General features: G+C 34.8%; 6 protein-coding genes across 8 annotated transcripts; 3 read left to right on the top strand and 3 right to left on the bottom strand.

Annotated features, from left to right (window-relative positions):
* The first annotated feature begins 990 nt into the window (after positions 1-990).
* Positions 991-1,710, top strand: LOC137390314 (beta-2 adrenergic receptor-like). The gene has a single exon (XM_068076645.1). The coding sequence runs from the start codon at positions 991-993 to the stop codon at positions 1,708-1,710; it is 720 nt and encodes a 239-aa protein (XP_067932746.1).
* Positions 1,711-9,644: 7,934 nt separating this feature from the next.
* LOC137391412 (alpha-2A adrenergic receptor-like) lies at positions 9,645-16,072 on the bottom strand. Of its 2 annotated transcripts, XM_068077876.1 has the most exons (3): positions 16,007-16,072; positions 14,508-14,574; positions 9,645-11,241 (listed from the first exon to the last, which is right to left on the bottom strand). In XM_068077876.1, exons 2-3 carry the CDS (start codon positions 14,527-14,529, stop codon positions 10,001-10,003), a joined length of 1,263 nt encoding a protein of 420 aa, XP_067933977.1. In that variant the 5' UTR covers positions 14,530-14,574; positions 16,007-16,072; the 3' UTR covers positions 9,645-10,000. The 2 variants fall into 2 exon arrangements, with proteins under 2 accessions (XP_067933977.1, XP_067933978.1); XM_068077877.1 differs by lacking the exons at positions 14,508-14,574; positions 16,007-16,072 and adding an exon at positions 14,415-14,458.
* Positions 16,073-17,181: 1,109 nt separating this feature from the next.
* Positions 17,182-23,382, top strand: LOC137391244 (uncharacterized). Its single transcript, XM_068077657.1, has 4 exons — positions 17,182-17,355; positions 17,721-17,872; positions 18,194-18,357; positions 23,112-23,382. Exons 1-4 carry the CDS (start codon positions 17,317-17,319, stop codon positions 23,243-23,245), a joined length of 489 nt encoding a protein of 162 aa, XP_067933758.1. The 5' UTR covers positions 17,182-17,316; the 3' UTR covers positions 23,246-23,382.
* Positions 23,383-23,399: 17 nt separating this feature from the next.
* On the bottom strand, positions 23,400-43,856 carry LOC137391243 (uncharacterized). Its single transcript, XM_068077656.1, has 15 exons — positions 43,727-43,856; positions 42,087-42,405; positions 39,957-40,056; positions 37,850-37,936; positions 37,389-37,480; positions 35,713-35,821; positions 32,764-33,050; positions 31,651-31,721; positions 31,474-31,564; positions 29,761-29,841; positions 28,928-29,176; positions 27,029-27,116; positions 26,181-26,284; positions 25,454-25,614; positions 23,400-23,565 (listed from the first exon to the last, which is right to left on the bottom strand). Exons 2-15 carry the CDS (start codon positions 42,339-42,341, stop codon positions 23,415-23,417), a joined length of 1,926 nt encoding a protein of 641 aa, XP_067933757.1. The 5' UTR covers positions 42,342-42,405; positions 43,727-43,856; the 3' UTR covers positions 23,400-23,414.
* Positions 43,857-44,085: 229 nt separating this feature from the next.
* LOC137389590 (ubiquitin carboxyl-terminal hydrolase 32-like) lies at positions 44,086-99,603 on the top strand. 2 transcript variants are annotated; one of them, XM_068075643.1, is made up of 33 exons: positions 44,086-44,162; positions 44,688-44,812; positions 46,726-46,840; positions 49,783-49,898; positions 54,745-54,904; positions 57,856-57,987; positions 58,119-58,226; positions 59,569-59,678; positions 61,216-61,242; positions 62,659-62,673; positions 63,687-63,761; positions 65,150-65,233; positions 66,251-66,418; positions 68,513-68,689; positions 68,779-68,913; positions 69,248-69,404; positions 70,998-71,152; positions 74,966-75,047; positions 76,393-76,600; positions 79,242-79,451; positions 80,406-80,475; positions 81,333-81,507; positions 83,633-83,784; positions 86,123-86,210; positions 86,593-86,927; positions 87,393-87,577; positions 88,509-88,595; positions 90,086-90,206; positions 90,389-90,568; positions 92,131-92,313; positions 93,519-93,641; positions 95,277-95,369; positions 98,926-99,603. In XM_068075643.1, exons 1-33 carry the CDS (start codon positions 44,105-44,107, stop codon positions 99,109-99,111), a joined length of 4,395 nt encoding a protein of 1,464 aa, XP_067931744.1. In that variant the 5' UTR covers positions 44,086-44,104; the 3' UTR covers positions 99,112-99,603. The 2 variants fall into 2 exon arrangements, with proteins under 2 accessions (XP_067931744.1, XP_067931745.1); XM_068075644.1 differs by lacking the exon at positions 62,659-62,673.
* A 4,409-nt stretch (positions 99,604-104,012) lies between these two features.
* LOC137390312 (elastase-like) lies at positions 104,013-112,400 on the bottom strand. Its single transcript, XM_068076644.1, has 6 exons — positions 112,328-112,400; positions 110,967-111,060; positions 107,329-107,468; positions 106,808-106,915; positions 104,804-104,937; positions 104,013-104,168 (listed from the first exon to the last, which is right to left on the bottom strand). The coding sequence occupies exons 1-6, from the start codon at positions 112,377-112,379 to the stop codon at positions 104,013-104,015; spliced, it is 684 nt and encodes a 227-aa protein (XP_067932745.1). The 5' UTR covers positions 112,380-112,400.
* Between the last annotated feature and the right edge of the window lie 18,501 nt (positions 112,401-130,901).

The following is a 130,901-nucleotide window of genomic DNA, read 5'->3' as shown; positions in this document are numbered from 1 at the left end:
TCACTTTCAAAAAATTTGAAGTTTATTGTTTCAATGCTTTGGAGCTGCTCTGTAATCTTTCGAGTATTCTTAATGTATCACTGCAAATGCTTTCGCACAAACTTAGCTAAGCGAAATGGTGTTAGACCCAATCAGATTGTACCGCTTCTATAATTCAGAGTGGAAGCAACTCCAGGCCATTTCAAAGTATGAAAACATAGTGTATGTTACTCTGACTGACTCAGTCACTTGATGATGTCAGAGTTCGGCACCTTAAAAATAATCAACAGATTATAAAGGGTCCAGATAAATCCAATAAGCCAAATGGACAATAAAATAGCCTTTGCTGCCTTAAATATGGGTTTTGATGTTTAAAACTCTACTTAGTGCCAACTATCAATGTCCATTCAATATGTCAGTTCATCAGATTCTTAGTTACTCAATGTAGCCTCCGAGTGACTTAAGACTGGTCCAGGCCATATCGCAGTATATCATAATTAACCCCACACTACATATGTGATCATCTGTATTCATCTGTAATAACATCGTCAACACTATCATAAACCCACCAGTGTTTACATCGATGAATAGTCTGTAGTATAGCATTCTTATCGTATGATGTGGTCGTTGTAACGATGAAATACTAGTCTCACAGCAACTATCTTGATCAAGCAATCTGCGACATCCGATCACCATCGCCAAGCAGTGTACATGGCACAGACTGTCATGCATGCCTGGCAAAATATTGGAAAAGTTTGACATTTGCAATGTTTCCCGACATATCTGAGCTGCATCGGTAATGTCTTCGGTTTACAGCGCACATAGTCTGCAAGTAATTGACGAGAGGACAACTTTGGCATATAGCGATACGGTGTGTACCAGCCTTTAACTATAGTCGCACACAACTTTAGATATATTTGTCAGCTCAGCATTGGGTTATATTTTATTAGTACATGCGTAAGTTTTTCTAATTTGTCGACTTGTGTTCCAGGTACAAAACCATATGGTAGAATGGATTTGGGAGAGTGGGCATTTGATGGGAGCTTTGATGTCTGTGATCCAAGGCTACAAACATTCTTCTGCGACAGCTTTCAAAAGCTCTATGAACACTCACACAGAATAGAGAACGTCGACATGTTTGATTTTAGTTCTTCGGGATGGATTTGGGCAGGTGTTCTATTTTATACGCCCATATGTCTTTTGGGTGTCTTAGGAAACTTCCTGACGGTGCTTATCTTCTGCAAATACATAAGGAAGACAACTACTGCAACGTTTATCATCACATTAGCAGTCATTGACTTGGTTATATGTCTGACTGCAATGCCCATTGCTATATACACAAACTTTGTCAGTGGAATCGCCAAGTCCAACTTTCTCTGTAAGCTAGAAAAATTTATGACATACTCCGCGATTCCTCTGTCGTGTGGTATTCTCTTTTTAATAGCTGTGGACAGATTTTTGCTAATAACGTTTCTCAACAGGGGGCTAATAACTCCATTCAGAGCAAAAGCTTCCATCTTGTTTCTTCTTGTGGTATGTTTAGCCAGTGCAATCCCTCAATCCCTTGGTTTTTCCACCCAACCGGATATGGTCGACTTAACATGCCCTAACTTCAAATGCGATTTCTTCATCTGTCAGCCAAATGAATTTTACATGTCCAACAAGTTATTAACAGATTTACGTAAAAGTGTTATTTATGCTTTTTTACTGATCGCATATTTTACTCCTTAATTTTTGTGAAAGTTTATAAAATGCATAAAAAAACTTCAAACTTGAGATTTTCAGTGAATAACTCAAATACGTTTAGTTTCGCGAGTACGAGCTCAAGTAACTTAGGTGACAATAAAGGTAGCAAACAGAAAAGGAGAAAATCTACAGTATCTCAAATAATAAAGGATTCCAATCAAGCATTTACTGAGGAATTTGGTTCAATAAATGACACTGAAACAAGGCCTACGTCGTCAGTAATGAGAGACAGCAAGCATCGCCCTCACTTGCAGACGGCTGTCACCCTTTTTCTTGTAACCACTTCTTTCATCATTGCTTATGCACCAATGAGTGTTATGATCTTGTTCGATGTTTGTGAAAAAAACAAAAATTATGGCGGATGTTTGAGAAATGACTACCGACAATTTTTGTGGCAGTTTTACTTTCTTAATCACGTAACGAACCCAGTGATTTATGCGCTTTTGAACCCACAGTTCAAAAAGGCTTTTCGTGAATTTTATAAAAACCGCTGCTGCAAAATACTTCCTCCTTGTTGTCGAGGAGGCTGTCAGGAGAGAGAAGCAACATCTGAAAAATCTATCAGTAAGGCTTCGACATAAACATTAAATTGAGATATAATTATCTTGTGTTATGCATATTGCCTCATTGTGCAGAATGCTCTAAGTAGATGATTCTGAAAAGATCATTGCTGTTTCATAAATACTTTTAAAGGCTGTCTATTTTCTGCTGAGCTGTTTACACTTTATTATAATTCTCATTATTTTGTTATAAATTTATTATTATTCTCAGATTAGGTAAGTAGTCATTTGCTATATAACATAACAAATTTTTTTGTTAAACTTTAAATTTTTTATATAAATTTATTATAGTTTTTGCCTCTACTTTAGAAGACCTCTGCTTCAATAGAAGCAGTCTATATAATATATTTTGTATCATAACTACAAATAAAAATGTCTAAAAGTTTGAAGTCGCAATGTAAATGTTAATGCTATAGTGTTAGACATAATAAGAAGCCAGTATGTTTTTGAGTTGAACTGCTTGGTAAATCTTAATTATACATGTATGTATACATACGTGTATGTATACATACGTGTATGTATACATACGTGTATGTATACATACGTGTATGTATACATACGTGTATGTATACATACGTGTATGTATACATACGTGTATGTATACATACGTGTATGTATACATACGTGTATGTATACATACGTGTATGTATACATACGTGTATGTATACATACGTGTATGTATACATACGTGTATGTATACATACGTGTATGTATACATACGTGTATGTATACATACGTGTATGTATACATACGTGTATGCCATATTCGGCATTCAAACAATATGTTCATTTAAGTGAATGAGTTGACATGTAATTACTAGTAAACGTTTTCGTTATTCTAGAATTTTCAAAAACGCTTTATTGGTTTTGCATAATATATTTACATTAAATGTTTGAATGTGAATATGTAAAAACATATAATGTAAGGGAAATCTGTAGGCCTCAATGTTTGTTTTTTCATCTGCAGCAAATAAGGGCATGACAACATATTAGGCCTACTTACAGATAAAAGTGTATTGCATGTTGGAAGACAAAAAACATAGCTGATGGACACTGGTTGCTAGCTTATATAGATGCACCATTTTATTAAATTATATACGGTCACTGCTTATTTGGAAAACAATCACGCTACTCGGGTGTCTAATTCTTGTAACATTTGTGCAGTTTATATGGAAATCATATGTACCAGTACCATGACAGGCTAATGTCCTGTGAGAGATCATCATGGGTGCCAATAAAGCACAAAGAATAAGTATGCGCACAGCTATTCCGCATTGTGTGAAAGTGAGTGCTTAGCCCAGATGTTAGAGTGTTAGGCTGCTGGACCAAATGTCATGTGCTGGAATCCTGTGCGAAGTAATTTTTCATCCCAACCTCAAATCGTTGTTTAATTGCACCAACTATGATAAAGATGAGTAAGAGCAGTCTCGTCAACTTGGAGAGATCATCAGATGTAACGATCATGTAAAAGAACCCAAGTAGCCTTTTCTGTCTAGTACTCACTCAGCAAGTTATTGTCCTAAATTAATTAAATTAAAATATCGTTGTGTTCAGGTCTAAAGGGCCATGAGAGTTGTTTCAGCAAGTTGTGTGTTCGGTCAACTGTGATGGTGGTTTGACAGGAGGGTTGGGCTGTCTTCGGTGACCGGCCCTGTGTCTCAACACGTTTTTACTCCTGGTATTTACCCTCCATCTAAGCTTTGCATTATGTTTTTTGAATTCCAACGAGCAACACACAGCTGATGATTAATAGACAATTTTTCTGATCCGAACATTTTGACATTTATTCTGTTAATTGGTTTTGTTGGACCAAATTTTATTTTGGTTGAACATAAAATTTTTCATATTTTATAAAAGCGTTCTTTTTAGTATTGCAGTGGAAGAACTTGTCATTAATATGTTGGTCAATTGTAGATTTCATTTTGGGTGTTGATTCAATACAACAGCAACGAGTCATCTTCAAATCAGTGATTCAATTCCACCTTTAGACATTCACGAGCTTCGAACCTAGCGTAAACCGCTGTAGACTATCTGCGCAATTATTTGTAAAGGTGGGAAGGCGGTCGATTGACACAGTAGTCAGTGGTCAGGCTAGAAAGCTAAACGTTGAGAGTTTGAATACTAAATGATGCAGTTTTGTTTCCAACATCCAAGCAAGGTTTTGAGCTGAAGAATGAATATGACTCTTATTATAGTCAAGGTTTGAGAATCTACCTCTGGTACCAGCACTAGTATAATTATATCAGATTTATAAGCCTGTGTGTTAGTAGCAGCCAGTTAGTAACTAGCAAAGTTGCCCCACCACCTTTTCATCATAGTCTTAAGATTATGTTTTCAAAATGATCACTGTTGCCTTACTGGATAGCCATCATTAATCAAAGTAGAATTGGACATATTTTAAAAAATACATTTCTACTATGGACTTACAGCTAAACAGCCCAACATGTATACAGGGTGACTCACTCTACACTACTTACATTCCAACATCTATTGAACCCAGTCTAATGTAGGTGCTATAGCATTTAGATAGAGATCTTCCGGTGCTTTGCAATAATAAGCTGATAATAAATATTTTGTAAGCTGGTTATGACACCTGCATCCCTTGAACATGAGCGCAAAGGTATGCGCGTTGTTCCATCCTTGAGTGGCTGAAAATAAACATTCTTTAAAAACGTGGTTTATAGCTTTAAGTACAGTAACAGGCATGGCCTAGTAGTATAGAAGGCTAGACTTGAGCCCAGGAACAAAGGGCTGCTGCCAAATTCCTGGAAAGGTCACCAGTTGTGACAAAAAGGATATTTGACCATATATCGCTGCCTATGCAAGACCAGCAAGATCTGCTGTGGTCACCCCTAGATAGGGACTACAATTTGTGGTTTGAATTACTATCCTACCTGTAGCCATGATATAAATTTTCAGAAGTTTTCAGAAAGTTAAATTGAGTTTAAGTTTTTTTTATAAAACTTCAACATAATTTTCAGCAAAAACATTAATTTGATTTCATTTTTACATGTTGTGTAGTTTTTAAAGCAGGTCTCTACAAAACAGATTTAAAACAGATTTCTACATATTGTGTTAAAAGGCTATAAATTTCTGGCAATAAAAGGAATGGCATACCACGATATACAAATCTAAAATCAAAACAGAAAATCAAAAAAGTGGATTAATTGGAGCTACATGTATTAAAGATTTTCATGAAATTACAATTAATGCAAAATTCTTTGTTTACATTATAATTTTTTAGCTTCAATTTCAAAGAATACGAAAGCTGTATAAAATCGGCATTTCTACGTCTCAGTTTCTGGTAGAGCTGAGGTTTTTTTAGTTATCTTCTAGATAAAAAGCACGATCCGTGTATAATTTGTATTGCTATATAAAAAGCATAAATATTAGCAAACTATGCAGAAATACTACACACTGAAAAAGATGTCATGGGAAGCAAAAGTAAACTTATGTGTAAGCACTCAGTAGAGCTGAATATTCTACTTGCTTCTAACTGGTTTATTGACTTTTAGCGAATGAGATATAAAATCCTTCTGAATTGCTCTTTAAGAGAATAATAACATTCAAAATAAAACTAGTTTATAGCCTCTAAACTAAAAGATACGTTTTAAATTACAAATTGTGAGATTTTATCTCAAATTTAGATAGGAATACACAGGGATGTCAATGACAAAATACTTTGTTAAGATATCTAGCCTGCAAATGGCTTTGTTTTTTGGTATAGTTTTTAGCCTTGATGAAACTATTAGAGGAGCTACAAGAGATTTTAAAATTGGTTCACTGACCACACCAGCTAAATATTTACTACAGTGATGGCTTAAATAAGCAGTTTTGTAAGTTCAGCAAAATGTACCAAAAGGAGTGGCGCACTCTTTCTTCAGTTTAAATAAAAGAGAAGACAACTCAATCTATAGCTTGATATTTTGGAATATGCAGCTGTTTACATTATATTTGCAACCTGTTCACTCAATTGCTACACAAATTTAAGAATGATTGTTGAACTGGTAAAAGTATTTGCTATCGGTCGTTAGTGAAACAACTGAGAAGTACAATAAAGGATGATCTCTCACCATGCTGCCAGGGTACGAGTATTATATAGCTATAAGTTGTATTATATTAGAGATAACCACTGTGAATACTTCATGTAATCACATATAACATTGAAGCAAGTACATTATATAAAGCCATATTTGAAAATCTATACCTATATAAAAACTTTGATCATGTGGCAGAACCACATTGATAAAATATTAACCAGTCAAAACGTTTGTACAATGTATTGTAACTTTACCTTAAAATGCATGAACGGAAGTGCGGGCTTCCGATTATGTAAGATTAGTAGCAGAATGAACAATAGGAAAACTCAGCATAACGTGTTTCAACTAAATTATATATGCTTTAAATTACCTCTATATAATCTTTTATGTTAAATTTTTATTTGTACCATATATCTTCTTTGTACACACAAAACTGTACTGTTCTAAGAAATCTTGAACAGCACATCTTAGAAAGTACTTCATATGTAGAGACAAGTACTTATATAATGATACATATAATGTCAAAATTTCTAGTAGAGATAATTGTAAGGTGAAGGTTGACTAAACATTTAAATGACCTATATTTGGAAGAAACCCAAAATTTGCATAAATAAGAAAGTATTTAATGTATAAAGTTTACTGGTTTACGGAAGCTCAGTAACAATTAAATAAGCCAGTTTTAAAATGAAAGTAATGATATAAAGTCTGCATATCTGAAGGACCAAACAAGATAGGAGCATCAATTATGTCGTGGCTTACATAAAACAAAGATAAATTGACTAAACCAGCATCTACCGCAGTTATTGTCACAATTTCTAGGTTTAGCTGTACATGTCTCGTACGTGTAGATTTATATGTAGTTGTACTATTATTCTTATTATTCACCTTTTTTCTATTTCTAATAGTTTTATTGTGAGTTGCTATTACTTTGTGTTGTTTGTCGATATTTAGCATAGTTTGCTGTTACTACAGTGTAGTTTAGTTGATGTGCTCCTACTGATGGGTAGTACTACTACTACTACTACTACTACTACTACTACTACTACTACTACTACTACTACTAATAATAATACTACTACTACTGGTACTATTACTACTACTACTACTACTACTACTACTACTACTACTACTACTGCTACTATTTCTACTACTTCTACTACTACTACTATTACTACTACTACTACTGTACTATTACTACTACGACTGCTAACTCTACTACCACCACCACTACTACTACTGCTGCTACTACTACCAGGGCTTCTACTAATACTACTTTGACTCATACCACTGCCGACTGATGCTGCTTTTACGAATACTGCTACTAATGTTATAATTACTAATACTACTACAAATGTAGACTAGTTCTAATGTCACTCATTGTTACCCCTACTACTATTATACTAGTACCTCTTAGTAAGGATGCCTTAAAAACATTTCACCGGACACATGCTTTTGTAGAAGCTATTACTAAAACCAGAGCTCTGAAAATGTGTAACATTCGCAAAACCATGTACATGACCACTGCATGACTCATCATGAATTTCTCATGATTGCGCAATTGATGTAGAATGCGCATGTCCACTCAAAAATTTTCTAGAAGATTTTTATCATAAGCAAACAAAGGTCTGCGATAGGAATCAGTCTTATTTCACAAGTTATTCAGTCAGGTTACTTGATATTTTACTAAGACACTGTTGACCAATAAATTTAGTTATATTTCATCAACTTATCAACCTAGAGACAGTAATTTTTCTATTATTTTTTCAGTTTTTTTTAATTTTGTTGAGTGCCTCAAAAGAATTTGAGAGAATTTCTAATTAGCTTTGAGGTTTGCATTTTTAAGCAACGCTTGTATCCATGGGATATTTTTTTATAAGATATCTCATAATACATTGTTATTATTATTCAAACTGCCTTCCTGTCTTCAAACAGAAAAGTTTAAAAGCGCTTAAACCAGAGGTCATAAATTAATAAAGTGTGACAAGCATTTATGAAGGTCTTCAAGTTGCTTGTTGAGATTTGGTTATTGTGTCGCATGGCTCTCTGGCAGCAGACCAAAATCTCTCTTAGTGTTTTGGCACACAGCTTGTTGAGCTAGAGCTATAATAGAAACTATCTCAGGAGAACAGATTGTTATCCACCTTGTCACAACGCAGCTCCTTGTCAAGTTCCATACTTATCAGATGAAGATACAAAAAAGCTATAAAGGCTACAAAAACTTTGCGTTAGAGTAAGGATGCCTCATAAGGACACCCTTACTATGATTATTTGTTATGATTAATGATTGCAGGCCATTGGGTTCAATTAAATTTAGATATTTGTAACTTTATGCTGTCCAAAGTACTCTAACCGACTATCCCATACACCTAACCACTCACTTCATAGCTATACCTAACAAACTAAAAGTCGCTGAGCACACCAGATGTAACATCTTGCTCATCCTAAATCTAGAACATTCATATCATATATGAACTTCTTTTTAAATAATATTTAATTCTATTGTTATTATTGGGATTATTATAGTTATTTTATTTGACATGGTCTGATTTGCTTTTGTCAGCATTGGTGGGTTAAATTGAATGAAATTCTATAAATAAGAGTACAAAAATAATGCCCACAAAAATAACTCAACATTAGTTAAAAAGTGTCATTGAGAAAACGACTCCACAGTCATAGGTTACAGCTGATAGAGATTGACAAACACTGCACCTCTCTGTTTGTTTAAAGGATATAGCTGATTGCAAAGCTTTTGAAAATGCTTAAAAATGCTATAACTATTATTGCACTTTGTATATGTTAAAATTAATTGTTATCAAACGTTATCTAACAGACTGCTCTAGCTGTCTGCAAATGATTCAAGTCAGCTGTTGCAACAAAAACTACTATATATGTCAAAACAAACACTGTTTCACTGTGAGCATTGGTTCACTGTGAGCATTGGCTCCAAGAAAGAAAAGCTATTTGCTGTTAATAAAAATGCTATTAGCTTATAACTATGAATAGCTATTAAACTTATTATGCAGTTTATAGGAAAAAGACATCCACAATTATTTAAAATGATCCAAAATAATGGGCTCATGTTTGGCACCATGCCAAAATGTTTTCCCGCAAGTCATTCACTACTCCAGCAGCTGACTCAGCGCTTTGCAAAACGGAAATGTTGGAAATATCGCATTTGTTTTCACACGGGCAACCATCCTGTGACAAGTATTATAATCCTTTCAAACAATCAGGATTTGATTTGAGAAATTATATTTATAGCACAGCAAAAATAACAACACAGCTACTAAAATGATAAAAAAATATATATATTGGGTGGTTTTTATAGAGGGGTAACATCAAGAAATAACAGTTTTGAATTTGATAAAATGCTTTATGTAAACAATAAATGATAAAATTAAATACAATAAGTATTTGTTTTAGAATGTGATACAAGCAGTTTACTTTCTAAACAGTATATAATATTAGGCTCAAGATATAGCAATAAAATACTTGCTCAATGTATCATTTTGCCTAATTAATTAATAAACAGATCAAAAATTAGTACACTTTAATAAAAATATACAAATAAACTAAATAAGCATACAAGTAGCTATAAGCTAGATATCTTTGCTCCAATTACTGACATGCCTGCAGTACTTACTATGCTTGCTTCCAGCTAGTTCAATGAAATACACTAATTTGAATACCAGTTTCTAAAAGCTTTTATAAATTGTGGGTTGAATAGGTAAATAATAGGATTCAATGCATGATTTAAAAAATATGACTGCCACAGGAAGTAGCGATAGTCATTTCGCATGCAACCTTCATTGACTGTTGTATTTTCACAAATTTTGAACAAGATCATAATGGTCATAGGAGCATGGGCAACGATGAAGGAGAGAGTCATTAGGAGGAGGGTCAAAGCCATCTGGAAATGAGGAAGGCATTTTTTATGAACTCGAAAAGCTGACCAAGTCGGTTTCATTTCTTTGTATTTCAAAGTTAATAGTTTTTCAGCAGCAATTTCACCGAGGTCATGACCTTCATGAAATTCTAGAGGTTTATCCACATCCGATTCTGTAGTTTTGGTATGACCCAAGTTAGCTACACTAGTACTCATCATGCCTACTGCATTTTGCTTAGTCGGTGACAATTTACTATCAGTTATCTGCTTTCGTATCTGGAAGAGTTTTAGAAAGGTCAGCAAAACAAACATAGTGGAAACGAATGCTATTATTATACAAGCAATGACACCACTGTTTTTTAGACCACTTACAAATTGGTTCGACAAGTAATATTCATTTGGCTGGCAAAAGTGAAGGTCGCAGACAAAGTTGTGGCAATGGGGAACATCCATTTCCACTTGGGTGGAGAAACTAAGGGATTGTAAAATGGCTGAGACCAGACAGATCACAAATAAAAAGACAATACAAACCTTAGCTCTAAAGGGTGTCAATATTTTCTTTCTAAGACAAGCAACCAGCAAAAACCTGTTTAATGTCAGTAATAACAAAATGCCACATGAGAGGGGAACCGTAAAAAATACGGCAAACTTCCCAAGTTTGCAGATAATGTTAGAGCCTGTATTTCCACCGACAAATGTGTAAATGGCTATAGGCATAGTAATTGTGCATATAGCTAAGTCGACTGCCGCCAACGCAATGATGCAAGTTGTTGTAGTTGTCTTCTTTATGTATTTGCAGAAAGTTAATAATGTTATAACGCTTCCTATTATACCCAGCATGCATAGCGGTGAATAGAAGAGAGCTCCTGCCCATATCCATCCAGATTCATTGAAATTAAGCATGTTGATTTGCTCTATCCTCTCTGTACCCTCATATATATTCTGAAAGCTAATGCAGACTTCTTTGCGACGATGTCGTAAGCAAGATACATTTTTGAGCATCCAAATTACTTGCACCTCCTTTTTTGGATCTACAAAAAGAATATACTGGCAAGTTTTAGCCATGCAGCGAAGATATCTGTGTTTTATAGATATATAGATAAATGGATAGATAGACATGTAAATAGATATGTAGATATATATAGATAGGCAGATACATGTAGATAGATAGGTAGTTAGATAAATAGACGAATAGATCGACAGGTAAATAGATAGGTAGATATATAGATAGGTAGATAGATAAATAGATAGATAAGTAGATATATAGATAGGTAGATAGATGGATAGGTAAATAGATAGGTAGATAGGTAGATAGATAGATATATAGATAGATAGGTAGATAGATAGGCAGATATATAAGTAGACTAGAAATTCCCCTGTCATACAGCCCATGACCTAATAATGGAATAAGTGATAATGGAAAAAAGAAAGGGTAGTGCTGGTTGTTAAAAAAGTAGTTGTCAGCAGGAATTGACAGATTATAGTGTAAATTAGAGTTGTTCGAGATGATTTAAAATAAATTTGAGGGAGCACGACTTCAAAAAGGAAATTCTAGTAATCTAGGAATTTGACAGGGGAACTTGTTGGCACGTATGACATAGTTGTATTTGAGGGTTGTATGTGATGAAATGTTTTTCATTACATCCAGTACACATGAGCTGTGATATGTTGTTATCGAGTCTGCCTAGAAAGTTGTTAGGCAGTTCTTGAAAATCAGGACAATCTAAAGATTGAAAATGAGAAATGTGATGAAGGGGGGGGGGGGGGGGCAGCATTGAGAGGAGCAATATTGCTTTGTGCAATCTTTTCATGGTCAATGGCGTCCATAAAATCATGATCATCATCTGGAAACAAAGGAACTGCTAAGTCCATGTCATTTACATCGCCTACAACATCTACTAAAGAATTCCCTGAATCAGATGAGTTGTTGTTATTAATTTGAGTAGCTTGTTGTTGAACATTAGCATTTGATGTTGATGGTTGCTGTGAGGACCTTCTATTTATCCTCCTAGTGAGCTGTAATAATTGAGAGACGCGTGGATGGCCACTGCGTCGGCCACGATGTGGTGTTTTGGGAAGTTGTATGTCCATGGTAGTTGTCAAGTTGTTTTGAAATTAAATTCAAAAAGTCAATTATGCAAAACAAAAGGTTGTAAAAAATTCACACCTAATCTACTACTACCTCAAACCTATGTTTTACAACAATAAGATGAGTGTTAATTAAAGCTGTAGGCATAACCTACTGTAATGTATGTAATTTAACAACTGCAATAAGGAAATATGTTTATTATATCTCTGAAATGCAATATTAGAAGTAAAATGGCAAGCTGCTGTGTAATATACACAGTTTGAAAGTTGGTTGTGTTGAATGTAGAATGGTTTTGATAGCGATCTAGCAGAAAGCAAGTACTGTATGAGTGTTCGCACGTCTGGAAGTTTTCTGCAAACTGGAGCAAATAAAAAAATGTTTTCGTCATAAAGGGGCGTAACGCGTAGTTCGGCCCTAGCTTATACATAAGATGTAAAGAATTTTGGCTAACGTTTTAAACAATTTAATGAAACTTTCGATAATTGGGAAAAAACATAGGCTGATAGACTGTGTATCACAATTTCGTACCTGTAAATCGATCTACGCCTGAAACGGTCTACATTTATTACAGAAACCTTCGAACAAATAAATTCGAATAATTATTCTTATGATAATTTTATAAAATCAAATAATTATTCTTATAATTAAATATTTTTGCAAGATATTAAAAACGGAAAAATATTAGAAACTTTCGACAATTAGACAATCCTGTAGACTGGTGAAATTAGCACGTTTTTCTCGGAAAATGCGCCCTTCTTAATAGTTCTACTATCTGTTGCATGGCTTTATTGGCGTATCGTTGGCCGGTCTTAATTTTGATTAAAAAAGCTTGTCAAGTTTTTTATTGCGAATTTCGGCCAAATTAATCTGTCTATTTGTGTATAATCCGATCAGATAGGTAAGTTTAAGGATATTGTCGACAATTTTCAAAGACTTGGTAACATATTTAAATAGGTTTATAATTGTGTTATGTATCGTTATTATACTTAAACGACTCCATTGAAAAATAGTAAAATTTTTTGATGAGATTTCGATACAAGGGTTTGCGACGGTGTTGATGAATAATTTTCATGGGTTGTGTGCACATATGCATTTATCATAAATCTCTCAAACAATCGCTCCGCTCCTGTTTGGCCGTGGGATAAATAGATGGATAGATAGACATTTAAATAGATAGATAGATAGGTGGATAGATATATAGATAGATAGATAGGTAGGTAGATAGGTAGGTAGATAGGTAGGTAGGTAGATAGGTAGGTAGATAGGTAGATAGATAGGTAGATAGATAGGTAGATAAATAGGTAGATAGATAGGTGGATAGGTGGATAGGTAGATAGATAGATAGGTAGATAGATAGATAGAGATAGATAGGTAGATAGGTAGATAGATAGGTAGATAGATAGGTAGGTAGATAGATAAATAAATAGATAGATAGATAGGTGGATAGATAGGTAGATAGGTAAGTAGGTAGATAGGTAGATAGATAGGTAGATAGATAGGTAGATAGATAGGTAGATAGATAGGTGGATAGATAGGTAGATAGATAGGTAGATAGGTAGATAGATAGGTAGATAGATAGGTAGGTAGATAGATAAATAAATAGATAGATAGATAGGTAGATAGGTAGATAGGTAGATAGATAGGTAGGTAGATAGATAGATAAATAAATAGATAGATAAATAAATAGATAGATAGATAGATAGGTATATAGGTAGGTAGATAGATAGATAGGTATATAGGTAGATAGATAGATAGGTAGGTAGATAGATATTAACTTTATTTGGACTGGTTAATGCCGTTTAAAACAAATTAGACCATAAAACAAAAACAAAAAATAGTAAAGTAAATTATGTGTAATGAAAAAAAGCTCTTTTTGCATTACGCTGTTTTATAGTGTAGATTGGCAACATGTCGGTGTTAGTGTCTAGTATAAAGTGCAGTGGCTTTTTCGAAAAAGTAAAAATGTAATGGATGGTCAGTCAGATTGGAGATTGATTTGAGTATTTTAAACATTATAGTAGTATAATGCTGTGATTAGGTCTATTCCCAACCGTTTTGGATTTTCACCATTAATACATCATTTTAATGGCTAAACCAAAAATTAATTTGACTCACATTATTTTCAAGTAGAGTATAACTTGTGTGCAGAAGAAGAGGTAAAGACAAGTTGTTAGTCATGAGAATGAGTGAAGTCTAATAATCCCTTACCCTGGTATATGACTCCTGCCATTATGAGCTGCTAAGAGTTCCTCTGTAGTTATTTTATCAACTGCTTCTACAAAATAGGTACTATTGCAGCTTATAAAAAACATGTTTGGTATATGCTAAATATATGTAACTGGTTTAGAGTAATGAATAAGGTATTCAGTCTCTTCATGGTTGGCCAAATGTTCAAATTCTGCTGACTACCATTACAGGTTTCCGAACTCACAGCTGAAATTGTGTCATTTTACTTGAACACCTCCACTTAAAATTGGACCTATTAATACCCAGTCTGACTAATGTGCCATGAGAGATCGTCAGGTATGCTGATGAAGCACAGAGAATAAGCATACCCTATGTCCAATTATTGACCAGGGTGTTGGTTACAGTAAATGACTACCAAGCGAAACGTTGCAAGTTCAAATCCTATTCCCAGCAATTTTTTATCTCAACCACTAACCGTGTCTTCAGATAGACTAAAAGGCGAACACTACTATTATAGTAAATATTACCTTTCTAGCAATAACATATAAGAGAGAATGATAACTGCTTGTAGACTTATGATGAGCTCGACTCAAATAGATGTTGATGCAGTTAAGACCAACACTTAGTTGCTTATGCTGGAGAGATCAATGCTCATTGTTTTAAAAATGGACACTTTCAGACCCTTTACTTCTGTTCAATTAACAATCACAGTGCAGGTGCTCGTATCATTGCTTCCGCTATAAGCAACTTTAAGCTGCAGGTTTTTTAGCACTCATATAACCTCGAAGAGAATAGAGAATAAATTCAGAGGCTTTTTGTTGCAGCTTATTAGGCTATATTGTTATTAGTGATATAATATATTATTATTAGCGATATAATAGTAATGGATTTATTCTCATATCAGTTTCAATGTACTTCTATATTGTTTTTACGTTTAAAAACAGAAAACAGAGCTACCTAAAAGTCAATAATAAAACCTGATGTAATTAATAATTCTAAAAAATACAATTATGTCCAATTATTTGACGCTGGTTATGCTATATGATACGTCAAAATAGCTTGTAATTATATTCACACGCTAGACACCTCTAAACTGTACAATCTCTTTATTCACGTTCATAAGAGCAAGTGACACTCTGTCATCCTGGTATGAGCTTTTTAATGTTTCTAACCAAATCAGAAGGTAGAAAAAGCGCAAACCAGTAACATAACAAGCAAGAAAAACATAAAGAAACATAAACAATGCACAAATATTGTTAATCATCTTACAAAAAGTTCTTTTGCAAAAAGTTAAACTTTTAAAAAATACTGCAAACTGTCTTGGCTTGCAGAAAATGTTTGAAAACTCAAAACAGCAAACATTTGAAAATTTTCCAAAATCTTGTTATATCTTTCGCAACACCTCAAATTTGAATAACAAATCATTACAAAGTTTAAAAGCCAAAACGCATGTGTTTTAAAAAATTGCAAATTTTGCTGAAGAAAATTAGTTGACAAAAGTATTAGTTGCGCTACGGTACCTCCAACAACAGCATCCTAGTACCGCAGGGTTTCTAGTAGCCTGCTAACCTAGTTCCATGTTACTTAGTGAACTTGTGAAGAGATTTGCCCTGAGCTTTAGTATACATGTATCATGTATGTTTACCAGACTTGAGCCAATTAGTGTCAAGCTCAGATCTCTGGATACCAGAATCTGTCCGATAGCATCTACTTTTAATCAATGCTAGGTAGGAAGTTTTGCAACTAGGATGTTTGTGTATGGCTTGCCCTTATCTTATCAGCTCACGTGATCATCTACAGTGATTCATCAATTAGTGTGATTACACTGCAATTGCTAACTTAACATGTTTATTCATACTCTTTGTGCTAAAATGCAATATTCCTGATTGCAAAGAACCATGAATAAATAGGCAGATTTACACCTAGTTTGTATGTTCTACAGTTCAGTTTATACAGTTTTTTATTCATGTAATTAGTTGAACAATCTAATAAACTTTTAAATTTCTAATGTTAGGCTATGAAATTTAAAATGAGTTGTGTTTTAGCTTTACGGTTAAACACCTACTTGAAGTTACAGGCTTGCATGAGTAAAACTGAAATTTGATGCTGTACCGACATAATAATTTGAGCAATGAAAACGTTAAATGATGATGTGAACATGATAGTGGCATTACAATTTATAGTTGGTTGGCATTATTTAGTTTTTCTCACCAGAAAAACAAAATAAAAATAAATCAGTTGTGGTTCGGGTTACAGCCATGTGCAAGCAGCATCAAAACTTTCTGTCGATACCATCATTTATATGGTATAAAAGTTTTTAATGGAACTATTGCTTACTAAACATAAAGGAAAGTATGTCTGTTTGTTAGTTTTTAGAAGTTATCAATAAGGGTAATGAAGTTGATAGAAAAAGGGAGTTGTTCTCTATCGTTTGAACATACGTAGTAACGATCACAATAATTATTAAGCGTGTTTCTGTGTGGCGAATAAAGGATGGGGTTGCACTCGTTTTGGCAAAGCAATCCTGTGTCACCTCGTCGACGTGCAACTTTCTCGGCTGTACTGTATGTACGAAAAAATCTTATCGAACTCGTGAACTTGAGAACTATCGAATTTGAGGACTTGCTTTTGACGGGTCGTTCAAAAATTTGACGACGATAGGTCTATTCGGCGTTTTTTACCAAGTGTTGCGTGGTTTGGGCAGAGCTTACATTACACTAGCTAGCTTGTCCAGGGAGTGCTAAATGCCAACGACGCAGAGGAGTATATATCGCTGCTGTTGTTTTTTCATTGCTCTAATGTTACTCGCAAACCTTTTTAGCGGTCACAAATGGCTTGCCGATGGGTTAGACTATTACTTTTAATGATGGTAGGTATCAACAAGTACAGATTTCTCTAAATACTGTACGTTAATTTTAACAAAGATTGCTAATTTGACACATGTGTGTAGAACAAAAACTACTGAATGTGAATTATTGATAATTGCAAAATATCAACGTCTTTATGACTTCTTACCTTAGCAGTAAAGACCATTTAGACTGAAATGATATTAGCATACTTTGGTAGTGATTTCAAATTTTGTTCTCGTACTTCGTATATTGTTAGTGTTTTAGAACGTTATTTAAGTTGCAAAAAGCTTAAATTAATAAAGGTTTCTTCAGTCGTTTCGAGCACTTCCTTACGAAAAAGGTTGATGGTATTGTTTCTTTGTGCATGTATGCATGATACTTACAGCTCAGAGTGGATCTTTATTTAGCTGATACGACGGAAAATTGGAGGACACTTGAAGGAGTCACTACCCAATGTTGCCCGTGCAGTAATAATTCTTCAAGTACTGACAAGACGAAATACTCCCATCTCGAATCGCTTCGTATACAGCGAAAACTGTAATTTCATTTTTTATTTGGCGTGTTAATCTTGGCTATCAGTAGTCTCAACCCTCGTAATAGACTTTTATGCTAAGTCAGGCATACAAATAGGTGTATTGGTTTTTTAGTCTACATAACATTTTGTGGGATGGTTGAGTATATATATATATTACTATGCTTACAATCCTTCGCTGAACGTATCATGAGATGTCCATCTGATGCGCAATTGCATTGCAAAAGTGGCTTATATGTTTCAATGGATTCAAGTTTTTCATTTTATTGGAATACTCTTTACAAAAATTGTCTAGCAACTGTGAGAAATTATTGCAAATGTTTCAGAAAGCAAGCTCGGGATATGAGACATGCTGTTTTGGCTATATCCGTCCTTCTGTCTCTGCTAATGACCCTAGTGCTTTACTCTAAAATGTGGAGAACTGATCCACATTTGATATACGGTGAGGATTTTGACAATGATAGCCACAGCTCATATATAACTGCTGCAGGTGAGTTGTTAATGTATGGATGAGTGTTTGTGTATTCGCAACAGAAATGTACTCAAATCTACATACTAAATTAATTCATTCTCAGATCTGCTTTGTATGTTTGAGCAAACATTCTCATAAAACTCTCTAACTCTTTCCACAACTTATCATAGCTTCTTAATAAATGCTGCAGGTACTTATACTTTATATTAAACAATTATATTGTCATCAATTCTTAAGTTAATTTTCAAAATGCATGTACTGTAATAGTCATTGTCATCACGCAAGGTATAATTACTGCCTGATAACTTGTGACTTTGTTTGTGATTTGGTTGTATTGCACAATCACCTATTAGTGAATATTAAAGCCTTAGAACATTCTAGATTACTTGACTTGCCATAAATACTGGAACAGATTTTTAAAAGGGACATTCAATATTTCTAAGCTGTTCTGTAATCATATCACTTCTAATAAGACTGTAATAAGAATAAATACGCGATCCTCCAGACCTCCACAACACTATTTGCTCTCTTACTTGGATTAGCAAACAACTGGATTAGCGAGCAACTGGATTTACAAGCAACTGGATTTGCAAGCAACTGGATTTGCAAGCAACTGGATTTGCAAGCAATTGGATTTGCACGCAACTGGATTAGCAAGCAACTGGATTTTCACGCAACTGGATTAGCAAGCAACTGGATTAGCAAGCAACTGGATTAGCAAGCAACTGGATTAGCAAGCAACTAGATTAGCAAGCAACTGGATTAGCAAGCAACTGGATTAGCAAGCAACTGAATTAGCAAGCAACTGGATTAGCAAGCAACTGGATTAGCAAGCAACTGGATTAGCAAGCAACTGGATTAGCAAGCTGTATATCACTTGTCAGACATTTCTGACTGAAGGACATTTTCCAGACGCGTCACCTAATATCACTGGGAGACAGTTTTTGTGATATTTATTATATTACAGAAACTTGCTAGTCAACTACTCGCAACATTACAAGTTGTATAAAATTAGACAAACCAAAAGATATGCAAAAAATACAATCAATAAAATAGTCAAAAACATTTTGTTATTACTTTAAGGACTTACAAATGAAAATGTAGTATAGGTGATATAGTTTATCTTCAGTAGGTGAAGATAAACATGTTGCAAAACTTGCTCTAACTTACCCGGGTAAAGTTTACATTAGGTGAAGCTTACACTAATTTGCACTAGGTGTAGTTTAGCTTAACATATACTAGGTGAAGTTTAGCTTAACATATACTAGGTGTAGTTTAGCTTAACATATACTAGGTGGAGTTTAGCTTAACATATACTAGGTGAAGTTTATGTAACTTACACTAGGTAAAGTTTACACTAACTTACACTAGATGAGGTTTACACTAATTAGCACTAGGTGAAGCTTACACTAATTTGCACTAGGTGTAGTTTAGCTCAACATATACTAGGTGAAGTTTATGTAACTTACACTAGGTAAAGTTTATACTAACTTACACTAGATGAAGTTTACACTAATTTGCACTAGGTGGAGTTTAGCTTAACATACACTAGGTGCAGTTTAGCTTAACATACACTAGGTGTAGTTTTAACTAACTTACACTAGGTGAAGTTTACACCAACTTACAATAGGTGAAGTTTATACTAGTTTACCTTATATAGTTTATACTAGTTTACCTTATATAGTTTATACTAGTTTACCTTATATAGTTTATAATTGTTTTTACAATTATTTGCATTGCGGTTTCTATTTTTACTAGCCTCGTACTTTAGCTGTGAGCAACGAGCCAAATACTAGCTCAAACAAATTAAGACAAACAACATTTATTATGAACAATGTAAAAAAACTTGAAGTAAAAGAATAAAATTAAAAAACAACTGAAGTTAATAAAGTAATAATGAATGAATAGAAGGGTATTTTAATTTTTATTTGGTAATCTTCAAGCAGAGAAGTAGTGATGGTGATAGACGATGTAACTTTCTCAACCTAAATACTTCAAAGCTTATGTTAGCTTGTCTCACACAGTTTTTATTATTATTCACGATCAACTTTTAATTTTAAACGGCCTTCTAACTTTCATCTATGCAACTGTAATCAGAAGCTATGACGCCGTAAGTTGGAAATTACTTCAGGGATGGAGTCAAATATTTGCTTAAATTTCACATCATGTGTTCGGAAATTCATATGTTGAGGTGATCATAGGTGGAATGCTGGCTATAGAGTCGAACATTGACTTATGACCATCTCTACATACAAATTTTCTAACATACGATATAAAATATGAACAAATATTTATTACAAGAAAACAGGGATTTCCAACATACAACATCCAAAATTTCTCGAATCATTAGTTTTTCAGGTGTAAACCGAGCTGTTAGTAAAATATACCATGAAAATAATGGTTAAATATATTATTTAACCATGTTGAACTTTTTCTAGTGTAAGTTAGAGCAGGGTTGGTTTGATATATATCGCTTGATGTATATCATCGATATATATCGCCGATAGATATATTTTTGGGTAAAAAAATCGATATTTTTGAAAAATATCCATTTTATCATTCCGTTTTCACCTAACAACTATTGCTAACAGTCTAGAAATGTTAAATAACACCTAAAATCACCAAATAGTTGCATAGGGGCCTATTAGGCTTACCCAACACAGACAAACAAAGACTGCCAGACCAAGGCGGTGACATTGGCTGGACCAATTAATTAGTGTTTGAGTTGAGAAGAGTTTTTCAGATCTAAATTGTATTACTTCATATCAGTATCTCACTAATCTGATTATTTCATCTCATGTTAAACTGTTATATTTTATTGAATTATTGGAAGACCAGCCTGCTGAAAACCCTTGAAACTTCATAATCCATGATTTTGAATTGAACAATCTGACACCCAGAAACAGAATTGTAAGCACATTACACTAACTCACTGAGATGACAGAGTAACTCATCTCGTAGTTTTCTGTGAAAATCTTTCAACTAATAGCTTCAAAAGATTCTGGCTCAGTATAAAATCTATAAATATAATGATATAACTCTGACTGCTAGTGTTGAGTGTGTGTTTTCATCATGTGGACTGGTTCACAGCAAGTTGAGAAATCATCTCGGTGTGGTGAAGGCTGGCAAGCTGGTGTTTGTTTATGAATACCTAAACTAGACAAGAGTAGGACGTTAGAACATGCTTGGACTATCATAGTGTGTATTTACTATTTGCACTATTTTGTTTGCACTTAGCATTCATGTCATGATTTCAAATCCAAAGTTTGACGAACATTTTCATCTTTATAAATATTATTATTATACTAGGCCTACAATAAATCAAGTGTTTGGTATTAAACATTGCTGACTGGTCCCATACAGCCTGTAAAATACATCAATCACAATGTAAACACCAAACAAGTTCAACCTAGCTTCAGTTTTTTTCAAAAATGTCATTTGTTTCAAAAATATCATGAATATCAAAAATATCAATAAATATCATGATATATATCAGTGATATGATATTTTTTTAAATATCGATATTTTTGCCAACCCTGAGTTAGAGTAAGTTACACCTCATAGTATTTTCACGCTCTATAGCTGTACCTACACTTCCATTCATTTGTCTCTGAGGCACAGTAATTCAGTGACAATAAAAACCTGATTATCGATTATTACTTTATTGTTTATTTTTGCTTATACTTCAAGCCGTTACATTTGAATTATAGTTTTACCTGACTTTACGTTATGCGTTTGTTTTAATGCTGTATATATTTTGCTTAAAGGTTTCATCCTAGTTTTGGGGGGACTCTGGAATGAATTATATGTATTTTGGGAAAAAGTATTCGCTTCAACGTGCAAGTTACTACAGTACGTGCTCGTATAACGTAAATAATTCGTTCCAGTAACATTTACGTTGTAGGGATTTTACGTTGTAAGAACAGTAAACTACAAGTAAACTGCCTAATCCATTCCAAGATCTTTCCAAACTCACCTCTTTAGGCATGCAAAAAGGAAAAACTCGATTTAACTTTTTTTAATTTTGTGCCGTAACTGCTGCACTATTAGTTTGCATCGACAACTTTCATCCTTTTTATGATCAATCTCACTAGTTTTATAGACCATGATTGCGGTAAATTTACAATAACTTGATGGGAGCGCACATCTTCGACGTTCATTTACAACGATTTGTTTATTTTTCTAAACAGCAAAGTGTACTCTGCAAAGTAAAACTAATAACAAATGTTTGATAAGTCTACAATGAAGCAATCAACAAAATATTTTACAAATAGCGGTACTACCTGTTCGTCGTCTATCTGTATTCATGGGTCAAGGTTAGGATAAAAGAGAACTTTCGACGATACTCCAACTCGTGACATTTGGATTGGTGGACCAACGATGTAACACCTGCACCAATCGATCGCCTTTGTATTGATGAACAATGCGCAGCTACCCTATTCTATGTTTTGTTGACACATCTGGCGCTCTATCAAGACGAACTAGATTGTTGCAAAAGTTGTATATATAGCAGGTATAATACTATGTTGTTTTTCTTTCGCAAGTGTGGTGAGATAAGTTAACGTTCAAATCGAATTTGAGAACTCACCCGACTTGGCACTTTACGTTTGATGGAATTTTTTATGTTGTTTGGAACTTATTATAGTCTGTTCCAAGTCTATTGTACTTGAAACAGACTACGCATAGTAAGGTGACATGTATAGTTGCAGATGCTGCTTTGCCTTATATGTTCTAGCTACATTTCTATAACATATGACACTTTTATCTTGCAGAAGCATTCTCTAGCATTCCTAAAAAGTTCAGAAGGTTCGAAAAATCCCTGTGGCATAGAACAAGAAAAAAGAAAAAAACCAGCCAGCACACACCTCTTTTATCTGCAGAGAGAATGTCAGAGAATGATGTTTGAGGTATATCGAATGCTAACCATATGCTGAGGGCACCTGTGATATATGTCATTTGTAGCTTCTGGAATATTTTTATTATATTTATTTTTTTGTTCTGTTTATAACTACGAGTACATGAATAAAAATGCGAGAATTTGTATATCATTTTAATAAATAAAACCCAAGGAGATGTTAGGTAGTTGGGGTGATGTCATGCTGACTTGCACTGCGTTTGGCAGCGATAAACTCGTCTGAATATAACTTCTGCACAATCCCATCACCTGCATCGAGTAGTTCTTTAGAGACTTGTGTGATACAACTATCGAGAGCTTCATCCGCTGTCCTATAAATACAAGCAAGTGTTCTGATCCGAAAACAAAGGTCAAAAAGTTTGTCTGTTACTGACTGCTGGCCTTTTAGCTATTGCGCATATTGGCAGACAACTTCATGTACACAGACAAACATTTCAAATAATTCTTACGAACTGAAAGCCAAGAAAGGAAAGATTCAGCCAGGAAAATTTGAGCTTACTCATTTTTCTCTGTATTTATCATTCCATAACTTGAATATCATCGAGACCATGAATCCAAAACATTAACATATTTTAATCACATTACAAGTTTCATCAAGAAATCTCTGTTGGTTATTTGGGCTCTGGTCTCATAATTTTTATAGTTGTAGTAATCCAATTTTGATTTTCAACAGTCGAATTGCATTCTGGATCATTGTGCACATTTATAAACCTAATAGCCAACATTGCAATTCGGAAGGAGGAAATACATACATACAAACAGTTGAACTGTAGCATGATTACATGGTATTAGGTGGTGAATGACAACACTAGAGCAAGTTTTTAAATGAGAGGCCATTGTAATTATATACTTTATGCTGATACTAGCTGAATGCCTGCATCTGCCCTACATTTGCAGCTAGCTCGTTATATTACACATGATCATCTATAACGCAATCATGAACTTGAAACATGCTAGTATTTTCGGAAGTATGCATAAGTATGTGCGCAATTATGTCATAGCATGGCATGGACAGCATAGTGTAGTGGATTAGCTCGCTGGTCTGCAAGCTTGGAGGTTATGAGTTCAAATCCAGTGAGAAGTGGATTTTTTGTTCCTAAAACTGCAGAAGTTGATGTAACCAGAGATTGCATTGAGGTGAGCATCAAGGCTTAAAATCATAACCCCAGTTGTCATGGAAAATAGAAGCTATCGGCCAGCCACTTTTTAGGAAAATATATCAACTGTACTACCTCACCCAGCTGCTTTATCCAGAACCTGAGAGGATAAACGCTAACAGATAGTCTACACTCTACATCATGTCAGATGCCATTCAAACACCATTCAAATTACATTGCACCCTATGATACCTGCAAATTACATTCCCGTCAGTGCTTGGCTCATAACTGCTTGACCAATTCCAAAGAAAAGGTTTACAAGGACATTTGTCATCATCAAATTTGCATATTTACAACTGACGCACACATAAGACTAATGAGCCGAAGAGTTTTAAGTTCACATGTGATTAATTGAACATTAAGTTGTTAGATGCACTCCTTCACTCAGCATTTTAGTGGTTCCTATAATCAGTTGAGTCTAAACTATGCAAATATTTAACCCATAAAATATTTATAGATGTTTTAAAAAGTGTAGACCATAAGACAGTCATTGTCGAAATGACTGACTACTAGAGAGAGAGAGAATGTTTGAAATTGATTTCTAATTAACAAATATAATGTGGCTTCATCTGCGGTGCTACCATCCTAAAGTTGCCAATGTTCATATTAGTATTACGGTATGGAAAATTTTGAAAAACTTTGAATATTACAGATACACGAATTTCTAAATAATTTCTTTGAGTTGTCTCACCCTTGGGTATGAATGACAATTTTCCAACACATGGCGTATGCGTTTTTAAGATAGCTTTTTCTTTGTTCCTTGGCAGGGCATTACATGATAGTTAATACAAGTTTGAACATTTTACTAATAAAAACCCAAAGTTCAACAGTTCTCGTTTGTAGCATACGACAGGCTAGAAGCTATGGTCTCGTCAGTTTATGGTCAGTAGTGAAGTCGAAATGCGTTGAGAGTAAACCAGACTAAATGACCTATATCTATGGCATGTTGTCTGAGAACTGGAGTTGAGTGGAAAAAAACATTAACCAAAATAGACACACAATATAATCAATATATTGTATGTTATATAAAAATTGTTCTTACTGTTTGGCAAAGTGCCAAGGATCAAACCCAGCGGAAGGTACGTGACTGCTATTTGCTAATGCCTTTTCAAACCTCTCCTTGCCATCTTGGATTGATTTGATTTTGTTTTCTGGTAGAGAAATATTCTGTTGAAAACGAGTAGAGCAGCCTTTCCTGTGCTCCTGTAAGCATGAGAGTGGGAATGCAAGAAAACTGCTGTACATCGAAATACAAATGAGCATGACCATATGTAGTTCATGCTCGTTGTCTAAAAATCTATTACAGCCATGAATCGAGCTAAAGAAAGCCTACATAATGGAGTTTATCCTTGTCTTGATATATTGAATGATGTAGCCATGCGCTGCTGTAAAGAGTTACGTAATATGTCACTTTCCTTTTTAAAATATTAAGTTCTACATTTTTATACGAAAGATTGCAATCATGCATCTACTTTTTTCCAAACAGGAAAATGATGAATAGTTAACAAGACAAAGATTTGGCAACCACCTCTATAGCTGGATCAGGCATCAATACATACAATATATAAATATATGCATAACAGATACATATTTCAGTCGGTGAGAGTTCCATCAACCTGGCTGTGTTTGCTACTTACATCTAGACTTACTCCAAAACTTCTATAACATTACCCACAAAAGGTAAGTACATCAACTAGCATCCATTTTATGTTAATGCTAATAATTTATAAGTTTATTCAAAGAAGTATTTTGCAAACTCTATTACTCACATTTGCTGACTGTGAATTGTGGGATGGACGGGCGTGGGGCTTCTTCAATAAAAGAGCACGAGGTGGATCAAATATCGCACCACCCGCTTCCCTCTCCTTACAATCTACAAGAAAGATCCTGCTAATTATTGAAAGTGAGATCAGTTGGAGCGGCTCAATGACAGGAGTTTTCTTATCTACAAATGTTACAACTCCGAAATAATGAGCTGAAGCCTCTAGTGTCTAGAGGTCTTACTCTGATGTGTCAGTCTAGAGTCTAGACTGGCACATCAGAGTAAGATTTTGAGTGAGAGGCTATTATAATTATATACTTTATGCTGATATGAGAAAAGCATTCAATAAACAGTGAAATAGTTTGACATAAGAGAACAGCAAACATCTCCAGCCATGGATGTTTCTCAAAGGAAGACAATTGTTAGCTTGTCAACGCAAAAGCTCATCAAAAAATGTACTGATTCCCAAATGATATGCCAGGTTTTCGTACTATTTCTAAATAAGTCAGCTTTGTTAATATTCTTACAAAAAAATCCAATGCTTTGATTTAGTTCACAAAACAATCATTCGCACATTCCACATTTACAAGCAGGAAGTACATCACAGAAAAACAGCTTGCAATAAACGAGGGGCAAATACTTTAAACTGTTGCAACTAAACTACACTTATTAAGAGTAGTGCAAACTAAAGGTCAAGTGAAGGTCAAAGTCTTTTAACAATAGCTAGTGTGCTCACAACACAAAAGGCGTGCAAACAAATTCCAAATTAAATTTCTTCCTGAATGCCTTAGCCTTAGCGCCTAGGTTTTGCACAGTCCATACAAATCTCCAGCATAAAATTAAATAACCACCTACCCGTCTGCTCGCCTAAGTGAATGAGTCCTGCGTCATCATACTTGGTAGATGCTGTCAGCCACCTGTGACGTATCTCTACATGCTCTTTCTAAAAAAGGATTCATGAGTTGCGAGCCTGGTGACTTGATGACCGGTCTGCCGATAATATAGCGTCAAAACAAAGGTATAATATATAAAAATAATATAAAAACAAAATATAAAAATAAATGTACAAAATTAATATCTAAAGTAATAAAGTTCTAATAAATAAAATAAATATCTAAGTATGAATAGAAAGTATAAATTTATATCATAAAACTATTACTTTATAGGCTATATTATATTATTATAAATTAAATACTAATAAATTAACTTAAATATTAATATTTCAATTATAATATTATAAGTTAAATATTAATTTTATTATAAAATTATAAAGTTGTATCTAAGTATAAATATCTAAATAAATATCTCGAGTTAATAAACTAATCTACCTTATATTAATAAATCATTGCGTGTCATTAAATCGTCAATGTCATTGCGTCTGTCTGTTAGTCTGTCTGTTTTATTTCATCAACTAGTAGAAAAATAACATTAAGCAAAAATAAAGATATAGTTATAATATTGATTACGTTAAACAAAATAATGAAGCTTAATTTCTATTGTTAAGGCGTGATGGGGCCCACATGCTAAGTAGCACTGTAGCTAGTCGAGGCGCTGGGCCCACAGGAATTGGCAAACTTAAACAGCAGGTCTTCTCTCTAGGATTCTAGGCTTAACAAATGGCTTTTCATATTAACTCTAAAACTGGTAAAAGCAGAGGTTTTGCGTAAGTCTATCGGACGACTGTTCCATTGTGATGGTACTCTGTATTCGATTGTTAATATGTTATTAACAATAACATATTAACTACAGTGTAAACATTATGCGCTTCTACATTTGTCGGTTGATTACATCCAAAATTTACACGGATATGTTCTGTACCTTCTGCCAGGTCACTAAAAATATTTGGTTTTAAAACTCCATCAGGTTCCTAAGAACCAGCCACATAACCACCAGCAGACTATCAGATTGAAAATGAAAGGAATCCTGGGCGTAACCGAGCTTACTGCGAGTAACAATAAAAGGAGGTTTTTATTATTACCTTCTCTTTTAGACAGGTGATGAGAAGCATAGGCTTGGCTATGCGTAGGTTGGGACTTAGGAATGGTGATAAAGGTGGCACTCAACCTACTCAACTTGAACTTAGGACTAGGTGAAGTTTAAACTAACTTTGCTCAAACAATTTTATTATTTACATATTTTGTAGTAATTTCATATTTCTTTTATGTTTTTTTAAACTTCATCTTCATTCTCCTCATTTTCACTGTATAAAACTGATGTTATGCAAACCTTCGAATCTCATATGTACAAAATTGAATGTATGAAATAAAATTTCAAACATATATTTCATATGTTTGAAATAGTATTCCACATAATATTTTTTACTCTATGTGAAAAATATCATGTGAAATCTTTTTCACATATTTAGAGAAACATGTGAAATTCGAAAAACTTTACTCGATCACAAATCCATTTTTACTCGATCAAAAAATGTGCCAACAGCTTGATTTTTTTATTTTTCATGACATCGATTTGTAATAAATATAGAAAACTATAAAATAGACACTCAAAGTTGGCTTGAACATAGGACTGAGCTGAAGGCAGAAAATTGACATCTATTTTTAACATAAGATGAAAAAGAGAATACTCGACAAGAATTGCAGAAACTATGTTTGTCAGACTATATTGAAACAATCCCTACATCTTATTAAACTAGGTAAACTATCTCAATAGTAAACATAAATAGAAACTACACTGGAGTCGCCCAAATTTTGTGTGATCTGGTAGAGGGATTCATAAGCTGATAGCAGCACAAACCTGCATCTCATCCAGTCTGTTTAGCATAGTCTCAAGTAAAACTCTATCATCTGGTGATATGAAATAACTATCTTCCTCACCACAATCCTGGCTATGTATATCAAACCAGGCATTGCCAGTCTTCACATCTGGGGTGCTATAAATAGCCGGTGAACTTGACTCTACCTCCGACAGGTTGGAATGACTAGTTTGTCCCTTGGCTGAATGTTGGTGCTGTTCATCAGAGCTCATGACTCTGTTGTACCGAATCTAACAATATACAGCCTTCTGAGAATGAAGTGATGAGATAGCGTAATGACTTTAAGCATGACATCGCTGACAACAGTGCTGACAGAGCCAAAGTGAGGGTAAAACAATTCTCTATTCCTTGAATGATGACACGAGGTGAGATAGGATAGCAGACAATCAGTTTCATGGTGATAACAATCCCTAAAACTTTACACTCAAAACTTGTGACATTTTACAGTTGAAACTTAATTGTACTTGGAGTTGTCATACCTTTGCTAGTAATAGAGTACTTAATCTAGTGCAGTGAACGCATGTTATCTTCCCTTGTCACCAATTGGTGTGACACTGTTTATGCAACATTTCTGTCAATTCGGCATGCACTTTACTCTTGTTAAAGGCAGCCTTTTTGGATGATAAAATTTTTCAAGAAACCTAGGAAAAGATCTCCTTGAACTGTTAAAATGCCAACAATTTGTACCAGATGTTCTATCAATAGAATAAAAATAAATAGGTAAAGATCACAGTAAAAAACATAACAGATGGTTGGGGTGTTATTTTTAGTTATTGTTTAAAAGATGGCAAAGGAACAGTTACTAGCTACTAACTGTTGGAGAGACAGCAGAGAAGTCAGCCTCAGGCCTTTGGTAATCGCCTCGTGAAGCTCTCTGTAGTGCCACTGGTGAAATCTAAAATTTACAAGAACATTTTTGGTAACACAGTATCTCAGACTAAGATTTCAGATTATTACCAAAAAAAATTGTTTGGTTTCTTACTAGTACATGTATAATATGACAAAGAATCATTTATTGTTCTTTTACGATGTAAAACTGGCATAAATGTAAAATGTGGGTATACAGTTAATTCTCTGGTACGGTCAATGGCAACATGAACAACACCTTGAGTATCAAAATACATGTAGTCCATTTCAACAGTAAATGTGGTTTGCATAGTAGCCACGATGTATCTATGCGCCTACTTCTGGTACAGAATACTTATCACCTGCGTAAACCCAGACATCAGTATGCTGATGTCTGATGACCCCGCATCCTGACTACACCTTATCCACACCTTCAATGATGAGGAAAGTCATTAAAAGAAAATAGCTATTTAGTAAAAAAATTGTTGAGCTCCCAAAAAAATGTGATAGAACATAAACCATTCCTTATATAAAACGCTTTCCATAATCGTTTCCAACCCCAGGCTACTAAAAGCTACAGGCATACTGAAACATGCCACAGTTCATGGGTGTGTTTTCGACATAAAGCATCTTGAGTTACACTTCTGAAAGGAGATTCCTGATAAAATACTAGTCACCGGCTGACTATTTGGTCGAGCAAGTCGTCGATGCAAAAGGGCTGCCAATATTTACCTCTATTCCTTACAAGGCTCGCACTCTTTGCCGAGAGTCAGCTGTGTGTACAGTATATTTAGTATTTTAATCTTTACTATAATAAGAGCCATGTCTGAAACCATGATTGGATGTTGGTAAAAAAGATTACTTCATACAAGATTCGAACTCATGACATTTGGTTTGGCAACCGAACACGTTAACAACGGTGCCAATCGACTGATTTTAAGGATTTTTGAATACTTGAGCACATACTTATTCTAGTGCTGGGCACGAGTACTAAAACTCGTTGAACTCACGCGTTCATCTTCTCTTGAATCTCGCGTAATAGAAATTTTAAGTATTTCGATCTTGTGTGTTCGTGTTTTGACATGCGAGTTCGAGTTTTGGTACACGAATCCGTTGAGTAGAGTGGAAAAAACTCAGTCTATTGTGCCCTGCATTATGAGCACAGTTTAACAACTTGCCTGTTAACGTGGCGAGCACGAATATCAGTCGATAGAAAATAGTAAAAAATAATTAATTGAAAAGACTTATAATTGCATTGTAAATTTGAAGATATGTTCGATGTTTGGAAATTTTAGACACGAAATCCGTATCAACAAACCCGATACCCGAAAAACCCGTTGGCCAAAAAGTACTCGTGCCAAGCACTACTAGCTACCCGATACTCAAAAAACTCGAACGGAGAGGGGCCAGTCTAAACTCGTTGGCCAAGAAGTACTCCCAACACTAGTTTTATTGGCACACCTGACAATCTCTTACGGCACACTAGACTGCCAGGGTACTAATTCAATATAATACTGCAAAAGATAGAAAACACGACTATTGTCCAAGAAGATTGAAGGGAATGCTAAAATAAGTCTTAAAGTAGCAGATACAAGAGCGGTAATGTGATGAAGAAGCACAGAGACTCCTAGATAGTCGCATGATAAACTAATGAACATAACTAAAGATTGTAGATACAAACCTCTCTGTGTGCATATGCAGGCTGCCTCGTGTCCTTCTCCCTCACATCTAACCAGCTGGTTGGATCAACAGAATGTAGATCTGCTGCACTACTGCATACATAAAATAAAGTTTAATAAATGAAAACAAACTAGCGTAGACTAAGATGTTTGGATGTGGTAGGGTTGTGCCTGCTTACCTCCCTTTCTTCGCTTCATTCATTCGCTTCAGGAATTCATTCGCATTTGGTAGCCAAGGGGATTGTTGTGACTGTAATATAGACGTATTCATTGAATCAGTTTTCTCTAAAGAGAATAGTCGAGAGTTATTAGAACAGTCGATAGTTATCAAGACCGATAGTGTGAAGACCGCAGTTGAAACTTGTTATGTCACTACTTCAGCAGGCACGGGTGATATTTACCTCGCTACAATCCATGACTAGCAGTTGGCATATGAGTACGGTGCAAAATACAAATAAAATAATGGCTCGTTGGTAACAGGTGCAGTCAAATCTCTACATATAAATTAATTCATTCAGAGGTCTGCTTCGTATGTTGAAACCGTTGTATGTTGGAGCACATGCTTCTATAAGAATATTTCGTTAAAGGCAAATCGTTTAATTCATCCAATGTATGAAAACCTATGATAGTTTCTTGATGAACACCGCAGGTAATTACACAGTTATGAAAATGCAGATGATACTACATAATCAGTAGCTTTTTCCTATTTATACCAATAGCGGATTATGACATGAATACAGTGATATTTGAATTGCTTATAGCTAAATATTTTAAATAGCAGAACAGAGCATTTGGTTGTTATTTTTTGTTTTGCCAGTTGAGGGAAAAATCTCATTACCGAAACCCTTGAAGTTCTGTTTATGGAACAAAACATTTTCTTTGTGTGATCCCTAGTGAGGTTGGTCTCCCCCCCCCCTAATAAAGTCCTTTCAACTAATGAAGTTATTTCCCCTAATAAGATTGTCTCCCCTAGTGAAGTTGTCTCCCCTAGTGGGATTGTCTATCCTAGTGAGGGTGTCTCGACTATATGAATATCTTGATAGTGGTGGATGTGTGAAGACAAATATATCATTATTGCTTTGTTATGACACAAAACGTATAGTTCCACAATACATGTAGTGCCAGAAAACATGTTGTGCCGCAGTACATGTAGTGCCACAAAACATACCAAGAAAATCTAGTGACAATTGAAGCCATGAACAATTTTTTACAAAGAATCCTTTCAAATAGGTACAAAACAATTCTTTATCCGTTGCAAGCTAGACTTAGATATTGTATAAGCAACGACTTACTATACGGGGTCTCAATCCTTCTGCCTCCTGTAGATGAAGCTCTGGCTCAACGTAAACATAATCTGGATCATACGGATTAATAACTGGATGTCTCGGTAGCACCTGACCTTTGCTAACTGGATGTCTAGGCAGCGCCTGACCTTTACTACGCGCTGAAGGTCGACGAGTCTTAGTTGCTGGTTTGGACAGACATTGACGGTAAATTCTTTCTCTATCTATTCGGGCAGACTCTGCTCTTTTAGATGGCTTTACAAACCTCACACCAGCAGCACGGGCTTTACGTGATTCTAAATAATACAAAACTGAACTTGGAATTCCATCAGACATCAATTTTTTAATCAGTATCACTTACTCTACCAGTAGTAGAACCTTTTCCCTAACATTACCTCTGCTGCATCTTTAGCCAATGCCACTGTCATATACTGTTGTTACCTAAATGATATATATGTTTCTATCTATGCATATAAATCTCAAAGTCTGTCATCGTTCGATCCACCCAGCTATAGCTATTAAAATCTAGGAATGAAAGATCCGCTTCATGCTGGATTTGATCTCAGAACCTCCCTATTCACTAAGCAATAGCCTAACCAATTAAGCTACGTGAGATGCAATGCGTTCATTTGGCGATATGAGTCGTTATCTCCGTTAAAATATGTATAATAGCACTCTGCGTTACGCAACGTCACTAAATCCTGCTCTCACGGCTCTTATTAGTAAGTTTAGCAATACGGATAGTAGCTTACTCAAGTTAGTCATTGGCAATGTGCCAGGCTCATGGCAAGCACCTACATTACCTGCCACTGTTTATAAGCTATTTTTTAATAACGCCAGGCATTCGGCTAGTTGTTGTACAAAATAGATGTTTGGTAACTCCGCATTATTTAAATGGAATATTATTATAATAATATGTAATTAATATATTATGTGAACTACTATTATATTACATTTGGTACTGAGGGTGGAAATTGGCAGCCTATCAATGTAACCATATGTCCGATGTAACCATCGAGTCCACATTAAATATCACTTTTTATAACATGTCACGGGTATTTAATGACTTGGCAGCAACGATGTCTGCAAAATTTGTGAAACAGGACAGATCTTCACTTTAATCAGCAGTAGCGCAGGTCGTAAAAACACTAATTGTTGTCTTTGTAGTCATGTAGCGGACTGTCTGTTCGACTAACTAGAGCTTAATGCTACGAACATCGTATTATTATAATCACATCGTTCTCTTACTCTGAGGAATTTGTTGAACTTTGTTCAAGATAGCCTAATATTCATAACAAAAACAATTCCTCCCACATGATTAGTTACAGGTGTATGGTTAACACACCCCCTTTTAGAGAGCCTATAGCTAAGGAACTTCAGTCTACTGTATGTAAGCTGTCTGTTAATATGAGAAATATAGTGCAGCTATTGTAAGAGCCTGAAAGTCAGCAAAGTTTAATGTTAATTCAATGTTTATTTGTCTTTATCAAAATTATGTAAATAACACAAAAACTGCAAATGAAAAATCTTTCGATTTTAACAGTTTAGAACAATTAAACTGTGAAAGCAACTAAACTTATTTGCTTTATTTATATGTGTTAGTCTGTGTAAATGCTTCCACAATTTTTGACCGATATCATCCAGACTTCACGCGCATTATCCGGGCCTTCAGCCAGGCCACTAAAAATATTTGGTTTCGAAACTCTATCTGGTTCCTGAGAGCCAGCTTATTAAACACCTACCCGCAGGCTACCTGATTGAAAATAAGAGAAATCTCAGGCATCGTCAGGCTTTTTGCTAGTGATTTCTAGTTTTACCATATATGGCTATATGAAGTATTACATAATCAGCAGTTAATGGTTAGTCAGCAGTATTCAAATGCGTCTCAAGCCTACTTCCCATTTACCCCGCAAGCACCAGTGGCAGGGTGGCAGGGCTATCGGCGGTGAAATGGGAACCTACACGCCAAGTACCGCCGGAAGTTGCAAGAGTTCAGCGCCGTTGAACTTTCGCAAGGAGCTGCAGGCAAGTTTCCCGAAATGTACTGAACATGTGAAGGTCAGCACTTTCAAAACGGCATAGCGAGGGGCCATTTTTATGCGATAACCAGCAATCCAGCTTTATGTGAACATAAGCTGCCAAGACTAGCGCCGCAAGTGTATTGCTGCACGAGCTTATCGCCGGGTTCTGGCAGCCGGTGTGGCAACCATGCTTAAGTGAAAAGGGCAGACAGAAGAAGACAAATCTGAAACTTATTTTAAAACAAATTAAAATACAAGTGAGTTATCACTGTGTATAGCTTCTTATATCGTCATATCAGGCTTGTAAGGAATCGTTCGAATTGATCTATTACTAGTATTAATTATTGCTATTTAATAGGTACCCTGACAGTATAGTGTGCTGTGAGAGATTGTCAGATGTTCCAATAAATCACAGAGAATCAATACGAGAACAATTATTCAACACTTTTAGAAGGTGGTCTATTAGTGCAGGTGTAAGCGTGTTGGTCTACCGCGCTGAATATTGCGTGTTCAAATCCCGTTCTTAACAATCTTTTATCTGAACCTCCAACCATGGCTTCAGACAGACGGACGGACAAACCCACATTATAGTAAAGATTCCAAACAGTCAAGCAAAGACATTAGTGACAGCAAATAGCCATCATTCTAAAAAAAAGAGCGAGCCACTGTGAATCAACCTTTAGCATATTTGGGCCAAAAATTTTCCTGCAATGACAATCTATGACAGGTGTGGCCAGTGTATCATCAACCTGTAGGACACTTACTGCTAGCGAACCAAAGACAACCAATGTAATACTCATTGTGAGATATTAGATGAAAACTAAACATATAACAAGCTGGTGCAGGACCTCAAAACATGGAAAGCTCAGTTTTTTAGATTTTTATCGGCAGTACGCAGCTGGCACTAGCCAGTACAGGTAAAACAATAAAAACTCACTGGTGGGTGTAGACAGTCTTCGTTTGTTTCTGTTTCTAAATGCAGGACTAGAAAAATTGTTGCTATTCTGTACTTGCAACAATTGTTGCATGGCCATCTTATGAACATCCTGTAGGAAAAGCAACAGGGATCATTCTATGACTCATAGAGTTAAAATGATATTACTACTTGAGCGAGTGAAAGCAAATCTCTGTGCGTATTATGCATACAGTCAAACCTCGACTCGTGACCACCTTTACATAGTAATTCTCAACATATTTAAGAACATATTTGTCTCTACATACAGAGCAATTTCCACCATTACAATTCCATCAGTAAAATTTGAAGTTAGCAAAAATGCGACGTAAAATGTGATAATAATAACAATATATAAATGAAGTTTATTTAAACTATATCTAGTCAAAGTTATAGTAAGTAGTGCTTGGTATTTTAATGACATAGTTTTAGCTAGTATTTGTCTCAAAATACAAGTTAATTTATATCATAGGATGTCTGAAATTTCTCGAAACATTACAGTTTTTACGAAAGAGTTTTTACGAAAGAGTAAAGAAAACTGAAACCAGATAGTGAAAACAGTAAACAAATAAATACACAGTCAGCATAAATTATAGGGTAGGTTAGAGTAAGTTATGCGTCACTCACTCCAGCACTCAGCCTAACCTATATCGAGACCACACTTCTTTTTACATGTCTCTCAAGGTGAAGCAACAATAAAAACCTCTTTTCACTGATAATTACTCTATTAAATTATATTTCTATGTTTTGAAATTTTTACAATATATTTCTTTTAATACTATATGTAATTACTTAATCATTATTTTTTATGTTCTGGAGCAGATTGGCCAAAATATGATGAATTTTTATACATAAACAGATTAAGTTTGTACATCGAAAACAGACTGGACTCCTGTATCTCCAATAGCACTTGTCTACCTATAACATGTAGCGCACACCATCCATGTAATAAACCCTGTTATCCTAATGGACTTCCAACAAGACTGGTAGAACAGGATGCAGTTTTATCATAGCATAATGTCAACCTATTACTGCCATTTCACCAATGTATTAATAACCTTTTTTAATTTAGTAAGCTTTAAAATTGCATTTCTACAGTAGTTTTAAAGTTGTGCCAGTTTTGAGTAGATTTTTAAACAGCCATTTACAAACATTAAGTTTTTATCGATTTATAATTACTAGTCTATATACTTCAACACAAAATATGCTTATGTTGCGTAAAGTTAGTATCATACTATATACATAATAAATATTTAGTATGCTGCTTTATACTCTATAATGTAATATATACGTATATATATATATATACGTATATATATACGTATATATATATACATATATATATATATAAAATTTATTAAGAGCTGAAAACTTTTAAAACATTTTACTACTTAAGGTTTCATGGTTGCTACCATTCATCAGGTAAAATTAAAATGATATATATATATATATTACATTAAAGAGCATAAACATTTATAAATTCAATAAAGGTATAATTAAAACATAAAAACCACATCTATTTATAAGGTAAGACAGTGAGCTTTCCTATTTCACAGAACTAGTCACCTAGTAAACTTCCCATTTCTTAGCACAAAGTGTGGCAAACTTCTCAGAAATGAGAACAATCAAAGAGTTTTAAAAGGTTTCTGTAGAACACCTACCGGCATGTCGAGTGCATCTTTATCGTCAAGCTTCTCTCGCAGGACCCCATCAGTCTGTACCACGTGTGTGGAATACGCTTTTTTGCTTTTCACTGAGCATACAAACATACAGTGTACATCGGTTAAATGTCTAACAAATATCAGGTTTGTTTCTTTTAATCAATTCAAAATTCCTGCAAGTTTATATTTCTTATTGCAACATCACAGTACTCCTACCTATGTTTAGTCTGAAACATGTAGCTGCGCACACATTACGTTTGTCAATACATGCATTAACCCGCATTACCTATTTTCAGGCCTCTGATGTAATTTTTTTTAATGATGTCTGATAGATAATCTTTGTAACTGATCATCTGTTGCAATACCTAGTAAAATATTGGAGTTGTCTTGTATTTAAACTTTCCTAAATCGATTGCTGTAATTAGGAGTTGTCCTCTCTTAGAGTTGTCCTGACTGCCTACCTTTAGGAGAGTGAAGCTGTTTTGGTTTCCTATTTGGATGAAGCTTTTTAGAAGAGACATCTCTGACCGGGGGAGAGTTTCCACTGACTAAAACAGAAATGAATCACAACAGTTGGCACTCAAGCTAGATTAACTCCTCAAGCCATTGCACAACTGGACTTGTAGTAGAAGTTAATAAAGACAAAAAATAGGAAGTACTTTTAGTTTATCAGACAGGTGTCCGGATATTTACCACACACGTGCCTGCTAATCTATTGCCATTCTATAGATAATTTCATTTTTGTGTAATACGTAATACAGTGACACCCATGCTGTACTGCATTACACAAAAATTACAAGTATTACACAAAACTGAAAAAATACATTGAACATAAAAATGAAAATATATTTGTGTACTTTTGTAATTTTCTCCTATCCATGCATTTAATTGTTACAGACTGCATGCAGGCATGATGGATGAGCTGTTCTGGTACGAGTCACTGCTGACTTAGTGAAGAAACTGAAGCCATTGAACATGTCTGAAAGCAGTCTTTGTCTGATAAAAGTAATTTATACTCATGCATTTGAGAAAAAAGAAAAAAAAATTATCTACGGACATAAAATCATTTTTAGATACCTTAGTATTTCAATACACGGTAAAAGTAAAAAAGCTCTAAAATGTTCGATTTGCAAAAAATTACTGCAACTTCCAAGAACATTTGAAAATTTAACAACCACTCAAATCAACTCAGGACGTAGTGTCCTTATGATATGATTTTGCAATATATTTCTAAGAAACAGAAAACAAAGCTGAAAAACGCGCAAAATATAACTCCTTCCCTCGTACGATAGATAGTAGTAAAGAACCAATCCTTTTGTCAGTTTCGGTCTCACAGCAAATCAAAATAATTGTCATTATTTCCCAGTTGCAGGAAATGAGACTAATAAATTTTTATATTTAATCTGGACATAGTTTCAATGTCTCCAGTGAATTAATCACTGGGGTAATAAAGTACTGTATAGTATTCATTACCTGTATATTGTAAGAGTTATCATGTTACCTGAGGTCACGGCGGACTGATGACCACAAGTGTACAAAAGCCCCTATTATGTAATGCTGCCAAGAATGCTAGACTTTTAAAGCAAAACAGTTTAAGGATATTGAAAAGCTAAGTAGGTTGGCATGTGCGAATAAATAAAATTGAAAATAAGAGCTTTTGTGGTCTAAATTAAATGAATATTTTGTATAATTTAGCAAAACATACAAAATATTTTACTAAAATATTTTACTTTTTTCGAGGCAGTAACAGTTGACTAATCTGCCATTTTTTTTGTTTGGCAGAGGAATTAATTAATTCAAATACCCTTCTTGCCACCATAGACCTTTTTTGAGAACTGAACCCCAACCCGGTTTCCAGAAGTTATGCACTCTAGACCGCAAGTAAATAAAAATCTATATAATATAATCTATCAAAATATTAACGATAAATAGTAAAACCTTATTGTACTTAATATGAATACACGGAATAAAAACAAAATAACGCGTTTACAATAGCTAAAAATGGAAATTTTTGCGTATGCAGTTTTTCAATGTTTAAAAATTCTTTGTTTAAATTAACATAGAAATAATATTAAACTTTGCTGACATTTGAGCGACTGGAATAGCTACATATATATAAAATTTCCCATTTTATCGACGGAAACTTTTCAGCACTACGTTTCGTAAAATTTGAGTTTGATAACACTCAATACCTTACATACTTTAGTACTCCATGACTAAACTTGTGTCACATAATACTCAGAACCTAATACTGTCAAGAGCAGACCTCAGACACAAGCATGCTATGTTCAAATGAACAGGACTAATATGGAAAGCAAGGTACAACTATTTGAACACTAGCAATGCTACATGACTTTAACCACAATTTGATCAGCTGCTTTCAATAGACTATATAAGCGCTATCCTCAGCTTCTAAGCCTTCCCATAAGCACACAAAAAGGTCAAGATGTCATTGTTTTTCAACTACCATGTTGAGCAGAGCGCAGGCTAAACATGGATATATGCTGTAGGTACAAAAACTGTGAAACCATGGTTATCATTCAGGCTAAAAACAAAAAGAGGTAATACCTGGCAAGTGATGCAACCTCTTCGTTGGTGAAAGTTTCACTTTAACTGGCTTGGTGTAGGGAGGCTTTGGAGAGAGTTTGGCTGCTGTTTGTTTCACTTGCTGTAAGAGGTTGGTTGAATGCGTTTAGCGTATCATGAACACTACATAAGCTATGACAGCCGAATAATTATTATAAAACAAACATGAATTTCATATCTGTATTATTATTGGCCACTGTCTATCCTTCTGTCCATTGAACTGTTTGCTTTTTCTGTCACAAAAAAACGGAAAATAAAGATTAGAACAATTATTTTGAGGCATCAAAAGGTGGCTGACTAGCTTAGTTAGTTTGAGCGTCAGTCTAATAAACTGAATGTCATGACTCAATGGGCCCCATTGGGTCATAATAGTCATTTCATTATATGCGTGTACAGAATTTTGTGATTGCGCAAAAAGTTTACATATAGCCCAAACAGCTACTGATATAACACAAAAATACAAAGCTTTGACATCCACGCTGTACTGCATTACATATTACTGACAATTTAACATTGATTTAAATTTTTAATCACAATATTGCAGGTCTGTTATACCTGGTTTCAGAGGTTTTGAATTAATCAGTTGAGACTTGGGAGTTGTCAGCTGACTATGATTTCAGAGCAGTAAATTTCCCGTAAACATTAATCTACGCGATAATGCCATTATATGACAGAGGTTACACTAGCCAGTTTATTGAAATACATGAATTTGTACACCAATTCTCACTGATAGCATCAAATACTTGTCTCTTTACTAATCCAGTGTGAGTTATATTTTGTTATCAATCAAGCAATTAGTGATAAAAAAAGCGCTTTTGAACAACCGATGAAGAAGCATGTTAGAAATATAAAACATCTATCTCGTGTTTAACTTTTCTTTTGACGTAGTCAATTTTTTAAATTAAACTGAAATGACAAAGATAAAAATCCCCCTTTTGCAGTGATAACTTTGTACCGTTCTCTCGAGCTTCAAGCCTTGCATAAATGACTAAAAAATAAGGCATCAAATTTAGTATTTGTAACAATTATTGTTTTAAAACAATCATCAACGAATGTATGCTCATGAAATCTGAACACGCGCCTACAATAAACACTAATATAGGCTATTAAGATTTTCTCAAGTTGACAACGATTAGACTCAAAGTGAACATGTTCAACTTTCACAAGCTGTATATATAAATCTAGGTGTTTGTTTGTCCCTTGTATGTCCAGTTTATAACGATTAGTTAAAATACGCATGCTGGCAACACTTGAACTTCTAGAAGCAGACTATTAAAAGGATGCTTGAAATACTAGAAAAAAAATAGGTGGTCTGACTTCTCCAACAACAGCGCTTGCAGTTCGATGTATCGTGAGAGATCATCATGTATAAGCGATAATAAGCGCAACTTATTCCAAGCCATAGCAAGGTGGCTGCATTTAGTAGCGGTGCGCTGGGTTTAACAGCCGTGCATCCGAATGCACAGATGTGATTCTCACGATGTACAATCTTTTTTTTAACGCCCGGACAGAAGGATGGACACGTCTCTTAATATAGGAAAGATTTAGACTAGCTTAAGTTACTCAAATTCATACAATTCATGTATACGAGTTGATAAGTTACTCAAAAACTTTGTATTAAACGTGCAACGCCGGCCACTGGGTATTCAACCATTTAAAATATAACAACAAAAATATGTAACTCCGTATTGTCTTATCTTGATCAAGTTATTTCATGAAATCATATTTTTGGTGCACTTCCAGATAAAACGTGAAATATTTTTGAAGTATACCAGCATTCCATTTTGTATTCATCAAGATATACTGAATGGCTCAAGGGTCAGAGCACAGTTATAGTTGTAACTGCACAGACAGAGCAGCTGATGTTTTATAGGAAATGCTAATACCACAGACCAAATCTTAAATATTAGTGGAGCATCATAAGCTACAACTACGTAATAGTTTAGATAATTGAAGAGTCAAAAATGTGAAATTTACTGTATAAAGTATAAAGTATAGCAGGCATAAATGAGGGATGCCACTTTCTTCAATTTCAGAATCGGGAGTCATTGTGTCTCGCAGTTAAACATGTAAAGGTAGTTAGTATGCCATTACACTATTGTGACAACATACCCCAGCATTTTGCTGTCTTAGCAAATCCCTCTTGGCTAAAAATTGAGCTTCCTTGAGCCTTGCAAGGCTTAAGGTTTTGAAGCTAGCGCTCAGCTTGTCTTCTTCGTCCTCAACAGTAACAGGAATTACAGGCGCAGAACTGGCTTTTTCTATCGTAATTGGATGTGGCTTTTTATGTCGAACAGATAACTTGTTTACATCGTACGGCTGGTTAAGATTAAATCTGAGCTGATTGTAGAGTTGCCCTGGTTGCATTTTTTGTGATATATAGTCTACGATGTGTTCGACCTGTTCAGTCGTCTCATAAATTATGGTTTATCTGAAACGAACAAATTTCAATGCTGAAAGTATACTGCACCTTTCTAGGGGCTTAGTTAAACCTCAAACCAAAAATGTTAGATTTCGAAAGGCTTATCTACTCGTTGACAAACGAGTTCACCAAACGATTCTCAACCCGTTGAATATACACGGGAGTGCTCTTTAAGTCTTCAACATCGAAATGGGATAAAAGACTTGACTCAGCAATTGTTGCGATAATAATATAATAATAAACATAATATTAGTGTTGCACTTTACTACCGACCACATTATATGTGATAAAATTGATTATATACAAAAATATTTAAAAAATGGCAGAAACTACAGTAACTCTCATCAGTAAAAACATTCACAAAAAATGGCTTGAGCAAATGGTGAAGTGGGATAAGCCAAATGGCAAATAGTGTAGTAGTATTAATTAAGTGCAAGTGACATTTTAATGCTGGTAATCGTGATCTCCCCAGACCGCCAAGGACAGCCACAGTGGACGCTCGCGTAGTAAACGAGTAGATTAAAAACACGAACTAAATTTAGATTATGATCACACCTCGCAGTTGGTACCCCTCCCCTCTGGCTGGCCAGTCCCTACCTTACTGATCTGGTCGGACACTTTCTAAAAGACTGGTACACGGGTAATTGCCTACGATCTTTATCATTACAAATAGCACAGACATGTTGCTTCTTAGCTTTCTTATATGTGCTAGTTATTTAAAGTACATTTACATACCGACGAAATTAAATACAGAAGATTATGCTAGGCTGCTTTATAACAATAAATAGGCAAAAAGGATTAAAACCGTCCTTTGTTATTCAGCTATAAGAATAAATGTACATGTACTATTTCTTATTCAGAAAAAGCAATAATTGTTTGTTGAAGCCGCATTAAATATCTTAGCTATTACCCGCTAAAATGGTTAACTTTCACAAAACCCACTCATCCTGCACAAACTAAGACACAAAAGCTCTACAGCATAACTGCATAAATGTGTGCCAATTGTCAGATGAATGATAACTGCAAAAATAATCCCTCTTACAGTGGACAATGTGCTTCTTACAACAGACAAAAAGCAAGGTTTCAGATACTGCATAAAACTAACCCTAAAACAACAAGTGTACAACAGCACAATAAACATATTACAAACCTATATCATAATATTAAAACTGTGAGACATGCAAATCATAGAGAACAATATTGTAATCCATATGATACTATAAGTTTTATCAGCAAATTTAGGGATTTCTGCGTGATCTTACCTCTTCAGGACAAAGGACAGGGCACAATTATACAAAAATAAATTAGTAAAAATGTAGTTAATAGTAACCTTTATTCAGAAAAACTATTAAATAACCCAAGAACGGACATTGCGAGAATTAAACAACTGCCGAAACGCTGCATGTGCCGCTAAAACAAACAATGCTCCATTCGAAACATCCGCTTCGCTTGTTGTTCGCTGGGCGACATCTGTATCCGTTTCCGTTTTCTGCGAACTTCACACTAATTGGCTGAGTAGCTAAATCTGTTGCCCTTATTGGTTAGATGTCTTCCTCGTTTTTGATACGGTGATCGACTGATTAGTATTTTGCACAACTTACTACTAGCGTGATCTGAACGCGCTATGATCGTCAAAAGTTCATGATCTTGCTTATCACCCAAAGATGAGAATACAACGAAGTAGTTGTCATTAGGAATTTATATCACAATGGGCAATAAAGAAGTGAAGCCAGTCACCGTCTCTTACGACGATGCGGTAAAAAGGGGTAGGTTCCAAAAAGATAAATTCTCAGAATGTTCAGTGATTGATTTACAAACTAAAAAAATAACATTGAAAAAGCGACTTCAATGTTTTTTGACAGAGTAACGGATAAAAACTGTTGAATTGTACACCTAATTATATGCGTCAGCGCTTATTAAAGAAGAGAGACGCGGAGGGGAGGGGAGAGAGTATCAAAAAGCAAATATTTCCAGAATGTTGGCTGTTCCAATTTTACTCAACAATTAAAGATGGTAACCTTGGCTTATAGGCTTTGAAACACAAAACCTCTTGTAGAGGGTGCATGTTGGTAAACTAGACTTTCATTTTGCATTTTATGCTGTTTTATTGCTTTTAAATGCTATAGGTATCCTAGGTTTATTTACATAAATCATAAAATTTGACTTATGTAGTGCATTTACCCATTTTAAGTTGCCAAGTGATTAAGTTTAAATTGTTGCTGTGCGAGTCTAGTGAATGTATTTCTTATGCATTTAGTTGCTGCCTCACATTTGTTCATGCTACACTGTAGTGACTGCTGGAGAATTAAGTAGACTGAAAGAGACATTCAGACGAGTTTGTCCTGGTAATTCCATGAGCTTAAATGTGTTCATGAGAGAAGTTCTGGGAGAAGGCGTACCTCATGTCATAGCTGAGGTATGTCAAGTTTGTCCAGTTGCATTTTGTTATTTAGATATGTTCAGGTCCTATTAGGGATCTGAACAAATCTATGCTGAAATGATCATCTACGACTATCAATCTTTTCATTGAATAAAAATCCTTAGTCAACATTAAATGTGAGCTCAATATAATGAATCTTCAATCATATGTATTTTAGAGAGTAATTATACAAGTATTAAATAATGGTCAATAAACACAGTTGTAAATTTATTCACAAAATTTTTTAAAAGTAGTAATTATTAGCATTATATTTCACTTGCTTTAAAAATATTATTTGTTTCTTACCATGAGGTTTATTGTTTTGGTAGACATGGTTGTCAGCTGAACTCTGATAAATTAATGGATGAAGTATTTGAATTTCAATCGGCTAAATATAAATTTGGGTCTTAGTTGTGAAAGCATTGGCAAAAGAAACTTCAACAAGCTCTCAGCCCTCATTATATATATGGACTATGTGGATTGCAGCATTTCCCCTGACGCATTCTAGGGTGCCTACATTACTAAAATAAGATGTTAATGCTTAATATAATATAAGCGTTACTAATACTGTTTGCGAAAAATATGTTTTTATAATACGCAGCCATGATTAAAAAACATCAACTTCTTGGCGTGGAACGGTAAAACGTGAAGTTAGTTGTTTCTTGCCAGTGTCTCTTAATTTGCTTTGTTCAGTTCAGTCAACATTGATTTCGATACATTAAATTAAATGCTTATACATGTCCATTGATTTGATGATGAACTGTAAATGCATTAAATCTATGGAAGAGCACAAAGAGGCGGAAACTCACTTCAAATTTCTTCAGGATAATTTCTACAAATTTTTACTTCATGTGACAAATTTCAAACAAGTTATAGACTGTATTTAGCTTATGCAATATTTTTCAAGCATAAATTTGTAGTTTAACCTGTATATCACAACTATAATTCAGTAGTAATATGCTGTATGTATTCACTGTTTTGATTTCAATCATATTACCGGTTCAACTATGGTTTAAGCATTAAAATCGCCAAAAGCTTCTTTACTGAAGCTGATCAGACAAACACTAAGCGGTTGGAACTTTTTTACTTGTTAGGCTTTTCGGACCTGTTGACTTGACAACTAAATTATTTTATCCAAATCTTACTATTTATTAATACCTATGTGTTTACTTCTGGCTTTGACATGATTTTTTCTTGTGAAGTTAGCAATATGAATGTCAGAAAAACTGAAGTCCTCTTAAATGGATGGCAAAGACCTTTTAAAGACAGATTGATGTTGCACAAAATTTATTTCCGACAAGATGCATGGTGGTTTAAAGGCTGTTATTCATTTTTATTCTCTCCCAGACCCTTTATTCATAATCGCCGTCTTTCGATTATGCCAGTGTTGGTCGTATTTTGACCTGTTTGTCTACTTCCAAGATCGTAAAAGTAGTTTTATTGAATAAATAGCATTCGAAGTGTTCAAAATAATTGTATATCATTTCTGGGAAGTTTCCAAAATGCTAACTGGACTCGCCGTTAACAGAATTAGCCAATGGAAGACACACGGGATGCAGGAAAACTCTGAAAAATGTTACCATGTCGGAACAGTCAATTGCCTTAAGATATGCCTCTCTAGTCAACTGTTAGGTTGTTAGTAATAAACCATTATTCCTATTGATTGTTACATCTGAAATTATGTGAATTAGGTTCACTGTATGTTTACAATACTAACTTATAATATTGTTATAACATATACTTATAGCATATAATTTGGTTATATATATTGCGCGCTGACAAGTTTCTGGTAGCACGCTTAGTTTGTCATTTTGTGTGATTGTGCTGTTTATTATCTTGTTTTATCTGCAGCCAAACAGTTTTATAGCTTTCGTCAAAAAATAATATTCAGTTATGGGTCTCTGTTGTAGCAAGTATTTTATGCGTTTGGAGCGAGGAGTGATAAAAATCTTAGTTTTAAAGAACTTGTTTGTGGTCTGGTGCTTTTCACAAGGGCCCGCGACTCCAATGATGAGAGGATCAAATGTAAGTGTTCATCCTTCTTTGTTTTGTGCGTTGTATCAGGTTCACATCCATATTTATATGGCTTCAAGATGATTCCATGTGCTCAAGTTTGTCAAACTGTGCAAACAAATCGACTCTATTATTGTTTATTCATTGTGAATGAGGCTTGCAATTTTTCTGCCTGTTGGGGAGCCAGCCATAACACATTGCATTTTGGGTTGCAATTACGCTTGCATGCACAGTTAATAATTTGCATGTAGGGTAATGATTGACTGATCAGTTTAGTCTGCGAGTTGGTTTTAGGGTGAACATTTAGGCACGTTTACTACAACACTAGTGATTTTGATAGTGTAACTATCATGGTGAGCTGTTCCCATATCTGGTTAGAAGCATCTTGTTAAATGTAAAAGAAATAGTTTTTAACCACTTTTGTTACATGTATAAAACTGTAAGAGAATGCTTGTAAACGGTAAAAGAAACGGGATTCTGTCTACAGATATTGTAACTTTCTCATAATTATATTCGTTGTTCGGGTTAATAAATAGAGGTATGCTAGCACAGAACTCTTAGACTGGGATTAAGCCATTGTTCAAATATACATGTAAATGTGGGAATTCAGTCGCTGAGTGTTGGCATAGATAGTGCAAATTTGTTTTTCTACTTATGAAATTTATTACAAAAGATTTAGAAGCAATGATATAAAACTAGGCTTGAGTTCATAGTAATGCATTTTCTAGCTTGATCCATAGATCAAAGGGTTAATAAATTACACATGATAATTTAATCTTACTATTGTTTATCCGCAAGCAATTTTTGGTCATAGTGGTTGGGTGTTGAATGACCAGAAGTTATCTCTCTCACCAGTTTTCAGTTTGTCTTGGATAAGTCTTGATGGTGTTTACTATTGTGGTCTCTGGTTGCAGGGCTGGAAAAGATCAGATTTTTTTGATTAAAATCAGATTTTTTTTAATTAAATCAGTTTTTTTGAAAACATCAATTACCAGCTTTTTTTTCATAACCGCTAACATAATATTATTTTGTTGAAGTATGCCACATGAAAACATTAGCAACATAACGAAACAACTTTGCATCACTTTAATTTATTAAAAGTTGTTTTTATGTAATTTGGACCAAGTTGTGCAGTTCATATTCACAGTAGACCTAGAAGTCCCATTTTTTGGGGTCAGTCTTTGAGATGGGAAAGTTCAGAAGAAAATAAATCAAACATGATATTTTAGGATGATTTAAATCATTTAATTTTGATCAGTCAACCTTGTGGTTATTTTGGCAATGAGCTTACTCAGCATTGTCATTTCAACTCCTGTAAACTAACATTTTAAGCAGTACGGTTTACTTATTGACCAGACTGCAAACTCTTGTTTGCCTCTATTTGATTTCGACTGCACGCATCATGTACATGTACAGTGACACCTCTCCTTATGACTGCACGCATCATGTACATGTACAGTGACACCTCTCCTTATGACTGCACGCATCATGTACATGTACAGTGACACTTCTCCTTATGACTGCACGCATCATGTACATGTACAGTGACGCCTCTCCTTATGACTGCACGCATCATGTACATGTACAGTGACACCTCTCCTTATGACTGCACGCATCATGTACATGTACAGTGACACTTCTCCTTATGACTGCACGCATCATGTACATGTACAGTGACGCCTCTCCTTATGACTGCACGCATCATGTACATGTACAGTGACGCCTCTCCTTATGACTGCACGCATCATGTATATGTACAGTGACACCTCTCCTTATGACTGCACGCATCATGTACATGCACAGTGACGCCTCTCCTTATGACTGCCTTGCTGTGCGAAATGTTCATCTTTTGATTGAAAATTCAGGCAAATAGTTGCCTCTACGGAGTGAGTAATTTTAACATGGACATTTGAAATTGGTTGAAGCATCATAGTTTTACAAGGAGCAGTGAAGGGATTGAAGGTGCAAAATAAAAATTAAATTAATTAACTAAATTAAAATTGAAATATTGTGCGAAAGAATAAAAATAACATATAGATAAGTTAGTTTGAACTTTAGCTAGTCTGAGTAAAAGTGTGTATCTCTATCCCCACCTCTAACACCTGCACCATTTGTCTTTTGCATTGTCATGCCATCCTTCTGTTTATCTGTCTCTAGGGTTAGAGGAGCATCAGAAACCAGTTGTTATTGATTACTTCTTTGTTAATGTATTCTCTTTATTTCTCTCTTATATAATACATTTCTTATTAATATAATGTTGTAGTTGCCTGCAGTATTTGTTAAGAAGTTGTCATGTGTTTGTGGTCTTCAGAATGAAGTAAAGTACAGTATGTTTTTAAGGGAATATTTCATCCAACTTACAACGCTGGTCATAGAACATATTCTATTTCTATGTAGAGGTGTAGCGTGCTAACCATGCAAAACATCGCATAATCGAATACTGCAAGTCATTTTTATGTCCAGTGATTGACTGTTGATCAAACTACCTGTTATCATCTAATGATCATATAGTCGCCCCCTTGGTAAGCTGCTCATCTCCTGTGACTCGTTTATATCGACCTTTGTGAATTATTGTGTTTGACTTTTTAGCCTGGTGCACAAAGAAACATAATCATTGATAATTTGTTACTAAATGGAAATTATACAAAGCATCTTTTTACTTTTGTTCAGTAGCCATCTGTCTTCGATGAACCGCATACGTGATAATACAGAAACTAGTTTTCTCACAAGAGAGGACAACTTTGAATTATGTTGTAACCAAATTTACTGTAGTTTGCTGTAGTAGACATGGGAATATTAGCTTGTTTGTCTGCCTGCACTTTGAGTGCGGCGCATCAGTATTGTCAGCAAGCTCTCCTCATTCTCTTTCCTTCCCTTATTATTCAGCTTGCCTCTTTCTCTGACTTGTCTACCAATAATAGTAGGAATTAATTGTTGCTGCCTGCTGCCTTCAGTTCTATTTGGGCTCTATGCCGATGATGACTTGCGCATACGCAAAGAGGTGATAGATGCTGTCATTCTAAAGACTGATGGACACATTCCAGAGCCACTTAGTGAACTGTTTGAACACGTGAGTAGAAACTTTTGACAGGAAATAGATATTTGGAGTAAAAATATTTGTTCAATTTATTAACGTGTTTCCTTTATCGTCCGTTATTAAAGAGAAAGTCATAATTAATATTGCTACAAGAAACATAAAGGGGTGTGCCTCAAGGTGGATCTCAGTCCTTACTGTTAATTAGGAAAATATTTTATGGCGCAGACCACTAATAAATTTAAAGCAAGCGGCTTTTAGGACACAGAGTTAGTCCTATTTTGAAGATTAGGTATTGTGGGTCGATGCCATTAGCTTGTTTTCTATAGCAATTGTTTTCATGGTGTCATTTGGTTATCTGAAACCATTGCTTTACATCGTGATTAGGAATGAAAAACAGCAGAGAGGCTTTGACAAACTGCCTTATAATTTAAAGAAATGGCGCATGTCTTTTTTTCTCATATGCTGAGCCATTTTGGTGCACATTAAGATTATTCTCCAGTGTCGCTTTTTCTATAGCGTGTAATTCTGGCATGTTCCGAATATTCCGTTCAACAACGGTAATAGTGCTCCTCGAATAGTAGCGTCTGGCTACACACTGACAAAATGGGACATCTGCATATTGAATGCATTGGTGATACACCGGGAATGCATTGACAATGCATTGTGTTGAAATAAACAACTTGGTATACATTAGTAGAGATAAACTCAGCACATCCGTGAAATAGTTTACCTTAACAAAAATAATCTCAACTCCAGTTTGCTTCCACTGCGAGCTTTAAGCTTCACTTTTGAAACCCTGTAGTCGATGATGACCACAGGGTTTCTCACAAACAAATGTATCTATGGTCAAAGATATTCTCCTTGATGATAGTAGATATATGAATGTTACTAATGTAAATAGGAACTGTTCATAAAACTGGATTTTCTTAAATAGCTAGATTCACATCAACCCAACACTGCTCTAATTCAGTATTTTTGTTAACGTGTAACGTTTTTCCGTTTAGAAAAAATATAACTATACTAGAAATTCCCCTGTCATACAGCCCACGACCAACGTGATATTGGAAAAAAGAAAGGGTACTGCCGGTTGATAAATGCAATATTAGCAGTCAAATGGCACTGCAGTGCAATAGGAGAACTGCTAGCATGAACTGCAATAGGAGAAATGGTAGCTGTAATGCACTGGGTGTTATTATGTACAACAAACAGCAATAATGAAAGGAAACGATTATATGTTTATATCTCTCTCCTGCAATATGAGAAATGCAATATTAGAAGTAAAATGGCAAGCTGCTGTGTAATATACACAGGCTGGGGGGCTGTATATCGTTGGTCATAGCAACCAATATCAAGAAGTTGTGATATTTATCTAGATTTCTGTATTTATATCTAAAAAATTATGCTGAATTTAAAAATCGAAACAGATTTTAGCTGGTTGTCATAGAAATAGATGCATATCTATAAGAAAATGTAGGCCTATTACTTAATTTTGCAGATATTAAAAACGGCTTGGCAGTACAGTGATATTGGGCACAGCCGCAGTATCATCAACAAAATCTTTAGAAAAATAATAACAGTAACATATTGCACCCCATCTTTCACTATATACTTCGATCTTGTAAATTAGAATGATTATTTTTATAACTAAATCTCATAATAATCTTATAAAATCGAATAATTATTCTTACCATTAAATATTGTAATAATCTTATAAGAATCGTTAGAAAAATATCATCATCATTTCCTTTACTTTCATTGCTTTGGACATCAGTTGGAATACCAAAGTACTCATTGTAAGTGTCCAAATTGTCAGAGTCCGGTAGAATTGGCAAAAAACAAACGATTACTTGTCAGTAGTTCTACGTTAATTACAGAAATCTTCAGCAATTGGACAATGCCATAGACTGGTGAAATGTGCACATTTTTCGCGTGAAATGCGCACGACTTATTGGTTCTACTTTCTGTCGCACGGCCATATCGGCGTTTCGTTGGCCGGTCTTAATTTTGATTAAAAAAGGCCTGTCAAGTTTTTATTGCGATTTTAGGCCAAATTAATCTATCTATTTATGTATAATCTGATCAGATGGATAAGGTTTAGGATATTGTTTACAAATGTCAAAGACTTGGTAAAATATTTAAATAGGTTTATATGTGTTTTGTATCATTATTATACTTAAAAGACTCCATTGAAAAATGGTTAATTTTGTTGATGAGATTTCAGTACAAGGGTTTACGACGGTGTTGATGAATAATTTTGGTGAGTTGTGTGCTCATATGCATTTATCATAAAGCTCCCAAACATTCGCTTCGCTCGTGTTTGGTCGTGGGACAAAAATTATTACTATCACAGAGTGTTAATCATCTATATTAGTTAATAAGTCTGCTGGGAATCTTTCAATACCGGTACTGAAAAATCCAGCGAGAACGTCACTGCCTTCACACGACTGAGGCCAACTCTCTTTGATTAATCTATTTGTCAAGACGAGTCATCATTCAGTAGCATCCCTACTACACGTCGGTTTAGGTGTTTCTAGTTATGAACCAGTAGCTTGTACAACTAATGTACTTACGTACATTATCAGTAAATAAGTAGCACACTACTGGCTTTTATTCTTTTAGCTCCAACTCGTTCAACTAGTATTTTACTATTTGCTATGATTTAACGAAGACATCATTGTGCACACATCCTTAAAGTTAGCATAAACACTCGGTTATCTTTCCCTCCTCCTTGTGTAATCCAATGTATGTCTGATTACTTCTTGTTGTTGTATGTCAGAGTTTACTTATCTGAAGCCTTTGACCAAGTTCAGTCTACTAGTTAGGGCGGTTGGTGAAGTGCCCAACCCGTATTCTGTAATTTGATTGGGCTCTTCAACTGGTATTATGATAACACACAGTAATGAAAATGTTAACACGTCTTCAGTTTGGATTACCTAAAATTGGGTCTAAAAGGTTTCTATGGTTAGAAACTAGCATCATTTCTAGCGTTGTCTGTCATAGCTATTGGTTAAAAATGCTTTGTTATGCTTCCTTGTAAAATCCTGAAGATTTTGTCATTCTTTTTTTACTAGTGCTTCTGCAACATCATTGCCATGAATTCGTTGAAAGCATGTGGTTACGGCTTATTACGCAATTTGTCACGGTCTGTGCTCAAATGTAGCGATAGTAGTGCCATTGGAAATTGTTTGTGGTCACTGTTGGTCTGGGTGTTTCCTTTGGAGATGTAAAACATGCTAAAAACTGTATATATTTAAGACAATTTGTTTATAGTAGTAGGTTCAATTGCCCAGCATCAAGCATTTTATTATTCCAAATAAGATCGTCATATGGGTTAGTCATAGTTTATCAAGCTGTTAAAGTTACGCTCCCGAGTGAAATAATACTTCCTATACAAGACCAAGCTCCAGTGAATCATCTCATTCATTTGCGAACTCCTTTTTTCATCTATAAGATATGCGGAATGTTTAACCTTCCCAGTCTTGCACTAGGCGATTCATGATTTCTAACCTTTTGTGGGATGGCTAAGGGACTGCCAGCTATCACACTTCATTGATACTACTATAGTGGAAGAGACATTTTGCTACTCTGCTCAACTCTGTCTGAACTCTGCTGTGTATAGTTCATGTATTCCAGCTCCTTTTTCTCCTTTCTCTTTGCTGCTGTGCTACACCCCGGATGCCTGTAACTCTTTTGTATTATAGCTCTATTTTACAGCTCTGTTGCTATATCCACTGCATTGTAGTCACCTTACTCCAGCCTCTAGCTTACAATATGGGTGTTGATAGCTCTGTTGCTATATCCACTGCATTATATTCATTTCATTCTAGCCCCTAGGTTACAGTATGGGTAATGATAGCTCTGTTACAATAAAATTTACCAGCAATCTATTAAGTTATAGCACTTATACTATTAGTACATTAGTACATGTTTATAATACAGTGGAACCTCGATAATTAACCATAACACATTCAAGGCTGCTGCTTTATTCTTGATTTGGTTAACAACCAAAATATTTTATTTGGTAAATTTTGTACATTCTATAGTCAAAAGTATACATAGGATATTAAACAAATTATGTATTTAGGCAGCAGTAGAGAGTTAAAAGAAATAAGAATAAATTATATAAACAATTATGTATCAGTAACTCTTGGAAGAGAGATATGATGTCATATAGGAATGGATGTGTAGAGGAGGGGAGGGAAAAGTCGGTATTTAGCAGGGTAATCCCTTTCCATGATGCGCATGTTTTACTCCACCGAAAAAGCACCGTAGAAAGAATTCTATTCTATTTGAATAGTCAAGCAGAACTGAAAAGGGGAGAAGGAACAGGACGCTAGTTCTTTTCATATTACAGCTAAATTTAACTACTACTCATTCGGGTCAAACACCATAACTCTGGTCAACTACCTATAGATAGGACAAGCTTTAGACATGTACGTGGTTGGTCAGGTTTGCCCTCTAGATTTACATTCAGTTTCTATATTGGAGCAATCCAGGATGCCATTGATTAATTCCACTTGTTCCCACTATTTCATCATTGTCTATTTGTGTCATAACACCAAGAGATGATGTGTCACTTGTAAGCATGTCGCTAGCGCATGTCGCTAGCGTAAATATGTGGGTAACGGCTGTAATTTGATAAAGATGATATGGTTTCAAGTTTCATAATTTGGACATCAAACTGTTTGTAGGTGGTGGTAGTTAGAATACATATAGTACTTACACAAGTTATGGTTGTTAGCAAGAGTACATACCTTCTGTTAAACTTCCTCACTAGTACTGTGTATAATTCAGTGACTTACTTCAAACCAGTCAGTGACTTTCTTTCACTAACCATCGTTGGTCAGCTGATAGGTTTCGTATTGCTATTCTGTTGCAGAAGGATGAGGTCGACTATCTTACATTTAAGAGATGGCTCTTACACTACCCAGAATTCTCCTGTCTTTCTTATTGGCTCATCCTCGAACCCTGCTCAAGTACCCTCACTGCAGCCAATGATATGCCTTCATTCTATCAAACCCTCTCAGGTGTTACACATTGTAAGTGTTTATTTTGGTGATAGAGTTATAGTGAAAGAGGAAGCTGAAGTTCACCGGAGAGGTTATTAGCGATTTTGCTAATGCTGTCGCTGAGCTGCAGCAACTATTTGTTTTTAGCGAACTTGATATTTTTCGGCGTTACTGTGCCATAATTGCATCAAAAATTGTTAACGGGTATGTTTTAAAATATAATTCGAATGATGTTCGAAGATAATATTTTATGTAAATTTGGAGCCGAGTCTCTCCAAAACAACATTGGACAGTTTCGAGTCAATCAGAAAGTCAATACTTTATTTATATATATGTAAGTGTTGGTTTGTTGGTCTGTCATATGTCCAATTATAGTGATAGAATACGCTAACAAAAAATTCGGTTTTGCAGACTGGCACGCTAATCACTACGCCATGCAGCCACCTTGCCATACTATGGAATACTTGTTTGGGTTACGATTAGCACGTTTGAAGACGATGATTGTGTGAGGGATCATGACGCGTAACGATTGTTGGTATAATTATTCTAAGCCACAGCAAGCTGGCTGCATGGTTTAGTGGTAATATGCTTAGCATCACATCCGTGCATCCACGGAATGTGTGAGTTTGATTACAGGGAGGTGCAATATTTTTTCTTAACGCAATGCAGAAGGACGGACACAGCTCTTATCATAGTAAAGATTTAAACTAGCTTAAGTTACTCAAATTCATGGGGAAAAAAATAGCCAATGGCAACTACATTACCTGCCACTGTTTATAATCTGTTTTAAATCTTGAGAGAATGTGGAGCTGAAGTAAGAAATGTTTTTCAACAATCTGTTTTAGCTATCCTCAAGCTTTTAAATATTTAAATTTTGCATTGGACACACAGAAATAAACACCTTCATTTAAAAGTTAGAATGGTAAATGTTGTATATGCTGATTAATGATAAATGTTCTGTGCAAAAACTTGTTTATTGCCCGTGCAATGCTAGTTCCCATTCAGCTAGTTCAAACTGCGTAACCAAATCTGGTATGTAGGAATATGATAGCCCATAAGCCCATTGTTCACATGTCTCACCTCCAGTGCGCTCATTTTGCAAACATGGCTGCAAAGCTTACTCTAGTCTGGTCATTCCATATCTCTATTTTCAGTCCCGCATTTAGAGAAAGTGTTTTTGTATGCAGGCTAAAAATATGGTCAAAATCTCTTTGAACAGTTAAAAAAAATTATGGTTGAAGAACTACTTCACAAATATAAAATAGTGTTTTGTAAATAACATAGATGTTGGACTCGCTACAAAAAATGGAGTATTATGCCTGTGTATTCAAGATATATTTACTCAGTTATATTATAACCGTTGGATCACGCCATTGGGGTCACGCCATTGGGGTCCCATCATTGGGGTTACACCATTTGTAGCAATTAGTCTGTGCACCTTTACTCTGTAGATTTTAGGTTAACTAGGGTAGGGTGTCTATCCTTGCTATCAGTATTTGCTTTTTCATCATGTTGTTATTTTTCTTTTCAGTATTTTATGTAAAATAATGCTAGTTTTTTATGATTGTTAATAAAAACTTTTAAAGAAACTAAAATAATTTCCCTGTAATAGTTGATGAAAATGAGCACTGTGTATGTTACTGTTTGTTTTTAAAGAAACAGATGCGTACAAGCCTGGTTTTTGTATGTAGCTCATTGATTAACCTTGAGACCTGTCTGTTTGTAGACGCACCTGGCAGAAACTAGGTGTCTTTATTGAGTATTTTGTACACAGACATCAATGTTTTCGTTACTTAGCCAAAATAATACATGTGTAATAGACTGGGGGTTCGTGTAGATTTTTGTAACAGGCAAGAGAATCATACTAGGATTTGTGTCATGTTATTTCATAGTAAGGGTGAAGGTCAGCCCAAGAGTTAAATATTGACTTTTGTCAAAATGATCGAGCAAAACATTGCTAACTTAAATATGTGTGAGTGGCAATCAATTTTCATAAACAACATTTTTACTTTAATGTGATCATATTTAAAATGCTTTATGATTATTGCTTCAATTGGTTTTAATGTGGATGCGAATGAGTATGGTTGTCATATAAAGTGATTTAGCATACTATGGCTCTTTACGCTGTAGCAGTGGTTTTTAACTTATGTTCGATTAAAGCTTACATGTTCGATGAGTCAGTCTCAGGGTTTCGGCGGAAGTCAACACATGTAAGTGGTCTCTCAACGGCAATAGCAAAAGTTGCACTGATTCGCAAGGTCATGTTCTTATGGAAATATAGGTAATTTGTTATGAGTTTATGTATTGTATTGGTCTTGTTCTTGGAACACAGTGGTATTAATGAGCAGTTCAACAACACTAGCAAGACATATACCCATGTTTTAATTGTGGAAAAATCACATTATATTTTTTAATAAAGGAGGGTTTGGTGAAAAAATGTGACACTGGGGGGGTCAGTATGTCTAACAAGGTTAAGAACCACTACACTGTAGCAATACAAGGAGTGCTAAGTTCTTGTGTGGAAGGTCAGGGGTGCAAACCCTAGTGACTCCGTATCGAGAAAGAGAAGCGTTTTTCTTCATGTCAACAGCAGTCAGGTTCTTCTCCATTCATCAAGGCTCCATTGCTATTGCCCTTGCAGATACCTGACCAAGTACATAGGACTTCATAGTTCAATGGAGACCTTATCATGCGCATTCTCTACAATTAATAAGTTATCATAGCTTACATTTCAAAGGGTAAAACGGGCAGATATCCTATGCCGAGTAAACTTTTACGAGTTACTTTTAAAAGGTTAAGGAAAATTTATGGTCTATGGTGTGTTTAGACTAGATACTCTGCTTGTATCATAGAAGGCCTTGAATGGCGCTTTTGACCAAAACACTCAGTCAATGAGTTCATCTAGCAGTTGTCATGGTAACTAAATATAACTAAAGATGGTACATCAATTTTCTATCCGCATGCCATTCTCTTACACACAGTGAATGAGTCAGAGATAGCCTATTTGGAGGGCAACTATAATAGACTGAGAACTATGAGCGGTACTGGCAGATTTGATGTGGATCTATTCCGCAGACTCGTATCTCCACCCCTTCCCAGGCAGCTTACAGGCAGTAAGTACTTGGGTTACATCATGGTGAATGTTAAAAACTTTTAAGGCTCTAATTTTAAATATATAAAGAAACTGTTGCGTACCTTTTGATATATTCTTCTTTGGTCATAGTTATCTGTTGCTGGTTTGCAGGTCTGTACAAGGCATTTGATGAAAACCAGGATGGACACATAGACTTCAAGGAGATGGTTTGTGGACTATCCGCTTGCTGCAAAGGCCCAGAAGTCGAGAGACACAAATGTAGGTATTGTGTGTCTAATGATCATCCACCCATCTATAAAATGGGTTGTTTTGCCCCAATAAAGTTTTTGTCACTAAAGGCCTTGCTGACAAATGATGGTTTCCTATAATTCCAGGACCAGTGTGTTCAATATATGTTTGTGTTAGCATCATCTTTAACCCCATTGACATTTTTAGGAGTGTTTCGTTAGGCCAGGCTCAGTTTGGCATCTCTGGAGCGCTCATCGTATCATCTGTGAATGCAGCGTTCAGTTTGTTTTCTCACAATCGATTGATTCTATCATGATTTAATATGCAATATTGCAACTGTGTGACAGAAAATGGCTAGAATTAATTTTTAATTTTGGTTTTGGTTTTGAGTTGTGTTATCACTTCTATGTGCACTTCGGTTTGATTGACACATGACAAGTTCTTGACTTTGAATACCGATCTTTTAGCGAACACTTGTTACAGCAGGCCATGACTAGTATCACTTGTCCAATGCACTGCAAGAGGTCAAAATGTCATTTGATCCCATTGGTATCCCGATTCTTCCTGTGTATAAAATCTTCCAGTCAGCAAACAGCCAATCATATCACAGATTTTTTCCTGGTCATTATTTGGTACTATTCAGTATGTTCGAGTACTCTGCTGTATGAGTTTGCTAAGTTACGCTTGTTCAAATGTTGCAGACAGAAGAACTAGCCAGATTTCCTACAATACGTAGTTGCACTGCATAAAGCAACGAATTCAAAGGGATCGCCTTAATTGTTTTTGTTCATATCAATCTGATTAGGCAGATAACTCCAAAACTCATTGTTCACTCACAAAACTGAGAAAGTAGTGTCTCGTTGCTGTTCCAAATTCTCTATATTCAATACATTGAAAAGACCGATACTCACATGCTTACCAGAGTTACTCAGTGTTCAATTGCTGCTGTATTCTGTCCACTAGCGGATAGGTATTTGAGTCAATTGCCATGGTGACCAACTATGTTGAGCCATTAATATTCATCTATGAGAAAAGAGTGAGGTCCTGCTACTTCAAATAGAAAATTGTCCTCTCTTGTTTGAACACATTTAGTATAGTGTCCAAAGTTAATTTTTTAAACACTCCTAAGTAATGTTATTATATAACATAATTATATAATAACATTAATAATGTTATTATATAACATATTAATGTTGTTCTTTATATTCACATGTTTGATATGATTAACATATGTCATGCAAAGTTTAAGTTTGAAGCCAGAAAAGTATAGATTACAATACCATTCCACGCTCTTAATCTATCATTATGTTAATCTCACCTGGCCTATGCATGTAGCGCATCTATGATATGCTCTATTGAACTCTGTTTACAGTCTGTTTCAAAGTGTTTGATATGGATCAAGATGGCTACCTCTCTAAGGCAGAGCTGATTGGTGCGATTGAAGCATCGTTTACAGTGCTTCAGCAGAATGAAAATGCCGAGGTGAGTCACCTCATAGTTGTTTGTCAGAACAATATGGGAAGCTTTCCGTCTCATTGCAGGGACGTGTACAATGATGAACGCGGATGTGAGTGACTCAACTGATATCACTTTTAACTCTTTTAAAGTTTACGACATTGAAAATGGGTAAAACTAAAAATGGCTCTATAGAAAGAATATTTGATATATAGATCTTTATCAGCTGATTGTTCTATTGCTTTTTGCTCTCAGGCTAAGCCCTTGATTAACCCTTGAGGGTACACATTCATTTAATAGCCTTTTATCTTGGACTCAAGTACTGTTATATATATATATATATATATATATATATATATATTTAATAGTCACACTTGTAGTATCATATCACACAATGAGATTAGTCCACAGATTGACAAAACTCGTTAATTGCTTGAGTAGTATGCTCGAGTCAGCGAAGGCATTTTTAAACACCTTTTAATGAACGTCGAAGCTATGATACATTTTCAATTGATTTTTATTCCAGGGAATATAAAGTTGACTGTATTCCCTTGTTGAAGGTAAAAAAGTAAAGCTTTTCATAAAAATACATTTTATGCTGATTGCTTACGAACCCCTTCCTGTTTTTTGGCACAAAGCCGAAACAGAACTAGTATTATTACCATAGATATAATAAACCCATATTAACTTAAATATAATATATAGGGTCTATTATATCTATGATTATTACATAGGACTGTCAAATAGCGTTTGTTCTGTTATTTAGGAAGCAGGCAGTGTCCTTTATTGAAGTTACAGACATTGGCTGAGTTTCTGTATCTTTGAAGCGACAGTAATAAGCTTTTGTTTGGGAGTTGTTTCCACATTGCATGCTTGCTAGCTTTTTATTGATTTCATGATTTCATTGATTTCAACTGCTGATGGGTTGTAAGAGCTGACTATATGATCAGCTGCTTGTTAACAGCTAGAAAAGGGAATTATGTTGGACAGCAGTTTGCATAGATTTTGAAATTGATCGTTTTTGTAGGGTCATCACATTCAGATAGTTTATGACCTTTTTGGGGGTTGTCTTTTGACTTATGTAAGGTCATGAACTTTGTAAGGTCATGCGTAGGATGATAGACATTTGATCAAAGAATTTCTAATTTTTGATATCATAGCTAGATTTTACTTTGCCATCCAGAGAAATAATAAAGTGGGATTGACTATGTATTTATGAAATTTATACAAGACTAAATGGAAAATTATTTACTCTAATGAGCCGTTTTAAAATACCATTGGGAAATTACATTTTTCTTGTTGCCATAATTTTAAAAATATTTTCAATAAATTTAAATCTGGACAACTTTGATCTTTGCTGGCTATTAAATCGTTACCATAGTGACCTAGCAAGACATGCACCGATAGCAACAAGAACTTCTTTCTGAACTCATTCAACAGTTAGGTCTCTTTAAAACTTCATGTTCAACTAGTTGTCAATCTTACAGAATTTTAGTTAAAACTCAGCTGCTATAAGAAAGGATATGGATGGGGATGTTTTCATTTTACTATATCTATATTCTAGAATCAAAGTCTATCTAGTGGCTCATCGGTAAGCTGGGTTTGAATTACCTGTTACTGTTGCTAACCAGTTACTGCGCTTACTAACTGTCTCTCTTTCTACTAAAACCAGCAAGTGTGTGTAGTGGTACCGCTTTCAATTAGGACTAATCACACGCTGGGAACAGGATAAGTAAAGATGGCAGTTGTCCTACCTCGGTCATGTCTTTACTGCTAGGTCGGACTCTATGTCAAGTGATCAAATGATTAACATAAATTAGGTGTGTGATCATTGGCTATTGAAATCTCATCAGAGGCTGCAGATTAATAATGGCATTATAATTTTAAATATATTTTTAATACGTTCATTAGTAATAGAGAGATATGTTATGAAATATGTGAGTCATTGAGGTGATATGATTCAGTAATGATATCGTAACAGGGAAATGTGATATAAGCAAAAGTCTATGATTTGCTGTTAGCTGTTTCGTGATTGGCTGATAGTCTGACCAATCATTTTTTGTAACAGTGGTCTTTTATCACTCATCCTACATACAGTCATGCCTCGGCTTTCAAGCGTCTCGGATCTCGACCAAATTTGAGTTCCACCAAAATATTCGAGATTTTTACACTACAAACTGGCAGAAATTTGGCTTTCAGGCAAGCTGAAAGAAGCCTCCAATTTTGTTTAAAGTTACAATTGATAAGAGTAGAAGAGAAAGAATGTTTCTGCTGAGCTTTTTTTATTTCACAGGATCTTTGCTAGGATATCTTACTGTACTCTTTCATTAGAATTTTTTAGATTGTAGCACAGGCTCGCTTTCACTACTTTAATATTTATGTTAAAATTGGTGAAAAATAATCATATGAAACGTTTCTGTTTTTTAATGATCTTAGCTAAAATATATTAAAATAAAGCGCAGTCTATTTCTACATTTTTATGTAAGATGTAAAGTACACAAGACTAGCTGGGGTTACTACAGATACAGCAGTACAGTACAGTCCCCAACTTAGTCTAGTCTATTATTAGATTTACATGAGACAATCACTGTATTTTACATGCTACCTGCTATCTTACTACATTTGCTCAAAGTTTATGGTATAAAACGGTAAAAAATGCTTTAAAAAATTTGTTTTTATACTTCCAACAGATTAAAATTATTTACATTAATTGTTATGTTAAAATTAGTTTTAGATTTTAAACAAATCACTTTTTGAACAGCCTTCCGTAGCAGATTATGGTAGAAAACTGAGGTCTGACTGTACCTCGATATTCCTCGCTCTATAGTGAAGGTGACTAGCTCTTTACTAGCTAACAAATGTCACTTTGGAAACCTGTTAATATGTGTTTGTCCTGTGTGTCGGGGGTGTTTGCATCTACTATTCTTAAGAGTTGTCTTCTTTCATTCTCTATTGTTGATTCGTGTGTGTACTTTGACAATTTATAGAAGCGTACGCTATGTTTTAGATAACTCTCTTAGAGGTAATGCTCATAACATATATCTATCTATTAGTTGGGTGCATAAATGGTATGATCTGGAGCTATTTTAAACTTGCATGGTCCTTAACACGGATGCTGAAGTACCCAGGCTTGCTTCCACAGTAAGCTAAGTAATTGGTCAACAAAGAGTCACTCGTGTTTGATAAGTAAAGATATAGCAGGAATTACTCTTTATTTTCATATCAATGGAGCTTCATATGCGCTCAACCATCTTTGTGTCATTGTAAAACAAATATCTGGCGGAAATTTAATTTTTAATTTGAACATTTTTTAGTTATTGAGATTTGAATGTTTTATATCTAAAAGCAAGGCTCAAGGTTTACTGGGTTTTAATATCTCATTGGTTCTGTTCCGTTTTTGCCTGAGAATATGTCTCCTTTGTAAGTTGTTTTTAAAAAGACAATAACTGGAAATAGATAGTAAAATCATCTTTCCTGCCTTACAAATTATGTTTACCTTTGCTGTGGTCACATGCCATAGTATTGTCAAACATTAACGAAAAGCTTATTTCATTATAGCTTATTATTGTTATAGCTCTAAGATGCATATAAGGCTTGTGTCACCCGTCCCCACCCGCCTTCGCATCTCATTAGCAGGCAATGCAAATTTATAACCTTTGCGCTATTTATGCTGCTTGAAAGATGGATGTCATCATTTTCGCTGTTCTTCGAGTTTCATTAGGTTTTAAAAATGTATTTTAATATATGTGCAATCATACAAGTCAGGAATTGGAAATCCAAGAATTATTTGACCAAATTGATGTGATTTCTGCATTCTTAAATACAAGCACCTGTTCAAAAAATTAAATGTTTAATATAACTTGGCCTCAGTACCTTGTTCATGGCTGTCATTTGCTTCCATTAGAAAATGGGTAGGGTATGTCCAAGCTCCATTTGAACAGCACCAGGGTAGCAGTTGCAGTGCTGCAACATGTGACCCTGACTCCTGGGGGCTTTCTCAAGGCTGGTGTTTTATGGATATTTATATGTCTACAGACAATGGCTGATTTGCTTGAAATGGATGCCTATACAATGGCTGGAGAAATTTTGGCTACTCATGGAAATGCTAAGGTATGAAGTGGTGTAAAATATTGCAGTAAGCCAACTATTACCCTCTCCGTCTCTTCTCTCTCTCCTTTCCTCTCTCCCCTCTCCTTTCCTCTTCCCGCTTCTTCCCTCTACTTCTCTCTCTCATAGTCGATCATTTCGAAAATGACTCCGTCGTATGGTTTAGTCTTTATCACTGACTTCCATAGAGCTCTGTATGGAAACAGAGCTCTATGGAAGCCTTCCACCTTCTCCTGTCATCTGATTGTGTCTAGTTCTCTAGACTTTATGTTACACTTGGCTAGTTGAGCTATTATTTATAGCTTTTATTATTAATAGTAAGCCAATTATTACTAGTAGAACTAAATATGGCTATGTTATGTTCTATTAGCCAATCAATACATTATAATAATCATTATGGCACCAGCTGAATGTATTTGTCTTCAGTCAACTAAGATGTCATATTGCCTCAGCTCTAACACTTATCCTTTTCTCACAAACTGACAAGGTGTCAATATATGATGTTATTGGACTGGTAATATTTTGTTTAAAATTATTCCAAAAAAACTTTCAATGTTTCAGGTTTCAAGTAGAATTTTTTATTTGATATTTTTTAAATATTTCTTTCCAAAGATGTTAGTATTCTATTGATACTGATATGTTATGCAATACCTGTGTTACGGCATTCTTAGCATGGACCAATAGGTTTTTCTGACCGTTTGCAGCATAACTGCGAACTCACTATACAATGTACTCTGGCTTGCCTTTAAAATGAAACATAGTCAAACCTCTTATTTATAATCACTTCAGCGTGCGAATTGTCTACAATACGATGCAGAATTTGAGCAAATACAGTATTTGGCTGTACACCCAAAATTATTTTCAGCATCTGATTGTAAAAGATTTTCTAAAGACTATAGTGTCGTATATCAAGAGATTGAAAAAGTTAAAAAACAAAATAACAAAAGAATTTGAACCAGGTTAGTATAAACTTGACCTAGTTCATATAGTCCGGCCGCGTGTCTCTATCATGACCTCTACCTCTGAGTCTACACATCGCTAAGCTAATACCTGCAGTTCATGTTTCTCAGCTGACGTAAATAAGAATAACTCTTTCTATTGATTTATACTTTTACATTAATTGACTCAGTTAGTTTTTTACTTAGTGTTACTTAATATGCATTTGTTTTAATGTTATTAAGTAATTATTTAATGTAATTAATTACCTGATGCACTTATTCTAGGGCTGTGTAATAAATTAACCAAAATGCAATGTATTATCATAGGAATAATTGTTCCAACACCAAGAGAGTGTCAGAATAAATCATCTTTGTATATGGAGAGTTGACTTCACAAGCTTGTTTATGTTTCGCATGTTGCTGTTGCTATCATGCACCAATGTATTCTTGTAGGAAGGTACGCTGTCTCAGGCAGAGTTTCTAGTCTGGGCAGTTCAGAGTAAAGTGCCTCAAAGTTTCTCTGAACTGCTGTTCGAGGTGGAGTATAACAGTATTTAACCCTATTAGTTCCACTTCCTGATACGTCCCGGAGTCGTATAGCTTTGCAGAGTCCCACGACCAACGGAAGCGTATATGGGAGCTCTCTTGTGTCAAAACAAACAGGCCGCGATCCCTCTTTGTATATAAGTTGTAATGGAGAGTTCGCAACACTAACCAAAAAAGTTACTCCCATTGGCAGTCGCTCTGAAATTGATTGTTGTATTATACACTATTTGAAAGAGGACAAAATTCCCTACAAGAAGCTACCAATAATTTTTTTTAAAATTAAAGTAAATGCAAAAAAGAGAGGTATTAAGATCGAGGTATGAATATTCCATTGGAGATCAGTATGTCGATTGGGTTTGTTTGGAAACAAGTGTATTTGTTTCCGGTTTTAGTCGCGGGACTCTGTGAAGCTATACGGCTCTGCTACATGCTAGTTACAATAGCATGATAGTTCCTCCAATCACATGGTCTGATTGAGTGGTCTGTAAACTCGCTGTCATCTGCTGCAAAATTTTGTTCCTTTGTAGCCAGTAAATCAACACACTTTACTCTCATTGAATGTAGATAAGTTAATTTTATGTAAAAAACACACATTTATGGTATGGAAATATTTTGGCAAAACAAACTATTATAATAACAGCCATGTCTATATGTCCTTTTGAAGCCACCCTTAGACATTAGAAAACATTCTTTTCAACGAGATTTGAACTCGTAATGTTTGGCTTAGAAAGACTGAAATTCCACTTCTGCACCACTTTACCGCCTTGCTGCAATGTGGAATAATTGTGCACATAGTTATTACACGTGATGATCTCTCACGGTACACAGGACTGACAGCGTACTACTACATATAAAAGCATGCTGTTGTTCTAAAAAATGATTTTAACCAAACCCTTAAACAGGGATACGTCCTGCTAATTCCATTGTTATTGTTATCAACACATACGTTGTTCTATGATGTGTCATTAGTTACTGCATAGTGAGCTATGACTGTTTGCTGATGTGCAGGTATCGCATGTCATATTGGGCATGAAACCAGCTACGAGAGAAGATGAAGGGCGAGTCGTCAAGGGCTGGTTGAGCAGGGAGCTAAAAAGAGGATACTCTTTAGGTCAGACTTGGTACCTCGTGGCAAGCACCTGGTGGAGACGCTGGCTCAACTACGTGTCTGAATGCGTGAGATGATATGACTTAATAACGAGTGGCTTTACAATGTTCTTCATACCACTTCTTGGACACACTGCCCTTTATATTTATTTAAAACATTTAAGTTTTCAACTGTTTTAATGAAGCATTTGACTTGCCAATACGTGACATTTGGTTGTCATAGTACTTTCCAGGGATGGATGCATGAGATTCTCATGGTCAATAGTAGTAAATGTGGGGAATGACTTATGCAGAGTGTACAAGAGATAACCTCTGTAATAGTTAGTAAATCACTGTGATGTGTGGAGTGTATATTGTATAGCAGAGTGTATATTGTATAGCGGAGTGTATATTGTATAGCGGAGTGTATATTGTATAGCGGAGTGTATATTGTATAGCGGAGTGTGTATTGTATAGCAGAGTGTATATTGTATAGCAGTGTGTATATTGTATAGCAGAGTGTATATTGTATAGCCGAGTGTGTATTGTATAGCAGTGTGTATTGTATAGCAGAGTGTATATTGTATAGCAGTGTGTATATTGTATAGCAGAGTGTATATTGTATAGCGGAGTGTATATTGTATAGCAGTGTGTATATTGTATAGCAGTGTGTATATTGTATAGCAGTGTGTATATTGTATAGCAGTGTGTATTGTATAGCAGAGTGTATATTGTATAGCAGTGTGTATATTGTATAGCAGAGTGTATATTGTATACCAGAGTGTATATTGTATAGCCGAGTGTATATTGTATAGCAGTGTGTATATTGTATAGCAATGTGTATTGTATAGCAGTGTGTATTGTATAGCAGAGTGTATATTGTATAGCAGTGTGTATATTGTATAGCAGAGTGTATATTGTATAGCGGAGTGTATATTGTATAGCAGTGTGTATATTGTATAGCAGAGTGTATATTGTATACCAGAGTGTATATTGTATAGCCGAGTGTATATTGTATAGCAGAGTGTATATTGTATAGCCGAGTGTATATTGTATAGCAGTGTGTATATTGTATAGCAATGTGTATTGTATAGCAGTGTGTATTGTATAGCAGTGTGTATATTGTATAGCAGTGTGTATTGTATAGCAGAGTGTATATTGTATAGCAGTGTGTATATTGTATAGCAGAGTGTATATTGTATACCAGAGTGTATATTGTATAGCCGAGTGTATATTGTATAGCAGTGTGTATATTGTATAGCAATGTGTATTGTATAGCAGTGTGTATTGTATAGCAGAGTGTATATTGTATAGCAGTGTGTATATTGTATAGCAGAGTGTATATTGTATAGCGGAGTGTATATTGTATAGCAGTGTGTATATTGTATAGCAGAGTGTATATTGTATAGCCGAGTGTATATTGTATAGCAGTGTGTATATTGTATAGCAATGTGTATTGTATAGCAGTGTGTATTGTATAGCAGAGTGTATATTGTATAGCAGTGTGTATATTGTATAGCAGTGTGTATTGTATAGCAGAGTGTATATTGTATAGCAGTGTGTATATTGTATAGCAGAGTGTATATTGTATACCAGAGTGTATATTGTATAGCCGAGTGTATATTGTATAGCAGAGTGTATATTGTATAGCCGAGTGTGTATTGTATAGCAGTGTGTATTGTATAGCAGAGTGTATATTGTATAGCAGTGTGTATATTGTATAGCAGAGTGTATATTGTATAGCGGAGTGTATATTGTATAGCAGTGTGTATATTGTATAGCAGTGTGTATATTGTATAGCAGTGTGTATATTGTATAGCAGTGTGTATTGTATAGCCGAGTGTATATTGTATAGCAGTGTGTATATTGTATAGCAGTGTGTATTGTATAGCAGTGTGTATATTGTATAGCAATGTGTATTGTATAGCAGAGTGTATATTGTATAGCAGTGTGTATATTGTATAGCAGAGTGTATATTGTATAGCAGAGTGTATATTGTATAGCCGAGTGTGTATTGTATAGCAGTGTGTATATTGTATAGCAGTGTGTATATTGTATAGCAGAGTGTATATTGTATAGCAGTGTGTATTGTATAGCAGAGTGTATATTGTATAGCAGAGTGTATATTGTATAGCAGTGTGTATAGCAGTGTGTATTTTGTATAGCAGAGTGTATATTGTATAGCAGGTGACAGAAGTGCCAGACTTCAGCAGCACATTAGAATATTCATCAAATTCCTTCGATAGCCCTGACAGACGCTATTCGCACCAAATGAACGGAGACATCCAGTCACATCAACCGCGTCCTGTCAGGCCTGGACCGATAGACAATAGCCATCTCGTCATCAACTCGCACAGCAGGGTAATTCTATTTGGACATGTCATGGTTTTCTTATTTCCGTAACCCTATGTAGACACTTGTATCGTTATTTATATCACTGCATATTTTAGCTGCCGAGGTGGACGAATGAAGGTGGCACACTCAGGGCATACATAGAATATGGCAAGGACTATCAGCTTGTACCAGAGTTGCTTTGGAGTGCCCTGCATTCCTGGTACCAGGGAGACATACAGCTACCCAGACCGGTACTTGCAGCATTTCTTTTATACAAGAACTAGAAGCATTAAATTTATTACTAATATAGTGTTCACAGGCGTTCTGGTGATCAATGTCTGCTTGGATGGGGTGAGACCAAGCAATGATCAATGGGAATATTTCAGTCACAATCACATCAAGCATATACTACAAGTTATATATGCGCTACAGGTTAATATATTCTCTACTGGTTATAGATTCTATACAGGTTATAGATTCTCTACCGGTTATAGATATACTAGTTTATAGATGTGCTAGTTTATAGATATACTAGTTTATAAATATACTAGTTTATAGATATACTAGTTGATATTTTCTCTGCAGGTTATTATACACGAGGAGGATGGCTCAAAGACACCAGAAGTAGAACTCTATTCGCTCAATGTAAAACTCTACAGACACCAGGCGAGCTATCAAGCTCCTCAGCACCCTATGACAACTGTCGCAGGTGTCACAGGAGGTATCGCCAACTTTGCCATGAGTTAGTAAAAATCTATATTATCTATACACTTTTAAGACTCTCACATTGATGACACTTTCATATCATGACAGAGCAGGGAGTTGAGCTCTGACCTATAAATGGTGAGTGTTCATTGTATCAGTTGGCTCAGATTTGGGTTAGCCAATTCCATCGGATGCACTGATCAGAATATGAGATATGTAGATGTATTTTGTGAGTACGTTTCTTCTGGATAGTACATGACTGGTATTGTTTACATACGTGACACGAGAATCTGTTTGGTTTCTAACTCAGTGTCTGTAGCAGCAGCTATCATAGTAAACTAGTCGTGTTCACTAACTACAGTCTTACCTCAGCATACGAGCTTAATGCGTTCTGGGACTGAGTACGTATGTCGATTTACTCGTGTCTCAAGGTACTATTTCCTATAAAAAATAACTAAACACAAATTCATCCGTAACCATGCTATGAAAAAACACATAAAACAGGATGTTATGATGGGAAAGTGTGTTATTAATTGTTGTAATTCAGTACATACGCTAACATATTTACATGTATTTGTTAAATCTGCAATAGAATGCAACATCAGTAGGTACACTAAGGTGAGTTTTTACCTTTGAGACAAACGTAGGTGCTCACTGCGGTCTGAGAGACTTCACAGCAACGCGTTCATCACCTTAAAATTTTGTGGCGCTACTAAACAGAAACTTTGAATTTAATTTACTGAGCATATGCTTAAAGCTAAGTTTTATTTTTTTACGAAACTTATTTTAAGTTAGTCGTTTTAATTTTTCATCATCTGTTTCCGGTTTTGCGCTTTTTGCCTCGCATTCACTATAACTTGTAGCCAAATATTTAAAAACTTGTTTCAAACTAATTCAAAGAGAAACTTTGAGCGATGCTGTTCTTGAAAGCGGCCTCTCACACACTTGGCCATATAATGACCATCGAGAATCAGCTTGTATGCAAAGATTACTCGTAACTCAAAGAAGAAACTTATTCAAAACTCTGCTTGTATCACGATTTTCGCGTATGCCGGGTCACTCGTATGTCAAAGTATGACTAGTTTAATACACTAACTAGCTTAACACATTGCCAGTAGGGCTGCACTTTTAACTTCGGGTGTTAAAAAGTTAAATGGAATTCCATAAGCTGTAGAGACTATAGAAAAGATTGAGATGGACAAGTTGCTATCGACTACATTTCTAGTAGAATTCATTGTTTTGACCTTCAAACCATCTCCCCTGATACCTGGTCAAATGCTGGTCAACCAGACCTTGTCGGCCAGCAGTTTGATATTTATTAGACTGTGTTTCAGTTCCATGTATGTCTGATTTGATTAATCATCGGGTGCATTACAGTCCATCCAAGATATAAAATTTCTAGTCAAAGTAACTTTCTAGTTACTATTAAACAGGTTCAAAAACGTCTCACAAACTTCCAGCGAGGCCACTAGAGTAGCTATTGTTCAAGCTTGTTTCCACACTGCTGTGGACAAAGGATCGTGCCATTTCAAGTTCTTTTGCATCAACTATCGACCACAGCTTTTGAATTATGAGTTATTTTGAATTTTTAGTGCTGTGACCTAATGATGACCTTGTCATATCTCTGCAGGCATGACAGGGCTACAGAACAGTCTCCCCAAGAGGGTGCACATAAGCAATGCTGCTTTTAGCCACCAGCATTCCCTCAAACAAATTACAGACTTCCTTGCGCAGAGGCTCAAGGTGGCACGAGATGACCTCAGGCTATGGAAGTACCACCACGATGTGAGTAGATACCCACCCTACTCCTCAATCTACGGGCAATCTAGATTTTAGTTTAAAACATGTGCAGTATTTGCTGGCAGAGTTTTAAAATATGTTGTCAATTGCATTAGGAATTACCTCCTTTTCATTTAATATTTTGATTGTAAATCACTGTACAGCAGAGATGTTTATAAGACTTTAAACAATGACTCGATTCATTTCAATTCTCCTCAACAATTCAATTCTCAATTCTTTAGCATCATATGTTTTGTAAAAATCAATTCAATTCACAATTAATTGCAAAAACATCACAATTCAGTTCGCAATTCTTCAACTATCCTAACTTCAATTCTCACAAATAAAAAAAATCAATGCTTTATCAATTCTTATAAAAAAATTGACCTCTGGCAACATAGCATAATAATAATAATAATACCCACAATAGTTAATTTAGCTACACACATTAGCTCAGTCTATTGACTGTTTGTATAGCAAATATCAACTATTTTATTAGGGATTTCATTGCTTGTTCGGGTGGATTTAAGTCATGCCTTCCACTTTTTGCTGGCATACACTCTGTATTTTTACTGTAATTCTGTCATTTAACTTCAATTTAAAAAATTTTAGAATCAGAAAAAAATTCTGCTCAAGAATCAATGCATTTGAAAAAGAAAAGAAACTTTTGTTATTTTTGTAGTTCAATGAAACCGGCTGCAAAAGAAAAACGCTATTGCTTTTGCAGTGTGACCAAAACACAGACACGCACTATTTAATAGAAAAATTTAGTAGCCAAAAATATCATTGGTTCAATGTTAAAGGATTTCACTATCAGAAATATATTTAGGTCGCTGTTTACAATATTTTTTCATTCGTCCTTAACCGAAAATTAAAAAAATTGAAACTATGATTGTATGCTGTGTTTTGTGAGTAAAGGAAAAACTATGCAACTGGTTCATTTTTGGCACAATGGTAATCTAACTTCCTAAATTTATTGTGGCAAAGTCTTGGGTGGATCTGATAACACTGCGATTCGCGATCATTGTTTTTGTGTAGATACAATGGTGAGTGGTTATAAAAGCTTTTTAGTAGAATGAACGATATTTGCGAGCAGCTATGAAGCTTATAAATAAGCTTATTGTCAGCATGCGGGCAAACCATAAAGCTAGTGTGTAGTACATATTATTGATCACAAAATAAATGTTGTGATATCGAAGTTTTTTCAAATTGTGTGTGGCTGACAACATGGGACTGCAGGGACATCTTTGCTTTGACGCACATCAAGTAGCATATTGTGTTACATCGGGCATAACTTTTCGCTATGGATTCCCATCAACGCAGTTATTATAATGGGACGTATTGGTGCTTTTTGACTTGAGTTGTTTTGCTTATTGAGAGTAGAGAATCGGGTCAATTCCTTTATAGTGACAGTAAAGATTCAATTCAATTCTTAATAGTAGGATGCTCCGAGTCAATACAATTCTACATTAAAGAATAGAGAAAGCATAATATTATTATGCTTTATTAGTTATCTTGAGGTGTTGACTGATGTTCTAAAAAAAGAATCAAGGAGATTGACCCCCTAGAAGCTGAGATATAGACAGCCAAACACAGGTCTACCTAATAACGAATCAGAGGAAAACCCTTCGAAAATCCCGAAAACTGTGACGTATAAAATCGACTTAATGGTCATGTGCCGGAGTTGCGCACCCTTACCGCCGTTATGTATAATGATTGTTTTGGCTACGAGATGTGAAACGCTTCTCGCGATAGTAAATAATTTACATACTAGCTCTGGTTTCTCAGGAAAATCATCCAAACATTGTGTGGTAAAGGCATTTGCCCACAACCCCTCGCCATGATTTTTTAAAGCAGAAGAGCAGATTTTGACTATTGTGCTTCAAATTTTAACTCGATCTCCACGGATATGCTCCGAAGATCATCTGTTCAACGAACGGCGCGTGTATAGTCTATATGCGATATCCGCGATTGCAGTTTGTTTAGAATAAGAAATAGGAATGGGACTTTTTGTTCCTTCATCATTTTTCTACTGTGTATCTACTGCAGCATTCAGTTGATTTTCATGATTATCGTCACTATTAACAGACTGGAAGTTCACTACAGCCATAATCTTAAAAAGACTAACTTGACCGTGCTGCTCTTGCTATAAGAAAAGAAAACGATAACTTTTGCTTTGATTTTTCTATTGATCTATTATCTTATCTATGATTATTTTTTATGATTTATATAATATTCATAATGCATATTATACAAAATAATAATATAACTGCGTATAGAATAAATGATGTAACTAATATAATTTGTAGAAAATTCCAAATGATAACCGAGATTGATGATTGATTTAATCGATTCTATTTATTAGCTATAGTTAAAAAATCTGAACAACGCTAAAGATGAGTCTGAATAGGGAAGCTAAGTAGGAGAACAACAAAACTGAGCTGAACTAGCAAGATAGCGAAATGTTGCGAAATAATAGATGCGTGTAATTATTTTATGCTAAAACTAATCTACACGTCAGAGGGACTGGTTCGGAATTCTAGGAGCGATGATTGTTAGGCCCAATTTGATTGTTCTATACTTCCAGGGATTAAGCCAATTAAAACGCCGTGATTGTTATAGGAGAGCGCATTAGTTGGCTTAATTGACCAATGGCATACAAGTCGATTTCATACGTCATATATTGATGATTACCAAAACACTTTTGTTTTTTGGTAGACCTGTGTTTGGCTGGCTATATCTCAGCTTCTGGTTGGTCAATCTCCTTGATTCTTTTTTTAGACCATCAGTCAACACCTCAAGATGAATAATAAAGCATAATAATATTATGCTTTCTCTATTCTTTAAGTAAAAGATACCAGAGAATCACTTCTTTTTAAATCATTTGTGAGATGAGCCTCAAGGCTTGCTCAAGCAGGCAGGTTAACCCGAGTGCCCATCTTTGCTGTTTAGTTAAGTTGGCCTTCGTCTCCCCTCTCATCTTCTTGTATGATTTAATAGTAGGATGGTTTATTGTAATACTAATGGGTATTTACACTAGTGTGGAAAACACCTAAAATATAAAACGCCAGGAAAGTGCAAGAACTACAAGATGCCTTAAGCGCAAAATTCTTAGCATTCACAGCATTGGTGTAATGCAGGCATCTAGAAAAAAGGCAGCATTTTATTTGCAGCGGTTTAGCATGTAAATTAAAGTTTACTCACCGTTTAGACATCCATGTACCTCAACAATAGTTTACCTTTGCTGTAAGATTTTAGTTGTTTTTTGTCTTGTTCATAATAATTTTTAAAGCGTAGCAACAGAAATCTTACCTTTATGACTTGCAGAGCTCTGACGCACGCAGTAGGTGACTGATTGATGAGGCAATTTGGTTGACATATTAAGTTACGTGCATCTGGTCAAATCAGTAATTAAAAGCTGTTTTTTGTAAATGTTAAGTGCTGGCCTGCTAGCTACTAATTTCAAATAATCAAGTAAATGCAATGCGCTACTGAAAAGGATGTTGAACACTCGTCTGTTGTGGAATACGTCTGCAGCTAGCTGTGTAACAATAATAGTTGACACAAACACGCCGGTGCAAATGACACTGTAGGCACTGCCTAGCAGAAGCTAAATTTAAACTGTTTAGTTTGGCTATAAAGTCTATTTGATGTATGTTGATGGAGTATCTTCTCATGCATAATTTTGCTCAGCGCTATATGATTCTTGTGAGTTTATAGGAATGTTAAGTATCTTTAAATCAGCTTCATATATCTATGGTTTGTAATAGTAAGGACAGAGCTTTTCAATTTATGATAATTGTGCACATATTTTCATAGAATGACCTTGAGCTACTCGAAGGTGATCAAAAACTTCTAGAAGAGCTAGGAGTCAAAGATGGACAATCAATACTCATGGAAGGTTTGAGTTTTGCTTGATTATTTATCCATTTGCTACTGGTGAATTATATTTCTATTTTTTAAAAACAGCATTTTCAACTTCAGTATTGTTTTGGTTTTAGCAGATAGTTTTGTGGTGCGTCTCATTAGGATGTTCGATAAAAATACTCTTCAGTTTGGTTTTTGTTCAAAGCCTCATTTTTGCATGCTTGTTCATTTATAGAAAATGTCCAGATGTGCGAGTTAATCACATGTCTGTACAATCGGTTGCTTTTTGTATAAAATTTACCCCTTTTTAATAAATAAAATTTTAAAATAATTTTATTTTTGGTGGTTTTAAATTTTGTTACAAACATTCAGCCGGTAAACAAGTCTGATGTGAATATACATCAAGGCAATAAATATATTCTATTGGTACTTAAGTTTACCGAATGCTTTTACAGGATCTCGCCACAAATTTTGAAACGTTAAAAATATAAGAAAAATGCAGCATACTTAACAATGGGTTAAATACGCTATTTATCAAATTTTGTGCTGTTACTGAAACTTAGAAAAGTTATTTTCCTATATAATTAGAACTAGAATAGGTCATTTACTCTAAGACTTAGCTGAGTTTCCATACGCATAGATTAATTAATACATACACGTAATTAATAGAAGTTAGATAGTTTGTAATATGAAGTTATCTGCTAATGTTTCAATTGTCTTTGATAAGACTTGTTCGTTTTATGACTAGACGTGTTGATTGTCATATTTGATAAACAAATATCTACAGTGATGTTCAAAAATAATTGACTCAAAGTTTGCAGTTTATTATAAATATATTTTCTTTTCTGCCACAAGCTATAACAAAGTACATATCATTGTAAAGGGAGTTTTTTCACCCTCCACTACACAGAAACATGATCAAATGCTGATTGGATTGTATTAGGTGACCAAAATTCTCTGCAGCCTGTTAATACAATTGGATCAGTTTCATATCCCAACAGGCCCTTTTTGCTGCCACCAATATTGTTCAAAGTTCTATTGCTCAGGGAGTGTTTGTGATCAATTTCAGTCAGTTGTATGGTGCTTGTTATGAAATTTGATTACACTGACATAAAATTGGCACACACTGGCAAAACTTGAAATCGGTATGTTGTGACATTTCTAGCTGGTATGCGAGTTGGCATGCATTTAAGTATTTTTAAATAAAATATTTTGAGTCTGCTCGTTTTCAGCATTTTTACATTTCCTTGTTTAGGCTCAAAACTAACTGATTCAATCTACCAAAACAATTGATAACTCGTGAAGATCAACTATTTTGAAAGTCAAGGTCAATTATTTTTAACCACCGCTGTAGCCCTTGACCTCTCGCATTGTTCCAGTGCTCAACCCGGACTTGACATGGCCAGAGGAGATGTTGGAAATACTGAAACGGAATACTAAAAAACAAGTGGAGGTGGAGAAGGGCACTACGGGTCTCAGTAACCTTGGAAACACTTGCTTTATGAACTCCGCGATTCAGTGTGTCAGCAACTGTAAACCGCTGACTGTATACTTTCAACGTAACCTCCATCTTTATGAACTCAACAGGTGAGCATTTTATCATTTCTCTCCATCACGATGGTTCCATGACTTGGATAGGCCGCAAGTTGGCCTCACCCATAAGATGGCCTCACCCATAAGATGGCCTCACCCATAAGTTGGCCTCACCCATAAGATGGCCTCACCCATAAGATGGCCTCACCCATAAGTTGGCCTCACCCCTAACATGGCCTCACCCATAAGATGGCCTCACCCATAAGTTGGCCTCACCCATAAGTTGGCCTCACCTATAAGATGGCCTCACCCATAAGATGGCCTCACCCATAAGATGGCCTCACCCATAAGTTGGCCTCACCCATAAGATGGCCTCACCCATAAGTTGGCCTCACCTATAAGATGGCCTCACCCATAAGTTGGCCTCACCTATAAGATGGCCTCACCCATAAGTTGGCCTCACCCATAAGATGGCCTCACCCATAAGTTGGCCTCACCTATAAGATGGCCTCACCCATAAGTTGGCCTCACCTATAAGATGGCCTCACCCATAAGTTGGCCTCACCCATAAGATGGCCTCACCCATAAGTTGGCCTCACCTATAAGATGGCCTCACCCATAAGATGGCCTCACCCACAAGATGGCCTCACCCATAAGTTGGCCTCGCCCATAAGTTGGCCTCACCCATAAGATGGCCTCACCCATAAGTTGGCCTCACCTATAAAATGGCCTCACCCATAAGATGGCCTCACCCACAAGATGGCCTCACCCATAAGTTGGCCTCGCCCATAAGTTGGCCTCACCCATAAGATGGCCGAACATCCGCGAGTCTAGCGAGTTTCGCTACACATTTTTGCCAAATATAGAATTGGCACTTGCGAATAATTAGCAAGGAAATGCTGTGCAAGCTATTCCATTTTAAACATTTCCACACTTCAGTCGTTCCTATTTCGAAAGCGCGCTGTTAAGTGAGACAGGAGCTGCCGCCATGACCTCCGGCGTAGAATTCCATATACATGCAAACTCGGATAACTCAAACTTCACCGGACCGAGCGAAAGTGTTCGAGTTATCAGAGCATTAAAGTTATCAGAGCACTGTCACAAGTCCATGTATTTATTAGTAGATACAGGTACATATACAAACTATAATATAAATCAAAAGCATAGATGGCTTGTTGCAAATTAAAAGGCTGCCAATAAAAAGTTTAAAAAATTTTATCGGAAAGTATAGAGATTTTTCCATCACCTGAGATTTGTTTGTTGTTTTAGGTGATGTGACTGCCAGAACGTTTTCAGATTAAAATTGGCAAAACTTGATCGCTGTTGAAATGCTCAGAAGAAAAGACATCTTTTTCTTTTGAGCGTCTTAACCAAGATCAATTTTGCCAATTTTTCTTTAAGTTTATCCCAAAGTTACCTAGCTTTTCCTTGCTTTTGAAAGGCCATCGCTAAGTGGATGCTTGTTAAAATTTGATTTTTTGCAAACCTTTAGAAAAGTCGTTAACGAAAATATTTTGCCGATGATAGTGATCACTTTGCCACACGACTCCTAAGAACACGACGCCTAAGAATTACTAAAAGTTGAGGTTTATTTCTATGGCTCGGAATAAAGTGATATTCTACCTCGAACAGTTTTTTACCCAACGGCTACTGAGATGGTTCTCGGTAGCCGTTGGGCAAAAAACTGTTCCAGTTAACGAACTTGAGGTTGAGTTATCTAAAGCAATTTATCATTGTGTCGGAACGAACCAAAAAAATCCGTTTAAGTTAACCATGTGTTCGAGCTATCCGAGGGCGAGTTATCCGAGTTTGACTCTATCTATTGATAACGCTCCCGCAATAATTTGAAACATGAATATCCATTGAAACACTTATTATACGGTAATTCAATGTGTGCACAATTCCAAATCTACATCATCCGCACAATAGAAACATGATGTATTTTTTCATTCTAGAAGTAGCTTGTTGATAGTGCGTTTTAACCATGATCAAGTTTTATCGATTTTAATCTTGAAACATCTTGGCAGTCAAATCATCTCAAACATCAAAAACAATCACAAATGATAGAAAAAATACTGATACTTTCTAATAAAATCTACTAAAATTTTGTACAAGTCATCTTTAAGTCATCTTACTACTTGCAAGGGCATTGCAATAATGTTATACAAAGTTAACACAGCTATTCTTACAGTTTGCATGGATATGATCTGTGTTCACTGGAAGAGAACAAGCTTTGTTGTATTGCTCGGACTGGTTTACTACTCAGCGTGTTATTGCTTATCCAAAGATAATCATCAACCAAATCAACAAAAGTTTCAATTGAACATTTAATCACGATAAACATTTAACGTGTGAAGATGACAAAGAGGTGTAGGTAGAGGTCACCAAAAGGCGGAGGTGAAACATGGATGTAGGCGGAGGTGTAGGGGCGCAAAACTTGAACCACAATTGGTTGAACTTGGCACAGAACTTGAACCGCAAACACAGAACAATTGAACTTATGACCTTTGTGTGATAAGCTGACAGTCATCGTCACATAAGAGTTATTAGAGAACTAAGCTTTAGCATGAATCCTTGCATTATGCGTTACAGCAAAGCTATGCACCGTCTTCAGAAAGTAAACGTTTGGCTTGCTCAGGTCACTCCTTAATGCTTTTTGCAAACCGCATCTGTTAGGTACTTATTGATTCTGCAGAGCAAATCCTCTTGGGATGAAGGGTAGGTTAGCTCAACTTTATGCCAAGCTCATCAATGGTCTTTGGGATGGGACGAATAAGAATCTGCCCCCGGTTGAGCTGAGGTACACCTTGGCTAAATATGCTCCACAGTTCACTGGCTGCCAGCAGCATGATGCTCAAGAACTTCTCTCTTTCCTCCTCGACGGGTTACATGAGGACCTTAACAGGTGGGACCTTAACATGAGGACCTTAACAGGAACTTTCAGTGGGCTGTGGATGGCTACCCTTGTTGTTATTTTTGTTTGTATTTTATTTATTTACCTCATTCGCCTTTGTGTTCATTCACAGCTGTCACAGTCTATTTAAAAGTGTTTTGACACACCTAGTGTTATAAATCATATTAATGTTAATTTTTCGACTTTTTTATGTCTCAGTATTTCTGTGAAACAGCTTAAAAAATAGCAAACAATTCATGCTAAAATGGATCACTTATTTACATGTAGATTGTGTACAAACCAGGCGCTTATGCAATAGCGGCAGCAACAGAACTGGTTGGGTTTAGAGCAACCAGCAAAACAGCAGACAGAACAAAATGGATTTAATTTCAGTTCTTTGAATTATCCATGTTGATGCCTGTCTGTACTGTGTCATATATAGCACAGTATATGGCACAGTACAGCTATCATCATGTCCCTTGACTAGTGTGGTTTTGAAAACGCAGTTAAAATTAGCACGCTTAAAAGATTTGAGACCCTCCCTTAATACACGCATAAGGAAGCTAACAAAAATCGCTATGCATGTGTTTTTCACCGGTTGTGTTCAGAATTTGATGCAATCTGAGGTTTTGAATGTAATAATAACAATCTACATGAAGTTCTTAAAATTTAATAAAAACGCTTTAGATGAACTGCAAATGCATATTAAACTTCATGTCCTTTGTTGAGTGCACTTCAAAGTAATATTGATGCAAATGTGCTAGGAGTTATCAGCCCCTCTCTATATACAGTATACGTACCATGTATACTGTATATAGAGAGAGGCCATTCCCTACTCCAGTATTTATCACGTCTTTGTTAGATGTCTTGTTTTGTCTGTTCATTCCAGCTTTAGTTTGAATTTGCATTTTTGCTAAGCCAATTCCCTATTTCAGACTCATTTCAATTTCTCTGAATATACTTTAGGGTACAGAAGAAGCCCTACGTTGAGCTAAAGGACAGTGACGGACGGCCTGATGATGTGCTTGCTAAGGAGGTATGTATTCTTATAAGCAGTTCATAGAGGTACCATGTAGCCTTGCTCTCATCGCGCATTAAGTCGTATTCAAAAATTCATCAAAATCTTACATCCTATTAAACAAATAGTCATCTAAATATTTGGAGTTGTCTAACCGCTTCATTAATCTTGACTATAATTTATTAAGGCTCACAATTTGTTGTTTTTATGTCGCATAGACTATATTAACCTGAGATTGTAGCTGCATTGGAGGTAAAATTTAATTTGTTTGCATTGTTTTAATTTGATGACATGTTTTTTTTACTTATGTCAAGAGTAAATGGAGCTGTTCCATTTTCTTCGCTATTCAGATCAGTAGCTATCACATGGAAGTCAGCATTCTTTTTTGCTTTTGTGTAGTACAGTAGGTGGAGACACACCTTTTTAGTTCACTGTCATTCTGTTTTTCCTCACTACATTTGGGCTTTTTGTTTCACAGTGTACCTTCGGTAGTCAAAAAGTCGCACTATTTTATAAGTCACAAGGGGGAATGTGGGAAATAAACACTCCCATTAATTCGTTTTGGTGTTGGGCGTGAGGCAAAAATTTTTGTCTATTTCCGGTTTGTCATTTTTGGCTTCAATTTTACTCTAACTTTTAGCCGGCCTTGTTAAAAAAATTTTCAAACTAGTTCGACAAGAGTGAGCAATGTTCTTCAAATTTGTCAGAGAGACGTTGTTGTTGTGGTTGTTGTTGATGCTGTATAATGGGAAAAATGCTGTAACGGGGATGGAAAAGTAAAAAAAAACTAGGTAAAAAACTGTACGACAAAGGTACCTTAACCCGGGGGTCAACTTTACATGTATATTTTCTAAATTGTTTTATAAACATTGCAGGGGTGGGATTATCATCTGTCCCGCAATCGATCAATCATTGTTGATCTCTTCCATGGCCAACTCAAGTCAATAGTCAGATGTCAGACATGCCATCACTCCAGCATTCGTTTTGACCCGTTTACATACCTTTCTCTGCCTCTACCCATGGAGAACTCTCTCCTCTTAGAGATCATTGGTATGTAAGAATTTTGCTTCGATAGCCTATTCCACCGTTACTCTGGAATTCTGCTAGTGTACATCATTTATATGAGAAGAGCTTTTAGGAATTTCTAGTCGTTTTAAACGCATAAATTGTGTCTTAGTAATTTGAGGAGGCTGTTAGATACGAAGTCAATCGGTGGATTGGGTGCAATGTACTTAACATATTTATGGTCTGGTATGCGCTTTCCATATTTGTTGACTTGGTAAAATTGTAGGCGTTGGAGTTTTCTACTCCTGAAACTCGCTAAATATTTACCAAATCACTAATGTTTTTATTTTTGGTTGTTGTTAATAGCTACTAATATATGTCATCTTGTCGTTAAAAATCAGCAAAGACCTGGCTTGTTCATATATACGCTATTACGTCACGGTTTAATCTGATTGCAGTACTAGTTATAATTTTTTGGATCATATCTCTTTAAAAAATTATTTGGCATAGTAAAGGAATGCGTTATACTTCAAGTTTTTTGTACTCCTCTGTTCTTTGGATAGGCATATAGGGGTACACATATTTCATTGTATATATATATATTTGAAAAAATTATTAAGAAGAAAGTAAACTTTTAGTAATTGCGCTACAAATTTGTTTCGTGCGATGCACTCATCAGACGCGGTTGTACTAAAATGTCTGATGAGTGCATAGCACGAAACAAATTTGTAGCACAATTACAAAAAGTTTACAGTGGAACTCGGATAACTCAAACTTCAAGGGACCGAACAAAAGTGTTCGAGTTATTAGAGCGTTCAAGTTATCAGCACAGTCATAAGTGCACGTATTTATCAGTAGATACATGTACATATACAGACTATATATAAATCAAAAGCATAGATTGCTTGTTGCAAGTCAAAGGGTCTCTCGTGTCAAGTTTTAAATATTTTTAATCAGAAAGTATAGATATTTTTCTATCACTTGAGATTTGTTTGTTGTTTTGGGTGATGTGACTGCCAGGACATTTTCAGATTAAAATTGGCAAAACTTGATCACGGATAAAACGCTCAGAAAAATACATACATATTTTTCTACCGAGCGTTTTAACCAAGATCAATTTTGCAGTAAGTCAGTTATTACAAAACTGCTTTACTATTAAAAACCCATTATCAATTTTGCCGATTTTACTTTAAATTTATCCGAATTTTACCTCGCTTTTCTTGCTTTCGGAAGGTTATCGCTAAGCGGATGTTTGGTAAAATTTGATTTTTGCAAACCTTTAGAAAAGTCATAAATGAAAATATTTTGCCGATGTTGGTAATAACGAGGCCTAAGAACTACTAAAAGTCAATGTTTATCTCTATGGCTTGGAATAAAGTGATATTCTAAAGCGATAGTAACAACCATCTCGGTAGCCGTTTGGCAAAAAACTGTTCGAGTTAACGGAGTTTCGGTCGAGTCATCTAAAGCCATTTATCATTGCGTGGGAACGGACCAAACAAATACATTGAGTTATCCGAGGGCGAGTTATCCGAGTTTCACTGTATTTTTTTCTTAGTATTTTTTTCAAATATTCCATACTCCACTAATTATCTTTTAGGTTTTTAGTGTAGAGTTCTCTTTTTATATGCTTTTGCACCTGCTTTTAGTTACTATATATACATGTATATATATATATATTATATATATCAGAAACATTTGGCAGTGATTTATGTCATCAGCAACTCGACAACCTCACCATGGTTCTTGCTATGCGCTCAATGACCCCTTGTGTTTCAGCTATAATTCCCCATTTACGTAATTTGACAGCTTTTAATTTCATGCTTACTTTTTTCGCTATATGTGTATTTCATATTGACATAAAAAGCAGCTCGACACTTAAAAAATATCGCTTTTCCATCAGCATTTAATTTGAAAAATCAAATTTCAAATGATGCACTTTGGCTTCCATTTAGACATCAGTTAAGGTCCGAGTGCTAAAAGGCAATGAGGGCATGACATTCTGTTGAGCTTAAAAACTAACCAAACATAAATCATCTTTTAATAATCTTTGCAAAGGCTGGCTCTAAATTGTAGACAAAAATCACTAATCTAGTTATTCAAAAAGCACATGGCAGTTTCTTGGTTTAAACTGCAATGTGCTCTAGTCAATCCATCGTTTTTTATACAGTTATTTGCAAAGATGGCTCAGTACCTGTACGTTATGGGGTGCGACTCAACTCAGATGATCATTATTGTGAAGTGAGGGCTCCCCTCTCTAAGCTAACAAATATAGCGCCCGAGCTGTTCTTGTTTGTGGAGCTCTATGGGGCTTATGTCAAGGTAGGTTCACAGGCTATCGCATATTTCTTCGTCATAATGTATATAAATATATTTTAGCTTAGGCAGTTAGTTTTTACAAGCACTCAGCTTAGGTAAGATGAAAAGTTCTAGACTCATTCACCGAACATTTGAGCCAAACAACTATCAGTATGTATATCGGTTCGGATGTGTTTTGGGAATTATGATAAACGATATAGTACATGTTATTTCCTTGGAAAGTAACTCACATAGTAAGTTACTTTCCAAGGAATTAAAAACTGCTTTTTTGATTCCTATCATTGAAAAAATATTTATGTTTTGAAGCTTAGTCTTGTACATACAAGCAGGACCCCTGATCCTAGACAGTGTTAACAACTTTCCATCGACTGTGAAAGCACTTAGGATAGCACAACTCCTTTTGAATTAAATTATCTTGAAGCACCCAAGCTCTTTGAGCTCAATAAAAAACAAAAATCAAATACAGCAAATTGTTTTGGAACTGAATATCATTTTGAAACACAAATAAAAATAGAAATCAAAAGGAGTCAATAGTTTTTATTTCACGCGCTAACTAAAGCACCACTCAGCCACCTTGCCACACCACGGAATAATTATGCACATACTTGTTACATATGATGATCTATTACGACACGCAGAACAGCAAGCGTACTAGTACTTATTAAGTGATTATAAATTTAATGCGAGTATAATATTGTATTTTGTATAGTAAATCTGCTAAATGTGAATATAATTACTAAATCGTAACAATAATCATAGATTAATATGAATAATTAATTCAATGTTTACAGTAGCTAATATAATAGCAAACAATAATACCAGGAAAGATTAATTGCAGGAACCATCGCCATTGAGTAATTTATGTGTTGAATAAAGCTAAAAAACACTACTTCTTGTTTTTCTAGTTTGTTTGTCTTTCATCCGTTTATATAAATCTTAGTGTTTGTTTTTGTTGGTTTGTCCAGTTATAGCAACAAAGTTTTAGAAATGAAAAATTCACTTTGCGCTGGATTTGAACTCGGAACCTCTAGTTCTGCAACCAGACATTTATTCAATACACTCCACTGTCCAACTGGCTATACTATCGAATAAATTTTGCACATTCTCGTTACACACACACCCATCTTTCATGGCTTCACACTGAGCATTTCAGCTAGAATTATTGATCAGAAGAAAAATGCTTAAACTCACACGGGCAACATGATTACACTATGCAGCTGTTACACTATGAATTCTGCAGCCGGACAGTATGAATTATACAGAAATAACTACAGTACACAGAGATAACTACAGTACACAGAAATAACTACAGTACACAGAAATAACTACAGTACACAGAAATAACTACAGTACACAGAAATAACTACAGTACACAGAAATAACTACAGTACACAGAAATAACTACAGTACACAGAGATAACTACAGTACACAGAGATAACTACAGTACACAGAGATAACTACAGTACACAGAGATAACTACAGTACACAGAGATAACTACAGTACACAGAGATAACTACAGTACACAGAGATAACTACAGTACACAGAGATAACTACAGTACACAGAGATAACTACAGTACACAGAGATAACTACAGTACACAGAGATAACTACAGTACACAGAGATAACTACAGTACACAGAAATAACTACAGTACACAGAAATAACTACAGTACACAGAAATAACTACAGTACACAGAAATAACTACAGTACACAGAAATAACTACAGTACACAGAAATAACTACAGTACACAGAGATAACTACAGTACACAGAGATAACTACAGTACACAGAGATAACTACAGTACACAGAAATAACTACAGTACACAGAGATAACTACAGTACACAGAGATAACTACAGTACACAGAGATAACTACAGTACACAGAGATAACTACAGTACACAGAGATAACTACAGTACACAGAGATAACTACAGTACACAGAGATAACTACAGTACACAGAGATAACTACAGTACACAGAGATAACTACAGTACACAGAGATAACTACAGTACACAGAGATAACTACAGTACACAGAGATAACTACAGTACACAGAGATAACTACAGTACACAGAGATAACTACAGTACACAGAGATAACTACAGTACACAGAGATAACTACAGTACACAGAGATAACTACAGTACACAGAGATAACTACAGTACACAGAGATAACTACAGTACACAGAGATAAACAAACACCTTCATGTAATAGTTAGAGTGGTAGATGTTGTGTATGTTGATTAAAAGTAAATTTTCAGTGCAAAAAATTTTTATTACTCGTGCAGCCCTGGGTATTCAGTTGGTTGATTTATTTTTGCTATCTCATCCCATAGTCGTTCCCATTGGATTCTCAAAAGATTAAGCAGCGGATCGGCAGCGGGCAGCCACTATATGCTTATGAACAACAGACAGCCATTCCGAGTAAGTTTGAGACATCAGAGCATAACATGTATAATATTGTAATTATCTTATAGTCAATGATAGTATTAACTTGTTAACATTTTAGCCTGATTGATATTTGGTGCTGAATCAGAAGTTGGAATGTAATTAGTTATGAAACCACCAGGATACTTGAAGGAGGATTTTATCAAATGGGTTGCAATTACGGGATCCATTGATTGAACTTGTTTCTTGGTTGGTTGGCTATTTTAACTTTCTAATAAATAGTCAAGTCGCATTAATAACATCAATTCAACTGTGGTTTTCAGCTTAGCAAAATAAAATTTACATATATGTACTTACATATTTACGTATATTTATTTTGAGTTTTCTGCTTTTAATGCTAGGCTTGTTATACCAATAGGGCAACAGTCAAGCAAGACCTCGGAAGACACGAAAGGTTTAAAGCAGAATGGTGAAGTCAGTTCTCATACTGAGGTCACTGCCACAGAACAAATATCACACAAGAGTGGAATAAACTCACCCGCAATCAATGGCTTAGGTACTTTTAAAAGTAGTGATGAATCCGGGAGAACCTCTGGCTATAGCACGCTGACTAGACCTTCTCAGAATGGCAGCACCGCAATCCCTACGAGCAACCAATCAACAGCAAACAGTCTACCAGGCAATAACATAGACTCCATCCAGTCAGAGGCCACAAAACCAGATGGGCTGGTGGTGGCCATGCATCGCAAGATGGTAAATACACGTGTAATCATGTTACAGTTAATGAGGGCATTCGATGGAAGTGGGCTTAAGTAAAAGTGACATTGCGAAAGCAAGTCAAATTGAACCACAGCACCCATGTAGATTTTTAACCCAAATTGGTAAACTGCTACCACGACAACATGAACGCGTTCATTGAAGGTCGTTGTCCTTGACCTTCATTAACACCTATTTGATTAGAAACGTTATTGCGTTTCTAATCAAATAGGTGTTTAAGAGAACCTTGACATAATTTTGAAGCCAATATTTTAGCGTCCTGGCAGAAGTCATGGAGCATGTGTGTGTGAAGTTTGGACAAACTGCGAAAAAATGTGGACTAACAGACAGACTGGACAATGATTTTTTGTGCTATCCTTTCTCTCCTGCTACTGAATAAACCTACATAACATCTCGTGCGTTCTTTGTAATTAGTTGTATTTCTTGTGTCTATGTTGGCAGGAGAGACAAAGTCATTACTTCTTGGCCCCTCAGCAGTCGGTACCGTGCATGTTTGGTACTCCAGTCATTCTCGAGACGACTAGCAGTACGACTAACAAGGACCTTTACCATGATGTTTGGACGATGATCAAACGATTCGTCACCGGTCATCCTGTGACAGAGAGTTGCAATCATGCTCAAGACTGGTGAGTTTGCTGATGGACTAGTCTTTGGTTATGGCATTTATTTATCTAATATATCCATTGATCCGTGCCATTACAGCTTCTTTAGATTTAGTATTTGTATAGTAGGCGCTCTCATAATGTAAACACCTGTTTACAAAAACTCTACCTGACGTAAAGAATTAATGTAAAGTTTTTGAATCGTATTGTTTAGGAAATTCTGTATAACATAAAGCCTGAAGTTGGTGCAAGTTCAGTTCCTGGTTTGGCAAAAGGTTCTCAAATTTGATTTGAATAACGAAAGTTACATAGTTGGCCTTTAAAATATCGTTTGTTTTATTTGAGACATGCAATTTTGTTTCTTTGCAGCTTAGACCTTGCTGTGTAGAGCAAAAAGAAAAAAAATAATTCAAATTGACATGTGCATGCTCTCCTAAGTTACCGTAACGTAACATTACCACAATCATGGACCCTAAACCAAGTGAAAATGATAAAAAATGGAAAAATTGTCGATACAAACTAATAATACCGCAATTACTGTAGTCATTAAATTAAAAGATTAAGCATAGTTTATTTCTTTTTGAAGGGCCTGAAGGGCTCTTGGTTCTTTAACTTACACGATAGAAGGACCATTGCCATTTCATAACAGCATCATTTGCTGTTTAATTTGATTTATTAACTCAAACTGTCGAGGAGCCTTGAGAGCAAACGTTTTTTTAGTATTGTTGTTATTACTACCATCGATTGTAGTGCAACAACTACATGCAACAAAATCACTACCTTCACAATATAATACATACATGTAGTTGATTTAAAATATTCATTATATATGTATTTGTTATGCATTAGGGTTCTTATCCGCACAGTTTTGTCCGATGAGCGTGTGTGAAAGTTCATCAGCTATGGTCAGAGAAATTTGTGTTGCTGTTTGCTGATGAAACTCTTGTTTTGGCAGCGATGGAAGTTTGGGTAATGAGTACCCTTTTCAACTGCTGATGACCAAAAGGAGTGGAAATACTTGCTCACGATGCCCTTTTTACAAGTAAGAATATCATTCATTGATAACTCTACAAAAATCAGTATCTTTTGCAAAAGTAATTTATAATAAGGAGTTATAGAGTTATATAGACCTCGATATAGTTGCAGCTCTGAAATTTGGTCTCTTATGCAGATTTAACTCTATGAAAGGGAGTATTTCTTATCTAAGTAATATTATTACGGTAAGTATCTATTGAGTAACTCTCTGAAATTGTGGGTCTAAAGCAAGAAGAACTCTATAAAAGATGACGTTAGAATGTCATTGCTTATCATTATATCTGTTAGATGTTTGTAAAAGACACATTCAACCAATGGGAATTTTATAGCACAGTGAGGCGATGGAGCGGTAGCGCTAGTTGGTAGCCACCACAGCATAATTTTGTCATTCTATCTTATAGCATTGCTATATTAGCTTTGATATTACAATACATATGAAGTTGAAGGTGCTATGCATATGAAAGTAGCTTTGGATGAAAAATAGTATAGACTCCATGTGCTATGATATGTTTCAGTTGCAAGAGTTTAATACTAACACTATGCTGGTATGGTTAGTAGTTAGAAGAATACTTGTTCAAATCATTGTTTCAGTGCTATAGTTTGGTACGAAGATGTTTTGCGATGTCTATGCCTCATGCTTGCGCATATTTCTCTTGTTCATGCGTAGCACTGTTTTTTCTTCATTTGCTCAATATACTCGAGAAAAAAACATATTTAAAGGCGTATCACAATGTATCATAGAAACTAAAAAAGTAGAAACAACAAATATATTCCGCTGATAGTTGTTTAGGTATTATTGCAAAGTTGGATAATTTAGCCTAAAATATCTGAATAATCTGATCTAAATACCTGAATAATCTGGTCTAAATATCGGAATAACTTGATCGAAATATCTGGATAACCTGGTCTAATTATCTGGATAATCTGGTCTAAATGTCTGGATACCACAGTTTAATTATTGGGATAGTCTAGTCTCAATAATTATATGCTAGCTTTGGCAAGCTTTTGGAAAATCATTTTGTGAAATAGTATTTTCACACCCTCAAAGTCTCACAGTTTGTACCCATGAATGGACTCTCAACAAGCATTTAGTATTGGTAGACAGCCATCTTTGTATTATTCAGATAATACAGTTTTTATAAAATAAGTGCCAATATCAAAGATAAATAGCCATGCTAGGGTGATAGCAGTCGATTGAACTAGTGTGAGCTTGTGTCTTCACTTTGTTTTCTATGACCATAGAGTGTATGGTCATTAAGAGAACAGAGTGCCTCAGCTAGGAGATATCATTCTATCTACATAAAGACCAATTGCCTAATGACCAACTTTGGTTATTTCCACCCTAATAAGACGATTCTAGCACTAAGCTTGTCCAAAATACCTTTTTCTGTTGGATCTGCTGAACGCAAGTGCAAGTGTGAAGAAGTCAGTCTCTAAGGTGGTTAACTGCCATTAATATTAAGATAATTATGCTATATCCAATGTTGGCTGCTGCAGGTTCTGTAGAGGCTGCCTGATAGACTACACCGAAGACTTGTTCAATAGTGAAACTGACTATCTAGTCATAGACTGGGATTTTACTGCGTACTACTTGAGATATCAAGCCTCCCCGGACACGGTAAGACCCAAGGCCTTTCCATCACCTTGAGACCACGTAGGGGTTGTACATTTCTCAGAGTGTTGTAAAACATGCTTTTAGTTTGTGTGTGTGTGTTATGGTGCCATATACTCCTTGTGTTGACAGGTGCATTCAAGTGTGAGTACCTGTGTTATTGTGTCATATCCTCCTTGTGTTGACAGGTGCATTCAAGCGTGAGTGAGGTGTACAACTTAGATGACCCCCTCGATATACAACAATGTTTGAAAGCTTTTACAAAGGAGGAACAACTGGCTGAAGACGAGCTTTATTTTTGTTCCAAATGTAAAGAACACAGGAGAGCCACCAAGAAGTTGGAGCTGTGGCGACTGCCAAACATCTTAGTAAGAGTTGTGTTACCTTTAGTGTTCCGCCATATGTATATTTAGCCTCGATTAAGTTATTTTCACATAAATTGTTCATGCGCGCTTGCGCTTAGGAAATTTATTTTTTGTCGTTTTATTTTCGAATGGTTGAAAAAATTCCAACTATTCAGTAAGTGTATTTGAATTTTGATGTTTAGTCCAAGTAATATTGGGGAATACTATAGATGCTACTAACGAACACAGAAATCTTTCAACTTTCCCTAGCATCTTGTCCGACCGTTTGAGAGAACAAACATGGACTCTACATAAAAGGAGCTGCTGACTTTTCATGCTAAAATAGAATTAAACATGTAATAATAGTTCTACCGATCATGCAGTCTCTATGATTATAACCTACATTTTTCTCGTTCTTTATTCTGTAATTTAAGCTCTATTATCTTTTGAAATGAAGAGTGATTAGACATATAAATATTCTATATTCACAAATCGGTTACTTTTCCTATGACCAGCAGTTCAGCTATATAAAGATATTATAGATATAGGACAGACAATATCACACCTAGTGTGCTCAGTGGTGTTCGTTTATGGGCTTTAGCTAAGAAATGGGTGGTTGGGTATACTGGGTGGGCTGTTAGAGTTCATCGAGCCTGAAGGTCTGCAATCATTAGTCATAATTCTTCTTATGAGGCACCACCACTCTAACACCGAGCTTCGTGTAGTCTGTCAAGATTCTCTATACCTCCATTTGATAAATATAGAATTCAATAGGGAGCTACAAGATGGATAACATTCTGCTCTAGTAAAACGATGATCGGTTTTTTGGCTTTGTACCAACTTTCCAGAGATGGAGTAGCAGGTCTAGCCTTAGATATTATATTGTCAACATGATCGGCAAAGCATAAATATTCATCAAATTTTGTGAGGCATAGCTATGAAGTTGGTGGTTGGGTATGCTGGAGTCTGTCACAGTACTTTAGGCAGCAGGAGTTCAGAAATACCAAAATTGCATTGAGCCCAAAGGCCTCCAACCATTGGTCATAATTCTCCTTATGAGGCACCATCGCTTTAACACAAGGTCTCTGTAGTGTTTTTAACTTATTTGGAGGTGCTAATGTGTATGTTCTACTTCATACTATACACTCTAGGGAGTTAGATGAGAGTTATACAAGTATTGAGTTAGTGTAAATACATTGCAGGTTATTGCAGCTTGGGATAAATCCAAGGTGGTGGGTCAATCTACAGTACATGCATATTACTGATTCTCGCTTTGTGTCTGTCTGTCTGTTGGTCCATGTAAACAACATGCGTTTCCACATTTTTGGCCCGATTTTATCTAAGCTTCATACACATGCTCGTGTATTCTGCTAGGTCGCTAAAAAATATCCGATTTCAAACTCTGTCTGGTTCCTGAAAACCAGCCTCTTAAACGCTCACCTGCTGGTGATCTGGTTAAAAATGGAAGAAATCCCAGGCATTGCCAGCCTCATTGTTGGTTTACTATAAAACTTCCATAATCTAGATATACGCTGATTGACTTCACATGCTGTAGGTATTTTCAATGTACTTACACCTCATTGTAGATCATACACCTCAAACGCTTCCAGTTTCTCAGCAATCGCTGGGTCAAGTCACAGAAGCTCGTAGATTTTCCGATAAAGGATTTTGATCCAGAGTCTTACCTGGTACAGCGCTCAGCACCGGAAGAAGCTTGCAAGTCGACAGGAACATCACTAAACTCAGGGCCAATGGGTGACCACTCAGAGGTTGGAAGTTGTCTAAGCTTTCAGTTTTCCTAACATGTTTAGTTTTTCCTATTTTTCTTTATCAATTACTCTGTGATGAGGCCTACTTCGCATTGATTTGAAAAACAGTAAAAACGGATACGCTCTAAAGAGAAGTGTTGTTCGCAATTGTCTTGTTCGAAAATTGATAATTTCCAGTGACTTTTGTAATCTTTATGTTTGATGTCTTCATGCCAATTCTTTAGCAATGAGTAAATATTTTGTTATAAATTTATTAAAGTATTAATTAATGCTGTTAACTAAATAATTAGCAAAGTTAAAAGTTACGACAGTAACTCTTTAGTAGAGTAACTCAAGTATATAAAAGTATAAATTTTGGATAATTTTCTCAGGAATTTCTTACTGACGTCATTCTTTGGCTCCAACATCAGTAAGTACTCTATTCGATATGTCTGGGACAACACAATTAGTCATCGCTTAAAAATAGTATTTCTCAACGTGTGGTATGAAGGTCGATAGCTTACACTTTCCTTGCTCTAAAAGTTTCAACCAAAGATTTCATTATTTTTTTTAATGAAGAGTCATTAGTCATTAAACTCACGTATATGCTATGATAATTGGTTGTTGCAAAAGTACTTTTATACTCATCGCTAGTCCCAGTTTATAATTAAAATATTGTTTTTATATTGGTAATATAATAATATTATTGTATTATGTATTATAATATTATTATTTATAATGTCGATGTATAAATTAAAGTATCATTATAATATTATTATTTTCACCCTTTTGTTACGCTTTGAAACTTAGCTTTTAGTGTAAACTGTTCATATACAATCATAAGTTATGGTAATTTTCAAATTTATTACTAACATTCATTTCCAAAAGTTCTGTTTTCATCTTAATGCATTACTTATTTGTAAATTTGCATTGTTTTTCCGTTTCAATAGAAATTAAAACATCTTAAAGACCTCATTTTTTTGTATTTTTAATTCAAAAAGGTCTTTGAAAAACTCAATTTTAATAAAGCAATTTGTAAAGAGGTATTTATTGAATGAGTTCAAATTGGTTTAACTGCCCTCAGCTTGAAGGTAAACTGTATGGCTTGGTCATTAGCATTTACGGGACAGTAAAATATCTTTTCACATATCACAGTTATGCAGTGTGATGTTACTCACTGCAATTTCTCATGGTATTAAGGCTAGCTTCTGTATGTCGATTGTTAGGAACTTGATCCTGGTAACTCTACTAACTCATTGGGATTACCGACTAGAGCCAAAACACAGTCAGTTACTTCCTGTGATAGCCTGGATTATAGCCAAGCCAAATATGACCTCCACGCCGTCTCTGTAAGTTTTTCACCCGCATATTCCTTAGATCTCTGGACTTTATATCGCTTATGGCTTTTGTATGTTATACAGAGGTTATTAGTTTGAGGATCGCTCTATGCTGTAAATATCTCTATGCCTGTTGTGCTGGTGCGCTGTGATAAGTTATTCAATATTTATAGTTACATAGTCCAGTCATGTGATCATGTCTTTCTATGGGTTGTTTCACACGTGACATCAAGATCTTTTGAAACAGTTCGGTTGTGTAAATAAAAGTAAAATTGCTGGAAAATGAAAATACAAAACAGAAAATAAGCACAAAATACTACAAAATTTTTAAATTAATTTAATTTAAACTACATGTATATATAGTGTAAGTTATACTGCATATTACTATCTTTGTACAACCATCGAACCTACGTATTGCCAAGACTACACTTCCAGTCAAGTTTACTTTTTGTACATAGTTTTACATAATCCATTCTGTTATATTACGATATGTAATTACTTGCTTTTATTGTTATTATGTGGGCTTTGAAATAAATTCATCAAAATATAATATATTCCTTTAAGAACCTTTGCTCCAACATACACTGCTTTGACATATGTAACAAATATCAGAATGGGTTAACTTTGTATGTCAAGGTTTTACTTTACATTGTTTATTACTGGATTTTTGCATATTTTATAGAGTACTTTTGTAAGAGTTCAAGAGTAGCTTAATTAAATTCAATTTTAGTTAGTTAATCCATTTCACTATTTGCTTAGTACATTGAAACTGTTATATGTTGGAGCAAGTATCCTTTTAAGATTACGCTGCACTTTGTTTAATTCGTACAAGAGCTCAATAAACAATGATAAACATGTCAGTTAATATCATAGAGCATTAAAGAAAAGGCTTTATAAAAAAAAGCTATGTAAAGAAACATAAGGTAAAAACCAAAATTAATAAAGATTCAGTGAAAAGAAGTCTTCATATGTCACATTAGAGCCAGATTGGAGACAGATAGTGGAGTATGAATAGATAGAATATGACAGCTAGAATGAGGTGAAGGCCCGGCAATGCGTATGTTAGATAGTAGAGTAAGTGATAGAAACGTACAGTGTAACTTACTCACACTTCTATTATATAGCTTGCATTAGCTTACTTTACTTATTCTTTTATTTTATGCTTTATTCTTAATTTTCACCAGCTTTACTTTTATTTGCAAAATAGTATCAGTTTAAGAAATCTCGTATGTGGAAAATCATTTTGTATGTTTGCTTGAATTTTGCATCATTTTTTTTTCATTTGTATGGATAGGTAATCATAAGTGAGTAATTTATCCTACAGTAAGTTTTGTTTTCTGCTTTCATTAACAACTAGTATCTTATAATTAAAAAATATTGGATATAGGTGGAAATCTCAAAATATTCTTACATACGTTTTTTTTTCACGTAAACGTTTTTAGTATTTTAATTTCATTCACTAAATACTTTACTGATGAACATGCAAGTCTATATTTTCACTTGCAGTGCATTCAAATTTAACCTTGTTCATTCCAAGTGCGCAGGAATATTGCTGATAATATTTGATTGTCTCGGTCTCTAATTATTCTTATTCAACCTTCTAGCTATGTTTTTTTTTATCTTTAGCCTGACCTGTGACTGTTGTAGTGTCACCGTGGTAACCTAGGAGGTGGTCACTACATAACTTGTACTAAGAACCCTAATGGTAAATGGTACGAGTATAATGACAGCATGGTTAAGGTGAGTCTGGAAAGTCACGAGTTTCCTGTTTACTCTTTCTGTCAGATTTATTAACCAAACAAGCACACAAGTTACAAGGTTTTGCCTCCAATGATCATTCCAAAATATATCTACCAACCAAATGGCTTTTTTGTTACTTTTGAGGCGTGGGTTTTCTCTGAGCAGAACATTTATATTGCATTTCCACTAGCCTCATCACAAACCCTGTTCATTCTATTTATAGAGTTAGCTTCACGCTATATCAACGATTCGGTTACACTAAGTTTAAATTAGGTACAACATTGCATGCCCCGCCCTTTTAATAAAAATACATTATCTTTTCATTTCATATTTGTTTTCTTATACGGTCATACCTTGACATACGAGCTTAATGCTTTCTCGGACTGAGCTCATATGTCAATTTACTCGTATCTCAAGGCACTATTTCCTATATAAAATAGCTAAACACAAATTAATCTGTTACCATTTTATCAAAAAACTATGTGAAACAGGATATTCCTATGAAAAAGCACGTTTTTAAAAATTGTAATTCAGTGCCTACACTAACAAAGTAACAAATACCTATCTATTTACTTGTTAAAATCAGCAATAAAATGTAACATTACTATGAACACTACTGTAGGTTCTTACCTTTGAGACAGGCGTAGTGGCTAACAACAGTGTGAGAGAGACTTGACAGCAGCGCGTTCAGTGCACTAAACTTTTGTGACGCTACGTAACATAACATAAACTTTGAATTTAACTTAAATGAGTTTAGCTTACTAAATACACACTTGAAGCTAAGTTTTAATCTTTATATATAAGCTTCGAAGTTTGTCGTCATCTGGTCTGTCCAGCTATAGTGATGTGTATCTAGCAAAAAAAATCCGTATCGCAGAAGATTTGATCTCAGAATCTGCCCATTCACCAGGCAATAAGCTGACCCATTGAGGTACACAAGGCGCAATGGATCCTTTAGGCGACATGAGTCGTTATCTCGGTTAAAATATGTATATCGACTCCGTGTTACGCTACGCACAACGTCACTAATGCTTGCTCTTATTAGTAAGTTTAGCAATACAGATACTAGCTTACTCAAATTAACCATTGGCAATGTGCCAGGCTAATGGCAAGTGGTAAACAACTACATTATTTGCAACTGTTTATAAGCTGCTTTTAATACCCGTGCAATGCCAGACATTCAGCTAGTCTTTTACTAAACTAACCTTAATTTTGTCGTCTTAACTTTTTATTTTCCGTTTTCGGTTTAGCGCATTTTGCCTCGCATTTACTATAACTTGTAGTCAACCTTTTAAAAACTTTTTTCAAACTGATTCGAGGAGAAAGACCGAGCGATGCTTTTCTCGAAAGCGGCTTCTCGCATACTTGACCAAATGGCTCGTATGCTCATATCTCAAAGATTACTCGTATCGCAATGAAGAAATTTGTTCGAAACTTTGCTCATATCTTGATTTTCTTGTACGTTGGGCCATTCTTATGTTGAGGAATGGCTGTATAACTGTTTTTAAGCAGGAAGTGCTTTAGTTAAGCCCGTCTCTATTTATATGTTGTATACATCTATTGCTCCTTACCAACATATGTCTCTATATGTTGTATACATCTATTGCTCCTTACCAACACAAGAACAATTTTGAGCAGCAGTCTTAAACTGGTTTTCTTTTGTCATATACATAATTATTTTGTAATATTTTTGTAATTATTTGACTTGTTGTTAAAACATTTTTATCCATAGCGTTGAAAAATTTTGATGTTCTAAATTGAGCTCAATGAATGCCTGATATTTGTGTCTCCATGGACACGGATATTTACCCTATAGAACAATGTCGCAGAAACATCGCAGAACAATATCGCAGAACAACTTCCGCGAAATATAACTCGGTGAGTTATATTTCGCGGAAGTTGTCTTTTCATTAATTCTCGCAGACTATTTTATTCGTGGAGAAGCACATACGCGAATAAATTATTCTGTGACTCCAGCTACTGGAAACTCATAGCGACTAGTTTTTTATATTAATTAGTAGTTGTTCTCATTTTTTAAGTAGCCAACAACTCTAATTATACCCGGATTTTAACCATTCGCGTTATTGTCTGCCCGCGAATTTTGGTAATTATCTTTGCTCATAGAGGTATCCTTTTATGTTCTAACCGATAACAAATATTGCGGTTAAAGGAGTTTGAAGGATATATGGTAAAAAATCTCTAATCAGTGTATCTATTGTGTGATATTCAGCCGTTGCCAATAGCTTGCTGTAGCTATTTTACCTATTCTAGCCAAAAAGAAGTTCTTAACCCAGAATCTAGTTAATCGTAAAAAGCCTACTGCAGGATTTCCTTCTCATACTGTTACATTGTTTCATGAACATCATCTAAAATATGGCCTCAGTGTTCTTAATCGTGTTTAAACCATAACTGCCACAAACAACTTTTATCGTATTAACTAGGTAAATCAGACACGCTGATTCCGATTTTGTAATCAAAATAAAGATTAGACCACTAACTTTCAGAGTAATGAAGGATTTTTTATAGCGTTTTAATATCGGTCTCGAAAACAACACGATCGGCATAACAAGCTCCGCCCATAAATACGTGACGTAACCTAGCTTTTTAGAAAAAGAAGTTACGTAGGGATGTTTAGACCCATTTAGAATAATAGAGATGGGTGTTTTAAAATCCATTAATATCTAAATTCAGCCTTAAAAATAATATCAGTCTTTTCTGAAAGGTAGATAAGCTATTTAGCATTGCATATTTAAAAAGCGCTATAACAACGCTAGCCTGTGATAAAACCGCGCTTTTTGAGCTCATTTTTCTCGGCGTCCAGCCCATTTAAACGTCATGTAACATGATGCAAGCAATTTTAAATAGTTTATATCCCTTTCATAAAAAACTGAAATTATTTTACAGGCTGGATTTAGATAATAATGGGTTTTAAGACACCCATCTCTATTATTCTAAATCGGACTAAACATTCCTAACTTCCGTTTCTGAAAAAAGCTAGGTTTTGTCACATATTTATGGGCAGAGCTTGTAATGCCGATTGTGTTGTTTTCGAAACGGATATTGAAATGCTTTAAAAAAGCCCAAATGACTTTGAAGGTTAGTGGACTAATCTTTATTTTGAGTACAAAATCGGAATCAGCGTGTCTGATTTACCTAGTAATTACGATAAAAGTTGTTCGTGACAGTTATGGTTTAAGTGTTGTATATATAAAATCGGCGGTCTCGTGCATCTTGAGAGATTGTCAAGTGTTATGACTCTAGTGTACATACAACTATTCGAACATACCAGTAAGCAATCAAGTGGTACAGTGTTGGTATGTTGACTTACCACGCTGAAAGTCGCGAGTTCGTATGCAATGCAATCTTTTTTACTGTCAACTATTAGGACAGTTGAGACGAATGACACTGCTCTTATTATAGCTATGGTTTTATCCACGCTAGTTGACCACCCTATTACCCTTCTTGAAGCCATAGATCTCAATAATCTGCCAATGTATGTCCATCTTGGAGCTATAAAAAGATATGTGCTAATCAGCTTTTTTCTTTCCTATGTTAGGAACTCTCAGAGGCGACTGTCACGCAAGCGAATCAAAGAAACTGTTACATCCTTTTCTATGAGCGCCAAGACCTCATCTATGAAAAACTCATGCCAAACATTTCAGGTCGGCAACGAGATGACTCTGGCATTGATGAAGAGTTCAACACAGAGTTGTCAAAGGCAGCTTCCTGCGTTATACAATAGCCTTGACTCTTTACAATTAGTTTTTACACATTTTGCCCTTAGCTGTGGCAAATCGTCTCAAGCATTCCTTCAACTCTAGTCTAAAGATTATTTCTATTATTGATGATAGCTCTATGCGGATGATGGAAAGGAGACGATTCCTTCATCTCTCTTTAGATGACCTGTAATATTCTATTCGCTTTCCACATTTCCGTTTATTTATTCTTTGTAACATGTGATTCTTTTCTTCGCTGGTTTCCTATTACGTCTATTCTATTTGATGCTGCCAATCGAAAATTGTGTTTTTGGTTTGAATTTATTCTTCAGATGTTATTTTGGTCATAATTGCAAATTGTTTAGTTTTTGGTTATTGGTGCTTTCCAGTGGTTTCATCAAATTAATCTTTTTTCAATTTTATATGCCTGAAATAAAGGCTCATGCATCATCGATTTAGCATGCTCTCTCCCATTTATGATTGGTCATTTTGACAATGGCAGGCTTGGCTTCGCTGCTGACTTCCGAAAAGCACTGTTTTTGCCATCAATATGTAGGTAATTCTCTCAGGTTCATGTTAGGCTTTGCTGTAACTCTGTATCGTAGTCAGGGTCTTTCTTGGATCCTCTTGCTATCACAGAGTTGTGAATACAATAGGTTTAATATATGATTACATGTACCTTCAAGCACTGTTACTGTATTACATAACCTGCTTTGCAGGGCAACTAAAAAGTAATATCAATCATCAAACTCTTTAATCAGAGTTTTCCACGTTCACAGACTTGGTGTAAGTTGTATTCTTGAATTTTTTGTCTCGACAACTCTCGTCTGTCTGCATAAGTTTCCCATTTTAGTGCATGATGTTATAACCAGACAAGGCTGATCAAAGTAGAACATTACTATCTGTCATGAAACACTGGCTAGTCTAAAAACTTTTAGTTATTTTAAACAAAGACCAGATTTTTATAACTAAAAAGATTTAAGACAAACAATATTAATTTTTAGGGCTGAAAACTATCCTGCCTTGAGCACGTGACCCCAGGGCTGATACTCCCCCTTAAAGGCCCATTAGGTTCGGCCCAAAATCACGTTTTAGGGGGGGTTTCAGATCATGGGGCACTGTCAGTGAATTTGCTACTTTAGGAGGGGGGGCTTCCACAACCAAGCCAGTAAAAGGGCCCATGCTCATTAAGGTTTTATTCAGCCAAAGTAATACCAGACATTGCACCAAAAATCCAGTCTTCATTTTAATGCAGATTGCTACTGCTTGCCTGCTGACGGGAAAGGAAGGTAAAAGAGACAGTCGACACTGCATTATCTTAGCAACCCTTTAGCAATATACTCAGAATGAATGATATATTTATTTCATTGATATTCGTTGTTTTTCTTTGTAAATGAAAATGATATTCTGATGGTTGATGTTTGGAATCAGTTTTATTAACCCTTTTGCAGGCATAGCAACATCTTTGTCGTTTTGCGGTACTGACGCTAGTGAACGTAGTGACTATTATGTCACCACACGAACGGTTTTTATAAATAGATTTATGGTTAGCTACATGTAATTGCCTTTTTTTGTTTAATTTTTTACCAATAGTAAACTAAAATACATTGGTCTCTGTTAGCAACAAAAAATAATCCGTTTGCAGAAGAAAAAACGATCGTTTTTGCAATACTAAACAAACAAAAAATCCGAAATAAAAATGTACTTAAATAAAATTGGGAATTTTGTTTGTAGCTTGTTTCTGCTTTATTAATGCATGAATCATATTAGATGTTTAGCAGGGCGTGGAACCTGGGTGCCCTCTAGGGAACTCCCAGTGTTTAGGGGGTGTATTTCAAATTGACCAACCAGGTGATTGGGGGTACAATATTCAAATTGACCAACCAGGTGATTGGGGGTACAATATCCTAGTGTGGGCCTATCCAGGTGGGTGTTTCATTCAGAGTATCAGCCCTGGGCACGTGACAATATTCCGCTTCATTTAAAAATACATGGATTGATTTTTAATACTGGCCAATACTTAAAGTGTAAATACAAGTATTGAAGACTATTATGCTCATTCTCATAGCTCAAAAATAGAATGAGTTATCTTTTCCCTTGCTCGTCATTAATCGCATTACATCATCATCATATTGACTCATGATGCGTGACAAGAGCTTCGCTTTTTGCAAGGCTCTCGGTGTTGTTTTCGCGCGCAATTGGCTAATGCGGTTGGGCCTTACTTATTAGCCAGTGATGTGTTATTGCGAGCTGGTCGTTGACCTGTGAACTCTGTTTTTGCAAGCAAGCGTGCTCAGTCCCCAGGGTTGATACTCTGAAAGAAACACCCGCCTGGCTAGGCCAATACTTGGATATTGTACCCCAATCACCTGGTTGGTCAATTTTAAATACACCCCTTAACACTGGGAGTTCCCTATGGGCCGCCCAGGTTCCACGTCCCGCTAAACATCCAATATGATTTAGGAGCTATAAAAATAATTTCCACTAGGCCTATAGCATATGTATCCGCTATGTATCTAGGGGAACACCTAATCAGGCCAATCAATGAAAGAAATTGTTCAGCAAAACTTATTAAATTTCATTTGGGCCTCCCTAAAGTAGCAAAGTCACTGACAGTGCCCCATGGTCTGAAAACCTCCCTGAAACGTGATTTTGGGCTGAGCCTAATGGGCCTTTTGGGGGAGTATCAAACCTGGAGCTCAGTCAAATCAACATTACAGAGTAAAGCATGGTGAATCTTTTGATACTAAATAACTGTAATGTGAATTTTATTGCAAGTCAACCTTTAAGCTCCACAGTTCCTCATCCTAGTACAATCTGAGCGTGGCTAATAGGTTATCGAGTACTGGCAACTGTGTAGATAACTAGGTCTTGGTGTTGGGTAGAACAGGGCATCGTAAAAGAGACCACGGAACGAAGCAAGGCAACAAGTTATATTGGGAAGCTGCTAATGTACGTACGTAGTGAGACCGGTACACCATACTAACAAATGCTTTATTTTTTATACTCTGGTATTTTATGTTGTTTAAAAATTGTGTGAATAAATACAATATTCTTTAAGATAGTGTCTACAGACATAAATGCAGAAAGAAGTGATTTGTGTAATAAAACTATTTGATGTCATGCTTTACTAACTATAACTACTAGCCCTAGCTGTGATATTAGTTTCTTAAATACCAAAGAAAATAGGTATGAATATTTTTGCCTTCTTTATGTAACTTTACCGTCTCAACTTTTCTGCCTTTTAAAAATAGTCTTTAGAAATACCGTAATATCAAACACACGTGTGTTCTACGATTAATAAAAACTTGTTTCTGATTACCTTTGGTTTATTATGGTTTAGTAACAATCATACCAAAAATGTGTACTTGAATTTCTGAAAGAATTTAAGATGAAATAAATGAATGAATAAATAAAAAACAAGAAAATGGATGAATAATTATGAAAAGACTGGCATATAGTTTAGCATGTGTCGCATAATTTTGGTAATTGTTTTATGTATAACAGCTTTGTATTTGCAATAGCTCTATCACATTAAATGCTATATTGCCACGGAACTAGAAATATTCATGTTCCGAACAAATTCTTGTTATTGTTACTAGACAATATCGGTTTGATCAGAATTAAAGAAAATCGAAAACTTTATACACTCTTGTTTACCCTGGCTGGTACTTATGGCAACACGAGTTGAAACAGTTACTCAAGAACGCTCTATTTTATATAGGACATTAGTCATGTTTTTGATAATATTTGAATAAATAATATAATAATAATATGTTGTATATTCTCTATTCAAATGAAACAAAAGGTGAAGGAGCCACAGAGAAGAACTGAGGCTCACTCACGCTAGCTTTTACTAGAGATATATTCTGCATGATACCCTATCCCTAGGATCGATATTGTAGCTCAGTTATCAGCCTGCCAGCCTCAGAGCGTACAGGAAGTATTATCACAACTCGTATATCCTGAATTATCTTTGGATTATCACAACCTGTAAAGTTGTTGATCAGCTCTGCAAGAAACAGGCTGTTGAAGAATGGACATACACTCTTCCTAGATGTCAGGCTAAATATGTTCTACATGTGAGTAGTTGCTCTAGTAGTATGGAGCTGAGCTTGAGCTCTAGTAAATGGTTGTAATTATCTGCCCTTGCAGAGGCTAGTAGATCTAACATCCTGTTACAAAGCAACTAGTTGAAGCTATCACGCTATACCAGTGCAGATTAACCTCCTCAGCTACCATTAGTTTGAAATCTTGCTACTATATCTACAGGTAGCTGATAAATAGTTTTATTGTAGGATTAAATATACCATAAGCATCGCAATTATAGAAGTGAAGATTAAGAGGAAAATCTTTAGCTTCAATATTTTAATAAATATAATGGACACAAACATGTAGGTCATGATTTAGAAACTGCAAGTAAAATCAGGCACTGAGAAGGTATAAGAGTAGCCAGTAAAATGATGTATATGATGAAATGGCTACAAAAAGATTGCCAAAAAGGACTTGAATTATATCAAAATAAATATCTTTGCTTATAGGCATTTGGTGTTAATCACCTATAGTACTCAAAATTCCATAAGATGCATAGAACAGTCTTTACTATAATATGTGCCGTGTCTGTTCGTCTTTTCGAAGACACAGTTAGAGATTAGGATAAGAGATTGTGTTGTATCAGATTCAAACCCAACACTACGATCTGCACAAATCATTCGCCTTTCAAACTACTATTAAAGCACAACCATTCAAACATTTTAGAATAGTTGTGCATATAGTTATTCTCTGTGCTTTACTTGTGTCATGAAACATGACAATCTTTCACGGCACACTGGACTACCAGGAATAGAACTAGACTACAGTAATTAGTAATACATAAATTATAGTAGAGGCACCTAAATGGTATGAACAGATGACTTTGTTGCTACGTTTAACATTTGTCACATGACACTCCGACAGCATTAAAGGCAGCAGTGACATCAGCTACATCGTATGTGAGATCCTCAGCTGCTGACTCTACTCCACATGCCCCACAATGCATTGTCATCGCAGGTCTCCAATACAAGAGATTAGCAATAGTGAATGCCTAAAACAGCAATGCTCAAGTGAATGACCCACTGCCACAGCACTCACTCTAGCCAATATTGAAAATTTTAAAAGTGTGTTTGACATAGTTATATTATTTCCTTAAGTTTTAATTGCTTTGGTAGCAAAAAATATAGCATCTTGGTGCGGGTATAAGGTTTAAAAAGATGCCATTTGGGAGGGTAGTTGATAACATATTTAAAATAGTATGTTTACACTGTTATAGCTATAGTGTCAGTCATTAAATTAGATGTCCCATGAAATTGACCTCTGCATGAACCACAGTGAAATGGCAACAGAATTGTTGATGACGAACATAATCACAGAAAGTCTTGAGTGCATGTCATACTATTGCAACAAGTTCATGGAGAGACAACTCTACATCTGCCAGGCTTCAATATTATTGTTTGGAATAAGGCATCATAAAATGAAAGTTCAGAGAAAAGATCGATCAATGCTTTTATCTAAATTATATAAATAAATATAATTACATCGTTTTATGTTTTATTCAGCTAACTCAATATCTTTTATCCATGTGATATGAAACCTTGTTCAGCACCTTAACACAGCCGTATATTGGAATTTAGATTCAACATAAAATGATTCGATTTAGAGCAGAAGTGTATGTGGTATTACCTTGAAAGCCATAGCATAGTCCCATCCATGAGTACTTTTTAGTATGCACCAAGCCTTGTTGTATATGCCAGATGAGTGGTGCGCATCCATTCCGTCCTTGTATTTACACATGTGATCTACAGATTTGTCTGTTTCTAGAAATATCCAGTGCATACAATTCAATTTACTGTCACAGGCAGCTTTTCAGCAATATAAAAACATAAACTCACGTGACAGTTTATGTCTATGGCAGCAATATAGAAACACTAGGTAAATGCCCGGCGTTGCCCGAGAAATAAAAATCTTTTTAAACAAAAAATCTATTCTTAATTAACATATGCAGTATTTACCATTCAACTTTTAAACTTCATATCATTGAAAAAGTGTTTTTGTGCAGTTCAAATGACATAGGAGAAAAAAGAAAACACCTGTAAATGTTTTCAAACGTTTTCAAACAATTTTAACTTTTAAATTCCGTATCATGAAACAAGTGTTTTGTTGAAATAAATTAAGAGGAAGAAGAAAACTGTAAAAGTGTTTAAACTTAAATGTGAAATTATTAGCAAGTAATGGCTAAATATAGTCTGCTTTGCTACGATTACAATGAAAAGTTATTTGGCATGCAATTATATGATTTTAGTTTGTCCAGTGTTGGCATCATAAGGTGAAAATATTGTACAGATGTATAGAGCAGTATAGAAACCCATAATAATTATTTAATGCAATCACTATCTGGTAAAAATCATCAAAATTCATCATCGTTAAAAAATATTAAAAAAACAATATGTTAACTTTAGTAACTATAGTTACGCACAGTAACTTTAGTGCCTTTTGTGGTTATGGTCTGTAAGAAAATGTAACATTACAATGTACTTCATGCAGAGTTTTTACCTTCAAGGCAGATGTGTAGCATAAACACTGAATCCAACTTAAATTAATTCAGCTTTCTAAAACATACTTAAAGGAAGTTCTAGTATACATTTTAGTGAACTTTTAACTAAAATTTTATTGCTTATCTGTTTACGAACGCGTTTTAGCATAACTGATGACGCTGAACTGAAATACAATCACCAAATTTAAATTTCGAGGGTAATGTTTGTTGATATCATTTGGCGGAAAGCAAATTGGCCCTAATAAGGCAAGGCCGCAAAAGGATAGTGTTTCATAGAGTTAATTAAGTTTCAATTAATATATATATATATATATATATATATATATATCCATGCTACAGAGAGTACTGTTTCGGCTATTGAAGCCTCATCAGTGCAGCTCAGAGCTTAGGCAAGGGACACAAATCCCATTACCAATGAGAGTTGACTTCCTGCCACGAAACAACTAAGTTGCCTCACAGACTTTAAAAAAGTCAATGTGCTGACACCAAAGTGCTCAAATCACAAAAGTGATGAGCTTTGCACAACTATACACAACTTGCACATACTATATATATATCTACACTGTATATATATAGTAATTGAAACTCAATTAATACACGTGTATATCTTTTTTCTATAAATACAAACAAATAAATGCATTAATATTTACATTTTCTTTGCATTATATTTCTATTTGCATAATAAAATGAACTATTATCTATGCAACACAAAATACCTGAATCGGATTATTTTTCAATAAAAATTGGTATATCGGTATCTGAATCGGCTGGTAAATTTAGAAACGGGACAGCTCTAATACAGACACACCAGTTTTGAGATTGACATATATAGATAAACTCACACGACAGTTCATGTTCATGGCAGCAGGAAAAGAAAGATTATGTTAACCAATTTGAGTTAGGCCTAAAATTCTACATTCTTCACCAAAGTGTTTTCACTCACTAAAAACCCCTTCTTAACAGGTTAATCAAACTATAGTTTTAATTATACAAACGTGGTTCATATGAATTGACAATTATGTGATACTTAATCAGATAAAATTGGTAATTAGAACACGCAGCAGGTTGGTAACAGCCTACTGCTAGAGAACTGAGAAGTGATGAAGTGGAAGTGGGAATAAAAGGAAACATACTTAAAGAAGTAGGGTTACACATGCTTCGCATTGCTTTTGCACCCTTCGTGATATCAGAGCCTATGAGAGCATCCTCTTTCTTGTGGTAATGAATATCACAAGTCTCTCCTAAAATGAAGTTTACACTTTAATGGAACAACAAAGAAAATACGGAGAACAAGCTAAGTATTGCTACAAGTTTTTTCGGAGAACTGAGTGTTATTTTGAGTTGAATGAGTTTGAACTTTGAAAATCGTAGAAAATGAGTTGTTACGAGCACTTACTATTCATCTGAAAAAATTAAGGTTCAAGTAAACTCATATTATGCAATCTTTCAAAAGTTGGTTGAAAAATTTTAAGATTTTCATAGCGAAAGTATCCCGGGACCGCTGATACCATTTTTCGATTTGTTCTTAGCCTATGGTGATCAGGGTAAAAGATTTCACTGAATATTAAGATTTATTAATGTTATACTATGCTATCAGCAGAGCTGACACATCAAATGAGCCATAGCAATCCAATTATTGTTCAAGCTGACTCACCAACAATGTCAGAATACGCTTCATTGACGCCTCCCTGTTGGTTTCTATTTTGCATTCTACCACCGTGCCATCTGGTTATTGCATGCCCAATCTCGTGACAGACGACATCGAGAGATACTAGTGGATAGTAGTAGTCTTTCCTAAAACGATTTGCTATCCTGTATCAGTAATGCTGCTATTTTTTAGTAATCTGAACTTTCTATAATATGAGGAAAAAATCAACAGAAACTACGACTATGCCACTTGGTTACTGCATGCCCAATCTCAATCTTTTTTGCTATAATAAGAGCCATCCGTCTGTTTGTCTATCCATCTGTCCGAACTACAGTAATAGGTTGGAAAAACCAAGTGGATTGTACAGGATTTAAACTCACAATGTCTAGTATGGTTGACCAACACTCTAACAACTGCTCTACACCACTACTCACTGGCATTTCTGAATAATAGTAGGTATAGTTGTTACTCCTGACCATAGAGTTATCTCCCCCTAGAGTGATAACTGTGCATTCAACAACACGAGCGTTTCCGGTGCCAACAAGGAGCGTTTAGGCCACGCCCCTTTTTTGTGCTAGTCAATCGTAGTGATTGACAGAACAATAACATCAGCCATGAGAATGATCATGAATTTCCACAGTTAAGATAGTAATTATTGCTCATATTAAAGAAATGATGATTATAGTTTATTACTCTAATATATGCTTATTATTTAAAGCAATTCAATACCTACATGCCTTGCAAAGGCACTGAATAGATAGTGTAAGTACAGTGAGTTAGTGAGTTACTCATAGATAAGATAGATAGTCATACTGGGGTTGTATTACATTGGTGTGATGGGAAGCTAATCGACTGCCATCCACTGAAAGTATTGACATTGTATGGTGATAGAGTGATTCATTGACACCGCAGCCCACAAACAGCCCTTGCATGTAATATTAGATTTTGATACATATCAATCAAATGCATAGACTAGCTTGAAAGGATGTCCACTAGTTAGTGGTCATCCTTGCTTGATGTAAGCAAGCAAAAAGTTTGAAAGTTAGAGTGGGAAATGTTGTTATATGTTAAATAAAAATAAATTATACTTAATTATACTAAATTATAATTATTTAAAAATAAAATAGACTTTTTTATTACTTTATTTATTAAATCATTTTTTTATTGTAATCATAGCTAAACAGATTATATTTAGCCATTACTTGCTAATTATTTCACATTTAAACACATTTGCAGTTTCATTTTTTTTCCTAATTCATTTCAACGAAAAACTTCTTTCATGATATGAAATTTTAAAGTTGTAGTTGTTTGAAAAAGCTTGAAAACATTTACAGTTGTTTTTGTTTTCTCTCTTCTCTCCATTTATTTCAATTACACAAAACACTTCTCATAATATGTAGTTTGAAAGTTAAAGTGGCAAATGTTAAATATGTTAAATAAAAATAAATTATACTTAATTATACCAAATTATAATTATATGAAAATAAAATAGACTTTTTTATTACCTTATTTATTAGATAATTTTTCATTGTAATCACAGCTAAACAGATTATATTTAGCCTTTACTTGCTAATTATTTTACATTTAAACACATTTACAGTTTTATTTTTCTTCCTAATTTACATGTATTTCAACAAAACACTTCTTTCATGATATTAAATTTTAAAGTTGTAGTTGTTTGAAAAAGCTTGAAAACCTTTACAGTTGTTTTCTTTTTCCTCTTAATTCTTTTAAACTGCTTAAAAATTTTTTCTCATGTTATGAAGTTTAAAAGTTAGAACGGTAAATAAATGTTGTATAAAAATAAATTTTTTGTCCAAAGACTTTTTTATAACTCGGGTAGTACAGCTCACAGTTGATGGCGGTCGATTAGCTTCCCATCACACTAATGTAATACAACCCCAGTATGACTATCTATCTTATCTATGAGTAACTGATTGCATTAACTCACTTACTTAACACTATCTATTCAGTGCCTTTGCAAGTCATGTAGGTATCAGGGATTACGTGTATGTCACAATTTCCATTTCCATAATTCATTTCCATATTATTTCTATTTCCATAAAATTTCAATAATTTATTTCCATATTAATTCAATTTCCATAACATTTCCATAATTCATTTCCATATTATTTCCATTTCCATAACATTTCCATAATTCATTTCCATATTATTTCCATTTCCATAAAATTTGCATAATTCATTTCCATATTAATTCCATTTCCATAATTCATTTCCATAATTCATTTCCATAACATTTCCCTACTTCATTTCCATAGTATTTCCATAATTCGTTTCCATATTATTTCCATTACATTTCCCTACTTCATTTCCATATTATTTCCATTTCCATAGCATTTCCATAATTTATTTTCATATTATTTCCATTTCCATACCATTTCCATATTTCTAAAATAAAATTTCCATACCCATTTCCCTAAAATCATGGAAATATTTATGTTTATGGAAATGGATATGGAAAAGTAAACATTTCCATAATATGTTTAGCGATTCCTGGTAGGTATTGAATTGCTTTAAATAATAAGCATATATTAGAGTAATAAACTATAATCATCATTTCTTTAATATGAACATTAATTACTATCTTAACTGGAAATGCATGATCCTTGTTTAACCCTTTTCATGGCTGATGTTATTGATCTAGTCAATCACTACGACTGACTAGCACAAAAAAGGGGCGTGGCCTAAACGCTCCTTGTTGGCACCGGAAACCCTCGTGTAGTTATCACTCTAGGGGGAGATAACTCTATGCTCCTGACGATCTCTGACAACCCATTAAACTGACAGGGTATTATTCAAAGAAGCTAAGGAATGGAATGCTTTTGTCCTATGCTATTTAATAGCCTCAAGGCAGCGTCAACAATGAAATAAAAAGTAATTATTGTTTTGCCATGTAGATAAATTTTGTAAAATAACAAAATTCAGTTGAACAGAAGATGTTAGAATCACTTATTATAAGCTATAGGCCTAATTCATGTTGAGCACACTTTAGTAACTAAAAATTAGTATGCAAAAGCTCAAGTCGATAAATGTGTATTTACACGAAATTCTGATTTACTTTTTTTTTGATATATGGTGATATTATTGTTTTAGAGTACCCAGCTTTGGTTTCTATGACTACCATTTCCTAGCATCATGGCTCAACTTAAATTATTCTCATTTTATTATATTTCAGTTAAATAGACATTTAAGGCTCATCAAATTTAAAATATCATACTGCTTAAAAAATTGTTATATCATATGACATTAATTGTATTTTCAGTCAAAGCATTTAGAATGATGATAGCTTAGCTTCGCAGCTCATACGCATCTGTAATTACATACCTATAAGACAAGATTTCAAACTGAGTTGGAATGTTTTAGGTTAAAGGTTCTCACATGTGCAGTTTTATTCAATTGATAGAGAACATGAGTGATGACATCAGTTGCAACTGTAGAAGTCTCTCGCATCAATTAGCTATAGTTTAGCTGATCAATAAAAACAAGAACGATTGATAAAAACGAAAATTTTTGAAGTTCTCTAAAACTTATGAATTAAACCTAGAGTTATTGATTTTAGATTTAAACAGCGGAAGTCAGTCAATTTAATACGTAAATGAAGGATAGAACAACACCGCACTCACCCATCACCAAACTTAAAAACTTTCCCATCAAAGAAGGCATTGTCTTCTTCTAACTTGTAGTGTACATAGAGGTTGAGGAATGATTCGCTGGTTTCTATTAAAGAAAAAATGTCATTTAAAAATTCTAGATCTACATGTCTATGAGTGTTGCAACATGCAATAATAATGGAATTGATAATAATATGGCCACATTAACAAATAATAGCTAGCGGAGCATATTTGGTTAAAGACATATCAATTACATAGACATAAATGTATGTAAGAATTAAAAATCAACTTACACAAAATTTTAGTAGATTTTCCCAGAAAGTATCTGTATTTTTTATCATTTTCAATTGTGTTTAATGTTTGAGGTGATCTGACTGCCAGGATGACTCAATACTGAAATCTATATAACTTGATCGTGATTAAAACGCTCAGAAGAAAAATATGTGTGAAATGATGTCACTTGTTGCTATCTTTGCTATAATTGATATCAGCGATTGCGTTGAAGTTACAGTGTCACACATCTCTATTCTGTTGGTCTCTCTGCAACTATAGATGTCATAACCAAACTTTCTCTTGCTCTTAGGATTGTAACGTCGATTAAGTTTTGTCAATTTTAATCTTGAAACATCCTGGCAGTCAGATCACCTCAAATATCAAAGATATTCGCAAACGTTCGAAAAATGAAGTACTTTCGGATAAAATCTATCAGAATTTTGGGCAAGTTCATTTTTAAACCTGTTCTACTCAACCTTTAAGTAGGAAATATTTACTAGTTTATTGTAGTATTGGTTACATTCTATCTAAATACTAGCCATTAATCTGCAGACTATTCTAGTTCATATTTGTAATAAAATAGTTTGCTTGAATTTAATACCCTTTTTTAGAACAAACATGCGTTTTCATATAAGACAATACAAGCCATAATGCAGAAATATTAAAGCCATGTATATTCGTGAAATAGTAATTTAGTACTCAATTGTTTTACTATTTTAACGTGAACTTTATAATAACTTAAGCTATTCTAGAACTTGAACTAATTAAATATATTTATTTTAAGTGTCACTTATTTTATATCAGGCTATATATTATTATATTATCAGGCTATTATATCTATAGATTTTAGATGTGTAAATAAAAGGAACAACATGAGGATAAACACTTATTGTCACACAGCGATAATATCTCAAGATTTTTAGGGCTTATTTCTCTTGAGTTTAGTTTGTTAGTTTGCAAATTGACTGCACAATTAATTTGTGAGTTTTTATAATACTCTATGTACATGTACAAGCTGTCAAGCTTGTTATATAACAAGTTTGTTATATAACAAGTATGATCTAAATCTAACTTTAGTTTATCCTATGTGAAATACTTACCATAGATATAGGTCGTATCTCCCATCAATTCCTTCCACATGTCAACAAACATGTTGGAATGGTTGTAAGCCTCATTTCTTGGACTGTAGCCTTGGGTCAAGAAATGGAGATCAAAACTTTCATCATCAGCCTCTTCACAATTGAACTTAGAAGTCGTGTCCTCATAAGCAATTTTCTTTTGGTTGTAAATATCAAACACCTGTAAATATGTTATGTATTGATCTGATGTCAATATGTTATGTATTGATCTGATGTCAATATGTTATGTATTGATCTGATGTCAATATGTTATGTATTGATCTGATGTCAATATGTTATGTATTGATCTGATGTCAATATGTTATGTATTGATCTGATGTCAATATGTTATGTATTGATCTGATGTCAATATGTTATGTATTGACCTGTTGTCAATATTTTATGAGTGCTTTGAAGTTTTAAAGACACAACCTATCCGCTTTTCAAAAAAACAAAAAAAATTCTACTTTCTTCGACAAAGGAGCTGATAGGTTTACAAAAGGAACTAAAACACTATGCATGTGTATAATCATCATTTGATCCATAGCAAGTGTGGAGAATACATTAATATATACAATACTCAGTAATCTGAATGAGACAGTGTTTCCCTCTTCAATAGAACATTGAGCATTCACACGAAATTGGCACTTTTAAAAAGCTGTGTTATCTAGAAATTTTACAAATGTTAACATAAAGCTACTGATAAATACATACTGTAATTGTATGCCACTTTCTGATAGAACGCCACTATAGGGGAAGGCTTGAAAAATACAGCGTAATGGCACTCAAATAGAAATTTTACAGTATACGTTTTCTTATTATAGTGTCCATCAGGCCATAGATAGCATCCTAGCTTTAACTAAAACTTCAAAATCGTATTATATAAAAAATCTGTTGCTTGCTTAAGGAATTGCCTACCTCTACTCGACGAGAGGAATCCCTGTGCCGACAGATTTCTTTTGTCTGTTCTACATCTAGCAGCGCAAACCTTTTGCCAATTTTGGAATTACCGACTATACCTTTAACTTGTCGAACTGCTATATGTGTTAGATCGTTCCATGTATCTTCTACTTGACTTGTGTGAGCGTTAACCATTCCTGAGGCAAAAACATAGGTTTAAAATAAATGATAGAAGTGGTGAAACAGATACTCTGGTATATTGCTATGAGAAAAAGCTGCGATGGGGCTTAAAGGTAACATTACACTATACGAAATTATTAACTTGCAACTTATAAGTTTTGTTCAGCTATGTAAAATAGCTATGTAAATTATTGCCATAGTTAATGGGTATATAAACTAAATGTACTAATCAGCAGTTCATTGCTTATTTGAGAGTGAGTAAACTACATTTTTATATTTCTATTGCATTTATTACAGAGATGGGCACTCAAGTTGCCATGTTTGCTCAAGCAAAAATTAAGGCTCATTTCACAAATGACTTGAAAAGAATCAATTCTCTGGCATCTTTTACTTACTGTAGAATTGTATTGACTCAGAGCATCCTACCAGTAAGAATTGAGTTGAGTCTTTACTGTCACCATGGAGGAATTGACTCAATTCTCTAGTTTCAATAAGCAAAACGACTCATGCCGAAATGCACCAATCCTTCCCTTTGTAATTACTGTGTTGATAAAAAATCCACTGCAAAAGGTGATGTCGTAAGTAACACAATCTTTTACTTGATGTGCGCAAATGCGAAGATGTTCCTGCAGTCCCATGTTGCCAGCCACACACATGTTTAAAAGACTACGATATCACTGTGTATATTTTATTGATCAATAATTTGTACTACGCACTAGCTCTATGGTATGACTGCGTGCTGACAATAAGCTTATTTATAAGCTTCATAACTGCTCGTTCACTTTACCGTTCTACTGTTTTACATTTGTCTACATTTTACCATTTTACTGTTCATTTTACCAAAAAGCCTTTATAACGACTCGCCTTTGTATCTATACAAAAACATTTATCACTGATTACAGTGTGAACAGATCCACCCAAAACTTTGCCACAATAAATTGAGGAAGTTAGGTTGTCATTGTGCCAAAATTGAACCAGTTGCACAGTTTTTCCTTTACTCATGAAACACGGCATAAATCGTTGATATTTAATAGACTGAGTTAATGCGTGTAGCTAAATTAGCGATTGTGGGTTATTGTTATTTTGATGGATTGTCGTAAGTCTATTTTTGTAAAGTTTGATAGAGAATTGATTTTTTTATTTGGAAGAATTGAATTGAATCGAGTCATTAAATTTAGGATAGCAAATGAGTTGAGAATTGAATTGCGATGTTTTTGTAAGGAATTGCAAATTGAATCGTTTCTTACATGACATGTGGTGCAAAAGAATTGGGAATTGAATTGTTAATTTTTTGATTAGAAGTAAAAAGAATCGAGTCATTTTTCAAAGCCTTATAAACATATCTGATTCATTACACTTATATAATTATTCTAACAGGTAAACTATATTACTGTTGCACTATACTTTTACATACCGTATTGTTGTATCTACTTGTTATTTGATGTTATTTGATTGCATACTTGACAGTGAATAAACTACATTTATTATACTTCTATAATTATTCTTACAGAAAACAACATATCCTTTGTGCATTTTGTAAGTTAGCAAGTGATTTTCTGTCAGCGGAGAGAGCAGTTTTACTGGTGCAATTGTCCGGATACGTCATAACTTATGTACAACTGAGTTTAGGCAAGAGTATGTAATGATTAAAAACAGTGATTGCTGTGAAGTCAGCAAGCAACTAAAACAACTCGCTACTAGTTATACTAAATACCTCAGTTTTAGTTATTCAAATATTAACATCTGCATGTAAATTATTTGTAGAAGTTATTGACATTATGACAGTAAAATGAGAGAGCTGTTGTTTACGCAATGTAAACAATGAAGAGAACCTACCGACAATTAGACTGGGCACAGGTCCAGCAATAGTTTCTGTAGAATAAGATAGGTCATCCGTATCAGCAAAATATTCTATGTACCAGACAAGCATGTCCCAGCCATTCTCCTACAAGTCAAGTGTGAGATCAGACTCAACTATTTTGACTTGAATGTATCCCAAACACATGGAAAAACTATTGCAGAGTGGAGGTATGCTATCATTCATTTCTTAGCAAACTTGAAGGGTGATGAGCAAAAGATATTTTGGAAGCTGAAGATTGCAATTATAGCACTTCGAATGGTTGCTAAGCAACATGACTAGATAAGAGCTCAAACAGAATCAAAAAACTTATACACATGTAAATGAAAAGATTAAAATCTTTTCATGGTAAAAAGAAGTCGATACGGGTGATAGAGGAATCACTGGCCTGCTGTGATTATGTAAGATAATTAACAAGCTATACAATTGAACACTTACATTGAGCTAACAAAATAAAAAATGGAGTTACTTTCTCTCAAAATAAAAGATTGTTCGCATGCATTTAAAAGATAGCTGAAAGCATGCTTTTGAAAAAATGCTGAGTGGTATTCATTTAGTAGCAATAGACTATTTTATAATTGTGAAGTTTAAATGTTTTCAGCGTACAGTGTTTAGAATTTTAGTTATCTGAAGTCTAAAAAACGTCATTGTGCTTGTAACGACTCCTTTTCTCTATTTTTAAGATTTTAGTCCAATGTTTCGAGTTCACTCAAACCGATTTGTTTATGGCAATGCCTGATACCATGAGTAAGCAATTACTTTAATACATTAGGACATATATTTACATCAGCTACTATTGTATAGACATCTCTACGCTTTACATCAGCTACTAATGCATAGACATGTATAGACACCTGTATACTTTACATCAGCTACCAATGTATAGACATCTGTATACTTTACACCAGATACTAATGTATAGACATCTGTATAATTTACATCAGCTCTCAATATATAGACATAGATCTGTATACTTTTCATCAGCCAGCTATGTATAGACATCTGTACTCTTACTGATTCTAGAATGTTCAGTTCAGAAGTGTCAACTCTGAATGATAGCAGAGCCTCATCAACATCGTGTTTCCAGTGAGCTTTTAGTATCTCCAGCGCTTCCTGTTTACTGATCACCGGAGTTGTGTCCACCAAACTAGCTGTATGTGATACAAAACCCTGCACTGTCTCTATTTCACCTGTGAACAGTCAATAGCAAAGTCTCCAACAGGGCTAGGAATGTGTTATACTAAGCAAGCCAATGATAGCAAGTAATGGAAGAATTTCCAGTGAGCAAAGGTATTGTATCAGACGATGCCTGAATATTGGAAAATTGTGAAGCAGAAAGATGTTGGAAAAGGAAAAAACTATCAGCTTACTGCAGTTAAGCTCACAAATATTTAATCAATTGAAGTTGTAAGGTATTTTATGCTATTAATTTCAACCTTTTAATAACACAATTTACTTGAATTTAAAAAAAGTTTAATTGTAATTTCAATTTAAGGCAAAAAATTATATAATTATTCAAATCACAATAAACTTGAATGTAGTTTAGGTTACGCATTTTGTATTTCAATTTATAAGTCTTCTGAACTGTTGAACCTTGGTATGAGTCATTTGTCATGTTGTGTGTCGTGTATCATGTGTCATGAGATGAGAGTCATTATATCAATATTAATTTCATTTCTGTGCCTGTAGTACGCTAAATCTAGTTTCAGAAGCATTAAAATCTACTATTGCTGCCATTAACTAAAACTAGTCTTGTGGTGTAAAAAATTGACAAGTTTGCAAGATAGCCTCAATGCTAGCTTAACACATCCAAGTTACAATAAATCGTAATATCCGTTAAATATCATTTTCTGACGAAAACTGCAACCACAGGCTAACTTACCCTGCTGATCATTATGTGTAGTTATCATAGCGCCATAGACTGGGATCTCTTCTGTTGTTTGAATCCATTTAGTTACATTTTCCTTTTCTGAAACTTTCCGGAATCCATCTCTGTTGTTTTCTAATCCAAGAGTAGCTGTTGGAGTCATCGTCTTAGGGACACACTTTGGTCTAATGAAATTTTTATCTCCACTCACTGTAACAATACGGATCTTCTGAAGGGAACGCACTGAGCTTTAATTCTTTTTATAAATGCACTTTTACGACTAAAATCATAAAACTCATCTTGGGTTGATGAAAGCGACAGAAAATAATAAAAAATTGGATCTTTATTATAAGAAGGGCCGTATCCATCAGTTCGTCTGCCTGAAGCCATAGTCGGAGGTTGAGAAAATATTGCATTATTCAGGATTCGATCTCACAACCTTCAGCTAAACAGTCCAACACTCTAACAACTACACTAACCACTCAAACAACAGGGTTAGTCGCTCTAACGAATTTGCTAATCACTCTAACGACTGCACTAATGGCTTTAACAACTGTGTTTATCGCTCTAACGAGTGCAGTAGTCGCTTTAACGACCGCCCTAATCGCTTTATCAATTGTACTAATCGAAGTCCTTTCAGATTTTGAGAATACTTGTACATTTTATAAATACACCTGACGATCTCTCGCTAGACTACTGACACTCGATTGTCAGGGTGCAAGGATAGTTCATAAATTAAAGAGAATAAGGACTTTAAAATATTATAAACTAAAACTGTTAAAATTACTGACCTGTGATTAGATAGAGAGTAGAGACTGGCATTAACAAGTGTCTTAAATTCATTTCTTCTTGATGGCAATATACTGTATGTTGAGCTTTCACTGAAACTTACAATAATAAAATCTTGCCTGGTTAGTTCACATTATATACTTTCCTGCTGATTGCACACCTCAGCATTGCAAATCATTTACACATGTTTACAAATGTATCAAAATATGCTTGACACACACTGGTAGTACGAATAAGCCTTTCCTAGAATTCTCTGGCCATTCAAGCTATTGATTGAGTTGGCTCATATTTGCTTTTCTGAAGTTTAAATTGCCTCATTCTTTTGGTTGTTTATTGGTCAACTAAAATCAAAGCTGTACTACTTTAAGAGCATACCTTCGCTACCACGTAAACTGTTGCAAATACAATAACTGACAAATAGAAAATTATGCATAAATTATGCAAATGGTATATGAAAAATGTTTGTCTTTGGCACAAAAAATGTTTGATACAAAGCTGCTAAGGTATTATTGCCTTATTATTACTGCCTGTGGATCTACTGTTACCACATTGCTACTGTAGGTCCCTTTAGCTGTTGTTGTTGTCACTAGCAACGTGCCTCTTTGAGTCGTTAAATTTGCTCCCTTGATCAGCTACCGAACATTATGGTCATGTTATCCCTGTTATTGTCAGTTATCCCTGTTATTGTCAGTTATCCCTGTTATTGTCAGTTATCCCTGTTATTGTCAGTTATCCCTGTTATTCTCAGTTATCCCTGTTATTCTCAGTTATCCCTGTTATTGTCAGTTATCCCTGTTATTGTCAGTTATCCCTGTTATTGTCAGTTATCCCTATTATTGTCAGTTATCCCTGTTATTGTCAGTTATCCCTGTTATTGTCAGTTATCCCTGCTATTTTCAGTTATCCCTGTTATTGTCAGTTATCCCTGTTATTGTCAGTTATCCCTGTTATTGTCAGTTATCCCTGTTATTGTCAGTTATCCCTGTTATTCTCAGTTATCTCTGTTATTCTCAGTTATCCCTGTTATTCTCAGTTATCCCTGTTATTGTCAGTTATCCCTGTTATTGTCAGTTATCCCTGTTATTGTCAGTTATCCCTATTATTGTCAGTTATCCCTGTTATTGTCAGTTATCCCTGTTATTGTCAGTTATCCCTGCTATTTTCAGTTATCCCTGTTATTGTCAGTTATCCCTGTTATTGTCAGTTATCCCTGTTATTGTCAGTTATTCCTGTTATTGTCAGTTATCCCTGTTATTCTCAGTTATCCCTGTTATTCTCAGTTATCCCTGTTATTGTCAGTTATCCCTGTTATTGTCAGTTATCCCTGTTATTGTCAGTTATCCCTGTTATTGTCAGTTATCCTTGTTATTGTCAGCTCCATTTCCCATTGTAATGTTACTATGAATTATTGACCATCTACAGATGCCAGTACAGTTAATTTTACCTATTGACAGGTGCATCTTAACAAACTTTTGTGCCCTCGTTCAAATGTTTAGATGTTTATTCAAAGGTTTAGATATTTGTACAAGGGTTTGGGTGCTCATTAAAATGTTTAGGATTTTATTTGAAAGATTAGAGGTTTATTCAAATGTTTAGGTTTTTAATTGAAGGGTTAGGCGTTTATTCAAATGTTTAGGCATTTATTTAGATGTTTAGGTATATATTCAAAGACTCGAGTGAAGGAATGATATTTCTGAAGCTTTACTTCAGATATAGCTTTACTAAGATATAATATGTAATCCCACGACCAAAAACGACCGAAGCGAATGTTTGGGAGCTTTATGATAAATGCATATGCGCACACAACTCCCAAAAAATTATCCATTAACAGCCGTTACCAAACCCTTGTACAATAATCCCATCAAAAAATTTAACCATTTTGTCTAGTCGTTTAAGTATAATAATAATACAAAACACATATAAACATGTTTAAATATGTTACCAAGCCTTTGAAAAGTTTCTGCAATATTCTAAAACTAACCCATCTGATCGGATTATACATAAATAGACAGATTAATTTGGCCAAAAATTGCGATAAAAACTTGACAAGCTTTTTCTAATCAAAATTAAGACCGGCCAATGAAATGCCAATAAGGCTGTGCGACAAATAGTAGAACTATTAAGCCGTGCGCATTTCACACAGAAAAACGTGCACATTTCACCAGTCTATGGCATTATCTAATTGCCGAAGGTTTCTGTAATTAACGTAAAAGGACTGAAAAGTAATCGTTTCTTTTTTGCCGATTTTACGAGACTCTGACATTTTGGACACTTATAACGAGTACTTTGGTATTCCAACTGATGTCCAAAGCAGTGAAAGTAAAGGAAATGACGATGATATTTTTCTAACGATTCTTACAATATTACCTATAAGATTATTACAATATTTAATTGTAAGAATAATTATTCGATTTTATAACATTTAGTTATGAGAATAATCATTCGAATTTACGAGATCGAAGTCGATAGTGACCGATGGTGTGCAATATGTTACTGTTATTATTTCTCTAAAGATTTTGTTGGTGGTACTAGGGCTGTGCTCAATATTTTGGTACTGCCAAGCCGTTTTTAATATCTGCAACATTAAGTAATAGGCCTACATTTTCTTATAGATATACAGTGAAACTCGGATAACTCAAACTTCAAGGGACCGAGCAAAAGTGTTCGAATTATCAGAGTGTTCAAGTTATCAAAGCACTGTCACAAGTCCATGTATTTACTTATTTAACAGTAGATACATGAACATATACAAACTATAATATAAATCAAAAGCCCAAATGGCTTGTTTCAAATTAGATGCTTCTAATGTAAAGTTTAAAACGTTTTTATCAAAAAGTATAGAGATTTTTCTATCACTTGAGATTGGTTTGTTGTTTGAGGTGATGTTATTGCCAGGACGTTTTTTAGATTGACATTGGCAAAACTTGATCGTTGCTGAAATGCTCAAAGAAAAGACATCTTTTTCTTTTGAGCGTTTTACCCACGATCAATTTTGCCGATCTTTCTTGAAGTTTATGGAAAGATTACCTTACTTTACCTGGGATTCGTTAAGAGCAACACTCCGAGGCAGTTCAATTAAAAGTTTTACGAGGTTTTACGGTACATTGTATATCACTCACGCTTTTTGAATGGATACTTAGTGAATGTACACACGTATTTTGTGTTTAGGTCAAACGATGAATAGTTTTTTTAGCTAAGACAACGTATACGTTTGACTACAACAATTCTTAAGACGTTTTAAACATTCAACATTCCGACGTTAATTCAACACGGAATCAACGTCGGAAAACTATTCATCACGGGCTAGCCGGGTCCCGCACTCAAGGATTTTCGCCACGCAAATACAAAACAAAAACAACATGCTGTTTTTGTTTTGTATGTGCGTGGCGAAAATCCTTGCGCCCGTGACCCGGCTAGCCCGTGCTGTTCATCGTATAGCAGTATAAATCAAATTTCACCAAACCTTTAGAACAGTCGTTGACAAAAATATTTTGTCGATGGAGGTAATAACGACGCTTATGAATTACGAAAAGTTGAGGTTTACCTCTATGGCTTGGAATAAAGTGATTTTCTAAAGCGATAGCAACCGTTTCGGTAGCCGTTGGGCAAAAAACAGTTCGTTATAACAGTGTTGAATTCGAGTTATATAGAGCCATTTATCATTGCGTGGGAACGGACCAAGCAAATCCAGTCGAGTTAACCATGCGTTCGCTATATCCGAGGGCGAGTTATCCATGTTTCACTGTACATCTATTTTTATGGCAACCAGCTAAAATCTGTTTAGATTTTTAAATTCAGCATAATTCTTTAGATATAAATACAGAAATCTAGATAAATATCACAACTTCTTGATATATATACACATATATATATACATGTATATATATACATGTATATATATATATATATATATATATATATATATATATATATATATATATATATATATATATATACTTATATATATATATATTTATATATTTATATATATATATATATATTACACAGCAGCTTGCCATTTTACTTCTAATATTGCATTTTTCCTATTGCAGGGAGAGGTGTAAACATATAATCTTTTCCTTTCATTATTGCTGTTTGTTGTACATAATAACACCCAGTACATTACAGCTACTGTTGCAGCTACCATTGCAGTTCTCCTATTGCACTGCAGTGCCATTTGACTGCTAATATTGCATTTTTCAACCAGCAGTACCCTTTCTTTTTCCATTATCACTTTGGTCGTGGGCTGTATGACAGGGAAATTTCTAGTAATATAGTTATGATATAATATTTGTAATATATGTTTTTGTTTTTTCTCTCATGGTCTAAAGTTATTATCATTCTATAAGCTTACAAGAAGTTGTTACTTCAATTTTTCCTTCTGCTAAAATGGCATAAAGATCAAACATAAATGTTGTACCTAAGTTGTATTCAATGTTTGAAACCCATCAACAATGCAACTCTTATTAGCCGCTGATAGAATTGACAGATATTCATTATTCAATAATACTATAGTACTAAAGTGCATGCAGGGTAATATCAGCGGTCTAAAATTTTATTGTAATGGTAAAATTTGGCAAACTTATACATGAATCTGTTATTAAAACAATTCAATTGGCTGAAAATTTGAACCTGTTATAACAATTAGTTACAATTTTAATAAATTTTACCACCAAAATGGTGGCAATTGTATTCTAGTCATTTCTGTTTTGTGTACTGATTTAGACTCAGTTTCTTATCATATTTCCTATGCTAAGAAGCAGCAATCAGGAAATACGGAGGAGTTAATCACTACTAATTTAATGCTTTGTGTTGGTGGAAGAGGACTTGGTCTAACTAACAAAACTATATACTAAGTTTGAATCATTAATTAACAAGTATACAGGTTAAACTAGCTTGTGTGAAGGTTAAAATGGAAAAAGATTACTAAGGTGTTGTGAATTTTTTCAATAATGCAAAACAGCTTATAATATTTTGTATATTTAAATTATAGATAGGCCTACATTGTAGTAAACCCAATGCATTGCCTCTAATTTGGGTCATCATGATTCACCTTATATAAATCAAATCAGTTGCTGTTGTATTGACCACAGTAGTCTACCAGCATATTTCTAATATAGTCTACTGCAATTAACCAGTAAACAAGGAAAAACACCTTGTGAAACTTGGCAGCTCTGATTCATTGTGTAATTTATCTTCAAATAGTACTTTTTATAGATCTCCCATGTAAACTATAGATCCATACTTCTTGTAACAACATTTCACCATGAAAACACGTTTTTATTATTATTAATTCAGCAAATTCATTTATTGTCCAGTAACTTTGTCAGACAACTTACACAATCATGTAGTCAATACTGAGGACACTATTGGCTATTACAGAATCATGTAGTCAATACTGAGTACACTATTGGCTATTACAGAATCATGTAGTCAATACTGAGGACACTATTGGCTATTACAGAATCATGTAGTCAATACTGAGTACACTATTGGCTATTACAGAATCATGTAGTCAATACTGAGGACACTATTGGCTATTACAGAATCATGTAGTCAATACTGAGTACACTATTGGCTATTACAGAATCATGTAGTCAATACTGAGTACACTATTGGCTATTACAGAATCATGTAGTCAATACTGAGTACACTATTGGCTATTACAGAATCATGTAGTCAATACTGAGTACACTATTGGCTATTACAGAATCATGTAGTCAATACTGAGTACACTATTAACTATTGGCTATTGGCTATTTGCATTCAATTTGACTTCAATCATTTTACTCAGGCACAATACGTCTTTTTATTACAATATATAATCTTCTGCAATCATATCAAGATAACTGACTCAATTGTGTTTCATTTTATTGTTTGCCTGATAGCGTTTTATGTCTTAATTGTATTAAGTTTTACCACCATTTTAATCAATTCTATTTAAACTCACATTAATATTTTTCTCACTAAATACTTTTATGTTTATTATGTTACTAATTTCTATGTATTTGTTTAAAGTTTTCACGGTTCAATGGTTTATGATTCAATAAATTATTACTAACCACACAATCAGTTGGACTCCATCCTAAACTCCCCATGAGCCAGTATATGCATATAAACTTTATTATCACTCTGTCAATGCTGTTCAAAGTAAATTAGACGATGAGACAAAAATAATATAGAATAGTAAATTAAAACTATGCATATTAGAAGAAAATCTCTTTTTGCATAATGCTCTTCTATAATATAAATTGGGAAGGTGTTGGTGTCTGTTATAAGGAGTAGTGGATTTTCTGAGGAAGTAGGAATTTAATGGATGGTCAGTCAGATTGGAGATACGATTTGAATATTTTTGACTGCAAATCTCTAACCATATAGACATTTCAACCTCAACGTTTTTCATAATTATTGTCTTTATATTTTGTTACTTTAAAAATAAGCCAGTGCTATAATTCTCACTATACAATTGTTACATGTTAGAAGCTTATTAATCTCAGCAAATGTCTGAGAATCTTGTTCCAGCCTCGAGAATTATTTTAATGAGAGCATCATGCGTAATAACTATGTGCATAACTAGTCCACACTGCAGCAAGGTGGTCGATTAGAGCATAAGGTAATGAGTTTGGTTGGGAAACTGAATACCTGGCTTTGATTCCTGTGCAGGACATTTTTTTCTCAGAACACTCTTAGCGTGGCTACTGACGGATGAACAGATGGACAGACAAACACAGCTCCTATTCTACAAATACTAGTACCCTGGCAGTCTAGTTTGTCATGAAACATCATTCAGTTGTGCAGATAAAGCACAGGAAATAAAAATTTGCAAAATTATTCCAAAATGTGTAAGGTGATTGGTTGGCACTGCCGTTAGAGTGATGGCTGAATGTTATAAGATTGAATCCTGTTTGATGCTATCTTTTATTGCAGCTTTTAACCTTGCCTTCAAACGCGCACTGCTCTTATTATAGTAAAAACCAGTCTCCTAGCAGCCTAGTGTGCTGTAAAAGATCGTCAAATGTGCCCATAAAGCACAGAAACTCACTATCTGTATGATTATGCTCAAATGCCAAAAACGATTGATTGGTGCAGGGTTTAGGGTTCGAATCCTGTGCATTGCTATACTTTTACTCAAGTTTCAATTGTGGATTTGAGCAGAGAGACAAATGAACAGACAGACATGAGAAATATATCTATATATATATATTTCTCAAAGTTTGTCTTCTGTTTGTCCTTCGGTATGTCCAGCTATAGCTATTAAAAATTTGAAATTAAAATTTCGCAATCTGCTGGACTTCAACTCACGAAGATTGCAACTGCGGGCTTGCAATCCAATTCTATAATCACAAGACTACAAAAGCTCTTACGATTTATAGCTCTTACTATATAACTTATACACCCTTTTCCTGTTTTCACACCCAAAATGGCCTATTAATTGAAACTCAGTGAACTTTTTTAACTCCATGAAACATGATAGTTTTTCGTGTTTTTGTGAACTTCCATTTCCGGTTTTTCGTAAAGTTCAATTGCTAAAACGCGGTCAAGACCAATTTTTCACACGGACAATTGTATTATCTCGAGTAGGAATAGCCTCTACATTTTTTCTTTGTTCAGTCGGACAAAGACAGTACGATATCTCATTTTTACATTTGTACCAGTATCGAGTGGTACTAGTATCATCATATTCAAAGTGTTGATAGATAGCTTCTGCTGGAACAGAAACCTTTTTTTGCACACATACACACATGTATGCAAGAATTGTTATTATTAATTCAGCATATTCAAGATTTTTATTTTGTTTTCTCAGCTCGTATTAATAGTATCATTACTAAATCATCATTTATTGTAATCGTAGTAAACAGACTTAATTTAGCTGTTACTTGCTAATTATTCCACATTTACATCTAAACCCTTTTATAACTGTTTTATTTTTTTTAATTTATTTGACTTGCACAAAACATTTTTTCATGATATGAAGTTGGAAAGTTACAGTTGTTTGACAGAGTATATATATATAAATAACATTTATATATATAGGCCTACGCTAGATGAATGCTTGGCGTTGCCCAGGTAATAAAAATCTTTGCAAAGAAAATTTATTTGTATTTAACATATAACAACAGGTACTATTCTAACTTTCGAACTTCATATCATGAGAAAAGTGTTTTGTGCATTTTAAATCAATAACATTTACAGTATCTATATATAAATAGATATTTTTCAAAAATATATTTTTTGAAAGAATTTGTTATGTGAATCTATATTAATGAAGTTTGCTGCCGAAATCCAAATGTAATTAGCAATGAAAATATAATATTCTGCATTTAAAGTTTGGAAAAGTGCTACTTGTAAGCATTTTACTGTTTAGATTTATTCTTATTCTATGAGAACTGAATATTACCAGCACTTTTTATATGTTTACAAAGTTTCAAACCTCACAAACCAGATTGCACAACCAGGATATAAAGGTTAATAATAAAATGGCCTTATGCACTAAACATGTATGCGTTTACTATCGATGAAATGTTTCTGTTTGACAGATTTGTAATCACTAGATTATACACCATGCATGAAACTGAAAAACATATTATACTATTTACCGTAAATCTTGTGACCTATTTTAACACATTTATGTTTGCAAAGTTGGTTAACATGTTTAGAAAAGTAGAATCTTTCCTCCGTGACACGTTGATAATTGATGAACGTTTTATCAGTTGTATTTGTGGATTCTTGTATTTGCATTCAGCTGTCTAGTGAGTAATTGCAGTCAATGTTAACAAAAACTCTTGCTATCCTAAGAGGTGACTAAATAGGCCTTTGTTAGTCTTCCTTCTCTTTGAAGAAAAGAGTGGTAAATCTGCCACAGAGCTGTCGGCTGCTGGTAGCATTATCTTCGTCTTGTCAACATCGACGTTCCCAGGTTGCGCAGTGCGTACCGAATGACCTGCACCACCTAATGTGTGTAAGATGTTCATCCAGCAGCTCTTTGGTGCCACAGCCTTCACCTCACTTGCGGCATTTGAGGCCCCCATCGAATGTTTGAGTTTATGAACTCTCTGTTACTATAATCTTCAATTCACTATCCCGACTTCTCAACAATACTTTTAGATTATCAACTTGCAAAACACGTTTGTTTAACTCACTTAATATTTATTGGTATCATTTTTTCTTTTTGAGATGTAATAAAAAGCATAGTTCTGTTGATGATTATCAATGTATCAATGTCAATAAAAAGTTATACATACATGCATACGTCTACACGCTTGTGTTTATGGAAAGCACGGAATTGAGTAAAGGACTCAATCCATGTACTAAAAGCCACCTTTAATACAAGAAGTCTTTGACCGCTGTGTCCATTTGAAATCTTTTATTTTTTGCAAAGGTATAACTTTCATCTTCTATGAGAGAATTTTACAGAACTATTCAATGTTATTTTTTGCTAAAAATGCAATTTAAAGCTTCATTATAAATGTATGAAAGAAAAAGCTAAATGTCATGAAAAGACCAAAAGAGAAAATAGCCAACCATTAAAAATTTAACTTTTGAGATTTTGCTTCAAAATCATTTTTATTTGCCAAGGTATTCAAACGAAGTAACAAAAATGCATCAGAAGCTAGTTTAATTTATAAAACATTTTGACTTTAAAGTAAGAATTAGCACTATATCATATATTTGTTTTTTCAAGCATGACAGAAAGTTTGGTCATCCAAACCCTACCCTATAAGACTAACCAATTAACATGCGAAAAAAATTGAGCCTATTAGTTGCAAAAATGTTCAGCTAAATTTTGAGAACTCCAATTCAAAAGAGGCAGCATGAATGGACATTGCTAAGACAAATTGCAAGAAAATTCTTATCAGTGCAAAGTTCAAGAGTGCAAACAGCGACATACGCAAAACATTCATTGAAGATTAAGCAATCACATTTGTACAAGAAGATTCCACTTTAGTTCGTTAAGACCAACTGGTTCATTGCTAAAAAATGAAAAACTGTTATAGAAAAAGAAGAAAAGCGAAGCAGATGCTTTGGTCACTGCTAGCTGCTAGCGTATTCCAGCCTATATACGTTGCAAAGAAAGAATCATTGTTGAAGAAAACTTTACTATAGCTATTTTCATTTTGTAACAGTTTTTAACTTTTTATTATAATAAGAGCCATGTCCATTCATCGGTCTGAAGCCAGACATACAAATTTGGAAATAAGAATACTTTCAAAGGGATTTGAACTTGCGCCTTCTGGCATAACAGAAAGGCATTTGAACACCTGCAATCCTGTTATTCCCATCTTTTTGGAATAACTGTGCACATAGTAATTACACCTGACAATCTCTCATGGCATATTGGACTGCCAGGGTACAAGTAGCTATAATAAGTAAAAATTTTTATTACATTTGGAACCTCTTAGGCTAAAAATATATTTAGGAAACAAATATTACAAAACTGGTTTGCTAGTTTTATAAACTTAAAGGGCGAAAATCGCGTAGAAAATTGTTACGGTTATATGATCTTGCTGACGCATTATCCTTAATGATTATAAAAAAGAAGTTTAGACAGCTGTCTTTAAATGAAGCAGCATAGTGAACCAAATATTTTAATTATACCTTGTTTATGAAAGCTGTTCACCGATTATAAACTATAGCTATTCTAATGCATGTAAAGATAGGTGAAAATTGAAAATACTATGTGGTTTCACTCTCACTGCTGGACTTCATTAACAATGCACCCTAGGTGAGCAATCACAGTAGACAAAAGATTTTTTGTTTTTCCCTTACGGGTGTTCATTGATTTAATGTGTAATACGCATTTTAAAATTTTGTGTTGTTTTGCGATGATTCAAGGTAAATAAGTTGTATTTGTTCAAGTTTTGGCATTGCAGTATGTACTTATATCCTGTGTATAGCTAGGCCTCCCGGAGGTGAAGCTTGCTTAGAGTTGCTCAAGCGTGTCTGCCCGCTACATTATGTTTGGTTCAAACGTGTGGCCATTGCAACATACCGTACTTCTGGTCATGTACACGCACAAACATGTACCCTTCCTAACACAAGAAGCCTTGCATAACAGATTTTGCAATGATGCTACATTCAATACCATGAATGTTTTCATGCATGCGTCAAAAGGAAATAAACAAAATTCTTATTGTAAAACTACAATAACAAAATGAATAAATTGTTTGCTTATAGTTAATCAACAGGTAGCTTAAATTTTAACTTAAAACTCAACGAAGAAATATTTGCAGCATATTTTAAAAGCATTGCATGTATGAAACAAATATTTTATAAGAACTCATTAACTTTCGTTTAATACTTACCACGTTTGCAAAACTTGAAGTTATATACTTTGAACATTTATATATAGCATTAAAACAAATGATTTATCCAAAAATATGTACAAAAACTAAATGTGAAACTCTAAAATATTTCTGAAAAGTTATTTAAATGCAATAATAATCACTAGAAAGAGAGTCTTTGCTTAGATTCAAGACTGGCAGAGGTTTAACCATGGTGATAAATAAGGCGAACAGTGTGTAGGTAAAGGGGATAGAGATACAGAGCTAGTCAAACATAAACTGCTTGAACTATATATTGATATGATTAATTTATATTTTTGCTTTTATGTTTGATATATTCTACATTAATTTTTAATTATCAGCTTCTCTCCACTTTTACTCATTCCAAAATTTTCTTGCTAAGCTTTACTTTTGTTTTTTCCCTCATAATAACTGCTAGAGGGCTAAAGATTTCTCTCATAATAACTGCTAGAGGGCTAAAGATTTCCTAAGAATTCATCTAAAGATGTTTCGTCATGCTTTTTTATACTTACTTGCTTCAACTCAATGAAAATTTTTTTTTCAAAATCCTTACTCCTAATAGTCCTCTTAGTATCAACAATTAAAACCTAAAAGTAAATATAGGAAACACTGTTGAATGTTACTCAAGCAAAATATATCAAGTTATGTTGAATATGAGCTTCCACAAAGTTTGTAGTAAATTTTTCTCAGAAAATAATTGTATTATGTTCTCGTTTGTGATTGCTTTGTTGTTTGAGGAGATCTGGTTGCCAAGAAGTTTCAAAATTAAAATTAGTAGAAACTGATCACAATTGAAATATCAGATCAAGCAAAGGCGTGATTATGATATCTGTTACTAGTTGCAAAGCTACCGACGGAATAGAGGCACATAACGCTGCTACTTGACCGCAATATCTGATACCAACTATCACAACAATAACAACTAGTGCTGTCTTTTTCGCGAGTATTTTTCTTCTGAGTATTTTAATCGCGATCAAGTTTTATCAATTTTAATTTTGAAACATCCTGGCAGTCAGATCACCTCAAACATAGAAAACAATCGCAAACGATAAAAAAATACCGATATTTTCTAATAAAATCTATGAAAATTGTGTGCAAGTTCATCTTCAAGGTCAGCTAGGTACATGTGTACTGATTCACAAGGATTGAGCATTTCAATATTTTCTGGATGTCAACTTGTGATAGTATTTTATTTTAATTAACCAAGAACCTTGTGACTTTGCTATGCACATTGTTCTTGTGTCCTTGTTCCAAGCTAACTGACAGATATATGTAGAGGATGTTCGTCTATAACTAGTGCTGTCGTCAAGAAAGGAAAACTTCTTGCCTCCCAACACAATCTAAAATAGCTTCATATGTCAACAGTAACCGTCTGACATTCTAAATGGATTTCTCATTGCAACATATTTTGGTGCTAATAAATTTATAAGGATGAGAAGTTCATAGTGAAGCTGATAGCCTAGAGAATAGTCGTTGATGTGAATACTAAATGCACTGAATACACAAAATGTGAATTACCTGTTGAACCTTTATTGTGTTTTAATAGTAGCATCAAACGAGAAGAGAAAATGAGCACCAGACACATTCGAAAGCTTTCCAGAGGGGCACACAGAATGAAATGCTAAAAGAACATTCATTATTGAGTGGGACATGCGATAA

This window comes from Watersipora subatra, chromosome 3 (assembly GCF_963576615.1).
Source record: "Watersipora subatra chromosome 3, tzWatSuba1.1, whole genome shotgun sequence".
In the NCBI taxonomy this organism is placed as follows: domain Eukaryota; kingdom Metazoa; phylum Bryozoa; class Gymnolaemata; order Cheilostomatida; family Watersiporidae; genus Watersipora; species Watersipora subatra.
The sequence above is the reverse complement of the archived record's forward strand: the minus strand, read 5'-3'. Positions and strand labels throughout refer to the sequence as shown.

What these genes read in the sequence shown, in the direction of transcription:
- LOC137389590 (XM_068075643.1), top strand. Translation starts at nt 44,105, where the DNA reads ATGGGCAATAAAGAAGTGAAGCCAGTCACCGTCTCTTACGACGATGCG. An exon ending in ACAACAGACAGCCATTCCGA is followed by an intron (nt 86,211 to 86,592) that starts GTAAGTTTGAGA and finishes TTATACCAATAG; the next exon opens with GGCAACAGTCAAGCAAGACC. An exon ending in CAATGGGTGACCACTCAGAG is followed by an intron (nt 92,314 to 93,518) that starts GTTGGAAGTTGT and finishes GTCGATTGTTAG; the next exon opens with GAACTTGATCCTGGTAACTC.
- LOC137391412 (XM_068077876.1), bottom strand. Translation starts at nt 14,529, where the DNA reads ATGGCAGGAGTCATATACCAGG. An exon ending in GGCAGGAGTCATATACCAGG is followed by an intron (nt 11,242 to 14,507) that starts GTAAGGGATTAT and finishes TTCTTTTTGTAG; the next exon opens with ATCCAAAAAAGGAGGTGCAA.
- LOC137390312 (XM_068076644.1), bottom strand. Translation starts at nt 112,379, where the DNA reads ATGTTTGTTGACATGTGGAAGGAATTGATGGGAGATACGACCTATATC. An exon ending in GTTTTTAAGTTTGGTGATGG is followed by an intron (nt 107,469 to 110,966) that starts GTGAGTGCGGTG and finishes AAATCGTTTTAG; the next exon opens with GAAAGACTACTACTATCCAC. An exon ending in ACTATGCTATGGCTTTCAAG is followed by an intron (nt 104,169 to 104,803) that starts GTAATACCACAT and finishes TTGCTGTTTTAG; the next exon opens with GCATTCACTATTGCTAATCT.
- LOC137390314 (XM_068076645.1), top strand. Translation starts at nt 991, where the DNA reads ATGGATTTGGGAGAGTGGGCATTTGATGGGAGCTTTGATGTCTGTGAT.
- LOC137391243 (XM_068077656.1), bottom strand. Translation starts at nt 42,341, where the DNA reads ATGCAACCAGGGCAACTCTACAATCAGCTCAGATTTAATCTTAACCAG. An exon ending in AAGACTGTCTACACCCACCA is followed by an intron (nt 33,051 to 35,712) that starts GTGAGTTTTTAT and finishes TGTATTATTTAG; the next exon opens with AATCACGTAAAGCCCGTGCT. An exon ending in ACAGACTGGATGAGATGCAG is followed by an intron (nt 27,117 to 28,927) that starts GTTTGTGCTGCT and finishes ATCCTTTTTTAG; the next exon opens with AAAGAGCATGTAGAGATACG.
- LOC137391244 (XM_068077657.1), top strand. Translation starts at nt 17,317, where the DNA reads ATGGCTTGCCGATGGGTTAGACTATTACTTTTAATGATG. An exon ending in CTTCGTATACAGCGAAAACT is followed by an intron (nt 17,873 to 18,193) that starts GTAATTTCATTT and finishes CAAATGTTTCAG; the next exon opens with AAAGCAAGCTCGGGATATGA. An exon ending in CTCATATATAACTGCTGCAG is followed by an intron (nt 18,358 to 23,111) that starts GTGAGTTGTTAA and finishes TTTATCTTGCAG; the next exon opens with AAGCATTCTCTAGCATTCCT.